Source organism: Geotrypetes seraphini, chromosome 10 (genome assembly GCF_902459505.1).
Source record: "Geotrypetes seraphini chromosome 10, aGeoSer1.1, whole genome shotgun sequence".
In the NCBI taxonomy this organism is placed as follows: Eukaryota; Metazoa; Chordata; class Amphibia; order Gymnophiona; family Dermophiidae; genus Geotrypetes; species Geotrypetes seraphini.
The window spans coordinates 64,677,016-64,821,194 of record NC_047093.1 but is presented as its reverse complement, the minus strand read 5'-3'; the positions used below and the strand labels follow the sequence as shown (position 1 = coordinate 64,821,194).

General features: G+C 43.0%; 2 protein-coding genes across 4 annotated transcripts; both read left to right on the top strand.

Annotated features, from left to right (window-relative positions):
* The first annotated feature begins 23,854 nt into the window (after positions 1-23,854).
* PHF19 (PHD finger protein 19) lies at positions 23,855-86,120 on the top strand. 3 transcript variants are annotated; one of them, XM_033961828.1, is made up of 15 exons: positions 23,855-23,898; positions 41,469-41,676; positions 45,825-45,906; positions 49,721-49,816; positions 51,773-51,876; positions 55,251-55,399; positions 62,464-62,559; positions 64,716-64,784; positions 68,245-68,365; positions 71,077-71,144; positions 75,023-75,193; positions 76,828-76,915; positions 78,862-78,947; positions 81,662-81,757; positions 82,588-86,120. In XM_033961828.1, the coding sequence occupies exons 2-15, from the start codon at positions 41,485-41,487 to the stop codon at positions 82,934-82,936; spliced, it is 1,767 nt and encodes a 588-aa protein (XP_033817719.1). In that variant the 5' UTR covers positions 23,855-23,898; positions 41,469-41,484; the 3' UTR covers positions 82,937-86,120. The 3 variants fall into 3 exon arrangements, 2 of the variants coding, with proteins under 2 accessions (XP_033817719.1, XP_033817720.1); XM_033961829.1 differs by lacking the exon at positions 62,464-62,559; XR_004540942.1 differs by lacking the exons at positions 68,245-68,365; positions 71,077-71,144; positions 75,023-75,193; ... (2 more) ...; positions 81,662-81,757; positions 82,588-86,120 and having other exon boundaries at positions 62,464-62,641; positions 64,716-64,751.
* A 6,411-nt stretch (positions 86,121-92,531) lies between these two features.
* On the top strand, positions 92,532-131,008 carry PSMD5 (proteasome 26S subunit, non-ATPase 5). The gene is made up of 10 exons (XM_033961665.1): positions 92,532-92,793; positions 97,210-97,354; positions 101,849-101,962; positions 125,410-125,538; positions 127,205-127,314; positions 127,815-127,957; positions 129,039-129,230; positions 129,329-129,438; positions 129,906-130,046; positions 130,387-131,008. The coding sequence occupies exons 1-10, from the start codon at positions 92,627-92,629 to the stop codon at positions 130,642-130,644; spliced, it is 1,509 nt and encodes a 502-aa protein (XP_033817556.1). The 5' UTR covers positions 92,532-92,626; the 3' UTR covers positions 130,645-131,008.
* The last annotated feature ends 13,171 nt before the right edge of the window (positions 131,009-144,179 follow it).

The following is a 144,179-nucleotide window of genomic DNA, read 5'->3' as shown; positions in this document are numbered from 1 at the left end:
TCTAAACAAGAGCATAGACAATAATAAAATTTGGCATCGGGCAGAGTCTGGGTTGGGAGGGTTAGACAAGGGGGAGCTGAGAGTCTGGAGGCCCCCAGTGGACCTCGATAAGCCAAGGAGGGGGAGGGCGGTGAGTTAGGCAGAAAGGAGCCCGAACGTGCTTGCACGGTCTTGCACGAACTTCGGCAGTTCTCGGGTGGGCTGCAGGAAGGCAGAGTTCAGAGAAGAGCGGAGGCAGGGCCAATCACTCCTGCTCCAGCGGCGTCGGGCGGAGGAAGGGGGACCAAGATGGCGGTAGCTTCCTCCTTCCTCTGCCTTGAAGAACTGATTAGAGAGCCAAATCTTGCGCCGGCCCAGAGTGGGCTGAAGGGGGACCGGTCGTTGGGTGGGCAAAGGTAGCCCGACTGAAGGAAGGGTCTTTGTCTGCCCTCGTATGGGCTGCGGGAGGCAGAGCTCAGAGGAGAGCAGAGGCAGGGCCGAACACTCCTGCTTCCTGAGGAGGGAAGACCAAAAAAGAAAAAAAGATTCCTCTCCCGGCTGAAGGGGGGAGGCGGAGAGGGGGACTCGATTGACCCTGCAGGTAGGGCCGAAGGGTTCCTCTTTAAAAGAGTTGCTCCCCGCTGGATCGGGGGAGGGGAAGAGCAGAGCCGGACTCGTGCGCCCTGCAGTTTCGGTGCGGGAAGGAGGCTTCCCGTTGCCGCTACATCCTCTATAATAAAACCCTTACCTGCACATGTGCAGTTGAAACAACGTGATCCCTGCTGCAGTGATTTGTGCTTCCGTACCGTGTTCCATTTGCGGTGCGTGCAGCATGCGGTGGCTTGCGGCGCGTGTGGCAGTGAGAGCAACAGCAGGAGGGTGTCCTTTGAGGTGCTGCGAGGCGTTCGGCTGCTACTGCTGCACAGGGAAGTGGAGGGGGAGAGGGAAAAAGGGCTGCTTTGGGGGAGTGGTGTGCTGGGGCCAGGCAGCAATCTTGGTTTGCTCGGGGGGGGGGGGCAGGGAGAGAGACAGACAGACAGAAAGAAAGACAGACAGACAAGGGGCCAGGGAGAGAGACAGACAGAAAGAATGACAAACAGACAGGGGGGCCAGAGCGACAGACAGACAGACAGCGGCCAAGGAATGAGAAGGAAAGAAAGACAAACAGACAAGGGGCCAGGGAGAGACACAGACAGAAAGAATGACAAACAGACAGGGGGCCAGAGTGACAGACAGACAGTGGCCAAGGAACGAGAAGGAAAGAAAGACAGACAGACAGACAACGACTAAGGAGACAGAGAGACAGAAAGAAAGACAGACAGACAGATCTATTCTAGCACCTGTTAATGTAATGGGCTTAAAGACTAGTATAATTATATTTAATACATTTCTTTGTTTCTAAGGCTGATGTGTACAGTCCCTTCCCAACTTGTTCTCTTGTTTTGGTCTAATTGTTGTGAGATGGGTTTCCTTTTCCTTGTGGATCATATCTACTCTCAGCCATGTTGCTGGTCACCAGGGGTTCACTGCTATTCCCAATCCAACTGGCCCTACTGGCCTCCAATTTTACTACATCTGGCAGTAGGTGCCTCGTTATGGCACATGCAGTTTAATGTTGCTAACAGATCCTCCACTTCGGACAGGCTGACAATATACCAAACAAATAATTAATAGGAGAAACAAAACCTTCTTCTGAGGGTCCTTCCTGGAAGTGAATGAACCATCCCTCCCACCTCAACCCTTCTCGGAAATGATTCTACAGCTGAACTGTGGCGTTCCAGCTCTCCACAAGTTTTCTGGGAAGGGCTCCCAGTGACGTGAAACTCAGTGTACAGCATCTGATATCTGGGTTATGTTACAACCTTTTTTTTTTTGCATTGGAAACAAAACAAAAAATATAAGGGAAATGTTTGCTTTAAGCCAAGTGTCATCCACTCAATATAATTTAAAAACAAAACTGCAACTAGGTGAAGCCAAATGACTGGAGGGTGTAAATTCTGATTTAAGAAATCATGCATATGATTCAGCCTGGGATTTCCCCCCCCCCCCCCCCCCAGAGGCTTACAAGAATAAAATCCAACTCTTGGCAAACTGAGCCTGGGACCTTTACTTAAGATCATTTTTTCTGCCTAACTGCTCCTGCCAAAGTCGACAGTCCTTGGCCAAGGGCCAAAGACCTCTACACAGAACCTTTCTATGTTTTTCCCTGATGTCACTTGTTTTCTGTCTGCTTCCTTCTTTCCTCCTCTTTCTATCCATAGTAATTTGTAATTATAGGGCAGTTCTCAGCCAGGCAAATTGCTAATGGTCTCAACAGCAGGGATGCTTAAATTTACATCTGACCACATCCAGGGCAGATGTTCCAGTTTCCTCGTCTTGCCCTATCTGCATGTCAGCTATATCCAGGGCAAATGTTCCAGTTCCCTGTAGTATTGTCCTATCGGTATGCCAGATTTATCCAGGGTAGATGTTCCAGGTCCTCACTGTATTGTTTTAGCTGCATGTCAGCTTTATCCAGGGTAGATGTTCCAGTTCCCCATTGTGTAGCTCTATCTGCATGTCAGCTTTATTAATGGTAGATGTTCCAGTTCCCCACTGTATTACCCTGTGAGGAAGTAAGGGATCCTTCCTCATCATGGCTGTTAGTGTACCATTGGGCAGCAGGGGGCGTTAGCCCAAGGGTAGGTGGACTCCAAGTCCCAGAAGGCACTGAGCCTCTGCAGCTCGGTGATGAGGCACATTGGGAGAGTGATGCAATCCTGCTGCGGCAGAAGGGGTTGGGACTCAGCCAGGAAGAATAGATATGCCCTAGTAGAGAGTTAATCGGAGAGGTCCCAGTGGGTGAGGTCCCTGAGTGAAAAGACCCTGAGACGAGAGGGCACTAGGAGAGAGCCTGAGGCAGAGACCCTGGAAGATGGGAAGTGGCCCTGGAGTTTGGGTTTCCCTTGCTGGTGTGTATATAAGTTAAGAGAAGTCAATCAAGGTAGGACAAGTTGTAACTTTGGCTATATATAGGGTTATCAGATGTCCGGGAAAACCCAGACATGTCTTCTTTTTATTAGAGGACTATCCAGGGTTCCAGATGGGCTTTCCAAAACCTGGCAATTTGTCTGGGTTTTGCGAAGCCTTGACGAGCTCTGGCCACATCTGGAGGGCATCTGAGCATGCACAGATGATGTCACACACATCTGCACATGCTCCAGGCCCTCCAGAAGTGGCTGGAGCATGTCAGGGAAGAAGAGAAGAGGTTTGTGGGGGCTGAACTGGGCGGGGCTGGGGTGAAACAGGCGAGGCCATATGTCCGGATTTTTTGCCGCCCCCCAAAAATGGTAACCCTAGTTATATAAGAATCCTTTTTAGGAGATCTGGAGAGAGCCAGACCTGTGTTTGAGAACACTGCAAACAGATGTATGTATTGAAGGTTTGATGTCTGTCTCTGAACTGAAGAGACATTATTTTTTATTTACTGTGCCAGTAAAGTGACAAGTAGGGTTACCAGATTTTCCAGAATGAAAATCCGGACTCATGGCTCGACCCCAGACCCGCCCAGTTCTGGCCTCGTTCCACCCGAGTCATGCCCTGTTCCATCCCCAGCCCCACCCCCTCAATCTGTTCACTCGTTAGGAGGGCATCTGCGCATGCACTGGTGTGATGTGATGACATCACACGCATGCGCACGGTGTCACCACATTACATCCGCCCGCGCGCAGATGCCGTCCCGATGTCGCTGCCAGCTGGAAGCTTTTCAAAACCCTGACAAAGTGCTGGGTTTTGAAAAGCCATCCGAACCCCGGGGAAATTCGGACGTCTGGTAACCCGAGTGGCAAGTATCAGAATTTGGTTAATAAAGGTTTCTGTTTCATCTTGTATCCTTGGTTTATGAAGGCCTTGCTTCCCCTCTGCTCACACACACTATTATATGCCCTATCTGCATGACTGCTATATCCAGGGCAAATGCTCCATTTTCCCACTGTATTGTCCTATCTGCAGGCCAGCTTTATCCGGGGCAGAGGTTTCAGTTCCCAATTTTGTTCCCATATCTGCATGCCAGCTCTGAGAGGAAAAAACATCATACCTATTTCTGAGAAGATCCTGACATTCAGATCCTGTCTGCTCACTGGGTCTCTGTAGGAATTTGGGAAAGTCATTTTATCAGCTATGGAGTTACTCTAAAATTTCATAAAATGATAGTAACGTTTAAAATGAACAGGTGAACAATGGTGATGTTTGTTCTTTTTCTAAGAAGAAAACAAACTCCTGTAATTGTAAAACATGTTATGAATTGCTTTCTTTCCTGTTTCTCCACCCTCTCTGCACAGTGCCACTCTTAGGAGAATCAATTGGTTGGAGCCAGAGCAAAGGTATGGGGTGCCCTAGGTACATCTTCAACAACTTTGGATCCTGATGCTACTACTACTACGATTTATTATTTTTATAGCGCTGAAAGGCGTGTGCAGTGCTGTACATTTAACATTCAATAGTTGGTCCTTGCTCAGAAGAGCTTACAATCTAATTTGGACAGACAGACAGGCCATCTCAGGGTTGGGGAGATTCTGGTAGAAGGAATGATACAATAGGTATAGGTATCTGACAGTGAGTGGGAGTTAAGAGTTGAAAACAGCTTCAAAAAAGTGGGCTTTTAGCTTGGATTTGAATACTGCTAGAGACAGAGCACAATGTATTGATTCTGGCAGCCTGTTCTAGGCATACGGCAAGAAAGAAGGGACAGAATCTGCAGTTGGCAGTGCAGGAGAAGGGAATAGATAAGAGGGCCTTGCCCAATGAATGGAGTTTACGTGGGGGGGGGCATGGGGGAGAGAAGTGAGGAAAGATATTGAGGGGTTACAGAGTGAATGCACTTGTAAGTCAGTAAGAGGAGGTTGGACTGTATTTGGAAATAGATGGGGAGCCAATGAAGTGTCTTGAGGAGAGGTGTAACTTGAGCATATGAGTCATGCAGCAACATTTTGAGTTTTTTGAAGGGGTGAGAGACGGATGTACGGGAGGCCTGAGAGAAGTGCATTGCAGTAGTCTAAGTTGTCTCTTTGTAGGCTCAGACTGCAGTATAGCCTTATGTTCCTCAGCAGTCTCTTCGCTCCTTGGCCTCTTGTGACTGAATATTACCTAGCTTAATGCAGTTTCATTTGACCATAACACAGTCTGGACCTTTTCTGTGACTGGCCCAATGGATTTGAACAAGATACCTTGGGTTGTAAAATCAGTGAAAGATCTGGCATCCTTTAAGGTGGAATTGAGACATTATTTGTTGAGTTGATTATCTACTTTGCTTTCCCCAGCCTGAATAATATAATTATGATTTGCGTATTGTATTTCTGTTGTTTGTACTTTGATATTATGTATGATTTTTACCTGTTACCTATCTTGTGGAAGAGCTCCTGATTTTTAAAGCTTACACTTCTCCATGTCCTTTGATGTCACTTCCGGGAACTCAGCTGTTCTAATTCTAATCTAATAGAATGCGCATCATTCAATTCTTTGACTAAGGCCATTGGGCCACAGGGTATCCAGAAAAAATATGTAGCATTGTTCACACTGATACAGCCTCTTTTTAATATCGCCCCTCCGATTTGGAGAAGTGTAAGCTTTAAAAACCAGGAGTTGTTTTAGATGCTGGCAGTGTACAGAGCAGAGGTTTAGAAGTAGTGTTTTGAAATTTCCCTGAAGCAGCCCTATTTGGGCGAAACAAGAGCCTTGTCGGAGAAATTGAAAGAATTAACAACTGATGAAGTTCACAGCTGAGCGTTGAATACGGCTGTAGCAGAGGTCTGCCAGTAAAGAGAAGATAACGTCTCTTCACGATGAACTAAACTAAGTTTTCAAATTTTGGTTTTTTTTTCCCTGTTCACAGTGGTAGGTTTAGCCCATGTTGTAACTTGTATTTTGGATAAGAGAGTTTTTTTTGCCTGTGATAATAGCCGAGTGGCTAAAAATCTGATTAAAAAAAAAAAAAAAAAGCTTGATTTAGAGTTTCATTTCATCTTCATAACCTTTTTAAGGTTCACTGTTTATTCCCTCCCTATTGTTTTTTTACCATAATTGTCTTCTTTTCTACTAGCGATATGTATTTCTTACCCATCCTCTCCTCTCGTTTTAACATATTTGTACTGTTAGTTCTTATCATGTTGCGTATGTTTAGTCTATTTAGTCTATTTGTTTTGCTGCCCTTTTAATCTAATATAATAAAACGGTAAGCCGCGCATGCGCAGTTCCTATGCGTGCGTCCGTTTTCCGTGAGCTGTAGCTAGGAAGTGCGCATGCGCGGCTTACGGTCTACGGTCTTCTTCTTCCTCCCCCCCCCCCCCCCGCCGGAGTGAGGGGCCGGAACTTAGGGGAAGGAGAGCAGGCCCGGGATTCGACCGGACATGGCCAGGCAAGACCCTCCTTCCCCGCCGCACCCAGCCCCCGGCGGTCCCTGTCGGCAGAGAAGGGAAAGACAGCTCGGCGGCGGGTTGCCGTGACAGCGCTAAGGCGGCTTGAGGCGCCGCCGCGGCTGTCAGCATCGCTCTAAACTCCCATGCAGCTGACCATGGAATTGCGCACGGGAGCCCCGCCCCGTCCGCCTTCTCCAGGCCGACGCTGCGCTCGGGCCTAAGTCAGCCACCCAAACTAAAGGATCCGACAGTGCAAAAACGGCCGATCACCTTTAATAAAGGGGGAGGGAATGCTGCTGCACAGGGAAGTGGGGTGGGGGTAGGTAAATGTTGCTTCACAAGGAAGTGGAGTTGGAGGACATGATGCTGCTGCACGGGGGGGGGGAGGGGGGGAGACAAAGGGGGCCAGGGAGAAAACTTGCTTTGCTTTGGGGAGAGGGTTGTGTTGGGGGGGCCAGGGAGCAATCTTGGATTGCTTTGGGGAGGATAAAGAAGGGGGCCATAGAGAAAGACAAAGAAAGGCAGGCAGGCAAGGGGCCACAGAAACATAGAAAGACAGCGGACAGGGAGAGAGACAGAAAGAAAGAAAGACAAACAGTGGGAGGGAGAGAGATAGAAATAAAGAAAGATAGACAGCGGGAAGGAGAGAGACAGAAATAAAAAAAAGAAAGAGACAGGGGCAGGGAGAAGCACAGATAGAAAGAAAGACAGACATACATATATTCTAGCACCCGTTAATGTAACGGGCTAAAATACTAGTTGTATATAATTTTAATGATTTGTTCATCGCTTAGAAATTTGAGTAAGCGATCAATCAAATATACAATATACTTGAACTTGAAACTTGAAACTTAATTAGATTGCTGTCTCCTATATAAATTGCCTGAGGCTTTTTTCTCCACTTTATCATTAAATGTGGTTCCCCTAGGGCAGCTCCACCACTGGCTGGTAACATTTTTTGAGAAATTTTTGGAATTTAAATGTCTCTATCATATCTCCCCTCTTCTGCCTTTCCTTCAAAGTACACATATTGAAATCTTTAAATCTGTCCCCGTACGCCTTACGATGTAGACTACCGTCCATTTTAGTATCCTTCCTAAGAATTCTGTCAGTTTGTTGCCCACCTAAACTACATAATCTCTTATATTTCTTCTTCTACAACTGCATTTTGAATCCATGTATTTGATTTTTTTGTTGTTGTTGTTGTTTTGTTTATTTAAAATATTATTAGTCTGCTCCATCCATGGTTTTGGGTGAAGAACAACTAAATAACAGGCACAATAAAACAACGAGCAATTAACAATAAATCAAAGTCATAAATCCCTGAATTCTATGTATGGTGCATGCCCAATTTGCACACACAATTTAATTGAGTAGCAAACCAATTAGTGTCAATAATTAGGTGCTAACAATCAATTATTGGCATTAATTAGAAGCAATCTGGACTTATACAAATATCTTGTTAAGCGCTTTTCTATAGAGATGCGTGCATAAATCTTTTCAAGTGCAACTGGAAAGGAGGTGTGGCTATGGGAGGAGAGTGGGCGGGTCAGGGGCCTTCACTAAAAATGTGTGCACTATTAGAGAATTCAGGGGATCCCTGCTTAATTTGTGCACAAGAATTTACACCAGTTTTCAGTTTGTATAAATCCTTGTGCCCAAAGTTCTATAAACGGCGTGGAACTCACAGTGCCATTTATACAAAAGCATTCAGCGCTCATGGTTTTGGTGCCCAAATTTGCCTATCCCAACTCATATTCAAGCATTTTCCTTTTCTCTTATCTACCCCCTTATAATCTGGCATCTCCCTTCTCTTCCCTATCCTCCAACCCCCAAGATGTCCAAATCTTTAACCCCTTTCCTTGCCTACCCCCTATAATCCAGCATCTCTACTTCCTTGCTCCTCCTCCCTACATCCAGCATCTCCCTTCCCTCCCCTCCCTTATCTACTCGCTATAATCTAACATCTACACTACAGTTACCCTCGGCAATGTTCGGCAGTTCCTCTTTCCTTACCTCTCCAAGTTCAGCATCTCCCCTCTTTGCTGGTGCTACAAAACACATCCACCTGGGCTGTGGCCCTGCAACAATAAGAGATGTGTGAAACCTTGGAATGCTAGGCACCCCATGCTGACTCTGTGCTTTGTCCAGAATGGGATTCTCTGTCAAAAATGGCTTCATCAAGTTCCTACATTGGTCATGCGAGACTGCAGGAACTCATGAGACTGACACGGGAACCTGAGAGAGCCATTTTTTATAGCGGATCTGCACGGGGCAGGAGTGTAGGTAGATCGCTCTTGCCATGTTTCTACACCACCAGGGCTTTAAAGGTAAGCTGTGGAGGTGGGTGGGAGGCTGCTAGTTTTGGAGACTCGCGAATAACTGAATTTGTGAATCCCAAAACCATGCATATGGAGCGAGACCTGTACTGGGTTTGATGGACCTTTGGTCTGATCCTCTTTAGCAATGCTTGTATTCTAATATTCTGAACACTTCCCCTCCATGCCTCCAACAATTCTGAAAAATGCAGCAATGATGTGGGCACGTCTGAGCTAATCTAGACTAGAACTCATAAACAGTATGGATGCAATGCCTACTGCACACTGAAGATGCCACTGGAAGTTAATTCATTGCATAATGTGATCTTGTCTTGGCTTCCATCATTTAATTATTCTGTTGCCATACACAAGCTGGTATCTCATCTGAGAACCCAGAAGAAGCATTCTGGGTGATATAATTACTTGTTTAGGTTACTTACCAAATAGGTAATCCTCTGTGTAACCAGATCACATGGCGTTAGTTACTGTAACTTGGAACCTGCTTTCTTTATAAAATGTACTTGCCTAAAACCCAGCTGCCACAGAAAAGCTAAGGATTTAGCACTAATAGTGATGAGTCTGGTTCCAATCATAGACATGCTCTTTGTAAGTTCTTCAAGCACATTGAACAATCACCCTAAATAGATATAAAATAAAATCATCAGACGTGAGCATGTAAGAGAATATTTTATAAGGTTGTATTGGCTGAAAGTAAAGGAAAAGATCCAGTACAAGCTATTGGTGAATGTCTTTATGTGCTTACAGAAGTTGGCCCCTAAACACCTGGCCCAGAGCATCTTGCCGCGTGAGCCGGCTCGACTGCTCTGCGCAATTGAGCATTGTGATCTGTCTGTACCATCTGGGCGGGAGTTAAGGCTTTCCTCTTCCAGAAACGGTGTCTTTCACTGTATCGACCCCTGGGAGTGGAACAATCCTCCAGGATATGTTCACCAGCAGCAAAATGTTCAGAACTTTAAGAAACTGCTGAAAAGACAACTGTTCTGTAAAACGAAACATAGGGTCTGTGTTTGGCTGAGGGTGAAGGAGTGATGACTCTTGAGTGCTGGTCAAGGAGGCATTTGATGGTCTGATTTGGTTCATTTGGTTTATTGATGTCTGTTATTGAGGCATCTTGTATGACTTATGGAATTTTATATTTTGATGTATGTGTGGGTTTGGCCAGTTTTGGCCTTAAATGATATTCGTCGTTGATGCGACATGTATGTTATATGTAATTTGATTTGATATGTAAGTTGTTATAGTGTGGCTCTGAACTGTTTTGTACGATAAATGTAAATTTTTTATTTTGTATGTTAATATGTAACTCGCCCTGGAAAGGGTAGGTGAGAAATAAACAAAGAAACAAAAAAAAATCAGTCAACCTTGCTTTGAGGGTGGGGTATTTTTTAAGCCTAAAACTTATTAGTTCCTTTTTCTTAAATGTTAAAATATACAGGTGAATGTGCATATAAATCCGAACTCTAGTGTTACTGGGCCTATATGAAATTTATTGAACACCCTCACCCTTGCCATGACCCTAGAACCCTAATCTTCCCCGTAGATCTGATCTAATCCTGCCCCTAAAACCTTTACCTTAAAACTAACCTTAATCATGATTCTGACCCTAAACCTAATATAATGCTAATCCTGACCCTATTATCTTAGAACTAACCTTATTCCTGATTTTAACTCCAAATCTAAACCTAATCTAATGTTAACACTGATTCTATTACCTTAAAATTAATTTTAATCTTGACCCTAAACCTAACTCTAACCTAAAACCATTATTCTGATCTAGACTCTCTCACTAAATCTAATAGAACAAATCCTGACTGAACCATTACCACACACACAAAAAAGATCCTAATCCTTACCCTGACCCTAACCTTAATGTGGATTTGATTGGATTCTAAAAGTAAGGTCAAGATTGTTTTTAATTTTTTTTTTAACTCGGTATATAAAGTAGAAATAAGCAAGGATGCAGAGGAAAGATCTCCTTTAGTGTCTCAGGCTAAAGACATACACAGGCACAGAGAGATTAGGACCTTACAGTGAGCATGAAAGAGATAGAAAGTACAGAGCTAAGGAATAATTAGATGAAGGTAGATGCATATTACCAAAAGACAGTTCTATAATGGCAGTGAATAGTTATCAGCACGCGTAGACACACACACTCAGAAAAGAGATGTTTCATCAGTCACAAGCATTCAGAATTACAAACACACAGACATAAGTACATACTTAGGGAGTTCCATTGAGGTGGCAAGAACTCATGCAGACCCCAATGGAAGTCCACCATACACACAAAAAGATGGAGATTTCAGTCAGACTGGCAGGGGATCCTGCTGATATTGACTTTAAAAAACCCCAAAACAAACAAACATGAAAAATAGCATACCTTTTATCTAATCTAATCTAATCCTTAGGTTTGTATACCGCATCATCTCCACGTTCGTAGAGCTCGATGCGGTTTACAGTAGGAGAAATAGGAAGGAACTACAACAGAGGGTTAGAAGTAGAAGTGTGAAGAAAATTTAAAGGACTTGGGATGCCATGATATAAGAGTTTTCTTGATTCCTAAGTTGAAGGGAGACTTACATTTTTTGAGAAAAGCCAGGTTTTCAGATGTTTGCGGAAAACTTGGAGAGAGCTCAAGTTCCAAAGAGGGGAGGTAAGGTTGTTCCAGAGCTCAGTGATTTTGACGTGGAGGGAGGTCCCTAGCTTTCCTGTGTGGGAAATGCCTTTTAGCGAGGGGAAGGATAGTTTTAATTTGTGGGAGAATCTGGTGGTATTAGGGTTTGAGGAATTCCAAGAAAGAGGGATAAAGGGAGGGAGGATACCATATAGGATTTTGAAAGTTATATATGTGTAGCCGCTTAAAAGTGCGCATCAGATAGGAATGCCGATAAGATCGGCGAAAACGCCTAAACATAAATCATCCTGCTCAATACTTAAAATGGCGACGTCACCAACTCCAACTATAACCTCGGCACAATGGGGTGATTGGGCCCAAGAAATTACGAAAATGGTCACTGCGGCCCTGGAAGATAAATTTCTTAAATTACAATTGGCTGTAGACTGTATTAACGATTGTTTTGAAGCACATGCTGGGCGTATTGCAGCAGTGGAGCAAAGGGTGTCTGAAAATGAAGATGCAACATTGCAAGATCGCGAAAAAGTGATTGCCTTGCAAAATCAAGTGGCAACATTGACAATACGTTTGGATGACCAAGAGAACCGTCAACGCCGCAATAACCTACGAGTTGTAGGACTACCTGATCTCCGTGCTGATCAAGATCTCTACCGCTTTTTTCAGATTTGGTTCCCAAAACAACTTGGTCTGGTGACCCCTGAGACTGGTTTTCTATGCGAGCGGGCACACCGCTTGGGCCAACGCATGGAGAATAACAACCGCTCGCGAGCAGTAATCGCTAGATATATTAATTGGAAAGACAAAGAACTCATCATGCAAGCCTATAGGAAATATGGTCGTCTTGAATACGAAGGTCAAAAACTACTATTATTTAACGACTACTCCTTACATGTATCCACCCTTCGCAAGGCGATGGTGCCGCTATGTTCCACGCTTCATCGTCGAGGAGTGAAGTTTGCACTTGTGTACCCGGCGTCTCTACGCATATGGAGAGATGGGAAACCACATACATTCACAGACAAAGTAGCCGCACAACTATTTATAGACTCAATGCCTGAGACTATGATCAATAATACCCCAACGATCTAATTCTACTTGACATCAGCCGTGCAGGTCTTTGTTTGATCAAATCAATTCCAGTTTTGATATTTTAGACTGTGCCAATAAGCTCTTATCTCAATGTTCTATGTAATGAAATACATAATTTTTATAGTCTGCTAAGTTAAGCACACTAATCTCACATTTTATATTACTGATTAGGTGTGAATTCTGTTAGTTACTTCACATGTGTTATTCTTCTGTGCTCATAAGAGCACCCTTAAAATATTTTAAGATATGCATGATAATATGGTTTATTTCTTTTCTGACCATATATTACGCTGACATTACTGACTTCTTCTTTCTTATTTTAATGCTCTTTCTATTTTTCTTCTCAGACAGGAGTGTCTACCTAACCTTACAAATATATCAGTTATTTTTTTTTGACAAAGGGGATATACCTCATATTTCACCACTACATTTCATATATTATGGCTGACCTACATGTCTTTTCCTTTAATGTGAATGGCCTGAATCATCCCATTAAAAGAAAAAAGATATCTAATTATGTGTTTAACAAACATCCAGATATAATTTTCCTACAAGAAACCCACCTCCCACCCGCTGCCGCCACGAAATGTCAACTAAAGGGATATTCCGCTCACTTATACTCCCCTGCAACCCATCAAAAGAAAAATGGTGTTTCAATATTTCTTAAAGATAAACTATCTCCCACTATTCATTCAATTAAAACAGACACGGAGGGAAGATGGTGTCTGGTACATGCTGCGCTGCACTCAGTGGATTTTGTTCTTCTAAATATATATGGCCTGGTTAAAGATCACCCGGATTTTTTTAGAGATATTCAGCTTGCGCTAATTGAATTCAGTTCTTGTTCTCTAATATTGGGAGAAGACTTTAATCAAATCCAAGACTTATATATTGATAGATCTTCTTCTTGTAAACCCTCCAAATCCAAGTCATTCACAGCTCTTCAGGCTCTAAATGATGCCTTCTCCCTTGTGGATCCTTGACGATTACTTCACCCGAAAGGTAGAGAATACTCACATTTTTCACCACCTCATAATTCCTACTCGAGAATTGATTTCTTTCTCATATCCTCTTCTCTCATTCAGGATCTTACAAATGCTATTATACATCCAATCTCTCTTACGGACCATGCTGCCATTTCTTTATATATTTCTATCTCGGCTCTGCGTAAAGAATCTCCTTCTTGGCGCTTAAACAACGCCTTACTCTTAGATGAAGAAACTGTTGAAAAAATCAACTCGTTCACAGTGGAATTTTTTGAAAATAACTCTAAAGATCCTGAAATTTGTCCTTCCATAGTCTGGGAAGCTTACAAAGCAACCCTTAGAGGTGAATTGATAAAAATTGCTTCTTGGAAAAAAAAAACAGTCCATGATAAAAGAAAAAGAATTAGAAAACTCTATTAAAACATTAGAATTACAACATATGTCTAATCACTTACAAGACCCAATTATTCTCCAAAATATCCAAAAACTTAAATATGAATATAATACTTTAGTTTCATGCACAGCCAGACGTGATATCTTCAACTCCAATTCTGGCCATTATATGGGAGATAATCTTATGGGTCGCCCATTGGCCAGATACCTTAAAATTAAATCCAAAAGACTACATATCACATCTATCCAAAACCCAGCAGGACAATTAGTCAAAACCAGATCTTTAATTTCTTCTCAATTCGAAAATTTTTATGCTTCATTATACCAATCTGACTTTGCGGCTCCTGATTCAGATATAGACTCCTTTCTTTCCTCCTTATCTCTTCCGACCATATCGGACTCTGTTAAATTGGAACTAGATTCTCCGATAACTATAACAGAAATAGAAGCTGCCATATCTTCTCTACCGACTGGAAAAGCCCCTGGTCCGGACGGTTTTACTAACAAATTTTTTAAACAATTCCGAAACATCTTAGCTCCTCATCTCCTTACATACTATGATTTCCTTCATTCCACTCCAGATAAACAATTTAATTTCACTGAAGCCACCATTGTAGTAATTCCTAAACCTGACAGGGACGCCACCTTGGTTAAAAACTTCCGTCCTATCTCTCTCCTTAATTTAGATTACAAAATAATGGCAAAACTACTGGCACTTAGGCTTACCAAAGTGATTCCACATCTTATACATAAAGATCAAACGGGGTTTATTAAACAAAGATATATAGGAGATAACCTGCGCCTCTTTCACCATATTAATGCTCACGCTAAAACATTGACAGACCCAATAATAGGCCTAGCTATAGACGCTGAAAAAGCCTTTGATCGAGTGGAGTGGCCTTTTCTTTTTTGTGTCCTGAAAGGGTATAATTTTGGCTCATTTTTCACGAAATGGATAGAAACATTATATCACAGTCCATCCGCTCGTATTCTAATTAACAATTCTCTATCCAATAAATTTCCCCTTCATAGAGGCACTAGACAGGGCTGTCCTCTCTCACCATTATTGTTCAATTTAGTGTTAGAGCCTCTTCTCTCTGCTATTCGACAAAGCCCCTTAATTAATGGTATTCCCTCCTCTGATCGAGAATTTAAATTAGCAGCCTATGCAGATGATGTCTTAATTTTTCTTAGGAACCCTCAATCTTCTCTTCCTCATCTTATACATATCATCAAACAATACTCTCGCTTTTCCGGATATTCTGTCAATTGGGAGAAATCAGAAATCTTTCCTCTGAATAATAACATTCTTCAATCAGATTTGGCTAAATTTCCATTCACATGGTCAAATGAAGCTGTGAAATACTTGGGGATTCTAATACACAAGGATCCGGTCCTTTCTCAAGATCTTAATATATCTAAAATCAAAAATTTAGTTCTTAACACTACATCTAGATGGCCTCCACTTTATTTGTCTTGGTGGGGTAGGATAGCATCCATCAAAATGACTCTAGCACCTCAAATTAATTACATTCTCTCTATGCTTCCTCTTCTATGCCGAAAATCATTCTTCTATTGGCTAAATAGGAAGCTATCTGAATTCATATGGAACAAGAAAAAACCTCGAATTGCTCTAGCCAAGCTGAAGGCCTCTAAAATTAACGGTGGTCTTAACATCCCGGATTTCTACCATTATTATATAGCTTCATTAACTAAATATGGAGCTTACTGGGTTAATGATTCCTTTTATCAAGACCCTCCTACTTGGTTTGAAATGGAATGTTTTCTATGCAAACCTTTACACATCTCCTGCTTACTAACGATATCAATACCCAGACATTTGAGAAAGTATTCTCTGTTGAGTTCAACGCAGCATGCTCTCCATTATTTAGATAATATAGCTGAGATCTCAATTAGTGTTAGCCCACTCATGTCTCTTTGGAATAATCCCAAAATCCAAAACCAAGGCAAATCCCTTTCATGGAAACGGTGGCAGCGGGCAGGTATATGGTTTGCTCATCTCACTACGTCAATTCCTTTTGATATACTTTGTTCCACATATATGCTGCCTTCTTCTGCTTATTCACAGTGGATCTCACTCATTGAAGTGCTGTCTTCTGTGCACATACGATATGACTTCATGTCTTCCAAAAATACTATCTGCCATTGGTCTTTATGGTCTCTAGCAAAAGGAAAAGCTATATCTTTTTTTTATAATATTCTGAGAGATCATTTCTTCACTTTTTCATACCATTCTATGAAACACTGGGATAATATACTCATCACTCCGCTTTCTGACATTGACTGGGAATTCTTTTGGTCTTCAACAACCCGCCCACTTTTATCTGCTAGAGTTTCACAATCAATGTTCTTTATTATGTGGAACGCAATATGGACCCCATTTCGCATGTGGAAAGCCAAATTAAAACAAGACTCTGTTTGCTAGAATTGTTTGAAAGAGGAGGGAACTCTTGATCACATGTTTTTTCATTGTACTTTGGTCCGCTCTTTTTGGACCCAAATTTGGAACACCATACAATCTATCACTAACTGCTCAGAAGAGATTTCTATGGACATTATAATCCTTCGATCTCAACATCCCTGCTTTGCGCAATCAAATTGTCCTCCTAAACTCATTGATACCATGTTGGTAATTGCCCTCATGCACATTCTGAAAAATTGGAAATCATCTTCGTTATTAGATTATACGTTTTGGTGGAACTCTTTATGTATATATCATAGATTTGAATCATATGCATATGAGAATAAAATTACACACCGAATCTCTAAGAATTTGAAAAGCAAAAAATCACCCTGGTCATTCTTAGATTCATATGTACGCTCTGACTTGTAGACACTCCTGTCTCCCTTTCCTTTTCTTCACTTTTCCTCTTTCTTTCCTTTTTCCTTAACTTTTATTCTGTTCTATCTCATCTTTTTCTCATACAGTCTTCACAAATAACTCCATTACTCTGAGCTTTTCTTAATACTGTGATCCTTTATAGTTTATTCTATATTTATAGACCCTATATATACAAAATGTTATATTATTTTTTATGTATTTGAATTGCTCTCTGTATTTTTCAAAATACTCAATAAAAATTTATTGAACTAGAAAAAAAAAAGAAAAAAAAAAAAGGATTTTGAAAGTTAAACAGGCGCATTTATAGTGGACCCTGGTGATTATCGGAAGCCAGTGGAGCTTGGCCAGGAGTGGGGAGACATGGTCAAATTTACTTTTAGCGAAGATAAGCTTGGCTGCGGCATTCTGAATCCGTTGGAGTCTGTGGAGGTTTTTCTTAGTTAGGCTTAAGTAGATAGAGTTGCAATAGTCCAATCTGGAGAGGATGATGGATTGGACAAGGAGGGTAAAATGTTTTTAATGGAAGCAGGATCTAACTTTCCTCAACATGTGAAGGCTGAAAAAGCATTTTTTTACCAAGGATTGGAGGTGGTCATTGAAGGACAATGTGGAATAAATGATGATGCCCAAGACCTTGCTCGAGAACTCAAGCTGCAGAGAGGAGCCAGAGGATAGTGGGATGGAGGTGGGTAGGTGATCTAGTTTTGGACCGAGCCAAAGAAGTCTTGTTTTGGACTCATTCAATTTCATTTGCACAGTGTGGGCCCAGGATTGTAGGTTCATTATACAAGAGGATATGTTCTTAGACAGGTCGGTGAGGTTCGAATCGGTCTCGATAGACTAAAATGAAGAATGCCAATCAGCCCTCCCTGACCTTCAGGGTCAAAGAAATATCTATGAAGTGTCAATATTCATAACTATGCTTTTGCAAAAATAATGAACTCTTGTTATAATGAGTTCACACAGATGTTTATTACTCCTTGCCTATAAATAATTTCAATGGTACTATTAATTGGACATGATGATAGTTGAGGCAAACCCAGGTATTCAAGATGGGAACAAAAAGCCCTAAACTATCCATCATTTTGGCAGACTAGGCCACATGCCCAAAAAACTTGCTCAGTACAGTTAGATCTTATCTGAGGGGCAAAGCAATCTAATTAAATAACCTTGGGCCTACCCTCCATGACCCGAACAAAGAGAATGGCCTATACCAGGGGTAGGTAATTCCATTCCTTGAGAGCCATAGGCAGGTCAGGTTTTCAGGATATCCACAATGAATATGTATGAGATGGATTTTCATGCACTTTCTCCTTGAGTTGCAAATCTATCTCTTGTATATTTATTGTGGATATCCTGAAAACCTGACCTGCCTGTTGCTCTCGAGGACCAGAATTGCCTATCCCTGGCCTAAACTAAAAGAACATGATGATTGAAAAAAGGCAGAACAAAAGTCAGATTAGCAAGTATAAGAAAAATATGAGTTCAAGGAGAATGAGGCCTACAAGCCTTGTCTAGCGAGCAAATATTCTTGAGCACAATTTCTGTGAATATTTCCATTCATTTCCCTTGGGATTAACCCTTTGTCTCTCTGTTTGCTCACCGCTGCTTTAGCTAGCCAGGCCTAGTGCATATGTCATAAATGTCAAAAAATGAAAAAATTAAGACTGTCTATACCAGGCCAAACGGGTTTTCAGGATAGCCCTAATGAATATGCATGGAGCAGATTTGCATGCCTGTCACTTCCATTATATGCAAATCTCTCTCATGCATATTTATTAGGGCTAGCTTGAAAACCCGATTGGCCTGGTGGTCCACCTGGACAGGGTTGGGAACCACTGGTCTATACTGTTTGTTAAACTCCATGATCTCCATGCACTTACAAATGCAATAGAGCCAAGCACGGAGAAAGCAACAGAGCAGTGGTCTCCAGCGCATGGCCCCCAGGGCCATATGTGGTCCCTCAAGTTCTCCATTGTGGCCCTCAAATAGTTGGTTGGAATGCTCTTGAAATCCTGTAAATGCATTAATGTCAATCATGCTCACTTGACATAGTAACCGCAAACAATCTTTTAAGTGTGTTACTCAGGTGTCTCATTTGTTGACAATCCAAAATAAAGCGAGTTTTTAAAATATATCCTTGAGGAGTTTTAGAATCAATATTAGTATTAATTTTTAATGTTTAATACCCAGTCTGAATAAGCAGGACAAGGTGGTTTTTACAAAATTAGTAGTATATGTAAGCTTGAAACCTTTATGGTGCCCTCGGAGCTTTCTCTTATTCAGACTGTGGCCCTTTACACAAAAAAGGTTGGAGACCACTGCAGCAGAGCCTGGCAGAGAGAAAATAATTCAGCTAAGCAGGGAAAATGCAAAAGAAACAAGCAAAGAGAAAGTAATCAGGTGAAGCAGAAAGACAATCTTTTAGGAAAGCTGGCGAGTACTGGAACATTTTTTTTTTTCTAACCTTCTTCAGAAATGGGAAAAAAACATGATGTCAAGATAATTGCCATGGAGCTTGCAAGCAACATCCTACTTTGCTCGTTCGTTAATAAATTCAGCATTCATGCAAACTTGAGTTTGGCAATGGCCTCCTTTCCTGGACTGGAATCAGAAGTCCAATATATCCTTGGCAGGCCTGACTCCACAGAAACATCAGCACAGAAATACTGGTGCTGTTTCCAAGATGTGTTCAGTTACACATTAACCTCAGGCAAAGATCCGATGCCCCCAAGAAATGCCATGTGATGCTGTCTAGCTAATCCCAATCCTCCTGTTTTATAAATGCTCTTTAATGTTTGACAGTTGGCAGACTTGGTGTTAATGTCAAGTATATAGGAAACGGTTTGGAATTGAGCAAACTTTTCCAGAGAAACATTTTTTTTTTTTTTTGGGGGGGGGGGATCCTACCCTTGTTCATGACAGAACAGCAAATAACTGACAATGGTTTGGCTCATTTTAATAGACTGGAATAATTTAATATAAGATAGAATTACTGTATATATTATAGACTTCAACACACAATATGCATTTTGATAAACTTAGATTTGTTAATATCCAAGTTTTATTTAAAATTTGATTCAAATGCTTATTAATATTTCTAAGTGATGTATAACAATAAAAATGGGGAACATAAAAAACATACATGTCTGGACTCTCACTAAAACTAGACTGACTTGAAACATAGTGGAAAAAAGGGAGGAACTACAATTTTTATAGGACAGGACACATTTAAAGGGTAATAACACCTGGTCTGTAAATAACTGGGTTGTCTGGCAGGTTGATGGAGGCCTGACTATCTATGACAGTACATTGTAATTGTCATATAAAAAATATCTTGCATTATAATTGTTTTTTCATTAACTGCCATGATTTAAGAGCTAACTCTGGATTATTGTTCTTAAAATGCTTTCTTCTGTTAAGTCAGACCTGTGATCTGAGAATCAGAGTTCAAGTCCCACTCCCTCCCACTAACATTCCTTGTGACCTCGGACAAATCATTTTTAGCACCTCAGTTGTCACTTCTAGGAGGGGCCGCTGACAAGTTCTCAGCCCAACCAAGAAGAGAATGATGTGGAGCCATGAAATTTACAAGTTATTCCACACTTTTAATTTCAATGATATGAAATGACACAAAAAGTGTCAAGAAAAGTGTGGAGTAACTTGTAAATTTCGTGGCTCCACATCATTCTCTTCTTGGTTGGGCTGAGAACTTTTCAGCGGCCCCTTGTAAGCTTCTTTGGAGAAGATACTTATTGTATCTGAATTACTAATAATGCGGTAAGCCGCTTTGAGAATTATTTGGAAAAGTGGGCTAAAATTCCATATTATTTGAATGACTAAATATCTGGTTACTTTCATTACTGCAGTGAAAATTTCATTTGACCCTATTGTTTTTACTAGTATATGAGGTGCTTTGATGCTTAATGGCTTTGAAAAGTCACTTATTCTACTTACCAACCATTGCTTTTAAGTTTTAATTTATCAATAAAGTATATTTGATTAATAAAATGCTCTTTAACTGCATAAAGACTGGGCCTGAATGTTCCTTTGGACATCAAGCTGAGGATCTCCCTTTCCTGAACAGTGACCTTCTAGGGAACAAGCAAGAATTAGCCGTATTAGTGCATATGTGAAGATATATTTTAATTCGTATTTTTAATGTTTCCAAAGGCATGGCTGTTTTACCTTCTCAAGATACTGCAAGAGAGTGTAATAATTTCCAGAGCTGAAAAGTGTTTATCAAGAAGATTCTAGGGGCAGCGCCCTTCTGCCCTTTTTCAGCTAGTACTCATCCCAGCTAGTCATCATCTGTAGGATGAGTCAGGCCATCAGGAATTTTGTCCAAAGACTTCACCTACTATTTTATTCTTGAATCCCGGACCTTTCCAATCCAAGAGTGTTTAATATCACATCGACTGCTTGCAGCAAGATGGAGGGCCAGTATTTACAGCGAACAGCAGATTAAAAAAAAAAATATTAATACAACACCTGACTCCAGCGCCTTTCCTTAAATTAGCTGTAGTAGGCTAGGCCATACCTTGAATGCAATGCTTTATGATCTGATTTAGGGTAATTTGTGTTGAGCATAGCACCTCTGTTTATCTGCTGGAAACGTCTCTCTGTCCAAAGTGTTACTGCTTATATCTTGGTGGATGGGATGACCAGAGAGATACCTGTAAAACCTGAGGCAGTTGTGTTTCTTGGCTAAATATTTACAATTCAAAACAGCCCCCAACTGCATTAAAGGAATCGGAATCTTCATCACTATACAGGCCCTGTGGAGATAAATGCAGTATACAAATATTATGTAGGTGGTGCACTAAGCAACGCAGTGATGTATCCTAAATACTGGGGTCACTTCAAAGACATTGCAGTATGCGTTACAACATATTGCATTCTGTTATATTCAAGCCATGTGATCTATTTCTATATAGTATGACAAGGAATTAAAGACGCAAAAGTCTGCAGAATGGGCAAGACTGGTGCGAAGATAATTTGCAGAATTTCACTAATTTCTTAATTTTTCGTGGAATTCTTTATGTCATATCTTTAGAATGGAGCGTGCAATAGCTATACAGCAGGGGCATTTTAAGAAGTTTAGGGATGTTTGGGAGCCATTAACAAAATATTGTAAAAAATGAGTATTATTTTTTTTCTTTCCTTTGAATATGCACGTCCAAGGTGAGGGGAGGGAGGGGATACTTTTTGTTTTTTTTTAAAGTTTTTTTATTGTGGATAATTGTTGGGTAATAATAATAATAACTTTATTTTTGTATACCGCCAAACCCCGAAGAGTTCTAGGCGGTTCATATCAATTAAATAGAGTTACAAATGGTTCACATCGATTAAACAGAATAACAGCGGTTCAAGACCAACTTGATCAGAGTTGCCAGGGGGGAGGGGGAGGAGGTGAGGGGGGAGGTTTATTTAGTTAGGAAGGGGTATTAAGGATCCTGGTCTTGGAAGAGGTGGGTTTTGAGCATTTTTCTGAAGCCGAGGTAGTTGGGGGCCGTGAGGGCCATTTGGGTTAGCCATGGGTTTAGCTTGGCAGCTTGGAAGGCGAAGGTTTTGTCAAGGGTAGGGAGGGGGGAGGGACATTTGATCTGAAGTGTCTTGTGAGAATATTAAGTGATGTTTAAAGTGTAAAATGATTTTATCTTATATTGCACTTATTGAAAGTTTTAAAAATGAATAAAAATTTTTTTTAAAAAAGAGTTTCACTAATTTCCTATGATCATTTCGGAGGTCTTTTAAGTAAGGAAGAATAAAATCTATGGACACTGAAACTATTGAAACGCACCACCCTCCAGACTAAATAAACATCATGGATCTGTTCTTGGATATACTGTAGTTAGCTTTTGAGATCCACAATGTAGCTCTGTGCATTTACTACGCCAGAAACCACTAAATGCAAGTTTATGGGAATCATTGGACTGGTTTACTTTTCCCCCTACCCCCAAACCTTTTGTTTAAACTTTGATGGGAGCAGGAACGAAATGTATTCGGCTACTTTCAGCCCATTTATGATGTGCAAAAAAAATGCAACCGCATCACTTTGGAAAGCTCCAGGAATGAGTCTGGAAAGGGAAACTGGCAAGTGAGGTGGAGTATTGAATTCAGGGGTTCTGAAGAGTTGTGCTTTTTTTCTTTTCTTTTGCCAACTTCTTCTGTCCAGCTCCTCACACAATTATAGATTAACGGTCTCTTTTATTCTTGAGAGTTTGATATTCTCCTTCGCCACTTGCAGCCTGCCACGGAAAAGAGAAAAATTTGATTCCATGATGTTCCTAAGATCAGTTAATTCTGATCAAGGGTCCAGACTACACCTGGAGGGGAAGGAGGGGGGGGGGGGCGATGGAATAGATTGCTGACATTTACTTGAGAAGGAGAAATCTTAACCTTGCATCAACGCATTTATTCAGTTAGGGCAGGGGTGGGCCATTCCGGTCCTCGAGAGCCGGAGCCAGGTCAGGTTTTCAGGACATCCACAATAAATATGCATGAGATAGATTTGCATCTCAAGGAGGCAGTGCATGCAAATCCATCTCATACATATTCATTGTGGATATCCTGAAAACCTGACCTGGCTCTCGGCTCTCCACCGGAATTGCCTACCCCTGAGTTAGGGAGGGGGGGGGGGAATGAAAAGGAAAGCAGGAAGGCGCTGTCTTAGAAATGAGTAATTAAAAGAAAAGTGCCTTGGTAAAGGAAGAAGGCGGTGGGCAGTTTGTCTGTCTTGCCTGGATTGCAAACTTTTTGAGCAGGGACTGTCTCTTCTGTGTTTTGATGTACAGCGCTGCGTATATCTACTAGCTCTATAGAAATGAGGAGTAGTAGTAGTAGTAGCGGGGGTGGGCTTTGCTTGCCTGGCAGTGGCAGAGATCCCGCCGGCGGGGAGCTGTCAGAGCCTCGGTCGCTTTCACTTCCTGGATGTTGCTGCTGCCCCGTCGCTGACTCGGATAAAATTGCATAAGCGAAACGTCAATATTTCGCGGGAAAGAAAAAAAAAAAAAGCGAGCGAGCTAGAAAGATGGCGATCCGCAGAAATCCGCCCGATTAAAAGACGAGGGGTGGGTTCTGCAAGCCCGGGAGGGTGCGGGACAGGGAATCCGCGTCCCGGGACAAGATCGGTGGGGGGAGGGGGGCTGGGGGGGGCTCCCGGGAGGCGATCCTCGCCGAGGACCCGTGATCCCATTTCCACCCTCTGTAAAACCCGGGCTCGGTAAGTTCCAAGAGCATATTACAATGAAATTCGGAGTTCTCAATCTATATGAACATATATGTGCGTGATCAGACGGAATGCAATGCAATATTTTATACATTGGCAAATAAATGATTTAACTTTCTTGTATGCGGAATTAGATACATTTTGGTTTCTGTTTTTCTTGATTCATTTTTGCACGATTTTTTAATGTGTTTTTATTGGGGGGGGGAGTGTGCTGGAGGGCGAGTTCTATATAACTTGCTGACTTTTTTTTTTTTTTTTGGGGGGGGGGCAGGCTTTGCAGACCATGATGCCTTTAAAAAAAATATCTAATAACTTGCACACCTGAATCTGCAGCCACAGCCACAGCCACATTTGAATGCAATGACATTTTTTTAAGACCCTGTTACTTCTATCCACTTCTTCACGGAGGGGGGGGGGGGGGGGCGAGACGATCTTAATGCACTAAAGATACTTCTAGTTGTCCTAAAACCTTCTCCTCCCTCCCCCTTCTTTCATTTTGCAGCTTCTCTACAATTTTGCATAATGTAGCTTTATTTCTCGCTCTTCAGTTTTGAATGGCATCATGGGGAAGGTGGTAATGGAAGATTTTATAACTGAACTGTGCAGTGTACAGTAGCTCAAAGTGCATTATTTATTTTTATCATTTTTTGAATCAGCCAATCAAAGTCTTTAGTGCAGCAAATTTGGGAAATTAGCATATTTTGGATGCCGAAGTGACCTGGCGGACACCTAACGGATTAGGGGAGGCGCAGAGGGTGGGATGCTTTCGGTTGGGGGGGAGGGGGAGGGTTAGGATATATTAGCGACTCAGAGCTCTCAGCTTCCCTGGGCACTGACTCTGCTGGCTAAGGGCTTACAGAGAAAGGAAATATCAGTTTGTGAACCTGCTGGATGTGGCTGATGTGTAAAGGGAGTTCGTGGCTACTGCAATGACTGGCTCCTGAAACTACTTGTAGGGAGGCATGCAAGCTCTGACAGCTTCAAAGTGAAAATAGCCCCTGCAGCTGCTAACATCTGGTTCTGGCAGAGGGAAGCACACTGGGTATATATATCTAATGCATCTCAATTCAATTCTCCTTCCTTTCTTTCTCCTCTCTCTCGCTCTGTATGTATCAATTTATTTTGGGTTTTATTTTATTTTAAATTATTTATATTCTGCATATCCTACAATTCTGTGCGGATTGCAAGTTATTCAGGTACTGGAGCATTTTTATTCAATCTATCTACATTACTTTGGAAACTGCTTTGGTCTTTTTGTTTAGCTAAGAGGTATAAAAAGTGTTTTAATAAACATATATTAATCTTTCTCCCCCCTCTACATGTGGGAAGCAGAAACCCGAGGTACAGCTATACGATGGGAGGGATGTTATTGAAGGAGAGTACCCAAGAAAGGGACTTGGGGGTAATGGTGGACATGACAATGAAGCCGACGGCACAGTGCGCAGCGGCCGCTAAGAGAGCGAATAGAATGCTAGGTATAATCAAGAAGGGTATTACTACCAGAACGAAAGGAGTTATCCTGCCGTTGTATCGGGTGATGGTGAGTTCCGCATCTGGAGTACTGCGTCCAATATTGGTCGCCGTACCTTAAGAAGGATATGGCGTTACTTGAGAGGGTTCAGAGGAGAGCGACATGTCTGATAAAAGGGATGGAAAACCTTTCATACGCTGAGAGATTGGAGAAACTGGGACTCTTCCCTGGAGAACAGGAGACTCAGAGGGGATATGATAGAGACTTACAAGATCATGAAGGGCATAGAGAGAGTAGAGAGGGACAGATTCTTCAAACTTTCAAAAAATATAAGAACAAGAGGGCATTCGGAAAAGTTGAAAGGGGACAGATTCAAAATGAATGCTAGGAGGTTCTTCTTTACCCAACGTGTGGTGGACACCTGGAATGCACTTCCAGAGGGCGTAATAGGGCAGAGTACGGTACTGGGGTTCAAGAAAGGATTGGACAATTTCCTGCTGGAAAAGGGGATGGAGGGGTATAGATAGAGGATTACTGCACAGGTCCTGGACCTATTCGGCCGCCGCGTGAGCGGGCTGCTGGGTGCGATGGACCTCAGGTCTGACCCAGCGGAGGCATTGCTTATGTTCTTATGTTCTTTGTCTGGATTAAACTCCCACCTTTTGGGGGGTATTTACAGTGGAGACCCTTGTGTGTACTGGGGCAGACATAAAAGTGCTGGAGGGGAGGGAAGGAGGGTAAGACATAAAAGTAAGGTCCTGATGGTCTCTGAGCTTTCAAAGCACAGAGCTCCAGGTATGGTAGAAAAGGCCTGAAGTCTGAAAGTTGCTCTTGGCAATGAGAAATCTGTCTGTCCCAAGTACTGTGGGAAGGATTTTGTCTGAAGGAATAGATACATCCATTGAGCTTATAGTTTTCAATGAATTATCAAATTTTTTAAAAAATATATATGTCCACAAAATACTATTGCTCCCTTATTCTCTTTCCCCCGCCCTATAAAATATTAATTGAGTCATTGAGGGCAGAATAAACTGCCTTGAGTCAATTCCAGAAGTGGTATAAAAATTTTGCTATGCTAGTTGTATCACAAAGGTGCACTAGCGGTTTTAGCGCGCACTGAAATACCGCGTGCGCTAACCGCTACCGCCTCCTTTTAAGCAGGCGGTAATTTTGGGGCTAGCGCATGCAGTAGCGCGTGCTAAACTTGTGCATGCGCTAAAAATGCTAGCGCACCTTAGTAAAAGGAGCCCTTAGCAACATTGCAGGCTATAGATTAAGTATGTACCAACAAGGTAAAACTGCTTAGAACCAAACAACATACAGTAGATGGACAGAAGGTTAGTGGTGATAGATATGACCCATCTAGGTCACAGGAATATACATAGAAACATGATGGCAGATAAAAGCCAAATGGCCCATCCAGTCTGCCCATCCGTGATAAACATGATCTCTTCCTCTCTCTAAGAGATCCCACGTGCCTATCCCAGGCTTTCTTGAATTCAGACACAGTCTCTGTCTCCACCACCTCTTCAGGAAGACTGTTCTACGCATCTACCACCCTTTCTGTAAAAATGTATTTCTTTAGATTACTCCTGAGCCTATCACCTCTTGACTTCATCCTATGCCCTAAGCATTCCAGAGCTTCCTTTCAAATGAAAGAGAATCAACTGATGTGCATTTATACCATGTAGGTATTTAAACTTCTTTATCATATCTCTCTTCTCCCGCCTTTCCTCTAAAGCACAGGTGTCGAAGTCGGTCCTCGAGGGCCGCAATCCAGTCGGGTTTTCAGAATTTCCCCAATGAATATGCATTGAAAGCAGTGCATGCACATAGATCTCCTGCATAGTCATTGGGGAAATCTTGAAAACCCGACTGGATTGCGGCCCTCGAGGATCGACTTTGACACCCCTGCTCTAAAGTATACATACGAGGGCTGTTCAAAAAGTATCAGACCTTAATTTTTCTTGCGTAAACAAATAAAGCTAGGAAGGTGTGGTTTGGTGCACTGTAGACGACCCTAATGCGCATGCTTGAATTTTTTTCCTGCCTACAGAAACTGTCAGTTGACGGCAGACGGCCGATGAGTGAGGAAGTGTAAGTGAGCACTGTCCAATTTTCATTTTTTGACTAAATAACAGACTGTATTAAATTTTGCGTAAAGCTTGGCGATTCCCAAGTGGAAATGATCCACGAGATTCAACAGGCCTTCGGGGACAAAGCAATGGGCACTACACAGATAAAGGAGCGGTACAACCGCTTCAGAGATGGCCACATATCAGTGGGGAGTGAAGCACGTTCTGGTAGGCCCTCAAAATTCAGAAATGAGATTGTCATTGACCAAGTGAGGACCCTGGTGATGCAGGATCGTCGAATCACCAAGGGGTACTACAAAGAGGTTCTACATCACCTTCATAACGCTGTGAGATGCAAATGGCCGGACCTATGGGCAGCAGCCAATTGGCAGCTCCATCACGATAATGCACCTGACCATTTTTCGCATTTAATACGGAGTTTCCTGGCCAAACACAACACACTTGTGATTCCTCAGGCTCCCTACTTTCCCGACATGGCTTCTGGCTTTTCCCCAAGCTGAAAATGCCCCTGAAAGGGACCAGATTTCAGTCATGAGAAGGCATCATGCAGAATGCGACGGACCAGTTGCAAGAAATCTCAAAAGAGGCGTTCTAGCACCGCTTCCGACATTGGCAGAACCATTGGAAGAAGTGTGTGGCAGCCCAAGGGGACTACTTTAAAGGAGATAGAAACATAGAAAGATGACGGCAGATAAGGGCCATATAGCCCATCAAGTCTGCCCACACTATTTACCCACCCTCTTAAGTCTTCTGACCCCTTAAGTATAATTGTAATTATACTGTCACTCTACTGACCGGCTTATTCAAGTCCTAGTGACCCTATCCCTTGGCCTGACCCCGTAGGGATCCCACATGGGTATCCCATTTGTTCTTGAAGTCTGGGATGCTGCGTGCCTCGACCACCTGCACTGGAAGCTTGTTCCAATGCTCGATCACTCTCTCCGTGAAGAAGTACTTCCTTGCGTCTCCACGAAACTTCCCTCCCCTGAGTTTGAGCGGATGTCCTCTTGTGGTCGAGGGTCCCCTGAGAAGAAAGATATCCTCTTCCACCTCGATCCGTCCCGTGATGTACTTAAATGTCTCAATCATGTCTCCCCTCTCCCTACGCTCTTCAAGAGTGTAGAGCTGCAATTTGCTCAGTCTTTCCTCGTACGGGAGACCCTTTAGCCCCGAGACCATCCTGGTGGCCATCCGCTGAACCGACTCAATTCTGAGCACATCCTTACGGTAATGTGGCCTCCAGAATTGCACACAGTACTCCAGATGAGGTCTCACCATGGCTCTGTACAATGGCATCATGACTTCAGGTTTCCTGTTGACGAAGCTTCTCTTGATACAACCTATCATCTGCCGTGCTTTATATGAAGCCTTCTCCACTTGAGTGGCTGCTTTCATGTCAGCACTGATGATTACTCCTAAGTATAGTAGTATAAGATTGTTGTATAAGATTAGTATAAGATTGTTGTATCTGGATATGAGTATTTATTATGAATCAAGGTATGATACTTTTTGAACAGCCCTCGTATTGAGATCTTTAAGTCTGTCCCCATATGCCTTATGACAAAGACCATGCACTATTTTAATAGCCTTCTTCTGGACCAACTCCATTCTTTTTATATCTTTCTGATGATGCGGTCTCCAGAATTGTACACAATATTCTAAATGAGGTCTCACCAGAGTCTTATACAGGGGCATCACTACCTCCTTTTTCCTACTGTACATACCTCTCCCTATGTACCCTATCATCCTTCTAGTGTTCACCGTCATCTTTTCAACCCTTTTAGCCACCATAAGATCATCACATACAATCATATTTCTGTCGCGCACTGTACTATTCCCTCGGGTTTTTGCAGCCCAAATGCATGACCTTGCATTTCTTAGCATTAAATTTTAACTGCCAAATTTCAGACCATTCTTCAAACTTCACTAGGTCTTTCTTCATGTTATTCACACCTTCAAGGGTGTCTACTCTATTGCAGATTTTTGTATCATCTGCAAAGAGGCAAATCTTAAGTTTCAAGTTTATTAAAATTTTGCTATCCTGCACCATGGGAAATACCATGTGGGTGGCAGTTTACAGCCCCTAAGTTCCTTCAGCACCCTTGGATGACTCCATTGCTTTGTCTACCTTTAATTTAGGTAGCTCCTCACAAACACAACCCTCTGAAAATTGATCAGGATCTACCACTCCTTCAGCCCTATTTGCATTTCTTTTCTGCAGTCCTGATCCTGGTGCTTCAACCATGAACACAGAACAGAAATATTTATTAAGCAATTTAACCTTTTCTTTATCAGCTTCTACATATTTCTCCCCTTCACCTTTGAGTCTCACAATACCACTTTTGCACTTCTTCCTATCACTGATGTATCTAAAAAAATGTCTTCTCTCCCGTTTTACCATGTCAGCTATTTTTTCTTCCATTTGCATCTTTGCTTTCCTGACTACTCAACCAGCCTCTCTTAACTTTTCCAGATATTTTTGCCTCTCTTCCTCTTTCTGCGATCTTTTGTAGTATATGAAAGCTAACCTCTTATTCCTTATCTTCTCAGCTACTACTTTTGAGAATCAAAGCAGCCTTCTTTTCCTCTTACTTTTACTTACTAGTCTCACAAAAAGGTTTGTCACCCATACAGTAACTCCTTCCAGTTTTGCCCACCGCATTTCTACTCCTTCCAGATGTTCCCATCCAGACAATTCCTTGACGTAATCCCCCATCCATTTTTTTAAAGTCTAGAACCTTTGCTTTTGAATGATCCCTCTCTATACCCATCTTAATGGTAAACCATACCATTCAGTGATCACTGAATGCCAGATGATCACCCACTGTAACATCAGAAATACTTTCCCCATTTGTAAGCACTAAGTCCAGTATGACCCCCATCCCGAATGGGTTCAATTACCAACTGCTGGAACAGTTCTCCATGTAGAGAATCCAGGATCTCCCTACTTCTAGAAGACCCCGCAATAGGGATACCACAATCAACATTCAGCATGTTAAAATTACCTATTAGTAAAACTTCCCCTTTTTTATATATATTCTGAATGTCTACTATTAAATCTCTGTCCACTTTTTCTGTCTGTGAAGGAGGCCTGTATATCACACCATTCCCTCTTTCCTAATTGATCCACAGTGCCTCTTCCTTGCCTTTCAGATCCTGCAATTGTGTGGCTTTAATATGATCTTTAGCATATAACGCTACCCCCCTTCCTTTTCTTCCTACCCTGTCTTTCCTGAACAGATTATAGCCCGGTATATCTAGATGCCAGTCATGGTTCTCCGTGAACCACGTCTCCTTGATTGCTACTATATCCAACTCATCTTCTTCCACCACAGCTTCTAGATCTAGAATCTTGTTTCCTATACTTCGAGTATTAGTATATACTGCTTTCAAGACATTGCCCCCGTTTTCTATCCCTGTAGAGGTATTCAGTGATTTACTTACCTGAGGGCTTTTACTCACCTGGGGGCTTTGATCACCTTGCCCTATCACTTCTAGTTTAAAGCCCCCTTCAGTAGATTAGCCAGCCTGCTGCTGAAGACACTTCTTCCTTCCTCTGATATATGCACACCATCCCTGCACAGCAGCCCTTGGAAAATCATCCCATGGTTCAAGAAGCCAAAACACTCTCAATGACACCATCCATGTAGCCACGCATTCATCTCCAGGATGCGAGCTTCTCTGACCTGGCCTTTACCCTCAACAGGGAGGATGAACGAGAATACCACCTGCACACCTGACTGCTTCACCTTCTCTCGCAGAGTCACAAAGTCACTTTTGATACGTTTGCAGGGGTACCTGGCAATATCATTTGTGCTAACATGGATGAGCAGCATCGGATAATACATAGAAACATGATGGAAGATAAAGGCCAAATGGCCCATCCAGTCTGCCCATCCATAGCAACTATAAATCTCAGTAAGTTTTCCATAATATCTTGGATTTTGGCACCAGGCAGACAGCTGGGACATCATGTCTGGTCTGCAGATGGATGCTTATGTACTTCTCAGAAGGGAATCGCCAACCACCACTACCTTGCGCCTCCTAGTGGTCACAGATCCAATGATTTGGGGGATTTCAAGCTTTGGTCTTTCCTCTCCCTGGGATGCTCTCATCTCCTCCACTTCCAGGGCAGCATACTGGTTCTTCAGTTCAAGGGCGGGTAGAGTCATAGTAGCAATCTTGCAGGGTTCCGCAATCTGAGTCCAGCTATCTTCCTTCAGCATAGCCTCTTCTTCCCCACTGCTGGAAATCTTTGATGCCTCATGAACCATTTCATCGATGTACCTCTCATTCGCACGGATGCTTTTCAGTCTTGCCACCTCCTCTCTCAGTTCCTTTACTTGCTTAATGAGGGATTCAAGCTGAAGACAGCTTGCACATGGAACCACTCCCTCTGCCTGGGTAGCATTTTCTGCACGGAGACAGAATCTGTAACCTGAGCAGCAGCTATGGTGACAAGGTGTTTCTCAACCATACTGTGGTTGCAGAAGTACTTACACTTGGAAGAATAAAGAAAAAGCAAAAAAATCCTACCAAAGCAATGCCCTGTTCCTTGTTGGCTGCATAGCCTATAAATCAAAAAGCTCCGCCTTGAGGCAGACAGTAGTTCACAGGTTGCTGTGAGAACTCTACAAGAACCAGGCTTACTGAGGGTTAGGCACTAGGCCAGCTTTCCTCCCCTCAAGGGTCACCTGTGGAGTCTGATCTCTAAGAAAATCCTCAGCGTTCAGGTCAGGTTCTTAAACAGTTTGGAGAAAGGCATGCAGGGAAAAGATACAGGTGTGGGGTTAAAGTCTAGGATTTGTATACTCATCTGCCTAAGGCAGTAGAGAATCAGTGAGGAAGCGGACAGAATCTGGCTAGGAAAAGGGAGGTGATAATGCCATTGTATAAGTCTCTGGTGAGATCTCATTTAGAATATTGTGTGCAATTTTGGAGACCCCACCTTCATAAGATATAAATAGAATGGAGTCAGTCCAGCAGGCTGCTACAAAATTGATTAGTGGGGACAGACTTAGCAAACTTAATATGCATACTCCGGAGGAAAGATGAGTGAGAGGGGATATGATAGAAATGTTTAAATATCTCCTTGGCGTTAATGTACAGGAGGTGAGTCTTTTTCAAATGAAGGAAAATTCCGGAAGGAGAGGGCATAGGATGATTAAGAGGTGATAGGCTCAGGAGTAATGCAAGAAAATACTTCTTTAGAGAAAGGGTGGTAGATGTATGGAATAGTCTCCCAACGGAGGTGGTGGAGATGAAGATAGTATTTTGAATTCAAGACAGAATGGGACAGGTATGTAGGATCTCTTAGGAAGAGGAGGAAATAGTAGATATTGTGGTTGGGCAGACTGGATAGGCTATCCGGCCTTTATCTGCCATCATGTTTCTATAAGGATTAATATCTTACAGACAATAAACTACTCTGGTTGCTAGCTGTGATTTGTTCATCAGCAGTGTGGACCAGAGTTGTCAATCATCAGTACCTTAACGGGGGTTGTGAGACCAGCTCCCCTCTGGCCATTTACCCTATATTAGATTACAGAATTATACTTATCATAAGAAAAACAGTCAGAAAGTTATTTGATATAAAAATGGGCTGCAGCTTCATTTATTGGCGAAATACATAAATCAATACACCTGAGCAAATTAAAGATTCAATAAATGAACAACCACTAACCGGACCACTGCCAAATCAGCAAGTAGTCCCATAAAGCGAATCAAACAGGTAATATGCACTGCTATTAACAGCAAGAGCAAGTACTAAAATCCCCAACCTCCATTGTCAGGTAAAAATTGAACTGCTGCCCTGCAACTATCCCAGTGGACAAATGAGTTCCCCCCCCCCCCCTTCAATCTACAGCTATGTGGTGGTGCCAAGATCTGCAAAGCAAAGAGAGAAAACAGGAAGCAAAAGAAAATTTGCATTGCACCTGCACTAATCCTGCTTTCTAATGTAACCCCTGAATGCTCCTCACTTCCATTGTCCTAGGCATTGGATGACATTATCCCCAAGACCTGCCACCTGGGTGCTAGTAGCCACTCTGATGAGGAAGGAATGGGAACTAAAATGAGACACATCCAAGATCATGCGTTGGACTACTAACCCCTGAACCAAAGCAAGCTGATATCTTGAAAGGGGCAAACCATCTTGGTGAAGAAAGAACCTGACCAAAGTCTGAGGTCTTAGACCAGCATAATAAAACAAATTAGCCTGCGGGCAAGTGACCAAACCATCCAGTTGGCACAAGTATGATAGTGTGCCCCTAAGCTAGTTGGTCGGTTTTTGATCTCACCACCACAATATTAATTCCTTTGGGCAGAAAGTATATATGATCCTGCAGGAGACCGCCCGAATGAGAAGAAGCAGAATGTGGAGAGCTGCAAAAAGTCCAAAGTAAAAGCTGCCCTAATAAGTGCCATTTCAAATTGGGAGGTTGTAATCACTGGAAGACTCTTCCAAAATCTCACGTGTGACCGGGAGACGGGCATCCAGCATTGGTGGCTTGACTCTATCTCATGCATTAAACATTAAACCCACCCACCGGGTTCTGCACTCCCAAAGCCTTTGCACAAAAAAAAAAAAAAAAAGGCAAATTAGCCACATGCTATACTACTGCTCCTTTAGAAAGGCCCTGTGAGTTTGCAAAAACAATGTAATCTGACAATTGAGAATGCAAGGTTTCTACCGAAGCCATATCTAATGGTCTCAGGAATGTTTCTATCCTTTCACATCCAGCAACATAAGCTCGTCAAGTCGATGATGCCACAGACTGTTTCAGCAACTGCTGAACTACATCACTCCTAGATGCCATAAGTGCAGAGGCATCAGGGTGCCTTCTAAATCCACTCCTTGGGCCAATCACAGGAAGTGCTGGATTTGAAAATGGGATAAAGTATCAGTAATGGAATTCCAGTACCCCAGCATGTGACAAGCCCTAAAGGAGATATTTAGCAGTAGACATTTCAGTATAAGATTACACATTAAGGAATTACCTGCAAGCAATGCACCACCTGTCAGTTGACTACCTCCACAAACCCCCATTTGTCACACCAGAATAACACCTGTTTATTACGCAAATGATCCAGCCTGAGCTCGCAGGCTACAAGGATGGGAAACAGTTCTAAAACGTAATATTCTTCACCACCCTTGCCTCTTGCCACTTGGGTGGCCATTGAGCAGCACAATACGAGCCTTGACAGAAAACCCCAAAACCACTGCCTCCCGCTGCATCAGAAAACAACTCAAGATCCACATTAGACATTTCAGCGTCTTACATTGGTTGCACACCATTGAAATCCTATTTTAAAAAAACAGAGTCTACTTATCCAAGTCCCTTCAAATACCTACCAACAAATGGATGTGATGATGAAGATGAATGACCCCACTGTAGCCACTGCCAACCGCCAAATGAAGGCCCTCCCCATGGGAATCACCCAACATGCAAAATTCAAACTGTATCTCTTACCCAGTCTGAGTCACCCAGGGAGCCACCAGCAAGAAGGGAATGCTCTGCTGGGACATCAGGGCTTCATTGCCATGGAAATGGCTGTGCTGCACGCCCAGCTGGTGAACAATACAGCTAAAAGATTCTGCCTGTGCAAAACCTTAACCTTGGGTATCAAAGCCCAGTACTCTTCCATCGCACTGTGCAGGCCCTGATTATAAAAGGTAGACCAACAAACACAAATAACAAAGTTAATGAAGTATAGGGAAGAAAAAAAAAGTTGGATGCCTCTGAGGAGCAGGAAGGAAATTTCCTGACCTCAGAGAGGTCCTGCATAAAACCCCCCACTTTAGCCCCACCTTGAACATTCCAAAGGAAGGCTCCCATTGGAGGATCCCTCCCACCACGTTCCGAATAATTTTTCATACCCAATCTTGAGTCAGGCTGGGGTACTTTCTCCAGAAACTACCAGAACTCAAACGCTGACCAACTCGAAGCTCCCTCTCCCTCAAGGAACAAGGCCTATCCCAGCCTGCCATATCCAAAAGCCGTATCGAGTGTGCAGCTTACTCACCCCCCAACCCCCTATTAACGAAGGGCTCTGGATAAGCCTGTCAGCCTAATTAACTTACTGACAGTCAGCAAAATCACCACCATCAAAAAATCCCAAGCAAACCATGACATGTCTGCAAAGTCTGCTAAAACCTGTCATGCTTGTAAACATAGAAGGCAACGGATCAAAGAAGATGGATCTTCTTTGATCCATTGTCTTCTTCCGCTACTGCTGTTTGTGGATCACCTGCCTTTCTTGTGTTGATTACGTTCACAAACATGTCAACTCAGTATTCCTGGCCTGTAGCATGTTGTGCAAGAAAAAAAAAAACCAACCCAACTAGTGTTTTAAAACGAAAGTTGGTTTTCATTGTATGGCAAATGTTGATTTGTAGTAACCAAACTGTGCAGTGAATAACTTTAGTGAGGGCAAATGTGCCTGTTTTCATTTGATGAGTTAGAAGCCCAAGGGTTGTATTCAGTAGACATGAATGATTTGCTTTCTAGGAATCATTGTGGCTTTGAAGTGAAGAGGGCATGTTCCATTAGTACGGCTGTTATGCACTTGGACTGACTTTTTGCTATTTGTGACCTCATCGCACGAAGTTCTTTCTGTGAACATGTGTGTGTGTGTGTGTGAGAGAGAGATGGAGGAGTGTTTGCGTTGCAGAGAAAGAGGAGGTTTCATCAAACAGTCGTTCTATTTTAAATGGGCTTTTAGAGATAATTACATTAATCTCTTTGGTAAACTGAACCCCTTACATTACTAGTTTCAACCTCTGAAATGGCCGAGCGCTCTTTCCAACCACTGACTCGAGGCTTGAAGGGCCATGCACTAATTTACAGCTGCTTGTCTTGTTACATGTTGGGGGTTAATGAAACGACTAGGCTCTTATCCAGTCCGTTGTTTGTTTGGCCTACTGTATTCTTCACGTGGCAGTTCTCCACATTTCACACCAGTGTGCTTTATACAGAATAAAAGTACCAAATAATGTTATAATTCCTGGAAACGTGTTCTCTGGCCCTCGAGGACAGGATATCCAGTGGGCTAAAGCTGGAGTCTGAGCACAGGCTTTGAGATTGAATAAGAAGGTCTAAGTGCAGCACTGGAGTAATTTGTGACTTGAAGGTCAACTGTCTGCCTTCTATTTTAGTACACTGGTGTGTAAATAGCAAAAACAATTGACATAATAAGAAGGGTAACCCTCATTGATCTAAAATCAGTGGTGTAGGTATCCACACTAGAGAATGACATGGGAACAAATTTTTCCCTGTCCCCCGATAACTCATTTTCCCGTCCCTGTGAGTTCTTTTCCTGTCCCTGCCACATTCCTGCAAGCTCTGTCCTCATCTGCACAAGCTTCAAACGCTTTAAAATCATAAGTGTTTGAAGCTTGTGTGGTTAAGGCAGAGCTTACAGGAATGGGACAGGGACAGGGACAGTGACAAAACTCACAGGAACAGGAACAGGAAATTGAGTTCCTGCAGGGACAGGGACAAATTTGTCCCCGTGTCATTCTCTAATCCACACTACTTGATTCTTCATCCTGCTTTTACCCACAAATGTGGTCTCTGTGTTAGGCATTAATATGTACCTAACAAAACTTAAAATGGTGTACTGTGGGATACACTCATGCAGTGGCGTAGCGAGGGTAGGAGGCACCCGGGGAGGTGATGCCCTCCCATGCCTTCCTCTCCAGCTCCCCCTCCTCCCCCCGTCCAGCTCCTTCTGCACCAACCCCCCACACCCTCCTCTCTGCCCCCCTCCGTGTCAACCCCCCCTTTCCTTCTGTGCCCCCATGTCACACTCGCTCCCTCCCTTCCTACCACTGCACCCCTTTAAATCTTCGCCAGTGCAAGCAGCTTCTCTGGCCTGCTGCTCATGCTGGCATTGGCTTTCCCTCTGATGTCACTTCCTGGCCCCATAACCTGGAATTGATTTCAGAGGGAGCCAGGCTTTTGCCAGCAGCAGGCTAGAGTAGTTGCTCACACTGGCAAAGATTTTAAAAAGGTATGGGGCAAGGAAGGGAGGGTACAAGCGTGGTGTGGGGGGGGGCAGAGAGGTGCTGGCTCCCCCACCAAGACGGTGCCTGGGGTGGTCCACCCCCTTACTGCACCAGTACATGCAGGCATCCTGTTTTAACTGGCAAATCTGTACATGCTAACCGTATGCTGAAAAGTATAATTTTTGAAGGGGTGTGTCAAGGGGGTAGAGTGTGGGAATTTCTATGCTAAGCTTTTAGCCCAGCTACATTAACACACTCTGGTTAGTGCAGGAATCTCACAGGAGCCCTTTCCACCTACAAAATGAGTGAATGTAAGTGCTTGCAGGGTAATTTTTAAAAAATGTCCATGTGCTACATAAAAGATCAGCCATCGCAGCACTTTTTGTACTTGGAGAGAACATAAGAACATAAGAACTGCCACTGCTGGGTCAGACCAGTGGTCCATCTTGCCCAGCAGTCTGCTCATGCGGCGGTCCTCAGGTCAAAGACCAGCGCCCTAACTGAGACCAGCCCTACCTGAGTACGTTCCGGTTCAGCAGGAACTTGTCTAACTTTGTCTTGAATCCCTGGAGGGTGTTTTCCCCTATGACAGACTCTGGAAGAGCGTTCCAGTTCTCTACCACTCTCTGGTTGAAGAAGAACTTTCTTACGTTCATACAGAATCTATCCCCTTTCAATTTTAGAGAGTGCCGTCTCGTTCTCCCTACCTTGGAGAGGGTGAACAACCTATCACTATCCACTAAGTCTGGGGGTAACTTAGTGGTGTGCATAGCTATGGAGAATTTCTATGTACCACGCCATGCCATGCCAAGTGCACAGAAAAGAGACTTGGGAGTTCTGATTGATAAGTCGATGAAGCCATCCACACAATGTGCAGCGGCGGTGAAAAGGGCGAACAGAATGCTATGAATGATAAAGAAGGTGATCACGAACAGATCGGAGAAGGTTATCATGCCGCTGTACCAGACCATGGTGCGCTCTCACCTGGAGTACTGCGTCCAGCACTGGTTGCCTTACATGAAGAAGGACACGGTACTACTTGAAAGGGTCCAGAGAAGAGTGACTAAGATGGTTAAGGGATTGGAAGAATTGTCATACAGAGAAAGATTAGAGAAACTGGGCCTCTTCTCCCTCAAACAAAGGAGATTGAGAGGAGACATGATCGAAACATTCAAGGTACTGAAGGGAATAGACTTAGTAGATAAGGGCAGGTTGTTCACCCTCTCCAAGGTAGGGAGAAAGAGAGGGCACTCCCTAAAATTGAAAGGGGATAGATTCTGTACAAACGTAAGGAAGTTCTTCACCCAGAGAGTGGTGGAAAACTGGAATGCTCTTCCAGAGTCTGTCATATGGGAAAACACCCTCCAGGGATTCAAGACAAAGTTAGACAAGTTCCTGCTGAACCAGAACTTACACAGGTAGGGCTAGTCTCATTTAGGGCGCTGGTCTTTGACGAGAGGGCCGTTGCGTGAGCTGACTGCTGGGCACAATGGACCACTGGTCTGACCCAGCAGCGGCAATTCTTATGTTCTTATATCATAGCGAAAATGTCAGCTGTTGACAAATCATTTATCAAGATTTTTTAAAAAAGAAACTTATCTTATCCTGGAGCCAGGCAGCCCTATGAGTTTTGACGTGTTTCACAACAAGGCTGCATCAGAAAACCCACCGTAGATTTTGCATACTCTGGTCTCGCTGTAAACTTGTGCTCTTCAGTGCCCTTCTGGCTGCCCTGCTCCAGCATAAGATAAGTTTCTTTTTAAAAAAATCATGATAAATGCTTTGTCAACAGCTGACTTTTTCCCTATATGAAGTTACAAAAAGTTCTGTGATTGAAGAAAGAAGAGAAATGTGCCTAAAGTCCGGTCTCTTTAAAACACTTTTTTTTTTTCTGAGCACTTATGAAGATGATACAACGCATAGAAGTCTTTGACAATCAGGGACTAATTATTTTGTTACCTAGTATCAATTTTTCCTTTGTAATTATTTAGTAATTCACTTCCCCAGTGAGTGTTAGTTTATATTGCAAATAACAGCCCATCTCTATTAGCAAGATACCTGAAACGCCTATGGGTAGGAATGCAAACCTTGTGAGACTGGAAAGTCCAGCTGCATCAGAACACAAGAAGTGGGATCTATATTTTCAGGAAGAAACAAAAAACAATATGGAGAAATGATGCTCCTGAGATGGACTTTATTAATATTAAAATAATATTAAAACTTAGCAAACCACATAAAAATCTCTAGGACATGGTCCGTGTTTCGACATAATGTCTTCTTCAGGGGTCTCTATGAAGTCCTATGGTAAAGATACATGGATAAAAATGCCAGTCAGAAATAAACTGATCCGTAAAAGCTGTGTGCAGGCTTTTCACTCGGCTTTTTGAGCCACTGTCCTGCACACAGCTTTTATGGATCAGTTTATTTCCAACTGGCATTTTTATCCACGTATCTTTACCATAGGACTTCATAGGGACCCCTGAAGAAGACATTCTGTCTAAACACTGACCGTATTGGGTCCAGAGTCCAAAACTTTTTAGTGGACTACATCCTAGAAGTTTTTATGTGGCTTGCCAAGTTTTAATATTATTTTAATATTAATAAAGTCATTCTCAGGAACATCATTTCTCCACATTGTTTTTTGTTTCTTCTTGGATTTGTCTGTGGAGATCATTGGGTCAATCTTCTTGTTTTCATCTATATTTTCAGAACATTTCACACAGATGGTGGTGAATAATCTGAACATTTGAATATTCAAACTCCTCAATACAGTTTGAATTCTGATGTCCCTCTGGGGAGTGGGTAGAGGGAGAGACTTTGTTTTTGTCAGTGTAGGATTTTAAGAGCCCAGACCATCTATCGTTTGGCTTGATTTTGAGGTGGGGAGGGGTTATGAGAATGGTTTCTGATGCTACTTATTGTAAGCAATCTCTGTTCTCACAATTTTCAATAAAAGGATTTTTTTTAAAGTGCCATACTGGGGTAGACCAATAGTGTAACAAGCCCAGTATGCTGTCTCTGGCAATGGCCAGTTTGAGTCATTTGGAACTACCTGGCAGATTTCAGTCTATGAGCCAGCTCTCTGGGTGTGAGTGGGTGCTGAGCACCCCCAGTATTAAGCAAGCTCCTTCACTATGTTCATGGAAGGGTAATTTGTATTATGTTTGAAATGTGCTATTTTGTATTATTTTGAAATGTTGGTGGTCAAGGACGCCATTGAGAAAGTCCAGCCAATATCAGTCTCTCCCTTAAATAACTAAGGGCTCCTTTTGCAAAGCTACATTAGGGCTTTAACGCATGGAATAGCGCGCGCCGAATTGCCGCGCACGCTAGATCTTAACACACGCTAAAATCCTGCGTGCGCTAAAAACGCTAGCGCACTCTTCGTAAAAGGAGCCCTAAAAGTCTCTTTGGACAACAATTATTTCTGAATCAGTCCTTCAGAAGCTTGTCCAAGCTTTGCCGTGCTAAAATATAACCTTAATCACATCTACAGGCAACAAATTCCACAGCTTCATTGACTGAGTAAAAATCATTTATTAATTTTTTTTTTTTTTTAATAATTTTTATTATTTTATTAAATTACAATAGTGTAATACCTTAAATTGACAGCAGGAAAATATTACAAGAAAACACTATTACAAGCAGAAAGTATAGAATCATAACTATAACCACCCCCTTCCATCAATTATCGATATTAACAATATTAAACATCTTAATAAGAAGATTCAATATCTATATTAATCCGTATCTATCCCTACCCAACCCTTCCGCCCATCCCAACCCAGATGTGTAATGAAAAAACTCAGAAGGCAATATGTTATCTAATTACTTCGAATTCGCAAATAATGCCAATGGATTCCAAATTTTGTTAAATAAAACACTACTTCCTGAACGTTCTGCGTTTACTCTTTCAAATCTATATCATTTATTGATTTTTTTTTTAACTCTGATGTGCAAGTAACTTAAGCCAACATTCTGTTGTTAGCCCTCATTTGACTCTGATGGAGAACAGCACTTTGGAACCAGGTATTCGAGAAGGCTATGCTCCCACCAGCCGCCCACAGCAGGGAGCAGCGGATGCATCGGCAAAGAATGAGGAGACCTGCAAGGAAGTGAGAGTCAGGCTGACCGAAGGGCAGTGTGTGCTGTGCAGGTGGACGGATGGTTTGTATTACTTGGGAAGAGTTAAAAAGGTAAAGTCATGTTATGTGTACAACTTGTGCAGTATTGCTTAATTTTAGTTTATTTTATATAAATGATTCTTCCCAGCAGTCTGCTGATCCCACCATGGTGTCTAAGGAACTGGCATTTCCCTTGTTTGTTCAGTTTTCTAATTCTGTGGAGGGTGAATAGCAGAAGCCAGTCGGACGAATTCTGGAGTCATTGTGCTGCCAACAATGTTTTATGTATTTAACCACAGTTACTCATCACAGTTGAATTTCATGTCAAAAAAAGGTTTTATGGCATCACTTGGGATTTGCCAGCCTCCAATTCCTAGAATCTCTGTGATCGCTCTATGCATTATTGTTGAGCAGGAAACACTGTTGTCAGTATTCCAACATTTGCAAATTCATAGAGGGAAACTGGGGGGAACTATGGGTGTAATGGGAGTGGTTTTCTAACATGGTTTCTGGCTTTTCTCAGCAGTTCACACAGTTTTCCTGTTTTGCATGTCTCCTTTGTTTTACTTGCCTTCTTTCCAGGGCCCTGATGGTAACTGGAGAGAGCTCTGATAGAGCCAATCCAGGCAACTGATGTTATTAGAGGCAAGAAAAAGCAGTCAGTCCTAACACTTGCAGTAGTGGTTCTTAAACCTGTCCTGGGAAACCCCCAGCCAGTCGGGTTTTCAAGATATCCCTAATGAATATGCATGAGGCAGATTTGCATGCCTGTCACCTCTATTATATGCAAATCTGCCTGCATGCATATCATTAAGAATATCTTCAAAACCCGACTGGCTGGGGGGTCCCCTGGGAGAGGTTTTAAGAACCACAGGTCTACAACAAGGATCTCAAAGTCCCTCCTCGAGGGCCGCAATCCAGTCGGGTTTTCAGGATTTCCCCAATGAATATGCTTTGAAAGCAGTGCATGCAAATAGATCTCATGCATATTCATTGGGGAAATCCTGAAAACCCGAATGGATTGCAGCCCTCGAGGAGGGACTTTGAGACCCCTGGTCTACAATATCACAATATTTGTCAGGTTGACGGTGTGTTTCTGTTGTTCTCAAGCACAGCCATCCAGTACTAGAATTTCAGTATGGGCTTGGGAACAGTCCCATTGCAAAGCTAATGGATACCTTAGGTCAGGGGTAGGCAATTCCAGTCCTGGAGAGCCGGAGCCAGGTCAGGTTTTCAGGATAACCACAATAAATATGCATGAGATAGAGTTGCATCTCAAATCCATCTCACACATATTCATGGTGGAGATCCTGAAAACCTCTCGAGGACCGGAATTGCCTACCCCTGCCTTAGGTGAACCTTCAGATTTACACCCCCCTCTATCCCCATAATTAACATTCAAGCCCCTAGCTTGCAGATCCCTTCAAGACTGATAATTAAACTTTGCAAGCGTACAGTACAATACAATTCAGTTCTTATATTCCACATGATACTTACACAGCTCAATGCAGATAACTGTGGAAGGAGAATGAAAAGAACATTCTCATTAGGGCTTTACAAGTCATTGAGGTATCAAAATACATCAGCCGAAATAAATCTAATTTCTTCATACCAAGATAAAAGCCTGGGCAAAAAATGGGTCTTCAATAATTTTCTAAACTTTAATAAATTCCAACAGAATCTCAAAATGCCAGAAAGGGCATTCCATAAATTTGGCCCTGCAGTAGAAAAGCATAAATTCCTAGTACTTACATATTTTACTGTATACCTTTTGCTGGTATCAAACAACAAACGGTTTTCAGATCTGAGAGCTCTCATTGGTTTGTACACTGTCAGAGATTTAGCCAAATAATGTTGCAGGGTATTGTAAATATCCTGGAGAACAAGTCTCAAAATTTTAAATTGTATCCGAAAATGTATGGGTAATCAATGTAATTTTTTTCAAAATCGGAGAAATGTGTTCATATCGGGACATACCCATTGATACCTTGGTAGTAGAGAATGACATGGTGGCTGTTACCCGTGGCTAGCCATGGGTAGCCGCAGATAACATGCCGAAATGGGGAGAGAAAACTAGTGGTCGCCTGTGGGGACGGGGACATGGCCATTCACCGCCCCATGGTGTGGTGAATGGTCTTGTCTCTGCAGTGAAGTAAGGTCACGGATTGCGCGGTCCAGCAACCCCCTCTTGCAAGATTGCCGTCGTCCCGCCATTTCTCTCCCTCCCTTCCCCTCACCTTAAGTGGCAAATTTAATTTTTCTTCTTCCAGCGGCACGCTTTCAACAAGTCGTGTGCGGCTGCTTGAGTTGAATCTTCTCCTCCGACACAGCCGGAAACAGGAAGTTGCGTCGGAGAAGATTCAACTCAAGCAGCGGCACTCGACTTATTGAAAGCGTGCCGCTGGGAGAAGAAAGGAAAGTTTAAGGGCAACTATAGGCAGCATCTCAGAATAGCTGCCGCACCTGTGACCCCATGAGAAGGGAAATGCTTTTTAAAGTAAACCAGGAAGGTAAGAGGAAAGGATGGAGACTTTGAATTGTGGTGAGGAGAAGTGCCAGACCATGGGGGCCTCCTGAAACCCTTAAGTTAACCAAGATGATTGAGACAGAGGGGGAAATGATAAACTGGAGGACAAAATGATGAGCCCAGGATTGGGTGGGAAGGGGAGAGAGAGAGAGAGAGAAAGTGGACATTGTGATGGAGGGAGAGAAGAGAAAGGGAGAGATATTAGACTTTGGGAAGGAGGGAGAAAAATGCTGGATAATGGGAAGAAAGAGAAGGAGACCACGTGATTATTACTAACCTGAACATCAGTAGTGCACAATGAATAGATCTTAAACTTAAGAAGAAACTCTAGTTTAATTTTGGGACAGGACGGGGAGGGGACCGAGCTCGCGGGGATGGGATAGGGATGGAGATGGGGACTGAGCTCAAGGGGACGGGATGGGGATGGGGACGAGCTCCCGGGGATGGGGCAGAGATGGGGCCAACATTTTACCCCGTGTCATTCTCTACTTGGTAGTATATATAATTTTATATATATAAGAAAGGGGAGCTTTGAATTTGGAGCATACCTTTTTCTGTGGTAGCTCAAGGTGAGTTACATTCAGGTACAGTTGGTATTTTTCTAAGTTTCTAAAAGAAACAATAGAAGTTAAGTGACACCAAATATTTCAAGGAACTGCAGTGGGATTTGACCCTGGCTTCCCTGGTTCTCCGTCCGCTGCTCTAACCATTTCTTTTCTTCCAGTGCTCATTGGGTAATCTGTCCTTTTCTGGCACAGATGTACAGGGACTAATTTTCAGACCATGGAAGGCGGCCCGTCTACCTTCCATGGTGGGCGGCGAATCTGGAAATTCAATGCTTTATCCAGCGACCAGCATTGAATTTCCAGTCTATTTTAAGCCGCGTGTGACACAGCCGGCCAAGCCGATATTCATCGGCTGACCAGCTAGGCCATAACAGCGCAGACTTTGACATGATGAGGTCACATGCATGCACGCATGCATGTGATGTCATAATGCTGAGGTATGCACATGCACAGAGGTCCTCCAGATTAGGGCTACCAGATGTCTGGATTTCCCCGAACATGCCCTCCTTTTGAGGACATGTCTGAGGGTCTGGATGGCTTTTCAAAACCCGGCACTTTGGGTTTTGAAAAGCTTCCCGACATAATCGCAACGGGAAGGGGCATCCGCACGGATGCAATGGAGTGACATCACATGTGCCGTCTGGGGGGGGGAGGCTGAGAGGGCGGAACAGGGCGGGAAAGAGGCGGTCCTGGTGGTGTGGCCGTGGGCCTGGATTTCCCCAAAGGAAAATCTGGTAACCCTACTCCAGAGGGCTTCGAGTTTGAGGAAGGAGACATGAGGTTCGTATGGGGGTGGGGCTGATGGTAGAATGGGAAGGGGCTGGGGGAGGAATGGGGCAGGGAAATCTGGCAAACCAATTGTAGGGGGTGATGGTGAGCACATCAGATCCATTCTGAAATAGAAAATAACTTTCCTGCCATCGGGAATTTTGGAAGGGATCCGCCAGGCTGACTCACCACTACCATGGACAAAAACAGAGAAACATCCTGTGAGCAGGAAAGTAGAAAGATGCTAAGCACAGTATTTTTACAAAGGAGAGAATGTGGTCCTCAAATGTGTGCCTACCAAACTGTCACGACAAGTTAAATGTGACAAGGGCGTGTATTTCCTTTCTCTGCTGCTGTAGTCGAGCATGACCAAGCGGAGCTGTCTTGTAACCTTTGAAGATAATTCCAAATATTGGGTGCTGTGGAAGGACATTCAGCATGGTGAGTGATGCACCGGATCTTCTCTTACAATGCCTAAAGGCTTTCCCAAATCTCTTCTGATGACTGCACAGCCAGGTTTCAGGATATCTGCAGCGAATAAGCGCTCAAGTGGAATAGTCTTTATAGAATTTGCACTTAGCGTCATCCTAGCGTCTAACTTTGGGCACCCTGTACAGATTCACCCGCTCATTATGTATAAATCCTTCTGCATTTATTATTGGTGAAAGACTGACGTGGGTGTACATTGTAAATGTTTCATGTCTTTGTATTTCTTGTCACTGAAATGAAGAAAATGATACGAAAACATGATGCCAGATGCAGGACTCTGCCCTTCCTCTCTGCTGACAAAATGTTTTTCAAAATTCTCCTGGTCCCCACACAGGCTTGCTCCCCATCAGGGGGTTTGTCCATCTACACATAGAAACCAACTTTGAATGGTAGGGGTGTGGGGGGGGGGGGTGTAGGAGTGGGGGGGAGTGCTAAACCCTACAAAAACTGTCCCTTTAATGATAGATTGTCCCTTTAATGTTAGGTTGAAGGAGCTTGCTCAGTTATTAGGGTGTTTCCAAGCACCCACTGCAGCAATCCTGCATGGCAATGCCTAAGCTGATGCCAGTGCCATTTGAGATAATTGCTATATTTCAAAATGGTACCATCCTGTGGTCATAATCTCACTACACTTTCGACCTGGTTTACAGCACAGCACAACTACTCATGAAAGATCAGCAGAGTCCACAAAGAGAAGTACTAAACATTCCACAGGCATAGAGTTCCAGAACAAGGCAGTAAAACCCACAATTCGCACATCAGCAATGCTTCTTCTGTGAAAATTATTAAGAGGAGGAAAAAGACTCAGAACCCCCCCTCCACCAAACTGAGAAACTCAGGTTGAAAACAGGTGGAGTTTTACAGGGTGTAATAAAGTCACTGGCATAAAAAACCTCCTCAATAATATTTCAATAGAGAAAAGCCTTGTGCAATGCAAGTGGAATATACTCTGCCTTGTATCAGGACCCCTATGATCTGAAAATGATTTGAAAAGCCAAATTCTATTGAGTAAACAGAAAGACACCGCACATCGACGGTGGCCAGCGTTTCGCTAATTATAAGCTGCCTCAGGATGTGAAATCACAATCAATCCTGCAAAACACAAAGTTATATATGATCAAATACTTAACGTTTGAAGGATAGCTGCTCAAACCGTCTCAATGAAATGGACCGGACACTTTTCAACGTACTCTCAAATCAACTCCTCGATCAAACATGGTGGTTCCCCAAACACAGAGAGTGGATTATGCCCCGCCTATTTAAATCCCATTGGTTGTGGTCACATGGGACAGAGATAGAACAGGATTGGATAAAATCCTACATGTTGAAACCTCTCCCGAAAGTGAGTAGTTGTGCTGTGCTGTAAACTAGGTCGAAAGTGTAGTGAGATTATATTGTTTGGTTTTTCGAGGGGCTTGTGTTGTGTTTGCTAGTTGTTACCATCCTGTGGTCATCCAGTAACATTAAATAGTGCTAAGCCAGCCTAACGCTAATATTCAGCGCGAGATGGCTGTTGTAAGTACATAGCTGCTAGCTGGCTATGTTGCATGACTTTGGCAGCTATCAATGAAATTTAAAGCGCTAGCTGGTTACGTTGGCTGTATAATAGCTGCTCTATCTTTTGGCCGCTATAAATTTAGCCGACCAGCGTTGAATATCAGCTTAGCCAGCTAAGTTTATAGCGTCAAAATATAAACTAGATAGTCAGTGTCGGCCACCACAAACGGCCTAGCATTGAATATTTGGGCTCAGTGCTGACTGTGGGAGTCAGCCTGGCTAACTCCCATTGTCTGAATATTGGTCCCTTAGGGCTAGATTCACTAAGCTCACCGATCGTGTACCAACCTGATTTTCTAACCTCTGTGCTCATCATCCTCCGATCCGATCCGATCCACGCATGCAAATGAGGGCTACAGCATTCAAAGTAGGAAGGACGTGATTCACAAAACAATTTCAGGAGCAGCGACTGGGCTGGCCGATCCAAAAACAAGCTCTCTGCCCTAAATCTCCTGCTCTCTGCCCCGATTCTGCTTCTCCTACTCTCTGCCCTGATTCTCCTGCTCTCTGTCCCAATTCTCCTGCCCGTGCCGCCCTGCTCTCTGCCCCGACTTCATGGTTTTAACCTGCGGTGCAGCCCCGCTTTCAACCTGCGGGTTAACACCACGGGCTCGCGAAAGTTTCCAGCTCTATATTAAAAAAAAAATTTCCTGCTCTTCCTTTGCGGTGAGCATGCGAAGACCATCTACAGGCAAAGAAAATGGTCTGCGCATGCGTCAGGATCACTTTCCAGCGATCCGTGCTGTTGGTGGGGGGGGGGGGCTCAGATTGCCCCCATTTGCATGAGGACGTGTTGAGAATTCATCGGCCTGCCACGGATCGCACACAGATCGCACACGATCAGGCAGGTTAGTGAATCTAGGGGCTAGATTCACTAAGGGCATGGATCAGATCCGATCCATGAGGGATCCGATCCGATCCGTGTCTGGGAGGCTGATTCACGAATCGCCCTAATGCCCTAAACAGTTTGTTTTTTGTTTTTGCTTTGGCTAAACAGTTGTTTTTTTGTTTTTGCTTTGGCGATCTGAATCATGCCTTCAACCGCCTGCCCGGATCACTCTATAGCAATCCCAATGCATGTACAGACCATGGTCTGCGCATGTGCTGGCCCTCCAAGGCCGGCAGAGAAATTTTTTTTTTTAAGGTTTTTAACTTTTTTTGTGAGCCTGCGGTTTTAACCCACTTTAAGCCCGTGGGTTAAAACCATGGGCTTGCACTGCGGGGAAGGGTGGGAGAGTTGGGGTTGTAGGAGTTTGGGGCAAGCAGGAGTTCAGGGCAGGCAGGAGATTGGGGCAGGTGAGAAAGTCGGGGCTGCAGGAGTTCAGTGCAGGCAGGAGATCAGGGCAGCAGGAGATTGGGGGAGGCGGGACAGTCAGGGCTGCAGGAGTTTGGGGCAGGCAGGAGATTGGGGCTGAGAACAGGAGTTTGGGGCAGAGAACATAAAAACAGGGCAGAGAGCAAGGCGGTAGAAGGCAGGGCAATCGGAAAGAACCTGAGCGACTGGTCCTCAGCAGTCGCTTGTTTGTGATCGGCCAGCCCAGTCGGTGTTGCAGGGTTTATGTTCGTGAATCGCTGCCTGCCATCATTTGAATGCCGTTCCCCCTCATTTGCATGCGCGGATCGGAGGATGATCGGGACACAGGTTAGTGAATCGGGTCGGAGGGAAATTGGGTTGCAAAGGGGTCGCACACCGGTACACGATTGGCTTGCTTAGTGAATCTAGCCCCTAGCCCTTAGTTTATAGAATAGCACTGAAGTGCAGTTACACGTGTAACCATCAATTAGTGTCAAGTATCACCAATTAACACCACTTAAGGACTATTATTGATACTCAGGGCTCCTTTTACGAAACTGTGTTAGCGGTTTAACACGCGTAATAGTGCGAGCTACGCGGCTAGAACTAATGCCAGCTGAATGCTGGCGTTAAGGTCTAGCGCGCGGGGCAATTCAGCGCATGCTAAGTGCGTGCTAAAACCGCTATCGCAGCTTTGTAAAAGGAGCCCTTAGTGTAAGTGTATGTTGTTGCCCACTTTAGACTTAATAGCACTGATCAAGAATAGACATACCGTTAATCAATTTATTATACACACTTCCATCTGATTAAACATTGAAACATCAGTTCTTTACATTTTGGCTGTTAGATTCAAGCAAACGCATTTATAGGTTTCAAATCTCATACAGACTTTGAGATGATATGTGTGTCTTCTAGCTGGTGTTCCTGGAGAGGAGCCGAGGTGCATTATCTGCTCAGGAACGACATCCATTCTTCTGAATGAAATCCTCATCTGCGGAAAATGTGGTCTAGGTAAGAGCAGCACATGGGATAGTATCATATCTATCATACAAAAAAGAATCCAATATAATCAATCAACAAACTTACTAAAATCCAGGGAAGGGGGGGGGGATTTTTCTGTCCTAATTTTGACCTTTGAGTATTTACATTTGGGGTGGATGGGAGGATGGAAGGGCATTATTAATTTGTGTAGGGTAAGGCTATTGGGAAAATTTATGGGCTCCTTTTATGAAGGCGAGCTAGCGGGTTTAATGTGCGTGACTTTTCATCACCCCTGCGCTAGCCAAAAAACTACCGCCTGCTAAAGAGGAGGCGCTAGCACATCTGGCGGTTTAGCACGCGCTATTACGTGCATTAAACCGCTACCGCGGCTTCGTAAAAGGTGCCCTATGTTTCTGAATTGTATTGAATAATCATTGGGTGGGTGGGAGAAAATGATTAGGTTAGGTATATTTGTAAGTTGAATGTGCTTATGTTGATTAATTATATGTTATATATCTGTATGTTGCATTATTGCAGTTTGGAAAATCAATAAAGAATTTAAAAACAAAAAACAAACTTACTAAAAATAATAATGATAGTGCTCAGTAAATACCATTTTACACTGACAACAGTGTGGAGTAAATGATGTTAAAACTCACATCATAGCATCCTCCCTATCTCCTTAAGTATAATAGATGTTAATAGTAAAAGGAACAATCACTTATCTCAAATGATTCTTCATTGAATCTCACAAGGAGGCTGCAAATGCTATCAAATGTACTTTTCTGTTGTTGGGTAAATTCCATGTGCCATCAATCCCTATCGTGTAGTTCAGTGTTCAAATATATTCAATCCATAATCACCCAAAATAATCAAAATAATCCTGTGCAAAATATTCCTCAAGTCCAACGAAAAAGTAGGAAGTAGGAAGAGATATGGGATTTTTATAAACTTTTTCGTTGGACTTGAGGAATATTTTGTACACGATTACAGTATTTTGATTATTTTTGGTGATTATGGATTGAATATATTTGAACACTGAACTACATGATAGGGATTGATGGCACATGGAATTTACCCGACAACAGAAAAGTACATTTGATAGCATTTGCAGCCTCCCTGTGAGATTCGATGAAGAATCATTTGAGATAAGTGATTGTTCCTTTTACTATTAGCATCTATTATAATTAAGGTGACAGGGAGGGTGCTATGATGTGAGTTTTATATCTAACAGCATCCTTTTGTCACAGACTCCTACCTAGAGAGGACCTATATATCCTATTATATTTATTTCATATTCCACTGTATGTAACATAGTAAATAACGGCAGATAAAGACCTGAATGTGAATAATTAAGCAGTTCACAGGGACCTCATAGCTATGACATGGCATCTAAGTGTTTCTTTATTACAAGGACAGTAGCACAAGGGATCTTGATAAGTGACTGGGATCCAGTAAGCCTGTGCTTTGCCGATGGTGATCTGTAGTTGCAGGAGTAAACTATGAGGTGAAGGGGAGATGATAAGGAAGGAAGGAGTTAATAGGCAGAGCTTTAGAGGAGGTGGCATTTCCCTTGTACAGTTTACATTTTCCTGTCAAAAAGCATCAGAAAGAAGTGATTCATTACCCTCTCTTACTTTGTTGCTTTAAGAACTAGGAATACTGATAACAATGTTCGCTTTCATTTTTGGGTTCTTTTATGGTATAGAAGTGCAAAGAGCATTAGTGCATCCCACTTTCAGGAATGCAAAGCTCTGAATGCTTTAACCAGGAGGATGCCTTAGGATGATTCTACAGGCCAAGAATTTCTAGGTGTGAGAAAGCAGGCAAATGTTGGCATGTTGAGCTTTAGAAAAAAAAAAAAAAAAGGCAAACTTGGTCACTGAGGCAGAACTGGAAACTCTGGTGTAAAACCAACTTGAGATGGCTATGTTTTGTATTATCACTTGCCTCACATGCATTCTGAGCCAAGTTTGTCTTTCATAGGTTACCATCAGCAGTGCCACTTTCCCTCTGTAGGGGGCAGCAGTGAAAATCCATTATCAACACCATGGTTTTGTAGAAGATGTATTTTTGCACTGGCTGTTAGGGTAAGTATGTGATCTTTCTATAACAGTGTTTCCCAAGTTGGTCCTGGAGTAGCCCTTTGCCAGTCAGATTTTCAGGATATCTACAATGAATATGCATGACAGAGATCTGCATACAGTGGACGCAGTGTATGCAAACCGGTCTCATGCATATTCATTGAGAATATCTTCAAAACTTGACTGGCAAGGAGGAACTCCAGGATCAACTTGGGATATACTGTCTTAAAGGGTAAAACATTTATCTTTCCAAAATATATGTCTGGAGAATCATCTATTCTTTTTGATTATTCAACAAAACACATAGGACTCCTTTTATTAAGGTGCACTAATGGATTTAGTGTGCATTAAGAGTTCCTTTGTGCATCTAGAGCAGTGCAAAGCACTCAGCGTGCTGGCCTGTGCTAAAAACCGCTTCCGCTGTTTTGTAAACGTGTGTGTGTGTGAGTTGGGGGGGGGGTTTAATTCACTGAAGAATAAGAGAAAGTAGTTAAAATCAGAATAATGAAAAAAATCTCTCAATCTTTATAAACTTCTATATGTGGACCCAGTAGCATAGCTAGGGTGAGAGACGCCCGGGGCAGAGGTGTCCCTCCCACACCCTCTTCCCTGCCCCCTCTTGCCGCATGCGCGCACTGCTTTCCTTCTCCCGCACCTCTTTAATGTTCACGGTGTGAAAAGCAACCCTAACCTGCTGCTGGCACCAGCGCGGGCCCAGGAAGTGATGTCAGGGGAAGAGCCGACGCTGGCGCAAGCAGCAGGTTGGAACTGCTGCTTGCACCGCGGACGTTAAAGAGGTATGGGGAGAAGGGAAGGAGCGCTCATGCATAGTAGTGGGGGAGGATGGGGAAGGAGCAGGGTGGCAAAGAAGAGAACAGGTGCTGGTGCCTCGCCAAGATGGCACCCGGGTTGGACCCCCACCCCCCTTACTACGCCACTGTGTGGACCATCAAAATAGGAAAGCACTGAAATGAAAGACGCCATATCAAAGTGATATCTTCACGTATTTCATCATCAGTCCATTATTGTTTTCCAAAAACTTTTCTATTTAGTGTTACCCCATGCAGGTACAAGTCCATAACTCAAATACTTTTCTAACAGTACAGTGTTCCCCCGCAAATTCATGGTTCGCGAATCGCGGACTCGCTCATTCGCGGTCTGCTCCGACCGCCTCTTCCTGTAATAAAGTCAGGCTACACCAATCAGGAACTGCGTGTCAAAGCAGCTCCTGATTGGTGTAGCCCGACTTTACTACAGGAAGAGGCGGTCGGAGCAGACCGCAAGTGATTTTCCTCACCTGCCGGCGCTCCAGCTGCCCTCTTCTGCCTCCCCTGCCTTTTGACGGGCAATTTTTTTGAAATTCACGGGGGTTCCTGGAGTGGAACCCCTGCGAATTTCAGGGGAGTGCTACATATCAAAACTCAAGTTGTTCAAAATCATGTGAAGAATTGATAGGAGCTGCATTGGACCATAGCATTAGATAGTGCAGAAGCGACGGGACAATATATCCTTGATGTAGACTTGACTGAAAACATAATATCATGTCAGATTGGAAGCTGAATATTGGCTGATTGCATTTTGTCTGCTTAACAAAATTAAATGACTTTTAAATATTAACACATGATAATGAATAACCTGAGTTTTGATATATTGCTGAAAAAGTATTTGAATTATGTACTAATATTTGCATGGGCTAACACTTTAAAGAAAAAAAAAAATTGGATCAATGATGAAATACATGCAGATATTACTTGGATATGGGGGCTTCCATTTAAAGCACTTTCACATTTTTTATGGTCCACATATAAGTGTATATAAGGATTAAGAGATTTTTCATAAATCTTAATTCATTGAAGGGCACAGAAGATCAGGAATTTTTTATGCATAAGTGGCATTTTAGGATTTAAAAATGAAATTGGTAAAAATTGGAGAAAATCATTCAGATGATTGCTCAGCAGCATAACAAGAGTGTTACTATGTTATTAACACCAGACTAAAAAGAATGTATGTGGTATATAGCAGGAAACAGATAATAGCACCTCATTTAGGGCTTCTTTTATCAAGCAGTGGTAGAGTTTTATACCACAGGCTGGCGAGGTAAGTGCTCCAATGCGCATTCAGCTCCTCTGAGCATTGGAGCATTTACCCTGCCAGCCTGCAGTAAAAAGCTCTACCGGTGCTTGATAAAAGGAGCCCTTATTTATTTGTTTGTCTTGGGCTCAAGGTGAATTAGGTAAATTCAGGTCCTCACAGGATGTGGAGTACAGTCTTTCCATGTGTGCTGTGTTGAGCTTTGCATTAGAGAATGACATGGTGACAAAATTCATCACCGTTCCCGTCCCCGCGGATAACCGCGGGAAATAATCCCATGTCATTTTCTAGTGTCTATTTCAACCTCAGTCCTTCTACACCAGCATTCTTCAAAGCAAAGCTTGCGGGTCAGTGGTTGTGCCCAATTATACTCTGATTCTTCCCTCTCTCCTTAAAGAATGACATGAAGATGGTTTCCCGCGGTTATCCGCGGGGGACGGGAACGGTGATGAATTTTGTCACCGTGTCATTCTCTACTTTGCATCCTGAGGGGACACATTACGAGTGTCCATGAATCTGAGATAGGCACTCAACTTTAGGCACCTCTTATAGAATGTCCCTCTAGGTGCCAATTACAGAATCTGGCCCTTAATAGTCAGCCACTTCCTATGAAATTTCAGTGAAATAGTATCAAACATCAATCCCATTAAATATTATTAAAGATATTCTGCCATTGGTTATTGCCTTACAATATGCAAACAGGGACAGGGGAGGAATTTAGGGCAATCATATGGCCTAAATCTATCTATGGTGCTAAGAATTGTGGGTGGAAATTTGCGTCCAATTTCTATACACAATTTGAGTAACAAATCAATTAGCATCAATAATTGGGTGCTAATAATCAATTATCAGTGCTAATTGGCAGTAATTAAAATTCAAATGTACATTTTTAGGCACCAGGATCTGTGCGTAAATTTAATGCGCAGATCCAGAAGGAAGGGGTGGCCATGGGAGGGGTCTAGGTGGATCAGGGGTATTTCTGGAATTTATACATAGTTTATAGAATAAGGGAAATCCATGTGTAATTTAGGCATGAGAATTTGCACCAAGTTATACTTGATGTAAAGTCTCATGCCTGAAATTGGGTGCACCAAATTCTATTCTATAAAAGGCGCCCAACTTTGAGCCCTCTTTAAAGAATAGCGCTTAGCTCAAAATTTTATCGGCAATGATTTTTTTTTGGGTGCCATACACAAAATCTATGCTGTTTACTGATAAATCACAATGCTTGATTTTTTTTTTTAAACCAAACATTTCCTTCAGCCTTATGTTTTTTTGTATTTCTGCAGAAAGGAGGTGCCTTAAAGAAAGGGGCAATAGCTAAGACATTGCAGATAGTCAAGATGGTGCTGCCATATCATCTGCAAGAGATTGAATGGGATTCACCCCATAGAACAAACCAGCAGCAGTGTTACTGTTACTGTGGAGGACCCGGAGAGTAAGGCACAGAGAAAGCATTTTATGCATTTGGATTTCCAGTTACAGTTTTAAAATGCATTGAATTTTCTACTACAAAAACATAAAAAAAATATATGTACTTATCTAAAAGCTTAAAAATGTTTGAAAGTAGAAAAGAGAAAGCATTTCTGATGTTTATTTCCTTTGTTGAAGCAAAGCAAAAGAAAGGCAAAGCCGATGTCACAATACAACACAAGGGATTTTATTGAAAATTCCTATGGGAAGTCCCAACTGAGATCTCACTGAGAGTTCCTTGACAAGTTTCTTTAGAAGTTTGGCTGCCAGTACTTCTTTCAGTACGTTGCTAAAGGTCTTTTTTAAGACTACCTGAAATAGAGATACCACTGTAATATCCTGTTATCAGTTTGGCATGTCCCCCGAGGAAGGTAGTGTTCTGCCAAAACCAGAATCCTAGTTGGGACTTCCCACAGGAACTTTCAATAAAATCCCTTGTGTTGTATTGTGACATCGGCTTTGCCTTTCTTTTGTTTTGCTTCTCGCTGTGCTGGGCAAAGGAAGGCTCCTCTTTTTCTGTTGTATTTCCTTTCTTGGCAATACTATAGTCCCGATTATGATTGAGGGTGTTGTAAGGTGAATCCCAACTGTGTCCTGAGGTCACCGACCGGTCGGATTTCAGCATATTGCGGAAGATAAATATGCATCATAACTGTTGCATTTTTCACTTATGAGCATGTGTCTTCTTCTTTCTTTTTTAAAGTAACCCCTCCCCCTCCTTTTATGAAGCCACGTTAGGCTTTTTTATCGCCGGCTGAGATGGCGAAAGCTCTGACGCTCATAGAATTCTTATGAGTGTCAGAACTAATACCGCCGTGGCCAGCGATAAAAGAGGCTAATGCGGTTTCATAAAAGAGGGCCTATGTTAAGATATTTTAAACTGTCATTTTTAATAGCTTTACAGAAAAAAAGGTTTCCCCAGCACCATACATGAGAATACCTAGGTGCTGTTTTATTGCATGTGCTGGTGGGTTTTTAGCCCAGTTCTCAGGGCACACCGACTTATGGTTTATTTGGTTATAGCCCTCCCCCCCTCAACAAGGTGAGTTACAATAAAAGGTATTTCCCATGCAGGCAAACTTGGGTCATCCCTCCCCTTTAGAATCACTGAGATCTGGAATAACCTCCCCTCCCCTCTCCGAACCTCAAGCTCCCTCCAACTCTTCCGCAAACACCTAAAAACCTGGCTATTCTCAAAACTGTAACCCTTCCCCCCTCTTAGGCCTCTCACCTTCCCCCTTTACACCTAACTCTTTAATCTCTCCACTGGAGTTCCTCTCTCATCCTTCTTCCTGTAAACCGTGCCGAGCTCCGCATTCGTGGAGATGGTGCGGTATATAAACCCAAGGTTTAGTTTAGTTTAGTTTAGTTTACAATACCACATTCACAGTAAAATAGTACAAAACAGCCATCTATAAATTTCATCCACATATCATACAAATACAACAAATAAAGTGCTCAGCGCCCATACTTCATGACAGAGAAAAGATGTCTCTTCAAAAGCTTGTTAAAAACAATCGTATTTGTTTGCTTTCTAATGTAAGGCTTTCAGGATTCCCTCAATGAGCCTGCATAAGACAGATTTGTGTAGACTGGAGGCAGTACATCCAAATTTATCTCATGCATATTCATTGTGGACATCCTGAAAATCTAACTGGCTGGGTGTGTTCTAAGGGTGTGTTCTAAGCCTCTTCCCTAGGCAGAACCTGAGAAAGAAGGTTGGAAATGGGAATACATAAGAGAAGAAAAAAAAAAAAGGAAAAACTCCAAAGGAAAGAACTCCTGAATTAGCAGTAGGGTGCATCATTCAGTTGCCATATTTTGGTGCCTTTAGACTGAGGTCCGATGAAAGGGACTGTGATTTGAGGTGGAGGATGGCTGCTTTGTGGCTCTTGGCTGAGACTGAGGTGCTTTACAATGTAGGGTGATGCTGGTTAGGAGTGGAGATGACCTTAGGCACTGGGGATGAGATTAATACCCTTCCATCTAACCCCCACTAGGAACACAATTATATTGCAACCCTTGCTAGAACAGGAGAATGAAATCTATCTGTTATACTTTTAAAATGGAACATTCAATGGCTGTACAACAGGGACGGTATAAGAAATTTATGGATGTTTGGGAACCATTGACTAAGTTCTGTAAGGAATGATAACTGATTTTATTTTATCGACTCTTAAGCATACACATCCAGGGTGGGTGGGAGGGAAGGAGGGTTTGCATTGGAATTTCATTCGGGGAATATATGGAGGGTTTCCTGTAGGTATGTCATTTTTCCGATTATTTGGTGGGGGTTGGGGGGAGAAATAGTTATGCATTAATGTTTATAAATTTAATGTGCATTTCGTGTAAACTTATGTATATTGAAATTGTTTGTTTGCACTATGGTAGTTTGGAAATTTAATAAAGATTTACAAAAAAAAAAGAAAGAAAAACTTCACAGACTTGACTGGTCAAAAACCCATGCCTGATGCTTTATGAAAAAACAAAAGGAACTGACCCCAAAATATCCACAGAGAAGAAAATCCAGAGAAAACTAAAAAAGCTCTGTGGAGTGACGATGTTCCAAAATGGACTTTATTTGAAAGTGTCATAGTTCCAAAGGTACACTGAAATCATCCACATAAAGTAAATTCATCCACATAAAAATAAATTCATCCACATAAAAATAGGTTATCCACATAAAAGCCTTAAAGGACCTAGTCCGCTAGGGATACAGGACCCAACACGGTCCGCGTTTTGACAAAAAGTCTTCTTCAGGGGTCCCTGGGGGTCCTATAAAGGTGAATACGTGGGAAACAATTGTGTGGTGAACCGGAAGTGAGACATAAGAACATAAGTATTACCTCTGCTGGGTCAGACCAGGGGTCCATCGCACCCAGCAGCCCGCTCCCGCGGCGGCCCTCCAGGTCCTTGACCTGTAAGTTCCCACCACCTGAATTGTTTATGCCCTAATCCTGAAGTACCTTGTATAGTACCCCTCTATCTATACCCTATAATCCCTTTCTCCTTCAAGAAGTCATCCAAGCCCTTTTTGAAACCCATTATTGTACTCTGTCCTATCACCTCTCCTGGAAGCGCATTCCAGGTGTCCACCACCCTCTGAGTGAAGAAGTACTTCCGAGCATTTGTCTTGAATTTGTCTCCTTTCAGTTTTTCTGAGTGCCCTCTTGTTTTTGATGTCCCTGCTAGCCTGAAGAATCTGTCCCTCTCTACCTTCTCTATACCTTTCATGATTTTATATGTCTCAATCATGTCCCCTCTAAGTCTCCGCTTTTCCAGGCTAAAGAGCCCCAGCATCTCCAGCCTTTCGGTATAGGCAAGGCTTTCCATGCCCTTAATCATTTTTGTTGCTCTCCTCTGGACCCTCTCGAGCATCACCATATCCTTCTTAAGGTACGGCGACCAGTATTGCACGCAGTACTCCAGATGCGGGCACACCAACGCCCGATACAGCGGCAGGATAACTTCCTTCGTTCTGGTAGTGATACCTTTTTTGATAATGCCCAACATTCTGTTTGCCTTTTTTGAGGCCGCTGCACATTGTGCCGCTGGTTTCATCGTTGTATCCACCAATACCCCCAAGTCTTTTTCAAGGTTGCCTTCCCCCAATACCTTCCCTCCCATTGTATAGCTGTACATCGGGTTCCTTTTCCCTATGTGCAAGACTTTACATTTCTCTACATTGAAGCTCATCTGCCATCTATTTGCCCACTCACCCAGTTTGTTCAGGTCACTTTGTAGATCTTTGCATTCCTCAACAGTTCCGACCCTACTGGAGAGTTTTGTGTCGTCTGCGAATTTTATAACTTCGCACTTCGTCCCTGTTTTCAGATCATTAATGAATATATTAAACAGCAACGGTCCCAGCACTGACCCCTGTGGGACACCACTCATGACCCCTTTCGAGTCAGAGTAGTGTCCCTTTACTCCTACCTTCTGTTTCCTGTCCGCCAGCCAATTTTTGACCCATCTCATCTGTGCACGTCCCCTTCTATCCTGTGGCTCCACAGCTTCCTTAGTAGGCGCTCGTGGGGTACCTAGTCAAAAGCTTTTTGGAAATCCAGATATACGATGTCTATAGGGTCACCTTTGTCCAGTTGTTTGCTTATACCCTCAAAGAAATGCAGTAGGTTCGTTTGGCATGATCTTCCTTTACAGAAACCATGCTGGCTTGTTCTCAACAGATTATTTTTTTCTATGTGTTCATTGATACTTTCCTTGATTAATGATTCGGCCATCTTCCCCGGAACTGAAGTTAAGCTCACCGGTCTGTAGTTCCCCGAGTCCCCTCTCGCTCCTTTTTTGAAGATAGGTGTAACATTTGCTATCCTCCAGTCCTCCGGGATTACCCCTGTTCTCAAGGATAGATTACAAATATGTCGCAGTAACTCTGCTGTTTTGTCTCTGAGCTCTTTCAATATTCTTGGGTGGATTCCGTCTGCGCCCGGAGATTTGTCAATTTTTAATCTATCTATCTGCTTGAGCATGTCTTCGAGGCTTACCTCGAAGTACGATAATTTTCCCTCTTGATTTCCCTTGAAGATTGTTTCCGGCTCAGGCACATTGGACATGTCTTCTCTTGTAAAGACCGACGAGAAGAACGTGTTTAGTCTTTCAGCCACCTCTTTTTCCTCCTTCACCACTCCCTTCCTGTCTCCCTCATTTGCAATAGAAAGGCCTTTATAGGTGTCAAAACTTTAGGTGCCCCCTTTTATGTCGGGGTTTTCTTGACCTAAATCCCAGTGCCTAAGTTAGGCACCTGCACAGAAAACATGCCCGAGATCCATTCATGACCCGCCCTTAACCCCACCCAGTTTGTAGTAGGCACATCAGGCTGGGCACCTACTGATTTAGGTGACCACTGCCATAGTAACATAGTAGATGACGGCAGATAAAGACCTGAATGGTCCATCTAGTCTGCCCAACCTGATTCAATCTAAAAATTTGTTGGGGTTTGTTGTTTTTTTTTCCTTCTTCTTCTTAGCTATTTCTGGGCAAGAATCCAAAGCTCTGCCCGGTACTGTTCTTAGGTTTCAACTATTGAAGTCTCCATCACAGCTCATGCAGTAATGAATTCTATGCTAATTGTAAAGCACTGCCCCCCACCATTTCCCACTTCTATATTTATTACAATTTTTGATTAATCGCCTATCGCAATTTCTAGGCGATGTACAGTAAGAAAAAAAAGGGGTATATTATAATTAACAATTAAACATAACAATAATTAACATGGACAATGACAGACACACTCTAAACAAAGTGGAAAGGGGTAGAACTACAATAATTCAAGAAAAGCATACATAAAAGGTTAAAAAAAACAACCCACTAGGAATGGGGGGGGGGGGGGGGGGAAGGGAGTTCAAATGTTAGTCAGGAATAAGCAAGAGCTGGAAAACTGGAGAGGCTGGAAAAGCCCAAGACTCAATAGCTTCTTTAAAAGGAAATCTTTTTAATGCCCCTATGAATTTGACTAGGATCCCCCCCCCCCCCCCCCCAGTATCTGTTCAAATGAGCCCAGAGGCATAGAACACAGTAATCCAAATCATAGTTACCTTATGCTAGGGTACAACTTAGGAGTCAGCAGCAAGAAAAAGATCTGGGTGTCACTGTAGACACTTCACTGAGATTTTCTGCCCAATGTGCAGCTGAGGCAAAAAAAAAAAAAAAAATGAAAGAAAACAGAATGCTAGGAATTATTAGGAAAGGGATGGTAAATATAGAAGGTGGAGCACAAAGAAGATATCTGGTCATTTCCAGGAAATAATAGAGAGGAGATCAGGTAGTTTCGGGGAGTCGGTAAGTTAGTGGGGAGAGGAGGGAAATTGTGGAATTAAAATTTTTTTTCAGGGATTTCTTGAAGAGTATAGTTTTTATTTCTTTTCTGAACATCTTGTAGTCTGGGGTTGTTATCAGCAGATTGGAGATTTGGTTGTCTAGTTTTGCAGCTTGAGTGGCTAAGAGGCCATCATATAGTTTTTTCCATTTAACTTCTTTGATTGGAGGGCGTATGAATGGAGTGCAAACAGGGGTAATCCCACCTTCCTATGCCTGGTTGAGGTGGCTTGGATGAGGCGGTTGTTCAGATAGGGTGGGCTGTCTCCGTTTTTAGTTTTAAATAGTAGGCAGTAGAATTTAAATTGTATTCTTGCTGGAATTGGAAGCCAGTGTCACTCCAAGCCTTCGTCACTCCATGGTGCTTTCTTGCTTAAAGTGTTTCAAACAGTTCTGGTCACCATATCTCAAAAAAGATAGAGCAGAATTAGAAAAGGTTCAAAGAAGAGCAATCAAAATGATAAAAGGGATGAAGCTCCACTCATATGAGGAAAGACTAAAGAGGTTGGGGGCTCTTCAGCTTAGAAAAGAGACTGCTGGGGGATTGAGGTCTACAAAATTCTGAGTGGTGTAGAACAGGTAAGAGCGAATTGATTTTTCATCTTTTCAAAAAGTTAAAAAAAAAACCCAAACCAGGGGACATGCAATGAAATTACATGGGGATACTTTAAAAAAAAAAATAAGAGGAAATGTTATAGGTAAACTCTAGAATGTATTGCCAGAGGATGTGGTTACAGTGGTTAGCGTAGCCGGGATTAAGAAAGGTTTGGACAAGTTCCTTGGCAAAAAGTCCATAATCTGAAATTGATTCGGACATGGGGAAAGCCACTACTTGCCCTGGATTGGTAACATGGAATGTTGCTACTATTTGAGTTTCTACCAAGTGCTATGCCCTGGATTGGCCACTGTTGGAAACAGGAAACCAGACTAGATGGAGCATTGATCTGACCCAGTATGGCTGTTCTTATGTTCCTAGTAAACAGGCCCCTAAATGTCCTTGAGTTCTCTGCAGAATAGGAAACTATTTCTATTTCAGTCTTTAGGAGAATAAAATCAAGCCAGTAATCCTTGCTGAAAATGCAGTGGGATTGATTCTAATAAGAGCTGTGTTACTGTCACTGTCAATATGACTTCAGCCCGATAAGTGGCTTAGACTGTCTTGCCTGGGTCTGTGATTTTCTTTCTCTTCTACAGGTGGTTCCTGAAGATGTTGCAGTGCCATCAATGTAGGCAATGGTTTCACGAGGCCTGTACACAGTGCCTTAACGAGCCATTGATAATTGGAGACAGGTACTTTTAAATCTAGAATGATCCCATCTGTGAGAAGTTGTACACCAGCCTTTGAGATACTCCATCCTGCAAGCAGTCTGTGGTCAGTGGGGAGAATTCAAGCTGTTAATACCTTAGCATGTTATCTGTTAACTGCTATATTCATTTATCATATTTATAATCTGCTTGCACCTAAGTGAGGTACAAGAAAGCATACAAAAAGTTAAAACAGAAACAAACATATACAATACTTGATCTTCACCTTGCCATTACTACAGAACAACAGAAGCACCTCACACTTTTGCTTAACAGTTACCCAATGGTGCTGATGGAATTGTTGCAATTATAAATTGTTACAAGGTTGATTGGAAAACACATTATTTGTTCAGCTAGGATTTGACATATTAATGGACTGGGCAGAATGGCTGGAATATGTTTACCCGAGTCACTGCTGCAATTATGGAGTATTATTATATGCAGGCTAGAATTTGGGGGTCTGCATCTGTGATGGAGCCAGATGGCAAACTGTGGTAGACAATGTGTAAAATGGACGGGCAGCAGTGCATGTCCTCTCTTGTCTTCCATCCCCTCTCTGCCTCCTTGGTCCCCTCCCTCACTCCCTGCTCAATTTAAAAATTATATACCTTAGCTAGTGGGGATCCCCAAGCCCCACCAGCTGCATATGGGCTTTAGAATATCATGCAGGATGAATTACTATTTGTAAAAGATGTCAGACTATCAGCCAGGGCCAGCCCAAGGGTATTAGACACTAGATCAGTGTCTCTCAAACTGTGTGCCACGGCACACTGGTGTGCCCCAAAGAGATTCTGGGTGTGCCACAAGAGATTCCAGAATTTTACGTTACTTTTAAAAATTCCCTTCATAAGCATTCACTAGAATAGATGACATGCACGTCATGTACGCAAGAGTCTATCAATGTTATGAACATCTGAGTGCGTAAGGATACAACTGCCCAGACAAGCATCATTCTTTGACATGATTGATCCTTGAAAACTAACGGCAAGTAATTTTATTTTAATTTTTTTATGCAGTAGTTATCTTAAATTGAGCAACAAAGAAATCAAGGCTTTGTTAGCATTTGGATCTTCTTATTTTTGCGAACTTGGATTTTAAGCTCTGACAGAAATTACATTAAAAAAAAAAAGAGAACAACTGCAGATAATGGATGATGAAATGCATGTTGCTTGTCAAAGATTGAGTCGCATTTTGAGTTAATTTGCACTCAAAAACAAGTTCATCCATCACATTGATTAGCAATTCTATTCTATCTACTTTAGTTTCACAGTTGTTCAATTACCCATACATAGCTTAAAGAACTTTAAATAAATAACTTTCAAATTTAATTTTTGCTGGTTTTGCAATTTTATCATTTTAGTTATAATGTGCCATGAAAAACATTTGCTCCGTTTAGTGTACCAGAGCTAAAAAAAGTTTGAAAGACATGCACTAGGTAAACATTCAGCCATTTGCTCAAACCATGTCTAGCATCTCTGCTTCTCGTCCATATCCTCATCAAGTCCAGCATCTCCCCTTCCCTACATCCTCTCTCCAAGATGTCAAGCATCTCTCTGCTTCCCTCACCTTCCCCACCATGATGTTTAGCATCTCCCCTTCCTTATAGCCTCCAGAATGGCACGGTGGCAGCAGTCAACTTGCTTTTATGATGCCTTAATGCAGCAGATGCAGATCCTTGAACCAAATTGGTACACACTCAAAGCCTTCCCCAAAACAGCAGGTTTGGAGAGAGCAGGGCCTGACAGTTCTGTGTATGGGCTGATGTTCAAGATCCTATGCTGGACACAATGGATCTTCTTTAGACAAGCTGATGGCTTCCTTGATGATTCCCTCAAATTGTTCCAACCAGGATGGATGCCTAGTGGTAGGGCTGGTCCTGCTAATAGCTTTGGAATTGGAAATCAGAAGGCGGCCTTGATATTAGATAAGAAATATTCTAACTCGGGTAACTCCAGAATGGAAAGCGGATTAAGGCATATGTGCTCTTTAATTGTTTTGACTGGGTACTGAAAGCTGATTCTGGACCGGGGTGGTAGTGCATTATGCTGGCAAGAACCTCCTTATTTTGGGTGACACATTCTCCTGAAAATCGCCCGCATCCTTTTTTTTTTTTTTTGTAATCCTTTTCTATTTTGTTTCAGGTTCTACATATTTTTATGTTCTGTGTGTAATCAGGGCCCAGAATTCATCAGGCGCCTACCCTTGAGATGGTAAGGACTGAAATACAACCTGGCTTTGCAGTGTGTTACTGTTCCTCACACAAAAGCAGTGGGGGGAAAAAAAAAAAAGAAAGAAAATTGTTAGCAGCAGGCCCATGTTTATTTGAAAGACTCAAATGCACTGAAGGAGCCTTCCAAGTTTTAGATCTTGCCAAGAATTTTCCAGATTAAGAAAGAGGGAAGGAATGAAGAGTTTGTCATTATTTTTCAAATGCAGCCGAGTGCAACACAATATACTGCTAGAGTTCAGTGTGCCGCAAACTTTTTGAAGCCGCAGCACACTAAACGTGGGGCTGGGGCTGGAGGGCATCCGTAAATGCGTGGATGTTGATGCGATGACGTCATGCGCATGTGTGATGTCGTCATGGTGACATCTGTGCATGTGCGGATGCCCTCCGGCCATGGCCCTGGAAAGGGAGAGGAGGAGAGGAATAAGCGCCAGCTCAGTGCCTATAGGACGTGCCTCTCGCCGTGAGGGGCATGTCCGGTACCGGCGCCTCTCCTTCTTGCTGGCTTGTGCTGCGGCACACAGTTTGTGATACACTGCTATAGTGGATGGAATTAAAATCTAACTTGTTCATCCAGTCTGCCCAGTGTTACCCATTTATAAACTGGGTTTTGATAAGACATAGGTTTGTGAGATGACAGGGTGCTGAAGATTATATATTTCCTCTTCTCTATATCATTTTAAATATTCTTCTGCATAGCATATCTACAGAAAAACATATATTTTCTCTTCTCTTTTGCTTGGGAGAAGGAGAAGTTTTCTAAGGAGGGAATATCAGTGAGTGATTTCTGTATTCAAGGGAGAGTTCTGTGAAATCTGATAGTGAGTGCAGATCACAGATGAGATAGGGGTGAGAGATTTTAACAGAGTTGAACTCACACCAGGTATTGGTGTAGTTTTCTGATGGAAAGAGAGGGAAATCTTACCCATTAAGTCCCTTTTTCATCAGGTGGACAGAGCCCCTATATATACAGTGGAACCTCGGTTTGCAAGTAACCCAGTTTGCGAGTGTTTTGCAAGATGAGCAAAACACTCAGCAAACTTTTGCCTCGCAAAACGAGCATGTTCCGATATGCGAGCACCTCCCCCCCCCCCCCCCCGCTCTAACCGGCATCACATCCCCCGAGCCGGCATCGCAATCCACCCCCCGCAAACACCCTTCCCGCGAGAACTGCATCGCACCCCCGTGCTGAAAGCGGCATCCGCCCGCCCTTCCTCTCAAACACACCCTTTTCATTTTTGTTATGGATATCAAATTCATTAACCTCTTTCCCTCCCTATCGTTTTTTTCCTTTTATGTAATTTCCAATATAGAATGAATATGTAACTTTCCCCCCCTTTCCTTCTTCAATCATGTTTGTCCGTATTATGACTGCAAAAATGTTAGTTGATTTATTTAATTTGTATGTTATTGGATGTCCAATTGTATGTGAGACCACTATCTAGTGGCTTTTAAATTGTACATCGCTTAGAAAATTTGTATAAGCGATTCATCAAATGATAATAAAACTTGAAACTTGAAACTCCTTATCCCTTCTGCTGGTTGTGAGAGTGAAAGCAAGCTCCCGCCTCTTGCCTGGGCCGGGCCTTGAGCATCTGCGCATGCTGAAGGCCTTTTGGCTCTCGAGAGAATGAGAGGTGCTGGCCCAGCCCAGGCAAGAGGCGGGAGCTTGCTTTCACTCTCACAACTAGCAGAAGGGATAAGGAGGGTGTTTGAGAGGAAGGGCAGGCAGATGCCGCTTTCAGCACGGGGGTGCGATGCGGTTCTCGCAGGGGGGGGGGCTTCGTAGGGGGGGGGGTGTTGCGATGCCGGTTAGAGCGGGGGGAGGGGGTGATGGAGCAGCGCCAGTAGCCTCAGGTGGGGGGGGGGGGGGTTGATGGAACGAATCAAAGCGAGTTTCCATTCATTCCTATGGGGAAACTCGCTTTGATATATGAGTAACTTGATTTACGAGCATTCTTCTGGAACGAATTATGCTCGTAAACCAAGGTTCCACTGTATATATATTGTTGGGAATGTGATAGAGAATTTAGCTGTCATCAATACAACAGTATGGTGTGAAGTCTTGTTCCTAAATGATCATGAGCAGAGGACCAAGAAATGTTAATAATAATAATAATAATTTTATTCTTGCATACCGCCCAACCAAAAGGTTCTGGCTGGTTCATATCAAGAGGACTGTACAATCAGTGAATAAATATACATATTTCAAATAAATATAACAATACAATCAGTTTATAAATTTATTGAACAGATAGGTTTTCGATGACTTTCTAAATGAATGGTAAGACAGCTTGAGTAATCAAAGGACTCAGCCAGGAATTCAATTTTCCTGCCTGGAGTCTTAGGGAACAGAAAACACAGGGGAAGAGAACCTTGATGAATAAACTGAAAAGTGTGATTTGATAGATAACTAAAGAACCAGGACAAGATGAAAACAGATGCATAGGGAGCAAAGTCTGTGGAGAAGGAGAGGGTGATCAGAGGAAGGTCAAAGGCCAAGGAAAGATCCACAGCGGTGCACCACCTCCACATACATCACCCTCTACATCTGATCTCTCCTCTCGAGTTCCCTCTGATCTGATCCCCCCAAACACTCAATCCAGTCCTCCTGATTCTCCATCCAAAGTTCCAAGTTTCTTTATTTTTGATATACTGTTTATCAAATAGGTATCTAAATGGTTAACAATAAAATGGAATTAAAAAAAAAGAAATAAAAGGATAGATGTAATAAAATCTCTCCTGCTTCTTGATCCAATTCCTCTAAGCCAATTGTTTTAAAACCCAACTCTTCCCCAACTGACCCCTTTCCTCCATCATCCTGGGACTTATCCAAGGGCCTCTCCTGGTGGGTCTAGTGGGACAGGGCAGAAGCAGACCCTGTTTGGCTCTGAGTGTAAAATGGCATTAATTGACCCCCTAGCCTTCCATATGCAGCAGTGTTGCCTGTTACTTACAGTATTCTGTAAGCTATTTGTTTAAGTGAAAGCTCCATTTGTGCCATGCTCATGAGTACATTCTCCTTGCAAATACATAAATAGCTATTTGAGAATAGACATTGGGTACCCTATTGGCACTTTCAAGGGTAAGTGCATACTTACACGTGCAGAGGGCATGTTAATGTGGTTGCCTAGAATTGTGCAATTGCTCTTCATGGATATACCTAAAGCAATGGAGAGTTATGTGATTTGCCTTAGAATAGATCACAAAGAGCAGCAGTGGGATTTGAACCCTGGCATCCCTGGTTCTCAACCGGTTACTGTAACTGTTAGGATAACTCTTTATGTCTCACCCAGCTGTTGCTTTGGAGTTCCCGTCAGATGGAGTCTTATTGAAAAGCTGAAGCAAGTGACCAGAAGAATAGAGGGAGTGGGAAAAACAAAATTCTGACACTGGTTCCTGAAGTTTTGCAGTGTGGTACCCTGTCTCCTTTTGTGTCCTAGGGTGGATGCCGTTCACCTCGCTGTCTACAATCTGGGCTTTCACAGTAAAAAGAAGTACTTTGACTTTGAAGAGATCTTAGAGTTTATGAGTAAGAACTGGGACTCTTTTCAGTTGGGAAAGGTATGTAGAATTGCAGGGGATTGCAAAATAATCAAAGGTTGAATGCAGTCCATATCCCAGATTGCTGGGCTTGGATTCCTGACAAGGTTTTCCTCACATTGTCTCCATGCTGCCAACTGACTGAGGCCCTGGGAGACTTTAATGTCTTGGAGATGATTGCAGGGAGGGATGCAATGCCTGTTGTTTCATGAGTACAGTGTGAGGGATAGAGATCCATGAAAATAAAAAGCTTCCTACATCTACTAGCTGGCCTTTCAATGTGAGTAAACACAAATCTCCCTGATATTCAGCTCTATTTAACAAACCAGGAATGGAATTTGGTTGGTTAACCACCAGTGGAGTAGAAAGGGAGGTGCAGGGGCAGACCGCCCCAGGCACCGTCTTCGCAGAGGGCGCCATCTCCTCTCGTACTCTCTGCTCCCCATATGCCTCCTTAAAATACCTCCTTAAAGGTTCACTGGTGCGAGCAGTGTCTTCCACTTGCTGCTTGCGCTGGCTTCGGCTTCCTTCTGACACCACTTCTTGGTCGCGGCACAATGACGTGATGCCAGAATGCAACCGTGGCTGATGGGAGCAGCAGGTAGAAGATGCTGCTTGCGCCAGGCGAACATTTCATGAGGTGCATGGGGGGGCACTCATGCAGTCAAAAGAGTGGGAGGAGGGGAGGTTGCGCTCAAGTGGCGGGGAACAGTGGGCACAAAGCACAGTGATGCAGAGTGCCACTGGCCCGGGCGCTAACCTCCCTCGCTATGCCACTGTTAACCACTAATATTCAGTGGGAGATAGCTAGTTATCTCTACTGAATATTTGCGGTTAATGGCTAGCTGCTAACTGGCTATGTCGCCCATATTCAAGCGCTGGCTGGCTATGTTTAGCGGGCTAATTGGACTGCATAAACAGCAGTCCTATCTTTGCCGGCTATTAACTTAACTGGCCAGTGCTCAATATTCACTTAGCCAGTTAAGTTAGCAGTGGCAAAAAAAAAAAAAAAAGGATATTCAATGCTGATCACCAGTAATATCTCAGCATTGAATAGCCAGGTTTAGCACTGGTGTCGGCTGCCTGACACTGGCTGTATATCAGACCCATATACTCAGTAGATCTAACAAAATGGTTCATAGACAACGGCGCGAAAGATAAAAGCGCGCGCCGACAATTGAGCGCAGCGCGCGCCGCCGCGCCTCTCTAAATTACAGTTTTTAGGGGCTCCGATGGGGGGTTTTGTTGGGGAACCCCCCCAGTTTACTTAATAGACATCGCGCCGGCGTTATGGGGGGTTTGGGGGGTTGTAACCCTCCACATTTTACTGTAAACTGAACTTTTTCCCTAAAAACAGGGAAAATGAAGTTTTCAGTAAAATGTGGGGGGGTTACAACCCCCCACACCCCCCACAATGCCCCCACAACGCGGCGCAATCTCTATTAAGTAAAGTGGGGGGGTTCCCCCCCACGCCCCCCCGTCGGAGCGCTAAAAACAGTAATTTAGAGCGGCGCGGCGGCGCGCTCAATTGTCTGGGCGCGCCTTTGTCCCGGCGCGCTTTTGACCTGACACCAACAAAATACTACTACTACTATTCATTTCTGTAGCACTTCTAGACATACGCAGCGCTGTACATCAAAATACAGAAACTAAATACTGCTACACCATTCAAAATGGCACTTAGACAGAACACCTTCACAAACTCACTCCTTCACGGTCTGCTAAAAACAGAGTTAAAACTCTGGTTAGATAAGAGACTAAGGTTTGTGAACACATTCTGGTCGCTATTCAGATTGTGAGAGACAGGCCGGATAACTCCTGTGGTCGGTACTGACCACGGATGTTCAATGCCAGGCTGTTTCAAGTAACTGCATTGAATATCCAGGTGGGGTTTTTTTTTTGCTGGCTTAAACTTATCCAGATAAGTCAATTTTCAGCGCTAGCCGATTCAGTTATAGTGGCCAAAGATAGGACTACTGTTTGCACGGCCCAATTTGGCTGCTAAACTTGGCTGGTCAGCACTGAAAATTGCCAGTTAATATGAGATATAGCTAGTTAAATTTTAGCCACTAAACATAGAAACATAGAAAGATGACGGCAGAAAAGGGCCAAGGCCCATCAAGTCTGCCCACTCTATAGACCCTCCCCTTAATATTATACAATGTTTTACCCTGACCCACTTAGGGATCCCACATGGGCGTCCCATTTATTCTTAAAATCTGGCACGCTGCTGGCCTCGATTACCTGTACTGGAAGCTTGTTCCATTGATCAATCACTCGCTCCGTGAAGAAATACTTCCTGGTGTCGCCGTGAAATTTTCCACCCTTGAGTTTGAGCGGGTGCCCCCTTGTGGTTGCGAATATTCAGTGCAGATAACATTATCTCACACTGAATATTCCGATTTATCCAGCTAAACACTTTTTAACTGGTCAGCACTGTTTCTGGCCGGTTAAATAGTACTGAATATCATCTGGAATGTGTTTAATCACATTGAAAAACAATGGTCAATAAAAACATTTATAGGGTCAACAATAAAATGTATAACCAGAGTGTGGCTCCAGTGACATGGTTAGCTTCCCCGACTGACGCTGCTTTTTGCTGCTTAGAGTGCTGTGAACCACCGGTTACAACAAAAGCACCCCTTTGAATAGTGTCGTGCTGCCGAGCCGGATACATTTTTTAGATCAGCATTAATCTTTCCCCATTTTCTTCTACTGATGATCTTTTTCAGCTTTCTGCCACTCCAGTAACTGAACGAGGTCCACGTGTCCTGGAAGCATTAAATAGCTACAAGAGCAGGTCAGACCCAAGAACTGCTACAGGTGTTCAGTTCTGATTTTTCTCTTACGAATCACGGCAAAGAGGGTAATTCTATAAACTCACCCCTCGAGTCTATGAAGGGCGCCTAATTATGCCCAAATATGGGTGCGATGCCCAGATGCACTTGCAACCTAATTCATTAACAAACCAATTAACATCAATAATTGGATGCTAACAATTAATGTTAATTGGCACCAATTAGAGGTTTGCCCAAAGGCACATCTTTGCTAAATAATGTAGAACAAGATGCACAGGTAAATCCAAATTGGTGCCAATTAACAGCAGTAATTTGCTAATTGACTCGTTACTCAAATTGTGTATGCAAACTGGGCAAACGCCAAATTTGCGTGTGCAGTTTTGAGCACCATAATTAGAATATAGCCAGCTGACATTCAGACCATAGGAGATAGCTGGTTGTCTCCTGTATTCCAAAGCAAAACTGGAAATTTAATGCTGGCACTGTATCCGACAAACTGATATTTATTGGCTGGCCAGCTAAATCCTAGCAGTCAAAGATAGATCTGCTTTTTAGGCAGGTCTGTCTGGCCACTGAACTTAGCTGACCAGCTGCTGAATATTGACAGTGAACATCTATGTTGCACAACATAGCCGGTCATTGGCCAATCTGCTGACCTGGATATTCAGCGGGCAGGGCAGGATTAATTCTTCGATGGCCCCTAGGCACACAAGTACACTGGGCCCCCTAGCTCTGGCCCCGCCCACACCCCACACCGGTGCCCCGCCCATATCCTGCCCCCATTTCCCTGTTTTATTATTTACTTCTTTATTTCCACTCGTATTTCTTTTTTTTTTTCTTTTATTATAAAATTCAAAACAAACAACAAAGATTACCATACCAGTGCCAGTGTACAGTTTTAGTTCTTTGCAAGCCCCAAACATCTCTGAACAAATCCCCCCTTCCTTCCCTTCCCACCTACTTGCCCAGGACTTTAACTCTGAACCCTTTCCATACGTATATAAAAGTGTTCAAATGCATTATAAAGCAGTAATACTATCCAAAACATAAGTCTATATTAATAACCAAGTTTGCAACTCGTCTCAACTGCCTCATTCTGTCATCCAAATTTAACCCATATGTATAAAGAACCAAATCTGTAACTCCTCTGGTACGTTCCACTCCATGTATACTAATTTGTAACAAAACAACAAGGCAAGTGGTCCACCAAAGAATCCAACGTGGAACAGAAGAAGATCAGCAGATCCCCTCTAAACGCGGCATCCACTATTCAGGCAAACTGGGAAAATCCCTTCTCTTCAAAATCACAGGTCTTTGGAACGACCTCACCACCCCGCTGCGGAACCTGAGCTCCCTTCAGTTATTCCGCAAACAACTGAAAACCTGGCTTTTCAGCAAATTGTAGCTCTATCCTTCCCTCCTTTCTCTCCCCCCTTCTACACATAAGTTCATGTAATCCTTTTTCTTCTTCTCTACCCACTATTTTAAGTTCTTGTAAACCGTGTCGAGCTCCATTCTCATGGAGATGATGCGGTATATAAACTTAAGGTTTAGATTAGATTAGATTAGAATAAGGAGATTCAAATCACTTTACAAATTAACAAATTTAAAAAAATGGAAAATAAGATATCATTTTATTGGACTAATACATTTTTAAATTAGGTTTCAGAGGTGAAACCCTCTTTCCTTAGGTCAGTAAAGTATACTGCTGTTACAGTATCCTGTCCTGACCTGAGGAAGGAGAATTTGGCCTTTAAAAGTTAGTCAAAAATGTATTAAATAAAATTAGTCCAATGAAACGATCACCGTATTTCCATTTTCTATTTATAAACATTTATCAACACAGCTACAATACTACTTTATCCTATAACAAAAAAATTAAAAAATAGAATTTTTTTTTTCTACCATTGTCGTCTTGATTTTCAGATAGGCTCTCTATCAGCTGAATTTGGGTTTTCCCATTTACACTTGAGTTCTCCATAGTTTATTGTAATCCACACAGTCAATAGCTTTGCTGTAGTCGATGAAGCAAAGGTATAGAGGATTTTGGTGTTCTTTGCTCTTCTCTAGTATTTGTTCTTTGCTCTTCTCCAGCTCCTTCTTCCCGTCTGCATCCAGGCCCTTTATGGACTTCTCAGAGGAGCTGCAGTTTGTAGTAACATTCGCACCACCAGATACTCCTCTTCCTCCTTCCCCACTGCATCCAACACCTGCAGCAAACACCCCCCCCCCGGAACTCCCTCTTCATGCATCCCGGAGCCGCCCCTCCCACGGCGCTCACCTGCTACAGAGGCTTCCGCTTCCATCCCATAGATGAAGAATGCTCATAGCAAGATCAGCCACAGCACCTGCAAGCCCAACACTTCCCACTGACGCAAACTGCCCATGTGGAAACAGGAAGCTGTGTCAGAAGAGAACTTTGTACTGAGCACCGCTTGCAGGTGCTGGGACTGATCTTGCTGTCGATGCCTGGTGGGGCCCGATCTTGCTGTCATTGGGGTGGGGGAGGCCCGATCTTGCTGTCATCAGGGGGGAGGGGGGCCCGATCTTGCTGTCATCGGAGCGGGGGTGGGGAAGCCCGATCTTGCTGTCATCAGGGTGGGAAGGCCCAATCTTGTTGTCATTGGAGCGGGGGTGGGGAGGCCCGATCTTGCTGTCATCAGAGGGGGGCCAAATCTTGCTGTCAAGGCCGTTAAAAAAAAATTTGAAAGGTGACGGTGAGAGGGCCCCCTTCACAATTTCAGGCCCTAGGCATGTGCCTCTTGGGCCTATCCGTTAATCCGGCCCTGTCAGCGGGAGATATCCGGCTATCTGGGGTATTATGGGGGTGGTGCCTCTTAGATGTATAACTTATATTCTATCTTTGGGACTTTGAGTTTTTTATTTAATTTAATTATATTCTTTTTCTTAGTTTTTCTTTTTTCTTATTTGAATTGTTACAATTTAATAATTGTTTTCTCAGGTACTTTAGCTAGATTGCGAGCCTTCGGGACAGTTAAGGAAGGTCTAAGTGCCTAAATTTATTTATTGCAATCTGCTCTGGGCTCCTGGGGAAGACGGGCTAAAAAAAATGAACAAATAAATAAATATAAGTTGGATATCTAGGTGGCCTGCAGAAATAGCAAGGTATAATTGAAATTAGGAATGTGCTGCCAGTAAATTTTCATTTTGTGTCATTTTCCTTGCCGTTTATGGGAATGCTTGTTTTGTTTAAGGATTTGGGGGCATTTTTTTTTTTTTTAACTACTGGAGCAATGTTGTCAAGAGTGCACGCTTTCTTTGGAAAGAGTGTGTACTCTTCCCGACAGGATATTTGTGATAAGGCAGATTCTCCCCATTGCCTGAAGGTTGATAGTCTCGAGTATTTTCAAGAGCGCACATAAACAATAAAAAAAACCCCACAAAATTTTGAGGGTTTTTTTTTCAGCTTGTTTTCATTTGAGAATGACACGAAACAACATCTGACATATCATTGACATTTCCCTTGTCATTTCAAATGAATGCACACCCCTATCTGAAACATCTAACCAGGACTATTTAAGTTATATAAGTACGTATATTCAGTAGCACTGCCTTATTGGAAAGGATTTCTGAACATAGGTATAACCTGAAAACATCTGAGTTAAATGTTTCAAATTAAATGTTCAGTGTACAGCTGAATATGGACTTCAGTATCTTGATATAAATATAGATATATAGATATATCCAACTCACTTTGACAGGAATTGTGGAAAATCTTACGGCCTCTTTTGCGCTAATGTCCCCGAAGCCCATAGAGATTTAAAGGGCTTCGGACTGTTGCCGCGCGGTAGCTGCTAGTGCGGCTTTGTAAAAGGGGCCGTTAATGAAACATATGACATTTTGCTTCTCCTGCTTTTAGATTTCTTTGCGGAAAGGAAATCAAAAAGAAGAAATGCATCTTTCGCTTACGAATCCGAGTCCCTCCCAACATTCCTAGTAAGCTTCTGCCAGAAAAATTGTCTGGGACAGTGGAGAATGGCTCCATAGACCTGAAGAAGAGAGGAAGGAGTAGGAACTCAGATAAGAACGGGTGAGTGGTGTCCAATAGGACGATACTGAGCTATGGTTGCACTCTATGCAACTTGATAAACTGGTAGTCCCCTGCCTAACCCACTTTACTTCTGCCAGTGAGAGGAGACTGTCAGCTGGAAATAATTTTTGCACTCCTCCATATTTGCACATTGTTTACACAGACCTTGGAATGGCACTGGTGTTCGATATTGGGCAGGAATCTTTGCTTGTCTTAGCTCAGCCTTTTCAACTGTAGTTACTTCCTATTCGTTCCAACTACATGACCTCAGCAGGGTCATCCCCGCAAGTTTTGTCGCTGTCCCTGTCCCATTCCTGTAAGCTCTGCCTTAACCACACAAGCCTTGAACACTTATGATTTTAAAGTGTTTGAGGCTTCTGCAGATGAGGACAGAACTTGCAGGAATGGAGCAGGGACAGGAAAAGAACTCGTGGGGATGGGAAAATGAATTCCCGCGGGGATGAGGAAAAATATGTCCCTGTGTCATTTTCTACTTGGAAGAACAGTATAGAAAATTGAATAAATAAATAGTGTGAAAAGTTTCAGCCTCTGATAACCAGAGCTGGTATTGTGACATCATAATGCCTCATCCCACCAATGTCTGAGAGCCAACCTCATCAGTGATGTCACAATGGCTTGATTGTCCTTTACTTGGCTCACTTTTATTATATTTTGATTTCTAGAGTGGTGTAGTGTAGAGAATGACATGGGGACAAATTTTCCCCATCCCCGCAGGAACTCAATTTCCTCATCCTGTCCCCCCAAGTTTTGTCCCTGTCCAGGTCCCTGCCCCATTCCTGTAAGCTCTGCCTTAACCACACAAGCCTCGAACCCTTATGATTTTAAAGTGTTTGAGGCTTGTGCAGATGAGGACAGAGCTTGCAGGAATGGGACTGGGACAGAAAAATAATTCTCTGGGATGGGACGGGAAAATGAGTTCCTGTGGGGACAGGGGAAAATTTGTCTCCGTGGGGCTGAGAAGGCATTACCATTTCTTGCTGCAGAAGTGTCTATAGATCATGCAGTATTTATTGGCCATTCACTGGAAGAAGAACATATAATGACTGATGTGGAGTAAGCCTTTACTTTGGAGCATATCAGACAGTTCACTGAAGTTCTCTGTTGATGTAAATATACATGCACTGTGAAGTTTGTTTTTTTAGTTTGAGTAGAATAAGTTATTTAAGTTGCCTTAGGACTTGAGAGAGAAAGAAGAGATGGGGAAAGAAGGAGGAAGTGTTATTTTGGGACCAATGGGACCTCTTCCATAATCTTTCTGGCAGAGGTGGGGAGTTAAGTTGTACATGCCCAAATAAATAGCATTAACATTTTTCACTAGGATGGGGGAGCACTTTTAAGTGTTTAGAATTTTCCTACTTGAAAGTTGGCAATCATAAGGTTTGGGTTTTTAGACCAGTGATTGAAACTTTGAGCCAAAAGAGAACAGACAGTAGTTGGTCTGACTCAGTGTTTTCTGAGGTCTTTTCCCCCATTATATAATTAAACAGTAAAAAAATTGTTGCAATTATATTGGCTAGGTAATTTACTGGTAAACAGATCTACTGGTCTTGAGTGTTTGAATATTCACCATGGATAAGCAGGCCATGTTACCCTTGAGGGTTTCTCTCTTACAGTTGGCTTCCTCACGAATTCCAGCGGCAGAGGAGGAGAACTGTGAGGAGGAAAAGAACCAAGTTTCTACTGGAAGATGCCATTCCCAGTGTGAGTATCTGCCATCCGGCTCTTCCCTTTCACATGTGTTCTTAAGAGGCCGTGTTTCTTTTATCTGCAATCTGGAAGAGCATTTTAGAATGGGAGCATGTGAGAGCCCCAGAGACTTCTTTTTACTGCAGATTCCTAAGGCACTCAGGTGGCCTCCAGGTTATAAAGAATACAGTTAACTCCTGGTTTTTCAATGCCTGCTTCCAGGCAGGGTTAAAGCATAGGCAAACTAGGCATATGCTGAGGACTTAACCCCAAAGAGCAAAGAAGCAGTGGGGAAGGAACTGTCAACCAGGGATAATGTAACATTTATTAATCCCCCCCAAAAATCTATATAAAATGTACAAGACGAATGAAAACAATCTGTGTTGAGTTGAATTAAGGAGTTGAGATCAATCTAATTCACAGGCCCGGCACGGTCCATGTTTCGGCTCTAAGAGCCTGCCTCAGGGGTTCAATAAATATCTAAAAAATGAATAATAATGACAATTTACAAAAACATAAGTTACTAACACCAAAAACTGACTGAGTAAACATGAATGATTATATGAACAAACTAACCTCCCCTTTTACAAAACCATGGAAGCGTTTTTTAGCGCAGCCTGGTGTGCTCAATGCTCTGTGTTGCTCCTGATGCTCATAGGAACTCTATGAATGTCAGGAGCAGCGCAGAGTATTAATCTTGCCAGCCGACGCAAAAAACGCTTTTGCGGTTTTGTAAAAGAGGGGGGGTAATAAAGTATGATAAAGACATATTAAACTGAAGAATGCAATACGAAACTAAACACCCCATGCAGATATAAAAAGCATAAACATACACTTTACAGTTATTCTAAAAACCAAAGATAATATTTCAAATTATTGGAATGAAAATCAAATAGTGACAAAAACAAAAATATGTGACTATGAAACTGAAAAAATTGCATAATACGAAAAAGTGTGCAGGAGGAAGAACTAACGATTGAAGACGTGATTAGAGAAATATGTAATTCAGAACATACCCAGTGGATGGCAATCTAATCGCATATTCTAAAATTTCACCTGCAAATTTTCACACTTAGGAGCATATTCTATACATTTCTTCTATAAAATCGGTATCAGCTAGAACGCATACCTTTTATAGAATCGCTCTAAGCACCACTGTGTGATGCATAACTTAGATGCAGCCATTTAGGCCAGCTTAAACCAAGCCTAAATGGCAGTGCCTAAGTTGTGCACACATTGGCATATATTCTATAAACTTGCGTATAACTTAACACAACACCCACAATCCACCCCTAACAACACGTATGCGCATTAGAACTGTGGTGACAGGGACAAATTTTTTCCCCGTGTCATTCTCTAATGCACCTGACCTACCCATGCCCCTCCCAAAGCAACGCCCCCTTCTGAATTGCATGAAATCCAGTTTATTGTTTATAGCGCCCATTGTTACAGAATAATGTGCAGCCAGATCGGCGCCCAAATCATAATTGGTGCCAATTAAGTGCTTGGTAGCTCCAACGATTTAATCACTGGAGCCCATTATCTAATTGTTTTGAGTGACGACCTGGAATCAGTGCCCAAATTTGACGATCTTTATAGAATCCATGAATTAGTGTGTAACTGCTGGGGGAATGTGGATGTGGGAAGGGCATGGGCAGGTCAAGGGCATGTCCAGCACATAAGCGCTAAGGTTATAGAATGCTGTCATTTACGTGTGTAACTGATACCAGTTAGGTACGACATTTACACTAGGAGGAGGTCATACTTAAAGTTACACATTGTAAATGTGGGCTTATGCTAGTGCTCTAGAACAGAAATTATGTGTGCAATTGGCATTATAGAATTTATGTTTAACCCGTATGCGTTAAGCACCTAGCTTTAGGCGACCTGCACAAAATTACCACCTAAATGTTTAGTAAGAGCCCTCTCAGATTTTTTGGGGTTTTTTTTTTCTTTTACAGAGTGACTTCACTTCTGCCTGGAGTACAAATCATCACCTTGCCAGTATATTTGACTTTTCATTGGATGAGATTCAAAGTCTAAAGAGGTAATGCCATGTCAATAGGGACTTCTGGAAACAAGCACAAACTACCCCGAGATTTCATTGAGGTTTCCAGTTCAGAAAAAATATCATTCTGCTATTGGTTCTTAGACTTTTCAGGCCATGAGGGTGGAGAACACAGATTTCCCAACTTATATAAATTGGGCCTTTACCAAGGAAAAACGTAACCTGAGGTAGCTGGTAGATACTTGTGACCCTGAGTGTTCCTATCATAAAGGAATTGTTAATAATAATAACTTTATTCTTATATACTGCCATACCACATAGTTCTAGGCGGTTCACAGCAAAGAGGACTGTACAATCAATGAAAAATACAATTGACATGGAAATACATCAATGAAAAATCAGAATTACAAATTTACATTAAGGTAAAATATCAATTTACAAATTTGCCAAATAAATCAGTTTTCAGCATCTTCCTAAAAGACAGATAAGACCGAGCCTGAGAAATAATGGTACACAACCAAGAGTTCATTTTGCCTGCCTGGAATGCAAATAATTTGTCAAGAAATCTCTTATAACGACAAGATTTTAGAGTCGGGTAAGCAAACAAATGATTTCTTCGGGTGATCTTATTTGGTTTATACCGTTCAAAACGGGAGGATAGATAAACTGGAGCCACACCAAATAAAGCCTTGAAACAGATGCAACCAAACTTGAACAATATTCTTGCCTCAAATGGCAACCAATTTAACTATTGATAGAATGGACTAACTGTAACATGATCGTATTTTTTCAGACCAAAAATCAAGCGAACTGCTGTGTTCTGAATGATTTTTAATCTTTTTGAGAAGTTTCTTATGGGATCCCAGATAGATTATATTGTAGTAATCAAAAACAGACAAGATGGAAGATTGCACTAATAACATAAAGGATGTACTGCCCCCTGTCAAGCTTTCCATCACCCCAAAGGCCATATGGAAAAAAAATAGGATTTTAAGTTATCTCCAAAGCGAGTGTGCCCTAATTATACATAGGAGGTAATTCTCAATCAATCACCTAAAGTTAGATGCTGGAAAGATGCATGTTAAATGCAATTTCTATGATGGCTATTACAGAAAACTACGAAAAGGGCAAAGCTATAAAAAATGCAATTAAGTGTTATACTAAAACATACGAGGAAAAAGGACCTCAAACACTCAGACACTAGATAAGAACATAAGAATAGTCTTACTGGGTCAGACCAATGGTCCATCAGGCCCCGTTCTCACGGTGACCAATCCAGCCAAAACCCAAGGAGTAGCAATATTCCATGCTAATACAAGAGGAGTTCCATCTCCTTTATCATCTTGGTCACTCTTCTTTGAACCTTTTCTATTGCCGCAATATATCTTTCTTGAGATAAGGAGACCAAAATTGAACACAATACTCTAGGTGAGGTCACAGCATGGAGTGATACAGGAGCATTATAACATTCTTAGTCTTGTTAACCATCCCTTTATTAATAATTCCTAGCATCCTTTTTGCTTTTTTGGCCACTGCCACACATTGGGCGGAAGGTTTCATCGTATTGTCTATGATGACACCCAGATTCTTTTGTTGGGTGCCAGCCCCCAAGGTGTGCCCTAGCATTCGTTAATTGTGATTTGGGTTATTATTTCCAATGTGCATCACTTCGCATTTGTCCACATTAAATTTCATCTGCCACTTGGGCGCCAGTCTTCCAATTTCCTAAGGTCTGCCTGCAATTTTTCACAATCCGCATGCGTTTTAACAACTTTGAACAGTTTAGTGTCATCTACAAATTTAATCACTTCACTCTTCATTCCAATTTCCAGATCATTTATAAATAAGTTAAATAGCACCAGTCCCAGTACCGACCAGTCCCAGTACAGATCCTTGTGGCACTCCCCCGTTTACTCTCCTCCATTGAGGGGTATTGAATTATCATAGGTCCTTAAAAAAACTCACTATTGTTGAATTTTTTATTAACCACTCAAAAAAAAAAAGCAATAATGTGTGATACTAACCCTTTATTTGGCATTGTTGCTCAGAAGCAACATGTGTTTCTATGGGAGATCTGCATCTCCAAATGCCTGTTACTTTGGCACTTTTGCTCTCATTGAACGTCAAGTTACGTAAAACAGCTGTTTCACCATCTGCCAATTAAAGGGTTAAAACAAACAAACTAACTAAAAAGGACCTCAAACACCCAGACACTAGATATTACACCTGTGTCTCTGCTGGGGTAATGACTATTATCACAATTCCTTAAAAAAAAAACCTCCTTGTTGAATTTTTAATAAACCAACCACTATAGAATTTTAAGTATCCAAAACAGCAACTCAGCTATTGTGGTAACAACAAATCAATATTTTAATGTAGAAACATTTAACTTTCACCCGACGGTGATTCAGCCATTTCACTCCAAAGGCTTCCTCAGGTGTACTGTTTCCATACTGATGTAAGAATGCAGAACTGACAATTCACCATAAAAGCATCTGCCACATTTTATTCACTCTTTAGGAATAACACATGGCCATTAAAGCATCCTGCTCTTTTGCCTTTGGAATGAAATGGCTGAGTCACCACTGAGTGAAAGTTAAGTATTGGAGAGGGAGGGGCTTAGAAGGGCCAGGGGGTGGAGAGGAGGAGAGGTGCTGGCACCCCTACCAAGACAGTGCCCGGGGTGGTCCGCCCCCTTTACTATACCACTGCCTCTGAGGGATAGGTAATAGCTTTTCATTCTTCCATTTTAGTGCAAGTTCGGGGCAGCCATTCTTATCTGACCTGGACTCCACCGACGCTGCCAGCACATCAGGCTCAGCATCGACAAATTTCTCCTGCAAATCGATGTAAGAGGACAATAGCAACTGAATGGGATTCGTCATCAGGGCTTCACATGCTACCTGCTTAGGGTTTTGCCAGAAAATATGCAGTGTCTTCCTAGCTTTCTGTCTGGATAACTGTAAATCCATCTCTGTGCCTATATTGGCCTTTCTCTTTTTTGTCTCTTTCCTTTTCTCCAAGTTCTGTTCAGATTCTATAATTTCTTCCTGCATCTCTACAGCATCGACCTACCTATTCATCAGTTTTCTTTTTTGCCCCATGCCTGTTTATCAGACTGCCTGCATTCACATAGGACCCTTTCTCACTCTGTTTTCTCTCTTATTCACGCTTTCTTTGTATGCTCAGAGGAGAAATGCGTTACCTAACCATGTATCCCAGTCAGGCTGTCCGTTACTAGAAAGTCCATTACTAGAAAGTATCGCATAAGGGAAGAAATATCATATTATGCAGTGCCTCGCAAACTTTCCAGCTGGCAGCACACTAAATCCAGTGCCCCGGCCGGAAGGCACCCGGAAGTATTTGGAGGCCCATCTGGCTGCGACCTGCTTCGGTGAAGGGGGAGGTGTGGGTAGAGGAGAAGGGACGCTGGCTGACTGCCTACAGGACGTGCCTCTCGCTGCAAGAGGCATGTCTTGTAGGCAGTCATCTGGCGCAGATGACTCTCCTCCTCACCAGTGTGTCGCGGCACAACTGAAATCTCAGGAGGCACATTGGTGTGCCGCACACAGTTTGCGATACACTGATATAAAGGAAGAGCAGCATATCAAACCAAATAAACCATATGTTAGTGGAAGGCACTGTGTACAGCTGAAGAACTCTTCTGTTTGTTCTTCAGGTGGAACCTGGGTAGCCGGAAGAGGAAACTGGCAGCTAAAGAACACCCATCAGTGGGGGCTAAGAGAAGGGCCTCAGAACAAGCCAGCATACAGAATGGCTACCTGCCAGAAGCCATGGAAGCAATAAAAGCATTGGATCACCAGGACAATGGCATTGATAGCCACACCTTTGAAAACATCAGTGAGGACGACTCATCCCTCTCCCACCTCAAATCCTCCATCACTAATTACTTTGGAGCAGCAGGGAGATTAGCCTGTGGTGAGAAATACCAGGTACTGGCCCGAAGGGTAACAGCTGAGGGAAAGGTCCAGTACTTGGTAGAATGGGAAGGTAGTACCCCCTACTGATTTAAAAAAAAAAAAAAATGGACAAAAAGGGTTATGGACAAAATCATCAGATAATGTTATCTAACCAAAAGAGGACGTGAAATAGGAACAGCTTTCACATTCCGGGAAACAGTAAAATTTTCTGTGTTGTTTGGGGAGATTGGGGACGGATGGTGTGATCTTCACATACAGCCTATAGCTCTTCTGCAACAGGTGCTGTCTAAGAAGCTCTGACAAAAAGATTGAAGAGCAAATCACATTCAGGTTCTCAGAAATTATACTTTGCCCTCAGTCACCTGTTGAAATCTCACAGTGCAGGTACACTGTGTGTGAGGACAGGGCATATGTGCCCTTGGGAGCTGTGAGTGGATACATAGCTTTAATCTTCTGCTGTAGAAGATGCCAGAGGCAGTTAGAAGCAGAACTGCTCTATTAAAAAAAAAAGAGATGAAAAGAAGAGAAATAATTTAAAATAAAACCAAACAAAAACTAGTATGAGGTTAGAGGAAAGGACTGTATCTCAGTGTGATAAGACATTTGAATTAAGTTGTTTTGCAGCAGAAGAGAGAGTCTGCATGCCAGGAAAAAAATGCCCATTTTGGGGACTTCTGAGGTTTACTGTCAAATAAGCAGGGTCCAAGGAACTAATGGAAGATTGCACTGTATTTCCTGCTGAGAGAAACTGTGGGACTCCACAGAAATCCAACCTTTTTAAAAAGTGGTTCATCAGTGCACAAAATACCTGCAGAACAGTGCAATATTTAGATATCACCAAACTGTATTTTAGTCAGATTGTCACTAGTCATTATGGAGTCCCCAGGTCAATTTTCAAAAAGATTTGTGCACTTGGCAGCAATGGCAGGTTGCACAAATCTTTTGTGCTAAAAATATTACTGTAACCAATGCTTAATGTTTGGCCATCTAAATTACTATACCACGCACAGTTAAGGTGGCAATTCTATATCCATGCAGTGAGCACCTATTCTTTATAGGCATCTGGGCACTCAGATACTGGTATTGAATACTTAGGCTTACCATATTTTAATCCAGAAAAACCTGGACACATGAACCCACCTCATTCCACCTCAGCCTCACCCTGTTCTGCCCTAACCATGCCCAGTTCCACCTCCAGACCCGCCCTGATCCACTCCCAGCCCCGCCCCCTCTCTTCCCCAATGAGCTGCGACCACGTCTGGAGGGTCTCAAGCAAGCGCAGATGCATGTGACATCAGCCACGCCTGATCAGAGGCCCTCCTGATGTGGCCAGAGCTTGTCGATGCTTTCCAAAACCCGGACAAACTGCTGGGTTTTAGATAGTCTATCCGGGAGCCTGGACAGTCCTCTAAAGAGAGGACATATCTGGGTTTTTCATGACCTCTAGTAACCATATGAATACTAGCACAACCTGGTATTGTTGCGCCTTATTTTTAGGTGCCTGCAGTTATACCAGCCATAGACGTAAAATTTCAGGCAACCAAATGCAGCAAGAGAGTGCATAGCTTACAGTATTGTGTAAGTTATATGTAGAACTGGGAGAGGTGTCCATGCCCCCTCCATACCCTGCCCACTTGTATGCCCTCCCTTGTAGTCGCACACTATAGCACTTACACCCGTCCTAACAGAACGGTGCTTAGGGTGCTCGAACCTGTAAATGTGACTTTTCAAAGCACTTATGCACCCAAAGAAATTAGGATCCGTGAATGCATAGTTATAGAACTGCCCTTCACATGTTTTCATTTGGGTAGGATTTTAGGAATAACCAGGGGCAGAAAAAAAAATTATACAGAGGCAAATTTCAGCCAGTCCCTGTATAATTTAGGTACTTGATGTTCAAAAGGGTGTAACCAGAGAGGAGAGGCTCCTTCCCAGTTAACCCCCACTGAGCTGGACCTGGCAATAGTCAGCTTCACTTAAGGGGTTAGTGCCATATATATTGCCTGTGACTGTGCAAGCACTGCCTGATTAGTGCCATGGGCAGAGTTGGAACTTTACCAGTTAGAAGCAATATCTAGTCTGCTAACCAATAAAGGCAAAAAGGCTGTCCTATTTATATCCACTATTTATATCCACTATCTGAATATCAGCTGGTATGCGGTTAACTTCTGGATGACAGTGCATACTGAATGTCTTGAGGCCAGACATGACCCAGCATTGAATATCCGGGGTTAATTCAGTCCACAATTGTAAGAATCTCAAAGACCGCTGACCAGCGCAGACTGACTGTCTTCTGTCCCTAAGCTTTCAAGTTTGAATGAACGAATAGCAGAATATGAAATCTATTTAAAATGTTATGCATTTTTAGCAGTGCTATGTTCAAGGAGAGTGTCCCTGAAAATCCCGATAATTTTAAATAGTTAACCTAGCTTTTTAAAGTTAGGCAGTTCAATGTTTACCTTGCCAGTAGTGGCAAGCAGATGGGCTTCTTTACCATTTGCATTCAAGAATTTTTGTACTAAAATGTACTGTTGGTAGCTTTCTGTGGGAGCTGGCGGGGAACTTTCGGTTTTATATGTGTGGCTTTTTCATCATTTTGGAACATTGCATTAGATTTTGAAAGCATGAGTTCACGGGCAAGTCAAACATCCTTCTTGTCTTGCCATGACATATGTACCGTGTTTCCCCCCAAATAAGGCAGTGTCATATCAATTTTGGGTCAAAAAAATGCATTAGGGCTTATTTTCGGGGATGTCTTATTTTTTTTCATGTACAACAATCATCTCTCCCTTCCTCTCTTCCACCTCAATTCTTCCTCTTTCCTTTCTCCCCCCCCCCCAGTGCAGCATCTTTCCTCCCCTCTCACCCATCCCCTTATGCAGCATCTTTCTATCCCTCCCTCCCATCCCCCTGTGCAGCAGAACCCCATAGACCCTCCCACCGTAAGACTAACATATCTCCACACTGAGGCTTCCAAAAACAGCAGCAGCGACAGCGTTCTGAACAGGATGCTTCACGGTCTTCCCTGCCAGGACTGGGTCTTCTCTCTGCAGCAACTTTCTATCCCTCCCATCCCCCTGTGCAGCAGAACCCCACTGACCCACCTACCGTGACGTGGCAGAGGGAAGACCCCAGCAGAGAAGGCCACAAAGTAGCCTGTTCATAGTGCTGCCGCCGCCGCCGCTGCTTTAGGAGGCCTTGGAGCAGAGGTATGTCAGGTTGCTGAATTAATCCGTTTGATTTTTTTCAGTGAATCGGGCAGAACTAGTGTCAGGGATAGAGTTGGGGAGTGTCGGGGACATTTGGGGGGGGCTTGGGGGTCGATCTTAACTAGGGCTTATATTGGGAGCATCTTTAAAAATCATGCTAGGGCTTATTTTTGGGATACATCTTATTTTCAGGGAAACAGGGTATGTATGTGTGGGATAGTTTCATAAGAAGGTGCCAATGTCAAATCTCAAAAAAGGCACTTATTTTATAAAGGCTCTCAGAACTATCTCCCCCCAATAGCAAACAAATTCCCTTTCACAATTTTACACCGCCAGCTTCAAAAATGATCTGAATGTATGCATGTTCTCTTGGAGCAATGCCTCCAAATGGGTTTGTTTTGCACATACCATGACAGTAATGAACCGTACTCCTAAGCCAGGGTATGCGGAGTGTGATCTCAGTCTCAAATTTACTGCTAATGCTGACCGTAGTATTTGTATTGTGCCAAAGAGCTTCCTTCTGGAGTTCATATCGTAACAACATGTACGATAGGCAATTTATCCAGATGTGTATGAAAATTCCTTTTAATGAGGCCTGAGGCTTCCAACGTTATGGGAAATATTTCTGGGTCTTTCTGCCACATTTTCTTGGTCTCAGACTGCATTTCTTGGTCCTTGAGGATCTTTGCTTTCTCCACGTGAATCACAGAGTAATAGCTTTGGACTGACATCTCAATAATCAATGCATTTCTGCTGTTTTCTCTTTTACCACTATATATGTACTGATGTATATTATATAGTATGCTCACACATATTAACTCCATCCCTACCCCACTATGGTGCACCATGAGCACCAGCGCATGGTGCATGTACATAATATGCACCCACTTGTTGGGACACCTACCTTTTACACATTTATACCTACACAATATCCCCTGAATTCTATATATGGCGCCCAAAATGGTGTGCCAAAATTTGGCATGCATCAACCATATTCCATAATTACACATGTAACTTAATTGACAAATGATCAATTTTAATTGGCAATAATAGGGTGCTAATTGGCAACAATTAAAATTTACGTGCTCATCTTCCTAGATGGATCTGAAAAGGGGATATTGGGCCTGGACAGATCAGGAGCATTCTACAAATTGCATGCAGTGTTATATAGTAGAATATGGCAGATCTGCATCTAATTTAGGCATGAGGATTTACACTAGCTAAGCTTTCAGTTGGTGTAAATCCCAAATTGGTATTTTTCTGCCATTGTTTGCCAAGTTACTATATTAGAACAGAGGTGGGCTACCTCTGCACTTTATTTCAAATAATAATCATCTTCAATTTCTTGGTCATGTGGGGCTGGAGACAGGGCAGGATTAATTCGTCGAGGGCCCCTAGGCACTCAAGTACACTGGGCCCCCTGCCCCGCCCCACCTCACCATGCGCCCAGGCGGAAACAGGAAGCTGCGTCAGAGGGAAGCTTTGGGCAAGCAGCACCGCTTGCACAATTACGTTGCCTTTCCTACCCGCATTGCTTGCTTGTCTTACTTTCCATCGATGGGGGGGGGGCTCGCGTTGCCGAACCGGGGGGGTGGCCCACATTGCCGATCGATGCTGGAGGGGCCTGTCGCCATTTGAAAAAACAATGTTGATGCCCCTCATCGGGCCCCCCTGACCATTTCGGGCCCTAGGCATGTGTCTACTTGGCCTATTGGTTAATCCTGCCCTGGCTGGAGGTACCAGAGGCCTCCAGGGAGACAACCAAGCAGGAACATCCTTGCTACTCAGGAGTATGTAATGAACTCCTCACGATGAAAGAGGACAACGAAAACAGAGCTTCTACAGGGTGGACAGTAGAGTATATCCTTTAGGTGGACCAGTTCAATTTCTATGTCAAAACCTGAGGCTACAAGTTCTAATCGTACGTGAGACATTTCATCACAAATGACTTTTGAATAGCTCTATTTGCAATCAATATTCTTGAGATGTATTTGCATAAATTTGGGCTGAGAACCATGTTAACTTCCATTGATTGTTTACTCCAAAGACTCATTTAAATACCACTGCAGGGACTAGTGGATACCTAGATTATTACACACTGAAGCCCTGATTCTATAAATGGCGCCTAAAAATTAGGCACTAAGGAACACGACTCACAGTGGCTATCAATCTTCAGGCGCCATTTATAGACTCACACCTAGTGATGCCGAAATTAGACTGAAGCACCAGTAGATATAGTTTTCTTGGCCTAAATACCGGTGCCTAAGTCCAATCTAGGCGCTTACATTAAAAAAACACCCAAGTTCTGCCCACAATCTGCCCTTAACCATGCCTATTTTCTGGTAGGTGCCTCGGGCTAGGCAGGCGCCTACTGATTTAGACACCTAACTAGCAATTAATTTTAACTTATGACAATTATTGAGCCACTTAAGATTGTTATCAGCACTAATCAAGTTAATTAAAAAATTAAGTTAGGTGCCTACTTTGGCTAGGAATGCTGATGTAGATGCCTAATTTTAAGCGTCTTTTATAGAATCTGGGTCTGAGTTCCTGAACATCCTGTGCTCCCTCATCTTGGTCACTTTTTAATAACAGATCCAGAAATGTCTCACTGTTTACACTCGTTTATATGCATTTTCTCTTTTGACAATCATGGCATTGACCAGCTGGTATACCTTAGGTGTAATAGGTGCCATGCTCTCATGCTGGAACCATTTTTTATCAGATAAACTAAAGACCTAATGTACTAAAGGATTTTCTTCTATTTTTGTATATATGGGAAAAAGTTTAATACATAGGGCCTTAAGGATTATGTCAGAATCTCATCAAAAGAAATCATTGTGTTTGAATCATATAAAAAAGTATGAAAAAAGAAAATGAATTAAAAGTGCCTATAAAGAAATTTATGTATTCCATTAATTGGAGCCCAGTTTAATAACAATGGGGTTTCTGTTTCTTTACCTATTGCTGCTTTTGGATACATAAAAAAGCATATTTTCTGATTGTATTACATGATGTGTAACAGCTAAACCAAATCTTTATTTTATTGTTCTGCTTAATACTGACTGATAATTCTTGTTGTGCTTGTATATTTTGGTAGAGGCTGACAGAAGGAATGTGCTCATAAAATTCCATAAAGTCTAGAAAAATAAATAAATAAATTATTCAGAATCGAGCTGTGTCCAGCACTGTTGAGGTTTGAATTCTACTAAGCTGAAATCCACATTTCTTTCCTGCTTGGGGATCCTCCAATGTGCCAGGTCCAATATACCCACTTTGTTCATGAGTGCTCCTTCCTCCATTGTAGTTGAGTTAGACCAGTGTTTTTCAACCGCTGTTCCGCGGCACACTAGTGTGCCGTGAGATGTTGCCTGGTGTGCCGTACGGTCAGGGCCGCCATCAGGGCAGTACCACCAGTCTAGGGAGAGGGGCGGTCCGCCCCACGTGGACAGGAGAGAGCTGGACGGGGGATCCGCGGAGTTCAATACATCTTGAGCCGCGAGGCTTGTCTTCTGTTCCTGCCTGCCCTGCAGCTAACATATAGCCGATCGCAAGCGTTCCCCGATGTCAGCGCTGACGTCGGAGGGAGGGCTTAAGCAAAGCCTGCCCTCCGACGTCAGCGCTGACGTCGGAGAATACTTCCGTTCGGCTATTTGTGTGCGGCAGGGCAGGCAGGAAGCAGAAGACAAGCCTCGCGGCTTGAGCTTCGTTTTGCTGAGAAAGTTGCAAAGATGGGCTGGGAGGCAAACACGGAACACAAAAGGGGGGAGGGAGTGCGTTTTGGACACAAGGCATGAACTTGGGAGAGAGGAAGGGAGGGAAAGAGATGCTGAGGTGGGGGAGGGAATGGGTTTTTGGACACAGAAGGCATGGACTTGGGAGAGAGGAAGGGAGGAAAAGAGATGCTGAGGTGGGGGAGGGAATGCGTTTTTGGACACAGAAGAAATGGACTTGGGAGAGAGGAAGGGAGGGAAAGAGATGCTGAGGTGGGGGAGGGAATGCATTTTTGGACACAGAAGAAATGGACTTGGGAGAGAGGAAAGGAGGGAAAGAGATGCTGAGGTGGGGGAGGGAATGCGTTTTTGGACACAGAAGAAATGGACTTTGGAGAGAGGAAGGGAGGGAAAGAGATGCTGAGGTGGGGGAGGGAATGAGTGTTTGGACACAGAAGGCATGGACTTGGGAGAGAGGAAGGGAGGAAAAGAGATGCTGAGGTGGGGGAGGGAATGCGTTTTTGGACACAGAAGAAATGGACTTGGGAGAGAGGAAGGGAGGGAAAGAGATGCTGAGGTGGGGGAGGGAATGCATTTTTGGACACAGAAGAAATGGACTTGGGAGAGAGGAAGGGAGGGAAAGAGATGCTGAGGTGGGGGAGGGAATGCGTTTTTGGACACAGAAGAAATGGACTTGGGAGAGAGGAAGGGAGGGAAAGAGATGCTGAGGTGGGGGAGGGAATGAGTGTTTGGACACAGAAGGCATGGACTTTGGAAAGAGGAAGGGAGGGAAAGAGATGGTTGTGTACACGGGGAATAGAAGAAAGGAGAATTTTTGGTCATAGGGAGGGAGTGAGGTACAGATAGTGGCATACCAGGGTGGGGGGGGGCGGACTGCCCCACCCCGGGTTTACGTCCCAAGGGGGTGCACAGCTGGCCACCCTCCAGTGTTGTCCCTAGGCCGGCAAACTGCGGCTCTTTAGCCACTTGAGTGCCACCGCCGCCAACAGTGTTGTTGGCGGTGGCAGCATTATAAAATACTTTCTTTGTGTTTATTTGATTCCTATTCAAGAGAATTACTTTATATATAGTCAATATAGGCACAGAGTTAAATTTTTTAACATTTTCTAATGGTGGTGTGCCTCGTGATTTTTTTCATGAAACAAGTGTGCCTTTGCCCAAAAAAGGTTGAAAAACACTGAGTTAGACCATAAAAATATAAGAGTTGTACCAAAGGTTCCATCAAGTCCAGTATCCCAGTTCTAACAGTGGCCAATCCAAGTCAAGAACCTGGCAAGATCCTAAAACAGATTTTATGCTGCTTATTCTAGAAATAAGCCACTACTACTATCCATTCAGTCAGTCAGTCGGCTCTGGCTCTTGGATACTCTGTAGGCCTGTCTTCACCATGCTTCCCTGTTTTCCTTGGCTTCTTTCAATTGCTTGATGTTCATTCCTGTGTCATTCTTGATGGTACCCAGCCAACAAGCCTTTGGTCTCCCCTGCTTCCTTTTACCACTGTCCATTCCAAGTAGCACCTCCTTCTCCTAGTGAATTTGCTCTTATCACATGTTCAAACTAGGTCAGTTTCTGTCTGAGTAGCCACAGGTAACCAGTGTAAAAAATGTAATAATGGAATGACTATCAGCCCTAGAGTCTAGACTACACACTTTAATTTTACAAATAGCATGCACAGTTATGAGTGCAATTGTTTAGTTTGTTTTATTTATTTATTTATCCCCGCCCTTATCCATGGCACGTTACACACTTACATACAAAAATATAAAATTACATATAACAAACAAGTCACATCAACGACAAACATACCTACAAACAACAAAAAAGCAGACAGCAAAATACATCAGTGACCAGCACCCTACTATCATCAATCTCTATTCTTCCTCATTCAACCTCAATTATGCATGCATAATTGTAGAACAGCACCATGTGCATACCTTAATCACATAATTGGCATTTAATTACAAAGTAACATAGTAACTGATAGCAGACAAGACTGAACAGTCCATCCAGTCTGTCCAATATTTACATACATTATAAATTCATAATTACAATAAATTGTATTTTTTCATAAGTTATTTCTGTCCTTAGGTTCCAGCTACTGAAGTTGCCATGAAGCTCACTTAGCCTATTCGAACCATCTCTTTGCGGGATACAGACCGTAGTAGAGTCTGCCCAACATCGGTACACACAGCCAGTCACATTTTCAGGATTCACGATGAAAATACTAGCATGATATACATTTGCACGCGCTACTAGATCCACTGTAACAAATAATAACTTGACTGGCTATGTGTGCTTGCAGGGGAGGGTTGAGAAGCACTGATCTAGGGCAGTGGTTCCCAACCCTGTCTTGGCGGACCAGCAGGTCAATCGGGTTTTCAGGCTAATTCTAATGAATATGCATGAGAGAGATTTGCATAAAATGGAAATGACAGGCATGCAAATCTTCTCCATGCATATTCATTAGGGCTAGCCTGAAAACCCGATTGGCCTGATGGTCCTCCAGGACAGGGTTGGGAACCACTGATCTAGGGTAGTCAAAACTGACAAACATAAGCTTTCTTAAAGTACCTAGGACGTCCTTTAGAATAAAGACCTACAGTTCACCTTAAGCGTTACGTAACCCTGATGGGCGGATCTTAGGTAACTCCGAAACTCTCATCTGACAGTGTCTGAACCGTCAGACTTCGTCCTGTTCATGCTTCGGACACCAATAAAGTTTGAAGAAGAAAAAAAAAAGCCTCCAAGTGCTTGCCGGGGGTTGCCGTGGTAACGGCGGAAGTCAGGCTCCAGGCGGGCGGAAGGAAGGCTGAGGCAGAGCTTGTGGGGCGGTGATGGCGGCGTTGGCAGTGGTGGAGGAGCTGCTCTTGACCGCCTCAGGGCTGGAGGAGCTCCGGGCGTTGAAGACAGCCGTGCTGGCGTTGCCGCTGAGCAGCTTGAGGGAGAGCGCCCTGGACCTGAGCCTGGCCCGCATTTTCTCCCTGCTCAACGATGGCGACGGGTGAGAAGGCAGGTCTGCGGGTCCTTCGGGGAGAGGGCGCGGGCTACTGCCATTGGGGGGAGTTGATTTTTGCTTGCCTGTCCTCAGCTATAAGTATTGGAGAGGGCACAGGACAACTCGGGGTCTAGAACTGGCAACAGACCTTAAATGATAAGCATTCGTTAGACGTGTTAATCCTTCCCTTGGCCAGTGTTTCTCAACATAGTCCTGGTGATCTCGCAGCAAGTCTAACTTTTAGGATATCTGTAATGAATATGCATAAAATAGACTTGCGTGCACTGCCTCCATTCTATTCAAATCTGGTTCATGCAAATTCACTGTAGATCTCCTGATAGACTAAGGGTAGACCTCTAGGAATTAGGATGAAAGCCACTGCTGTACTTCACCTGAAGTCTGTAGATGTACTGTGTATGGTGGAACTTGGGGAATGAGGATGAATTAAGGCAACAAGACAGGTGGATGCTGTAGAAGTTTCATTCTTTGGGCATTGGCATTGAAAGTGTATATAGCACAAGCTGTTAATCCATCTCTGTGGCACCCAATGCAATGCACAAGCTATTGGAAGGTTCTAGGAGAAATTGCGAGCCTGAGAGCTTTGCTTCTGGTGCTGCTAAACTATTTTTGTTACAAAGCAGTAATCTGGAAAATGCTTGTTCTTGTTTAAGTAAAAACTTTTATTTCATCCTTAGTGTAGATTTTGATAGTTTATTAATGGTTTGTGTTTTCTGTACCCTTCCAGACACCCCCCCCTGCACTAACACCTTGCGGACCTCTCCCCCCACTAATCTTTAATCGTTGGCCAGCTGGACGGTTCTTCTGATTGGCTGGCTGGCTGGCAGGCCCGACTTGTCAAAATGAGATGGGCCCGCCCCTTTCTGACCCATCCCCGATAAGCCTAAGGCCTGATTGGCCCAGGCTCCTAGGTAGGAAGAACCGGCCAGCCCACAATTAAAGGTTAGTGGGGGGAGAGGTCCAGAGGGGGGTGTTAGTGCAGAGGGGTCCAGTGGGGGCGTCCTCTGGCAGGAGGGGTTGGGCACTCTCCTGCCAGCGATGGGGGGGGGGCGTTGGCCTTCCGCAGGAGAGGTTGGACATCCTCCTGCCAGCGATTGTCGGGGGTGGGGACAGGCGGCCGCTATACCCATCGCGGCAGGGAGATCCCTTGCTGCGATAAGTATAGCGGCCACATATACACTAACCTGGTTCTGTAACCGGTATCTGTAACATGAATGTCAATTACAGAATCTTGTAGGCCCGATTCTGTATAGGACGTCCCTACCGGGCGTCCTATACAGAATCCAGGCCTTACTTCCTACAAAATAGATAGTGGTAAGTGTTCCATGCTAATTTTTGGTAATGGTCATGCACTGGCAACATTAGCATATGGTCAGTAATTCAGAAAATGGAAAATTGTCCATTTTCTAGCTGCAGTAAGAATGGCCTTAGCCTGTGGAAAAATCTGCAAAAGGGTATCCTAAGGCCACTTTTTACCACAACTTAATAAAAGGACTCCTAAATAAAAGTAATTAAGATACACTTTTAAAATGGTCCATAAGAAATATTTAGGGGAAAGAAGTAGGGGGGTATAAGATATTTGTGATATGGAGTGTATCTATAGTGGAAGATGACCAACACTACAAAGTAGGGTACAATTAACCAAATTACCTATCTCAAAAAGTATTTAATACATATAATATAACTAGACAGGTTTTTTATTTAAATATACTATATTTTTATTAAATATCACAAATTGTAACACTATATTATACATTAAACATAAATGAATCCATATTGCACATCCAGTTACTAAAATCTGTATTATCCCACAATACAGTGGAAGAAAACCTGGAGCTTGCACTCAGTCCATTCACAAGCCTTTTCTGATGAAAATAAAACTGTTCCACATCATAGTCTGTGTGTATTATTTCATTTCTCCAGTATTCTCCAATGTTCCAACAAGCATATATTGATTCTTAGACAAAACTGTTATATTGCCTTTTCATTACAATTCAGACTGTGTCCAGCCAGCCTGACGTAGCACTACGTTTCACTATTACAGCGTCTTCAGAAGCTGAAACTGGCAGGTTTCAACTTCTACAATATAATTACTTAAACCATTACAGGATCCATTCCCTCTACTAAACATATAGCTAACATTATTAATCCAGCAAAATCAATACCATAACATACTTTTACTGCTTCATTTCATTATAGATTAGCAACTGCACGGGTACACAAGTCCACTCTCCCCTCAAACAGGATACAAACAGTTGAATACCTATGTGACACACATACCTCATTTAAACTACCCTGCATATAACCCATAGCCTATCATTTAAGCACAGAGAGTATCGCATCACAGAATGTTCTACTCTACTTCTTTATTAAGGCCAACAGGTTCTATGTTCAACTGTATTGTGGGATAATACAGATTTTAGTAACTGGAAGTGCAAGATGGATTCATTTATGTTTAATGTATAATATAGTGTTAAGATTTTTTTTCATTATTTTTTTGTTGATTTTAAATTAAATACCAAGTATAACTTGTACAGAAAAGCTATAGTGTTAAGATTTGTGTTATTTAATAAAAAATATAGTATACTAGTTTTATAGCCCACTACATTAACGAGTGCTAGAATAGATGTGTAGACTTAGGCATTTCTTTCTTTCTTTCTCTCTCTTTCTTTCTGTATGCCTTTCTTTCTTTCTCCCTGCCCCTTTCTTTTTCTTTCTGTATGTCTGTCTTTCTTTCTCTCTCCCTGCCCCCTTTCTTTCTTTCTGTCTGTCTCTCTCCCTGTCTGCTGTCTATCTGTCTTTCTTTCTGTCTCTCTCCCCTGTCCAGCAGCACCCTTTCCCTGCTCCCCCTATCCAGCAGTAGCCCTTCTCCCTTACTTTTACTTCCCTCCCTGTTCAGTAGTACTCCTTCTCCCTTCTCTGCTCCCTGTCCAGCATCTGCTAGGCCGGGCAGCCTCGGGGCTTTTGCTAGGCCGGTCTGCCTCGCATTATTGAAGTGGGCCGGCCTAGCAAATGCCCCGCGGCTGCTTGATGAAACAGCAGCTGCTGCCGCTGCTGGTCCAGGGATAAGAAGAAGAGGCACAGCGGTCAGAAGGCAGAAAGTCAGTCGGTGTTGGAGATCAGGGCAGGAAATCAGCTGAGGCAGGCACTTAGCATGTGTGACACAGATCACGGACTCGCGGAGTTTGAAGAAACTATATGACAGCCTTTTAGCGACACAGGCAGCAAAGATCGATACTACCATCACCAATCTACTGACCAAATCAATAGACATTAAAGCATTCCGAAAAGAAATCAAAACTCATCTCTTCAAAAAACACTTCCCATCATCATAACCTCACAAAAGTATTAGAAAATGCTCTCATGACTACCCTAACACCACCACCAGCAACACCCGAATCCGGACAGTATTATCTCTATTCGTCTAAACAGCAGAATCCGGACAATATTATCTCTATTCGTCTAAACAACCTATCACTATCTAATATCTACTACCAATTTATCCTGGAAAAGTCCAGAACAACAATTGTAACTTAACGCATTCTTGATTATATGTACTGCAATGCTACTGGAAATGTCCAGTCTTCTAACTTGTAATCCGCTTAGAACCGCAAGGCACAAGCGGAATAGAAATCACTAATGTAATGTAATGTAATGTAAAGTGTGCATGCGCGCTAAGGGTTTTATTATAGCGGATTTAAATAAAAAACCTGTCTAGTTATATGGTAGAAGATTGATATATATTTAGTAGTGTAGTAGTCATTTTTGTACTACTTGACTTCTGTAGACTTGTTTAAATAAAACATGTTCTTTTAAGTTGTTACACAATTTTAGACTTATTTGATAATTCAGATGAGGAAGAGTGATGCTTTATAAGTGTAGTGGTGCTGTTGTGAAGGAACAACAACTGAGGATAAATTGTCCATATATCTCTCCTGTATTGCACCAAGCTTATTCCTATTAAGTTAATTGTCGGTCTTCCTCTCCTCCCCTTTTCAAAGTTGCCCTCCATTGGTGCACATGAATTATTCCATTTTAACAGACATTTAATGTGCATAGAGAGTTGGAAAATGCTAAAGATGGAATTCGTTCTGTAATGAGGGCTTTTTTTTTTTTTTTGCAATAGCAGTATATGAAACCAGCTAAGTTTTGCATGATCAGGACTTAAATAATAGCAGGGTGCATTCTAGAAAGGACCATTATATTTGTGATATAATAAATTAGGAGATTGCAGTATTTTTAATCTGTACATGGCCTGAAATGATGGATTACGGTCCTGATTATTCTGAATTTGCCTATTTTTGCCATTGTCTGTGAAATCAAGTAAGGTTCACACAATTATCATTTTATTGACTTCACTATTAAATCTTACTGTACTTTGATTTTGTATTTTCTTGTGTGCAGAGAACAAGTTGCTTTATGTGTCACTATTCTGGAACGGGTCCTTCAGGCTTTGGAGCCAGTTCATGTGGCTCGAAAATTCAGAGATGAACTCCAGAGGGGTCTTTTTCATCCTGATGATGCTGTAAAAATTCTTACTATATCTCAGGTAAACCCAAAGGCCCTTGCTATTTCTCTTTGTTACTTTAATAAAACAAGTGAAGATGAGCAGAAAAAAAAAGAGAGCAGTCTTGAAATGTGATTGGATATTCTTTATCAATAACCTTGGGCTTTCTCCTAAATAGTTTTATTCTCTCATAATTATTAGATCATGATAATATTCCTAAAAACAGGATAAAAACTTTCAAACATCTCAGGGAATTGTTTTCTTCTCTGTAGAGGTTTTTTAGGAGGAGGGTTGATGGGAAGCAGTGTATTTTCATATAAAATAATAAGCACTTCTGTGGAATATTACTACTTTCTTTGTAGTGCAAAAGGCATATGTTTCTTGAATCAGTGGGATATTCACTTCTAGTCGTAAGTTGCGTAGAAGGAATCATCTTCATTTTTTTTCTCTCTCGTCTCCACCTACTGCCTCACAGGGCTGTACTGTAGCTCCTCAGTTTTTTTCCATCTATATGTGAGTTGAAAGGTGCTTTTCTGATCTGCTCTGATTCTGGTTTATTATTTTCCAGTTTTTATCCAGGTTTTGAGGCTTCTTGGTGCTGCAGAGGTTCCCAGGGTTACTGGGGTAGCTCTGCCTGGGAAAAGACACTCGTTGGATCAGAAGTCTGTAGCTGCTTAATAATTTTGGTGGCTCGGAGACCATTCTCCTGGTAGCAAGACTTGCTACTGGACCTTGAACGCAGGCTGTGTGGCCCCGTGTCAGTCCTGAGAACTTTATTGGGTGCCAGCTGCATCCCACCCCCTGAAGACGTATGTGCATATTGATGATTGTGCATCAGACATGTCCACTTGTTCTGAACCACAGCCATTGTGAGTAGGGTATCACTTTTTATTTTCTTAACCTTTTGGAAATGAGGTTTAGTATGCGAGAGATATATATATTTCATGTACTTTGCTTGATTAATGCATTATTGAACATCTTTTTATTATCAAAAAGGAATTCTCTTTACCCCCCAAATTGAAGTTTAGTATGCAATATATATATATATATATATATATATATATATATATATATATATTTCATGTACTTTGCTTGATTAATGCATTATTGAACATCTTTTTATTATCAAAAAGGAATTCTCTTTACCCCCCAAATTGAAGTTTAGTATGCAATATATATATATATATATATATATTTCATGTACTTTGCTTAAATAATGCATTATTAAATATATTTAGACCTTTATAATGAAACTGGAGTCCTCTTTAGCCCAAAAATTAAAGCCCCGTTCTCCTTTATGTGGATGCCTCCGGCACACCTAAGTCACGTCCACCTAGCGCCCAGCTCACGCTAGACCTGTTTTTGCAAACTCCTACATTTTAGGCTTTAGGTAGACACGTTAGCATGCTCAGCGGCATGCGATTCTGTAAATAGATGTCTATTTCAAAGCCACACCTATCCTGTTAGGCGCAATTTTTTCAGATGGGCGTCCAAAAAATTTTGGATGTCTATTTTGAGAATTGCATCTGGATGTCTAAGTTCCAATTAATACTTATTAAAGTCATTAATTGGGCTTATTATCTGCTTTATTTGGATGCCTAAGTCGATGGATGCCCACATTGTGGAAACTTAAAGTTAGACGTCCTTTGTAGAATTTGTCCCCAAGTTTGTACTCTTGAGACTTGTCGGCCCAGTTGGTGTTTCACTGGGCAGAAGCCACAAACAGGTACAGGCTCTATCAACAGCACACATGGCGGAAATGTACAATATGCAGGCCAACTATCCCAACCAGTTTCGATACTCAGAGGAAATAGTCTTTGGCCTGGAAGGCCTTCAATAACATTATGAGGTGCTGTGGGCATCTGATGTTCGATCTGCTGGCGTCAGTAGCCCACAAGAAAGTTTCTCGGTTATACAGCCAAAGATCGAACTGGGATGTGTCGGCATGGGAGCTCTAGTACAACTTTGGCCAGAGAAATGGCAGTTGTAGGGGGTTCCTCATGAAAGGCCAGGCCATTCGAAGGATAGCGACCTTCCTGGGGTTGGTAATTAGGGTTGCTCCAGATTGGCTGCGACAACCGTGGTATGTGAATCTGGTTAGGCTATAGAAGGACAAATGTCTCAAACTGCCATTTTATCTAACACTTCTCTTGCAGGGCCCAATTGCCCTGGAGGATTTGGTTCGTTTGGGCCTATGACATGGTGCTTGTGTGCGTGGCCTTACCACAGAAGGGCTACATGGAGGAGGCCATGGCTACCCTCCTAAGGGCTATGTATCTGGCTACAAAGTGCAGTCTAATGCTTGGGAAAAATTTTCAGCGCTGTTGTGCTTAGCTAAATGTGGAGCCTTTTCTTCTAGACAGGCTCGAGAAGGGCCTGGCGGTTAATTGCATCAATATGCAGGTGGCAGGCCTCTTGTGTTTTCTAGCTCATGTGGAGAAAGTTCTTTTGACTTTCCATTCTGATATAGCCAGATTTTTTTGAAGATAGCATTGTGGCTGCATCCTTCCGTGGGACAGTCGTGTCCGATACGGATTTTTAATATTATCTTGTAGGACCTCAGTAAGGCTTCAGTTGAGCTCTTACAAGAGGAATTGCTGATGTATCTTACAATTAAGACAGTTTTTCCTGTTAACTATCATTTCAGAGAGCAGGTCTCAGAGATCCAGGCTCTGTTGTGCAGAGAGTTTTCCTCAGCTTTACGGAGATTGGCATCTCCCAGTGTGTGGAACCTTTTCTGCCAAAAATGGCCTCAGCCTCGTGTGTAAACCAGAAAGTCTGACTGCTTGGGGGTTTGAAAACAAAGGTCAGCAGTTTTGGCATGCTGGATGTTAGGAAAGTTGTTCTCCTATCAAGGCGACAAATTATTTTCACATCTTAGGTAATTTTTTTTTGTGCTAACGAGTTCTAGCCTCCTGGGGAAGCCAGCTTCTAAGACTCCATGGCAAGATGGATTTGCAGGATTATTTCTTCAGCGTACATTGGGTGTGGTACACTCTACTAGGAATGTGGCTTCTTCATGAGCGGAGTCTTGGGCAGTTTTACCAGAGGAGATTTGTAGGGCAGCTACATGTTCCATTCTCCTTACTTTCACAACATTTTACAGGGACATTGTAGCATCATAGCTGGATGCCACTTTGGGTCCTTGGTGCTAGCAACAGGCTCATCTGCCCACCCTAGACTCAGGACTGCTTTGAGAGGTCCCACTGTTTCAAGATCCATATGCCTTTTGCACTAGAAGGGAAGATTAGTTTCTTAGCTCATTAATCTTCTTTCTAGTAGAAAGGCATTTGAGTCTTGATGCCCTCTCAGATTGCATTTAGCCTGCTTATTGGCTCATACAGATAGGTATTTCCAAATGCTGGATTGTTCTCCTGTCCAACAGGTCTGAAGAGTGATAAGCTAAGTCTTTATTGCAATGACCAAATGAGAGCCTGTGAGAACTACATAAGTATTAGTGCTGGTTGCTCTCAGGTAAGTGGATTGTTCAGTTCCTCCTTGTTAGAGAGTATATTTCTATTAGCATTGTTTTTTTTTTTTGGGGGGGTTGCATTTTACCTATTGCAGAGCAGAATAGAATAGAATGGGCTTAGTTGGGGAGTTCCTCATATCTCGCCTCCTTATGTTTTTTTCTTCTAGTAATTGTCAATTGCTTGGGTATGAACTGAGGAATTACAGCACAGCCCTGTGAGGCAGGAAGCAGAGCCAAGAGAAAAAAGTGTAGATGATTTCTTTCTACACAACTTGCGACTAGAGGTGAATAACCCATTAGTTCAAGACTCATATGCCTTTCTACTAGAAAGAAGATTGTCAAGTTAAGAACCTAATCTTCCCTTCAAAAAAAATATCTCCATAAACCATATGTAGCTAGGTCTTTCCTTATTGAAACACAATGAGAAGAACCCTATAAAATGAGAAAACACTATTAGGAAATAGCTCTTAAAACCTGAATATTTTGATTTGTGACTTGTTAATAAGAATCCAAAATCCTTCAAAAAGTATTTTGCTGTTAACCAGCAAGGTTGAATCAGACTTTGAGCACAACTGTTGAATGAGACTTTGTTGGACAAGGCCAAATCTGCCCTTTGGTCTGATCGATGAGTAGTCTAATTGTTAGTGCAGTGAGCTGAGAATCTGGGATCAATTTCCCCTGCACCTCCTTGTGACTCTGGGCAAGTTATTTAATCCTCCATTGCTCCAGATGCAAAAATTTAGTTTGTGAATGTTCTAGTGACAGAGCAAGTATAAATGTAAACTGCTTTAGTTATACCATAGAAAGGTAGTATATCAAATCCATGACTCTACACTCTTGATTAAAATGCCATTCCGTATACAGTTTAGTATACAAGGTTTGAATTAGGCCTTCTGAAGTTCTCATTTCCTTGTGCAATAGTGGAAACTGGGTACTGGATAAGACTTAAAAAGTGCAGAAAGTTGTAGTATGTTATTATTATATAAAATGCTTTGTTCTTGTTAAATGTGTATACTATAGCTATATATTTGTATTAACATCATAAATGTGTATTACTTTTTAAGGTTGGAAGAATTGTTGAAAATTCAGAAGCTGTTACAGAGATTCTTAACAACATTGAATTACTGAAACAAATTATCCTTTGTATTGGAGGAGAGAAAATATCAGTAGCCAAAGAGGTAAAGTCTGCAAGCTAGAGTTACAGAGAACAAGGATGTAATGTTGCTGTTGGTTTCACAGTAAGGAAAATGTAATGCAAACCTGCTGGCAGGCAAACACTGTTGCTTAGTCATCTTGAAGATTTCTTGTCTTATTTTTCCAAATTATTTTTTTATTAATATTTTTCTCTTGGAAATCTATTTGCTTTGGACTAGATCAGGCTCCATTCCAAAGTCTTTCTTCTATCTGAATCTGTTCAGACCACTATGGAAACTAAAACTGCCAGTTTTAAGGGAGCAGAGCATGCCAACTGCAGCATTTCTTAACAGGCTATCATAATTTCTCAAACTACAGAAGAATCCGACCATGTGGTCCATGAGTATTTCCAACACAATATAGATCAAATACCTCCCACGGTTATTAAATCCTTAAGTTCAATAGCCTATACAGTTTATATTTAATTCTTCTATAGTCTATTATTTTTTTTTATCAACCCGAAAAATACCCAGCAATGAATTTCTTCTTGTATGTTCCAGTAAATTCTTAACTTCTTTGTTGCTTAAGGGGTAAAAAAGCCTCAGAATATTGAGCTATATACCCAATTTTGGGTTTCAACTGTGAATAACTCACTTGCTCCTACTCACGTCATAGGCAATAGTTTGATTTTATTTCTAATTTTTCAATCCCTTTAACTTCTCTTAAAATTATCTTCCCTTCTTTTTAAATAAACTCAGTCTTTTTATTATATTTTGTAGCAATATATCACCAGTGCAACAAAGTAACAGCTTGTATTTTCAGTGTCAATAAACTCGGCCTCTCAAACCAATGGTGATTAAACTGCAACAATATATCTTTAAACCCTTTATGGTTTTGGTATTTTTAAAGCCTAGAACCAGTAGTACTTGTCTTGTGTTCTGACCAATGTTTTCATGCAGTTTTCTTCTATCTTCTTGCAGTATTCGACTTACAGTTAACAGCTATCATTGTTGCTTTAACTTAACTTGCTGCTGCTGCGTTATCTTTATACAATGTGTCCTTTGTTTCATGGAGTTCTTTACTCCTGCTGCATCAGGGAATTATTTAGCAGCAGTATATACTTTTCTAAAAGGAAAAGACGTTACCATCAGTCTCATACTAAAGATTTTCTTATCTATTCTTAACCCTTATTTCACTTATTGTGCTTTAACTTTTAATGGTTCTCATGAGCTAAGACATAAAATGGTGCCAGTGTATTGTAAAAGACGTTGTGATGTGTGACAAACCTACTGCGTTCCCGAGGTTTGTTACAGGGAAATGTAGGAAAGTATACAAACTCCGGTGCAGAAGGGCTGACCAGGTCAGTGCCCAAGACAATAAGTTAGCTGACTACCCTGTGAGTGATGAAGAAGAAATGGAAATAGAATAAGAAAGCTTTGACTTACCTAGAGCAGTTCCAAAGCCAGGCAAGAAGAATCTGCCTTTCTATTATCCAGTGCCTGTAAGGCAGAAAGCTCACAAACAGTTTCCCCTCAGAGAAACGGCACAGGTTTAGGAAGGAATGCTCTTCCCCCATCAAAAGCCAAGGGGGAGTGGTTCTTTCCCTCAGCTTAAAGCCAGGCTTGTCGGAGAGCAAGGAGGAGAAGAAAGAGGCTTGGCAGAAACAGCAGGACAAGAGCAGAGGCAAGAAGTGCAGGACCAGGCTGAGCTTGCCTCAGACCCCGCAGGGCAGTTCAACAACACTGACTGGGACATGACTGAAGAGTAGAGAGTTGCACGGGGACAGAAATCCCACCCATCCCCGTCAAGATCCTCTCGGTCCCCACCCATCCTCGCAAGGAATTACCTCCATCACCGCCCATCCCCATAAAAAGCAGCAGTAGAGGTCTGCACGGGAACGGGGATTGCGAGAATCGTGAGGGTCCTGAAGGAATCCCCCCCCCTAACCCACGGGACTCCCATGGGGACCCCCCTCTGGCCCATGGGACTCCCTCGGGGACCCCCCTCTAGCCAACGGGACTCCCACAGGGATGGAAGGCTTTGGAAGCAGAGTTCATCCATATAATATAATGGACACGTCAGCCTTAGTAAAAGAGGGGGTTTTATAAGTTAATTACCTGAACAGAAAACAAAAAAAGGGGGGAGCGTGGCTTGGACGTGAATTCTGATGGTCGGGTAAAAGAGTAGCTCCGTGTAGACAAGCTTTATTTATAGAAAAAAACTACAAAAAAAATTAAACTTCAAAGGCAAAAAAGCTGCACAATATCAGATAATGGCATCTAGCAAACAGAACAAAGGCAATTCGGGAGCTGGAGGGTCCGGTACAGGAAATAATAAGAGATCAAAACCGGAGCCGGGCACTCCTCCTTCAAAAGTTCCGTTGCCATCAGATGAAAGCCCCGACGTTATGGAAGAATTGCGACAAATTAAAGAGATTGTATTAGATAGCAACAAAAAATTACAAAAGGCAATCGACGATGCTGCAGTGCTTACTAAAAGAGTAGATGTAGTGGAAAACAGAATAAATATTTTAGAAGACAACTCTGAACAACTAAATCTGGACATGAGAAAATGTAAAATAATATGGAAGGAGGTTGAAGAAATTAAAAAAGACCTTGAAGACAGCCGGAACCGTGAAAGAAGAAATAATTTAAGAATTATTGGAATGACGGAAGGGGTGGAAAAAAATGACCCTATAACTTTCCTGGAACAGTTCCTGCCTAAAGTGCTACCATTAAAATTCAAGACCGCGTTGGAAATTGAAAGGGCACACCGGATACCAGCACAGAAGAAAACCTCACAAACGGGTCCAAGGACTTTAATCTTTAAACTTTTGAGACATCAACAAGCGATGGAAATTTGTCAGTTAGCCAAGGAGAACAAAAATCTCAAATGTCAAGATGCAAAAATACACATTGTCCCTGACTTTGCGAGAGAAACTGCTGCTAAGAGAAAATTGTTTCTGGATATGAGACCCCAGTTAAAATCGCTAGGGGCTAGATACGGACTCCTTTATCCAGCAATAATGAAAGTGACAATTGCAAATAAAACTCAAAACTTTTCAGACCCTAAAAAGTTACAAGAATTTCTAGAACAGGAACAACCAATGACATCCTAAAAGTCATTTTAAAGGAAATTTTTTCAGTTAATACTGATTACTTATTTATATTTTATTAAACTTTATATATACATTTTGGTTTTACTAACAGAAATGTAAAAGATCTTCGGTTAAGACTTAGAACTTTAATGGATTGGTTTTAAATTCCAACGGAATAGAATCGCACGTGTAAGTGCACAAGCATGGAACTATAAGACAAATAACAATCTAAACAGAAATGAAAAGGAAAAAAAAAAACAACAAAAAAAAAACACATAAAGATTAACATGATCTTACATTTCCTATAATGAAAGTTTTACAAACTATTAGATAAAAATATACTTGCATGTAAGATCGTGGTAATGGTGGAGATCCAAATGAGTTGTTAGCACAGGAAATGAATTTGTTAACCTCAGGAGGGAGTGGCATGATTGGCTATATATAAACAAGAGGCGTTACTTACAGGGGAGGAGGAGGAAATCTTTAGTGATATTACCAAATATATCGTGAAGTATAAGAATAGGATTGGTTAAAATGAAGTATTTCCTGTTATAGGAAGTACTTCCGTTTTAAGGTTGCGTTTCAAAGTTAGCTTAAAAAGAATGTATGTCTAATGGGTTTATATAAGTCATATCCTCCATGGCGAAGAGAAAAAAAAAAAAAAAAGTGCGAGTATGAAATTTAGCGTTTAGGGATGTTTTATCTTGGTTTGGAAATATTCTTCTCAATTCCCCTTCATGAATTAAACGAAGGTAAGATTAATGGAGGATTACTTTTTACATTTAAGATAGGTTTTGAATCAGATAGCTTTTTTCAGACCCATTATTCTTAATACCTAATATAACTTGTAATGAGATGATAATTACAATATAATATAATACAATTAATAAATAATATATTATTTGTAGAGATATATCTGGGTTCAATATTATTGCAAACTTTATAGAAATTATATAATTAAATCAGTCAAGGGAAAAGGATAATATATCTCTTATGTGAAATTTAAACATCAATATTTGTGTTTATGAATTAGAGGTTTGGTGAAAAAAAAAATAAAATTTTGCTGGATTCAAGAAACAGTTTAAGTGCTATATTGAAATAATATACTGGTAGTAATTATAGTCAAACTCTGTAAAAGCTTGAGGGAGTTATTTATACCTAACCTCAACCTGCGTATCCAAGTTTTCGTATTTAATTGGGGATGGGGGGGAGAGGGTGGGAGGGAGGGATATAGACGGGGGATGGGTGTATCTGGGGAGAAGGAGCAGAGTACCTGAGGTTTCACCTCGGGTAAGAGAAGGGCAGCGTCGGTGCCGAACACCAAAGGCAGCAGGCGGAAGGCAGGAGAAATCAGGGCTCGGGGAAGCGGCGAGAGTTAGCTCCGCCCCCCCCCACCGCGTCAGAGGCAGCGCCAGACTCCCCCTTAAAGGGGAGGAGCCAGCGCGGCACACGAGGTGCCTGAGAGGGGAGAAGGAGCAGAGTACCTGAGGTTTCACCTCGGGTAAGAGAAGGGCAGCGTCGGTGCCGAGCACCAAAGGCAGCAGGCGGAAGGCAGGAGAAATCAGGGCTCGGGGAAGCGGCGAGAGTTCGCTCCGCCCCCCCCCACCGCGTCAGAGGCAGCGCCAGACTCCCCCTTAAAGGGGAGGAGCCAGCGCGGCACACGAGGTGCCTGAGAGGGGAGAAGGAGCAGAGTACCTGAGGTTTCACCTCGGGTAAGAGAAGGGCAGCGTCGGTGCCGAGCACCAAAGGCAGCAGGCGGAAGGCAGGAGAAATCAGGGCTCGGGGAAGCGGCGAGAGTTCGCTCCGCCCCCCCCCACCGAGTCAGAGGCAGCGCCGGACTCCCCCTTAAAGGGGAGGAGCCAGCGCGGCACACGAGGTGCCTGAGAGGGGAGAAGGAGCAGAGTACCTGAGGTTTCACCTCGGGTAAGAGAAGGGCAGCGTCGGTGCCGAGCACCAAAGGCAACAGGCGGAAGGCAGGAGAAATCAGGGCTCGGGGAAGCAGCGAAGGTTCGCTCCGCCCCCCCCCCACCGCGTCAGAGGCAGCGCCGGACTCCCCCTTAAAGGGGAGGAGCCAGCGCGGCACACGAGGTGCCTGAGAGGGGAGAAGGAGCAGAGTACCTGAGGTTTCACCTCGGGTAAGAGAAGGGCAGCGTCGGTGCCGAGCACCAAAGGCAGCAGGCGGAAGGCAGGAGAAATCAGGGCTCGGGGAAGCGGCGAGAGTTCGCTCCACCCCCCCACCGCGTCAGAGGCAGCGCCGGACTCCCCCTTAAAGGGGAGGAGCCAGCGCGGCACACGAGGTGCCTGAGAGGGGAGAAGGAGCAGAGTACCTGAGGTTTCACCTCGGGTAAGAGAAGGGCAGCGTCGGTGCCGAGCACCAAAGGCGGAAGGCAGGAGAAATCAGGGCTCGGGGAAGCGGCGAGAGTTCGCTCCGCCCCCCCCATCGCGTCAGAGGCAGCGCCGGACTCCCCCTTAAAGGGGAGGAGCCAGCGCGGCACACGAGGTGCCTGAGAGGGGAGAAGGAGCAGAGTACCTGAGGTTTCACCTCGGGTAAGAGAAGGGCAGCGTCGGTGCCGAGCACCAAAGGCAACAGGCGGAAGGCAGGAGAAATCAGGGCTCGGGGAAGCTGCGAAGGTTCGCTCCGCCCCCCCCACCGCGTCAGAGGCAGCGCCGGACTCCCCCTTAAAGGGGAGGAGACAGCGCGGCACACGAGGTGCCTGAGAGGGGAGAAGGAGCAGAGTACCTGAGGTTTCACCTCGGGTAAGAGAAGGGCAGCGTCGGTGCCGAGCACCAAAGGCAGCAGGCGGAAGGCAGGAGAAATCAGGGCTCGGGGAAGCGGCGAGAGTTCGCTCCGCCCCCCCCCCCACCGCGTCAGAGGCAGCGCCGGACTCCCCCTTAAAGGGGAGGAGCCAACGGCGCCCAGCCGTTCAGCGCCCGGCAAAGGCGCGTGGCAAAGGCGCCTTTGCTGGGCGCCTTAGCGAGGGCGCCTTTGCGAAGGAGCCTGGTGAAGAAGCCAGGAGTCCAGGCTGCTCAGCAGCAACTTCAATCTTAATTAACTTCTAAAAAAAACAAAAAACAACCTTTTCTTTTCTTCTATTCTCATTCTTTTTTTTTTTCTCTCTCTACCTAGTTACACGCCGGGCATACTCCAACGCACCAAAGAACTTTAGGCACGAGGAAGGAAAAATGGAGGCAGCAGGAGCCCAGCGAAGCTTTCCAGTATACTGCATTGAATGTCACATGTATGACTACCTCCCTTTCGGGAGGCAGGCTTACATATGCAGTCGATGTCAGGAACTGGCTAGCCTAAAGAAGGAGGTCGGGAGATTGCAGATCAAAGTACAGGAGCTAGAGGGACTCCGCTCCATAGAGGAACCGAGGGAATTTGAACCAACTGAGGACACCACCAGAGAAAACCACATCAACGAACAGGTCAGAGAGCTCGAGAGTTTCATCGAGGAGGCCTGCAGGATGGTAGAGACACAGGATCACCCGCTCTTCAGAAGGGAACCAACAGATGGAGGACAGGACCCACCAGGAGCCAGAGGAGAACGTCCTTGCGGAGGAACCAAACAGGAGGAGGAAGGATTGGAGGATCAAATCACCGACACAGACCTGAGACCCAGGAGGGAGCTGAGAAAAGGGAAATCTGCTATCGTAGTGGGAGACTCAATCCTGAGAGAGGTGGACAGTCATATATCAGGAGGCAGAGCGGATCGCCTAGTGACATGTCTCCCAGGGGCGAGGACAAAGGACATCTCCGACAGAATCGAGAGAATCATGGAGGGAGCTGAGACAGAGGAGACAGCAGTGATAATCCACGTCGGAACAAATGACGTCAGCAGAAGGAATTTCAACATGACTACACTGACTGAGCAGTTTAAGATCCTGGGAAGAAACTGAAGCTGAGGACAAGAAAGATAGCCTTCTCAGAGATCCTGCCGGTACCGAGGGCAGATGCGAGGAGGCAGATCGAGCTGCAAGCAACAAACGGATGGCTGAGGCGATGGTGATGAGGAGGGTTTCCTCTTTGTACGGAACTGGACAACCTTCCTGGGGAAAAACAAGCTCTACAGGAGAGACGGACTGCACTTGAGCACGGCTGGGACGAGGATGCTGGCACGCAACATCCAGACCTGCATAGAAATGACTTTAAACTGATAACAAGGGGAAAGCCGACAGTCGATCTGACCTCGACACATCGGACCACAGTATCACACAAGGATACTGAACCAGGAAATGGCGATAGAGGACTAGAGACTAAATGGACACTTTTTGGACATAAACCCAAGGATGCATTACAGGGACCCGAGAAGCAAATAGAGCTAAAGAGCAGGAAAAGGAGGAAACAGCCGGAACCAGAGAGCTACCCAAGAACAAAGAATCCGGCAGAGGACGGGATAGACACACCACAGGAGGAAGGTGAACAAAATGAGGCTTGGGGACTGGCAGCCCGTGAGGAGATCGGCAGGAGCAACTATTCACGAGAAGATCCAAAAGAAAAGGTAACAAACCGGGACTTAAACTGCCTATACACAAATGCTAGGAGCCTAAGGACTAAAATGGGGGAGCTAGAAATTATAGCCAGTACAAATGACCTAGACATAATAGGAATCACAGAGACATGGTGGTCTGAGGACAACAATTGGGATGTGGTCCTGCCAGGGTACAAACTCTACAGGAGGGATAGGGCACACAAGAAGGGAGGAGGAATAGCGCTTTATATAAAGGACTCCATTCCTTCATCCAGGACAGAAACAACAGTAAGGGCGGACAGTCTGGAGTCACTATGGGTTAAGCTAACAGGAGGGGAAGGAGCTGACATCAAATTGGGACTGTACTATCGCCCACCAGGACAGCCGGAAGCAAACGACCTGGACATGGAGGCCGAACTGAGGCAGGTGTGCAAAAGTGGAAAGGTGGTGGTTACGGGGGATTTCAACTACCCGGGAATAGACTGGAACATTGGACACTCAAACTGTACGAGAGAAACTAAATTCCTAGAGGCGATGAGGGACTGTTTCATGGAACAGCTGGTCATGGAATCAACGCGAGGGGATGCCACTCTGGACCTAATCCTCAACGGGCTTGAGGGATCCGCAAAGGAAGTGGTGGTACTAGCACCACTAGGAAACAGCGACCACAACATGATCCAGTACAAATTGAACATAGGAACATCAAAGGTGAAAAGAACCACAACGACAGCACTCAACTTCAGAAAAGGAAACTACGAGGACATGAGGAAAATGGTGGGAAAAAAGCTCAGCAAAAGCTCAGGGAAGATGAAGACCGTAGAGGAAGCCTGGACACTGCTTAAAGGCACAGTGCTCGAGGCACAAGACCTGTACGTCCCAAGGTTTAGGAAAGGGTGCAAAAAAAATCGAGCTAGAAATCCAGCGTGGATAACAAATGCAGTTAAAAAGGCGATAAGTAACAAGAAATCATCCTTCAGAAAATGGAAAAAGGAACCAACAAAGAAAAACCAGAAAGAGCACAAAAGACACCAGAAAGAATGCCATCGAGAGGTCAAGAAAGCGAAGAGAGAATATGAGGAAAGACTGGCAGGAGAAGCAAGAAACTTCAAACCCTTCTTCAGGTATGTGAAAGGGAAACAACCAGCCAGAGAGGAAGTGGGACCACTGGACGACGGAGACAGGAAAGGAGTGATAAAGGAGGAAAAAGAGATAGCTGACAGGTTAAACAAATTCTTCTCGTCAGTCTTCACCAGGGAGGACACAACCAATATCCCAGAACCCGAGGAGATTATAACTGGAGACCATGATGAAAGGCTGGTACAACTAGAGGTAAGCATAGAGGATGTCCTCAAACAGATAGACAGACTGAAGAGCGACAAATCACCGGGCCCGGACGGCATCCACCCAAGGGTACTAAAAGAACTGAGAAACGAAATAGCAGAAACACTTTGCCAAATATGTAACCTCTCCTTAAAAACTGGGGAGATCCCAGAGGACTGGAAAATAGCAAATATCACGCCCATCTTTAAGAAGGGATCAAGGGATGTCCCAGGAAACTACAGGCCTGTGAGCTTGACGTCGGTTCCGGGAAAGATGATGGAAGCACTGGTTAAGGACACAATCTGCGAACACATAGAAAACAATGGACAACTGAAGGCGAGCCAGCATGGCTTCTGCAAGGGAAGGTCGTGCCTCACGAACTTGCTGTACTTCTTTGAGGGAATAAACAGCCAGATGGATATGGGGGAATCCATAGACATCATCTACCTTGACTTCCAAAAAGCCTTCGACAAGGTACCTCACGAACGGCTACTTAAAAAGCTGTGGAACCACGGGGTGCAAGGGGATATCTACCGATGGATCAAACACTGGTTGGCAGGCAGGAAACAGAGGGTTGGAGTAAAGGGCCATTACTCAGACTGGCAATGGGTCACGAGCGGAGTTCCACAGGGGTCGGTGCTGGGACCTCTCCTGTTCAATATATTTATTGACGACCTGGAGACGGGGAAGAAATGTGAGGTTATCAAATTTGCTGATGACACCAAACTCTGCAGCAGGGTTAGAAGCACGGAAGACTGTGAAAACCTGCAAAGGGACCTAACGAGACTGGAAGAATGGGCAAAAAAGTGGCAAATGAGTTTTAACGTAGAGAAATGCAAGGTCATGCATGTAGGGAAAAAGAACCCGATGTTCAGCTACAAAATGGGGGGAATATTGCTAGGGGTGAGCAACCTTGAAAGAGACCTGGGGGTGATGGTGGACACAACATTGAAACCATCGGCGCAGTGTGCGACAGCCTCAAAGAAAGCAAACAGAATGCTGGGCATCATCAAAAAGGGTATCACAACCAGGACGAAGGAAGTCATCATGCCGCTGTATTGCGCAATGGTGCGACCGCACCTGGAGTACTGTGTCCAGTACTGGTCGCTGTACCTCAAGAAGGACATGGCGGTACTCGAGGGAGTCCAGAGAAGAGCGACTAAACTGATAAGAGGTATGGAAAATTTTGCATACGCTGACAGGTTAAAAATGCTGGGGCTATTCTCCCTGGAAAAGAGGAGACTTAGAGGGGACATGATAGAAACCTTCAAGATCCTAAAGGGCATAGAGAAAGTAAATAAGGACAGATTCTTCAAACTGTGGGGACCCACAACCACTAGGGGTCACTCGGAGAAATTGAAAGGGGACAGGTTTAGAACAAATGCTAGAAAGTTCTTTTTTACCCAAAGGGTGGTGGACACATGGAACATGCTTCCGGAGGAGGTGATAGGCCAGAGCACTTTACAGGGGTTCAAGGAAGGTTTGGATAGGTTCCTAGAGGATAGGGGGATTGAAGGGTACAGATAGAACTAGAGGTATGTTATAAAAGTGGACAAAAACCACTTCACAGGTCACGGACCTGGTGGGCCTCCTGCTTCCCTCCCAGCCGGTTCTGCTCCAGCCTTAAGATCCTGATGAAGGGTTTCACCCGAAACCGGTTGATCCAATGACTATTCTGGTCTCCTGCAATTCTCATTGACTTCATTTGGCTCGCTTTAAAAGCTAAGTTGGCTGTGGTTTCATTTTGTATCTTGGGGATTAGGCTGGGGAGGACTCTATGAGTGGGTTTTCAGTGTGATTCACTCTCTCACTAGTTCACTGTTTGTGACTTATTTATTGTTATTAATTCTGCACAGTTGATTTTGCACACTAGGGACGCCCGATGATGGTGTGCAGGCGGGGTGATTCACCTCCGTCTTTGTAGTGGAAGCGCTGGAGTTTGTTCTCCCGTCGCTAATAACCTCACACTGAGAGCGTCCCTAATCCTCAATTGACATTTGGTATTTGTGTAGTTTGGTCTGTTAGTAGTGATTAGCTGATAGACACACTCATAGAGTCCTTACTGACATCTTTTGCCTTCTTTTTTGTATCTTTTTAAGGTTATATAAAGAGCATAGAATATTTATGGATACTTGGAAAACTCTAAGATATATAAGTAATCTAACTCCTATTCCAATAAGTAAATCAACAACTCAAACGATTTGGTTAAACCCCAAGATCAAAATTGGCGGTTTTAAAATAATCTGGAAACATTGGATGATAGCAGGTATTCGTATTTTGGATGATGTAATACAAAATGGTAAGTTGCTGGAGTTTTCACAATTGCAACATAAATTTGATCTTAATAAGTCACAATATTTTAGATGGTTGCAGTTGAGGCAATCCATTCAGGTAGGGTTCCCTGAATGGAAAAATCTTACTAATTATCATAGTTTGGAATTCTTATGTTTCCAGATGGATTCAACAGATCATAAAGCCTCACAGTGGTATAAATTAATATCTGGATTTATAAATAAAAAACCAAAAAATGGTCTTAGAGACATTTGGAGCATTGAGATAAAGCACCAAATTACTGCATCTCAATGGCCACGACTTTGGTCTTGGAGGTTAAAATGTACGGTGTCAGCATCTATGAGACAAACTTGGTTTTTTCTTTTACATAGAGCTTTTTGGACCCCTGTTTGTTTACAAAAGATAGATAGTTCTAAGTCTAATAGATGCTGGCACTGTCATGTTGAAGTCAGGACATTATACCACCTTTTATTCTATTGTCCATTCATCTTATCATTCTGGAAGTCAATTTGGCCTCAAATCAATAGGATGTTGGAAAATCCAGTAGCCTTGACATATGATACTATTTTATTTGGCACAACTATGAGAGCAAGAAGTCAAATTTCGGCAAGCAACAACAAACTTCTGTTTATTTTAACTGGAATAGCAATACAGCAAATAACATATAATTGGAAAAAACATGACATGTTAAACTACAATTTCTGGTGGAATTCTGTATGCCATATATACAAAATGGAACTCACCAATGCAACACAAAAAGGCTATGTGAGTAAATTTCAAAAAGTCTGGGGACCGTTAACAGATTTCTGTAATGAATGATTAACTTTTCCCATGATAAGATATTTGATTAGAGGGGAATGGGGTGGGATTTTATTTCTGATTATTACATACTATATCACTATTTGAATGAATTTACAATAAAGTTGATTTTATATATTATTGATTGGGAGGGAGGGAGGGGTGGGGGATTATTATATTCCATAAAAATTATATAAATTTAGATTTCTTGCATAATATTATAACTTTATATATTATTAATTTTCTAAAGAAATGTTAAATTTGATGTTAATATGTGAGTTAATCAAGTGTGTATATTCAAGTTTCTAATGAGTTTATTTGAAACACTTGTTGTAACATAAGAAAATGAATAAAGATTTATAAAACAAAACAAAACAAAAAAAGGGTTCCTCCAAAGAGATTCCACAAGGAAAACAGCAACGCAAACACAAAAGAAACTGTGGCATTGAATTGTGGAATTCAATTCCACAGTTTCTTTTGTGTTTGCGCTGCTGTTTTCCTTGTGGAATCTCTTTGGGGGAACCCTTTTTTTGTTTTCTGTTCGGGTAATTAACTTATAAAACCCCCTCTTTTACTAAGGCTCACATGTCCATTATATTATATGGATGAACTCTGCTTCCAAAGCCTTCCATCCCTGTGGGAGTCCCGTTGGCTAGAGGGGGGTCCCCGAGGGAGTCCCATGGGCCAGAGGGGGGTCCCCATGGGAGTCCCGTGGGTTAGGGGGGGGATTCCTTCAGGACCCTCACGATTCTCGCAATCCCCGTTCCCGTGCAGACCTCTACTGAAGAGCAGGCTGGTAACTTGTCTCCAGAATTCCTTCCCCCAGAGCCAATGGTGGTGGAAGATAATAGTGCTGTGGTTGAGAGCTGGCCAGAGGAAATGGAGAGCTGAGCCAACTGAGTTTCTGAAAAGGTTTCTTTTTCTGGCTGGGTTGTTTTTTGTTTATTCCTCTCGTTGAGAGACTGACTGTGGCTTGGTTATCAGAGGAATGTAATCCTGTACTTCCACATGTTAGTTTGCTGAACTCTTAAGAAAGGGACAGTATTCTCCTATACACATGAAATGTGAGCAGCTAAGCCAAACGCTAGTCAGTAATTTCAGCCTGGTAAAACCTAAGCCGTGCAAGATCACAGCTGGGAATTGATTGTCTAGCAAATGTGTAATGTAATTAGCCTGCATGCTTCTTAGACTCTGAGAGTAAAACCTGCTCCATTTCTTTGGAGAAAGTCCAGCCCAGCTGGAGAGTGATTACACTGCTAAAAACACAGACTGCTTTTAAACACTACTATGAATGTTCCTCCTATAGCTCTGCATTGAAAAGCTGTTTCTTTAGCACTCTCCAGACCAGTAGAGGTTAATCTTTACGAATGGGTATATATCCAATCATGACCAGCAGGTGGAGACTGAAAACAAAACTTTGGGACAGTATATACTATACTCCCTTCTCTATTTCCCTCAGTCTTCTTTCAGTCTCCAGCAGGTGTTGATGTGATCTGTACCCATCTCCCTTGGTAGGGCTGTTGGAATTTGTTTAGGTGGTCCCTGTTTTTGGCCGGACGGAGCTTGGGCGGACCCTGTTTGGGGGTTCGTCCGACCTCGGGGGTGTCAAACCCGGTGGGTCTCGAGCGGGGTCCCTCCCCCCACTTCCTCCACCTCCCCACATTTTTTTAGAGGAGCCTCAGCAGTAAGCCTTGCCCCCTAAATCAAGCAAGGCATATTGCTTCGAGAGCCTGTGGAGTCTGTTCTGTAAAAAAATAAAAAATCCTGAGGTAGTGCTGGTCTGGAGGGTTGTTTCCCTTTAAGAAAACTGTATTTTACTGTATTTTTTCAACTAACCGGCACTTTTTTATAGCTAGGTCGCGTATGGAGCAATGAGCACTTCTAAAGGGAAAAAGTGCTCATTGTGCTCCAGACGCGAGGCACTCGCGGCCGGCCTGTGCAAGCGGTGTGCAGGCCGGTGCGGTGGAGGAGCTCCGTCGGCAGCGGCTGCAGGTGCCCAGAGCTCCCCGCCGATGGTGCCTCGCGAGTCGGCAGGGAGCAGTGGGGAAGCCCGGTCTTCTCCATCCGCCCACGGAGGGATTCCCCGAGCCGCCGACGGTCGGATTTTTGAGGATTCCCTCTCAGCTGATTTTTTGACAGCTGATGCCGGCTTGCCTGCTTTAGCGGCTGAGACTGTTCAGGTTTCTCAGCCGCTACAGGCTATGGAGGGAGCTTTTTTGGCGGGAAAGTCGCCATCTTCTCTGTCTGGCCCCTCCATTTTGTCTTCCACCTCAGGTGACCTTCCCCCTGTTTTGTCCATGCAGGGGCAGGTTTCTGCTGGGTCCCCTGCTGTGGCAGGGAGTCCCTTGGGACCCTCGGGGGGTTTTTCTCCTGATTTCTTTTTTTCCTTATGCAGAGCCTATTTTCAGGCGGCTGGGGGTCCCGGATGCGCCCAGGGGGTTTCGGGGGGTGGGGTTTCCTCCGCGCTCCCTGCGGCTTTGCCTCTCTCGTCTGGTGTGACGTCCCCTCCGCCGCCTCCCTTGTCCAAGCGTCCGCGGGTGTCGTGGGACGAGGATTTGTGGTCGGAGGAACGTGTCGGTCTGGAGGAGGACCTGGACCCTTCTGAGGAATTCCAGGACCCTCTGGAGGGAACGGAAGCTGGCGGCGGGTTGTCGGGTTTCCCGTTCTCCGGTGAATAGGCGTCCGTGGTGCGCCTTTTTCAGAGAGATGAGCTGCCTGACCTTATTCAACAGGTTTCTTCGGTTTTGCGTTTTGAGGACGCGCCGCTGGAGACTCCGCGTGTGGGGGACCCTCTGTTACGGGGGATCCGTTCCGTTTCCCGCTCTTTTCCTATGCATCAGGATATTCGGGATATTATTCTAGAACAGTGGAAAATGCCGGAGACGCCGTTTCGTCTGGCGTGCAGCATGGCTCGCCTGTATCCCATTCCAGAAGGGGATCGGGCTACGTTAGCATCGCCAGTCGTTGATGCGGTGGTCTCGGCAATTTCCAAGCGGCATACCGTGCCTGTTGAGGGCGGTTCTGCCTTGCAGGACTCCGAGGAGCGCAAGTTGGAGAACATCCTTAAGCAAAATTTTCAGGTCTCTGCCTTTGGGGTCCAGGCGGCTATTTGTGGGGGACTGGTCGCTTGCGCCGTGTTTCGGTGGGCGGAGCGTGTCCTGGATCGGGAGTCTGATGACTGGTCTCTGGTGGATCAGGAGGTAGCGAAGATTGAGATGGCTGCCTCATTCCTCTCAGATGCTCTATATGACTTGGTGCGGATCTCGGCTAAGTCTATGGCTTTTGGCGTGGCCGCGAGGCGTGTTTTGTGGCTGCGCGCTTGGGCGGCGGATGCTGCGTCCAAAGCTAAGCTTACTAAATTTCCCTTTCGGGGGTCGTTTTTATTTGGGGAGGAATTGGATAAGTTGATTCAGTCTCTGTCGGACTCGAAAGTGCCCCGTCTGCCGGAGGACCGTGCCCGCCCTGCGTCTAGGGGTGGTGCGGCCCGGGGGCGTTTGCGGGAATTTCGCAAGTATCGTCCTGGGCGTGGGGCTGCTTCTTTCCAGTCTCCGGGGTTTTCCCGGGGTCGGTTCTTCCAGCGCATGCAGCCCTTTCGGGGGGCCCGTCGGGGGGCAGGGAATCCCTCCGCCGGTTCCCCCGCTTCCCGTCTGCACAATGACGCCTTGCCGGTGCCCCCTTTGGTTCCGGTGGGGGCCCGGCTGCGCGACTTTTTCCCCAAATGGGCCGAGATCATGTCCGATCAGTGGGTCCTGGAGGTGGTGCGGGACGGTTATGCCCTGGAGTTCGCTCGCTCTCTGCCGGACCTTTTCCTCGCCTCTCCATGTCAGACTCATTGGAAGACGCAGGCTTTTCGTCAGACCCTTCAGCGCTTGGTAGATCTCAAGGCAGTGGTTCCGGTGCCCCCTCCGGAGTGGGGCACAGGCAGGTACTCCATTTACTTTGTGGTGCCCAAGAAGGAGGGGACCTTTCGGCCCATCCTCGATTTGAAAGGGGTCAACAGGGCTCTCAAGATTCCCTCTTTCCGTATGGAAACTCTGCGGTCGGTCATTCTGGCGGTTCAGCCAGGGGAGTTTCTCACTTCTCTCGATCTGACGGAGGCCTACTTGCATGTTCCCATTCGGGCCTCTCATCAGCGTTTCCTTCGCTTTGCGATCTTGGGTCGGCACTATCAGTTCTGTGCGCTTCCCTTTGGGCTGGCCACGGCTCCCCGGATGTTCACCAAGGTGATGGTGGTCGTCGCGGCAGCCTTGCGGTCGGAGGGCATCCTGGTACACCCCTACCTGGACGACTGGTTAATTCGGGCAAAGTCGTTGCAGGAAAGCTCCCGGGTTACGGCTCGGGTGGTGGAGTTTCTCCGGTCGCTGGGCTGGGTGGTCAACCTTTCCAAGAGCCGGTTGGTCCCGGCTCAGCGTCTGGAGTACCTTGGGGTTCTGTTCGACACCTCCTTGGGGAAGGTCTTCCTCCCAGAGGCCCGGGTGAGCAAATTGCAATCTCAGATTCGCCTGCTTTTGGCGTCCCGGTGTCCTCGGGCGCGAGATTTCCTCCAGGTCTTGGGGTCGATGGCGGCGTCCCTGGACGTGGTGAGGTGGGCGCGGGCCCACATGCGTCCTCTCCAGTATGCTCTGCTCCGGAGGTGGTCGCCCCAGAGGCACGGGATGGAGGTTCCGGTTCCCCTGCGAGGTTTGGCGCGCTGCAGTCTGCGTTGGTGGCTCCAGACCCCTCACCTGGTTCAGGGGGTGGGTCTGGATCTTCCGCAGTGGACGGTGCTCCTTACGGATGCGAGTCTCCTGGGTTGGGGGGCTCAGTGTTTGGGTCACTCAGCTCAGGGCACCTGGTCCACGGAGGAGGCCTCTTGGTCGATCAACGTGTTGGAGACCAGAGCGGTCCGGCTGGCGCTGTTGGCTTTCCACTCCCTTTTGTTGGGCAAGTCGGTCAGAGTCCTGTTGGACAATGCCACGGCGGTGGCTTATGTCAATCGTCAGGGGGGCACCAAGAGCACTCAGGTGGCGCAGGAGGCGGCTCGGCTCATGGTTTGGGCGGAGTCACATCTTCTGGACCTCTCGGCCTCTCACATAGCCGGGGTAGAAAATGTTCAGGCGGACTTCCTCAGTCGTCACTTCTTGGATCCAGGAGAGTGGGGTCTCGGCGCCGTGGCGTTTCAGTTGATAGTGCAGGCTTGGGGGCAGCCCCTGATGGATCTGATGACCACAAGTGGCAACGCCAAAGTGCCCCGCTTCTTCAGTCATCGCAGGGACGGTCTGGCCGAGGGTCTGGATGCTCTGGTCCAACCGTGGCCAACTGAGGGGCTGTTGTATGTGTTCCCTCCTTGGCCATTAGTGGGCAGAGTACTGCTTCGCATTGTTCGCCATCCGGGGCTGGTGGTTTTGGTGGCTCCGGATTGGCCTCGTCGTCCGTGGTATGCGGATCTGGTGAGGCATCTGGTGGCGGATCCTCTTCCTCTGCCTCTCGTGGGCGATCTTCTGACGCAGGGTCCCATTCCCATGTTCGACCCGTCTCCCTTTTGTCTTACGGCTTGGCTCTTGAAAGGGGCCGCCTTAGTAAGAAGGGATATTCAGATAAGGTGATCTCTACACTTTTGGGGTCCCGGAGGCTTTCTACCTCTCGGGCTTATGTGCGGGTTTGGCGTCTTTTTGAGGAATGGTGCCGGGCGCGGGGAGTGGTCTCTTTTCGCGCTTCCCTGCCTAACATTCTAGAGTTCTTGCAGGATGGCCTGGATAGAGGCCTGGCTTGGTCTTCTCTCCGGGTTCAACTTGCGGCCCTGTCGGCTTTTCGGGGGCTGGTGACAGGTCAGCGTTTGTCGGCCATTCCTGATGTAATTCGCTTTCTTCGGGCGGCCAAGTTGCTCAGGCCTCCCATACGGCCCTCGATTCCCTCTTGGGATCTCAATCTGGTTCTCTCGGTTTTGGTGCGCCCGCCTTTCGAGCCGTTGGATGGCTGTTCTTTGAAGGACCTTACTCTGAAGTCGGTCTTTTTGGTGGCCATTACTTCCGCTAGGCGTGTTTCTGAGCTACAGGCTTTCTCTTGTAGGGCTCCCTTCTTGGAATTTTCGAGGGAGCGGGTTGTTTTGCGGCCTGTTCCTTCTTTTCTACCGAAAGTAGTTTCTCCTTTTCATGTCAATCAATCGGTGGTCCTCCCGGTCTTGGGTAGTCGGGAGGGCTCTTCTGAGCAACGGCAGCTGCGCAAGTTGGATGTCGGTCGAGTCCTCCGCTCTTATGTGCAGCGGACCCGGGAATTTCGGATCTCCGATCATCTCATTGTCCTTCTGGCGGATCCTCGTCGGGGGGCTGGTGCTTCTAAGGCTACTATTGCGCGCTGGATCAAGGAGACGATTGCTTCCGCTTATCTTCTGAGTCAGAAGCCGGTTCCGGAGTTTCTCAAGGCTCATTCCACTCGGGGTCAGGCGGCTTCTTGGGCTGAGTCGTCGCTCGTGCCTCCGGTGGATATTTGTAAGGCTGCGGTTTGGTCCTCCTTGCATTCATTTGTTAGACATTATCGGGTAGATGTTCAGGCGCGTCGGGACGCGGTGTTCGGTGAGCGTGTTCTGGTATCGGCCCTTCGGGGGTCCCGCCCGTGAGAGGGACTGCTTTGGTACGTCCCATTCGTAAAGATTAACCTCTACTGGTCTGGAGAGTGCTAAAGAAGGAGAAATTAGGTTCTTACCTGCTAATTTACTTTCTTTTAGCTTCTCCAGACCAGTAGAGGTCCCCACCCTGTCTGTTGTTGTTGTTGTTGGGGCTGTTTCGCGAGCAGTTTTTGTTTTTTGCTGCGGGTTCTAGTATTTTTCTAGGGCCGGGGAGAATTAAAGAACAGCAGCTGTGGCTCGGCTGGCTTAGCTGGCGAGCTGTGGGGACATTTTCCTTCGGGTATTTCTCCTCTGCATTTTCCAACAGCATTTGGGTATGTTATTTGTTATTCCTGTTCGGAGTATTGTTTTCTTTCTGTTTTCCAGTTCTTGGTTCTGCTTGGCTATTCGGCAGACTGAGGGAAATAGAGAAGGGAGTATAGTATATATACTCCCAAAGTCCCAAAGTTTTGTTTTCAGTCTCCACCTGCTGGTCATGATTGGATATATACCCATTCGTAAAGATTAACCTCTACTGGTCTGGAGAAGCTAAAAGAAAGTAAATTAGCAGGTAAGAACCTAATTTCTCCTTATATTAACTGTTGCATTGCTAAGCTTTATTGAAAGCTAATGGACTGTATTTTGCCCTGGCATCAGGAGGTATGCCCAATTGAAGGACTCTTGTACAGGGGACTATATATGGTTTGTCAAGCAAGCCCAGAACTGATCAAAGTTTGGTGAATGAAATGAAACTTTTTCCTTTTTATTTGTATTATTTTCATGCTACTTACAAAGTGATTGGCTAACTCGTATTCATTCATTGGCATTAGGATTGTTGTATTATCTTCTCACTTATAATTAGTTTCATTTTATCTACTCTAATTTTCTATCCACTTCAACTAATATATATTTTTTGTTTTTTCTGCCGATTCTTACAAATTCAAATTAAAACATACAATGACATCAGCATATTGAAAACCGAGGTTTTGAACTACCTCTAGGATGGTTAATGGCTTTATGTTACTTTAACAGTACTTTAATAATTATACCCATATTCATCTTATGTTCAAATCCATACTATCAAGGCTCACTTTCTACTAGTGTTCCACTTATCCCATTTAAAGATTCTTGTATTAATAAAAGTGTTGCCACTCCATATTTTTTCAGGCCAGTTGGTTTCAAGATTTTTTAATCTAAATATCCATCTTTGCTCCTTCTGGGCCAAAAATCTTTGTACTCCCCTCCTCTCCTCCCTCTTGTAGCTACATCAATTATTAGAACTTTCAAGGGAAAAAAAATCATGCTTCTTGTTTTTACAGTGTTTTGCCAATGGAGTTCCAATTACCTCCCTTGTAATATTGCTCTTATGCTCATTAAGACTTATGTTCAATTTTCTGGAAGTTTGCCCTATTTGCCTTATGTAAATCAAGTTACATGGACACCTGATCAGATATATTACTCTCTCTCTTTTGCAATAGAGGAGTACCTTTTATAGTTCTTTTTATATTTTGGATTGCAAAGAGTGTCCATGCACTCCATCATTTTGCACATTTGGCATGCACCACACATTGTATGGCCCTTCTGTATTTGTTCCTCATCTCTGTTTATTTCTGGAAGCAACTGGCACAGTATCTCTTTCAGATTTTTTGTTCTACGAAATGCAATCCTTTAAATTCCTCTGTAATCTTCAGCATCTCCCAGTGTCTTTTCAGGATTCTGGAGACTAAATAGCTGTTTTGTGCAAATGTCAAAACACATGTAATATCAGGATCTTGATTGTTTTCATTTGGTATATGCTTGGGGAGCAGTAATAAATCTCTGTTATCCCAGGACAAGCAGGCAGCATATTCTTAACGCATGGGTGACGTCACCGACGGAGCCCCGGTACGGACCTTTTTAACTAGAAAGTTCTAGTTGGCCGCACCGCGCATGCGCGAGTGCCTTCCCGCCCGACGGAGGAGAGCGTGGTCCCCAGTTTCTTCGTTTCCGCGGAGCGAAGAAGACGCATGTGTTTCAACGGCCGTTGAAATTTCAGATTTTGCCTTCCTGCTCGCGAAATTCTCTTCCTTTTTTGTTCTTTTTCCCTTCGGGTTTCTTGTTTTCATTTGGTATATGCTTGGGGAGCAGTAATAAATCTCTGTTGTCATAAAATGCTCCCTTATATGCTACATTCACTGCTCTTTCTGGATAGCTGCTTCTCATGAATTTCTCCTTTAGATCTTTAGCTTGTCTTTTGAAATCCTCTACTGAGGAACATTTTCTTCTAAGCCTGAGGAATTGGGAGTAAGGAAGGTTTTTTTTCAAAGCCATTGGGTGAAAACTAAAAAAGTGAAGCGTTGAATTTCTATTGGTTTCTTTTTTATATACCTCCGTGTGGAAACTATTATCCTGCCATTTTATATTCACATCCAAAAATGATATTCTTGATGTATCATATACATGAGTGAATTTCACCTTACGATGGCATGAATTTAAATATCAATTGTAAAGGAATTTTTGACAAATTTTTACTTTTTAGGTATATAATAAATAGACAAAATGTCACTACTCTGTGAACTGTCACTGTACACAACAATCAAAACGAGCCTCAGACACACTGACTGAATATATAATTACAAGTCAGGTACTTTTAGCCAATAAGGCAACATGTCCTTAATCATTGGCTCCTTTTACATGTTAGTGGGAAATTCAGTAAAAAAAACTCAGACCTAATCCAAGAAAAACCTGAACCCCACCCGACTGTAGATTAAGGTATAATCACCAGTGTACAGTCACACAGCAGTGTGCCACAAAGTTAAACAAAAAAAGTGCACAAAACAAAACACAAAAACATCAAAAAACGAAAAGCAAAAAAGCCAAGTACTTAGCTGGGAGAGAAAAAAATAGTGGGTCCTCCAGGATGGTTCAGGAACTGTCTCAACTCCAGTTGCACACACTCCAGTCTCTCAGCAGCAGGCAGCAAACAGCAAGTCCAGAAAAAGATAGCCGTGCTTCTACACAGTCTTACACAGAGTTCTTACAGGAGCCAACTTCAGTTGTAGCACACACTAGATCCCAAAGACAAACAGTTATTCAGCCATGCCCAAAGGAAACCCAGCACACTGTTCACAGACTTCCCAGAGAGTACTCACAGCCAATGGAAAATAAAGAAACAAAAACAAAACAAACCCTTTTTCAACAAGAGTCTTGTTTTCACATTCAGATTGTTTCCTCAGGAAAAGGGGCTTCACAAGCACATCATTCTTTTTCTTAAACACGGCTAAAAGTACCTGACTTATAATTACATATTCAGTCAATGTGTCTGAGGCTTGTTTTGATTAAGTTGTGTACAGTGACAGTTCACAGAGTAGTGACTTTTTTGTCAAGTTATTATATACCTAAAAAGTATGAATTTAAATATTCCATAAATTTCTCAAGTTCTTCTTTAGAATCTTTCCTTATGAAAAAATCATCATAGATGTATCTCATCCAAATCAGCACTTTAGTATAGTAACTAGATTTATATACCCAGTCCTGTTCAAAGTGAGTCATAAATAGATTCGCTGCTGATGGTCTGATGGTGCCAATGTTAATCCCCATAGCCACCCCTGATCTCTGACGCAATTTATCATCCTCAAATAGAAAAAAAACTTTCTCGCATAGTTATCTCAGCGAGCTCTAAGATGAATTCTGTAGGTACAAGCTGTGGACGTAGTCTTTTATCCAGAACCTGTTGTAAAATCAGCAGCACTTTATTTTGCGGAATGATAGTATACAACGAGCATACATGCATTGTCACCAAAATGATGTTATTTTTAGGTTCAATCATCAGTTTCTGTAGAAATTCAGTGGTGTCTTGAATAAATGATTGACTTTGTACTACAAAAGGATCTCTAGATATTAATTCATATTCTTCACTTATCAGTTGTGTTCTGGCTTCCCTCACATACATCTCTCTATCCAGTAGAACTATTTCCCCACCTTTATCTGCTCTCCTGATTATCAAGCTTCTATTATTCTGTAAAGATATTAAGGATTCTCTTTCATTTACAGTGAGGTTGGTATGGTTTTTCTGAGCATATCTTTCTTTATTTTCTAGATCAGCTATTACTAGATTATAAAAAGATTCCAATAGTGGGTCCATGGGACCTTTAGGGATCCAGGTGGATTTTGGAGTCACAATTGATCTATCTTCCTGATCATTCCCTGGGACATCTTAACTTTTTTATCCGTAGTGTTCATATGAATTTTTCTATATATACTCTTGTCTGAAAATGGTCCATATTTTTCATGGGCACAAACGTCAAACCCTTAGAAAGAACTCTAAATTCATCTGTTGTTAATTGGTACCCTTAGAGAGTGATCATGGGAATCTCTGTCCTCTCTGCGAACGTGTTTGTGGTCTTTGATTTTGATTTAGACCCTGCCCCCATGAGTTCCCTCATCTCCATCTGTCTCTCCATTGGTTTCGTGGTCTGGAGGCTAAAAAAATCATCATCGGAACTGAAACTGCTACCGGAGGATTCTGAAGTTTTGTTAAATGTTACTTTTTTTGTCTTTAGATGTTCTATCTTGTCCTTTTGATTTTAACAGGGATCACCTCTCATGTACATAATCGTCTTCATCTCTTTTAAACTTCTTGAATTTATTTTTTTGGGATTTAATAATCGAGGATGGTATTTGATCCATATTGTATCATAATTTGTCACAATTTCCATAGCAAATGTAATAGTTTTTTAAAGTTTCACATTTGTTTTGAATATTTTAGTGAATTTGTTTCTTTGTGATTTTTTTTTATCATTTAGGGCCCCTTATACAAAGCAGTAAATGCACCAAAGCCCATTCAGTTCCTATTGGCTTTGGTGCATGTACCGCAGCAGTATCGCTACCATTTCTTTATATAAGGGGCTCCTGGTATCTTATTGAGTTGTCTTTTCTCACTCTTTTTAGGCAATAGAAGCACTTTCAAAAATAGCCCAGACAAGAGCTGGATTGGAAGCTCTGTTTCTCAGCAATTTGTTAATTGATTTGAAGAATGTCATGGCAATAAGTGATATTGTGCGATACCGGGTATATGAGGTAAGAGAGTTATTACACGCTCTTTGCTTTCAGTTGCAAAACAAATAGTATCATTAGTATACTGAATTGAAACTCGATGACAATAGTTAGCATTCTGTGGTAAATACAAGGTACTTCATGTGCTAAATAAATTCCCTAGAGATACAAAAGTTTACACCCTTTAGTACATTTGTCTCAAATTAACTAAGTTGTCTTACAAAAGTTTACACCCTTTAGTACATTTGTCCCAAATTAACTAAGTTGTCTTTGCTCTGTAACCTGTGCCAGATAAGATTGGGATTAGCTTGATTTGTTCAGAGTAGCCTTTTTGTTCAGTGAAATTTGGAGATGTGCAAAGAATTTATGCCCAATATTCTATTATAAAGGATGTGAAGATTGTGCCATTTATGGAGCAAGAAATGAGATTCGCCACACTGGTCTTTCTCATTTCCTGTTCCAGATACTTCTGTTAGGTTGTCCTCCTGAAGGATGCAGACATTCACCAGACATTCAACATAGCTCTATTTTACTTCTTCAGATAAGTTTTTCTAACAGTAGTTGGCAACTGATGCATAAGTTAAATATGCTGGAGAAAGCAGTAATGTACTGTCATGGTATATGGTATAACAGAACTACTTCATTACCAATGAAGTTAGTAAGGACTGTTTCCTTGCATGAGTTGTGTACTTTTTATCTACTGGGTATATATTGATAAACCTTACCTTGTTGCTAGGGTTGTGGATGTGTTGCAGAAAGGAGCTGTTTGGTTGCGGTGTGAGAAGATCTGAATTTAGAAATAAGCAGATAGTGCCCATTCCTTATGGTACAGAGCTTTAACAATGGAGAGCAGATAAGGTAGTGAATACCGTGGTTGGCAGCAGGTTTGTACAGATGTGTGTAACAGAATCTGTACAAAACAGAAGCTCTTTAGTGATTGGCATTTATTTCTTTAGTGCCTGCAGCATTGTTCTTGTTTTTAAAGCATCAGAGAGAGAAATATCAGTATTTTAAAGTTATAAAATATAACAAAAGAACATGAGTGACTTATACTCAATTAGCTGACTATGTGGTTCATAATGACAGAAGTTGAGCATCGCTACTGTTCATTGCCAGTGTAAGTTTTACTGACATGGGGAATTCTGTAATCAGCGCCAGTATTGGCAGCCACCTAAGAAGCAGCCACCGATAACATGTCAATCACGAATCACTGCCGATTATAGAATTTCACTTTTTGTTGTACATCGGTGCCTTAAATGTTGGTCATTATTTTAGAAGTCTACATTTAAGGCGCTGGTGTCACACTTAAGCGCCTAAGGATGCCTAAGGCCACATCTGGTGCAAGCCACACCAACCTTAGGTGTCCTTATGCGCCCCTAAGCACTTCTGGAAGTGCAACTCCGGCGCCTTCATATTTTTAGAAAACGTGCTTCTGGATTGGTTGGTTAGCCAGCGGTAGGGTGTCCTATCCACCGGCTAATCTTCGGTGCATCTTTGAGAATTCCCCCCATGGTGCCTTTCTTGACCACCACATTTGAACTGTTTTTGCACAGGTTTTGATAAAGATATTAAATTGAAAATCTCTTAGTTCATATTTTTTAAGAATTTCAGTTAGTGTTTGTGCTTTCAGTTGTTGGGAATTGTATTCCGTATAATGTTAACACTGGGATTTTTTTTTCTGCTATCATAGCTAATTGTGAAGATCTCCTCTGTGTCGTCAAAATCTTTGAATTACTGCATAAACAGTGGGCTGGTATTGCAGCTAGTAGAGGAGCTCACAGGTGATGATATTCTGGTCAGGTAAGTCTATGTAGGACATTTAGAAGATGTTCACATTTACCTAACAGCATGAGAAATATTATCACTAGTGTGTTTTGTTGCCTTGAAGCAAAACCCAGTTGGTAGTATGCTTACCTTTTGTTATCTAGGAGATTGTTTTATGTTTTATTAACATTTGATATACCACTTAAGCATATTACAGATCTAAGCAGTTTACAATAAAATACAGGTACTTAGAACTTCCTATCTGTCCCGAAGGCTCACAATCTTGCTAAAGTACCTGAATAAACAATTATTAAAATAGAAAAGATATAACAAAATTCCAAGAATTTTGAGGGAAAGGTACAATTCAAATAATAAAAAAGATAAAGATAAAAGAAATAAAAAGAATAAAATTAAAATATACAAATAAGTTTAAGAGATTGGAGATTGTAAATGGTTCTTGCCTGTCTTCCTGTGATCTAAGTTTATTTTTGTAGGTGTGGATGTGAGTGTCTCCAGTTTATTTTGTTTTTCTACAGGGTCACCTGCACAGAGATGGTGACAGCACTGGCTTTCACCCAGCATGGCCGCCAGTATCTGGCACAACAAGGAGTGATCGATAAAATTTCTAACATGATTATCGGTGCAGAGTCTGATCCTTTCTCTGGCTTCTATTTGCCTGGTAAGGTCTGGTTTAAATGGCATTCTTCAGGGCAAGACAGAGAGTGCTATGCAAAAGCCAATCTTTAAGAAGGCAACCCCCCTCCCCCCCCCAAAAAAAAAATCCTTGATTGTTTCTAAAAACATTTGAAATCATATCTGTTGACTGTGACTTAAGCATATCTATTAGTGCAGAACACAGTTTTTGCTTTTGACAGTTTTTTTTCTAAACAATTAAAGGTTACACCCCACAAAGTTTTATCTTCCTTCGGGACCAATCAGAAGTGGCTACTGTCTGCATTAGTTTATGCTAACAACTTCAAGCCAGTTTCGGTCCCACAGTTTTTATCAATATTTATTCCTTTAAATGTGTTCAAAATAGCTTTTTAGTTGAAAATTTAAAGAATTTATCTGATTTAGTAGTGCTGATTAAATAAGAGAGCCCGAGCCAACATATCTATGTTTTGTTTACTTCATCAGCGCAAAGGGGTAAATACTCCTCCTAAACTCCATTGCTCTCCTCAGCACATCTAAACACATTTAGCTGTCTATCACCACAATAGACATCTGAATAATATAACAAGGTTAAAGTGGCAAGGAGACACTCAAGACTAATAGTTTGAATTTAGTATTTTTGAAAGGTCATTTTAGGTACTTATGCTTTTTTCAATATATTCTGCTTTATTCCTTGGATACATAACATAACACAATAAAGAGCAATGAGCAAAGAATAGAGAAACAAAACAACAGAATTTTATTAAGAAGTTATGTTTTCAGTACTGTGGAGCTTAGTGCATGTTTGGAGTCCTGTTTTTGTCCCTAATCTGTGTCAGGGAGCCACATACTCTTGCAGTTCCTGATAGGCTTTTGGAAAGGTGTTAAAAACAACTAGGTATAAACAATTCATTATGAAAATAAATATATATGGAAATGTTCTGCATTAGAGGGTTTGTAGTACTGTTTAATAGCAATATATACGCCTACATAATTTCATCTTGCCTGTCTTTTTTTCATTTTAAGTTGATGGTCTTTTAGTTCTAATTATCTTCCAGAAGTTCTTGTTGTCATATTAGTTTTATATTTTTGTTAATTGTTTCTGATAGGGTTGGTGAAGTTTTTTGGAAATCTGGCTATTGTGGACAGTCCCCAAGAGATATGTGAACAGTATCCAGTATTTATCAATAAAGTTTTTGAAATGGCTGAAGGTCAGGATATAATTTTGAAAGGAGTGGCTGTAGACACACTTGGAATTCTGGGATCAAATGTGGAAGGAAAACAGGTTTTACACAAAACAGGTTTGTAGAATTATTTTTTCCTTCATTGTAGTGTGATAGTTTTATTTGTGCCACATTAACTGGACTGGGTCCTGCTTTCTTGATGTGTGTATTTACAGGGGGCAGATTTCAGAACCTCTGTAAGAAGTTAGGTCATCTTGCAATGAGTGCCCCCACAGAGCTGAGGCTAAGATGCTTGGATGCCATATCTTCTCTTCTTTACCTGCCAGTAAGTAGACCAGCATTAAGACTAGGCAATTCGCCAGCATGCTACACTGTAATACAGGAATTGGAGTGATTTTGAAAACCATGCTTTGAGATTAAAAGAAACGGTGTTTGATTGTTCCATGAAGCATGTGGTTCTTATTTTTTTCCTACAGTAAAACTTAACAGCTTTTTAAGTCACTTGATGGCTCATTTACTAATGGTGCAAGCTAACAGTGTTTCGTGTGTTATTGACCATAGGGCCCATTGCATTAAATAAGTCCTGCAGCAAATAATGCATGCTTGCTGTTAACAAAATGGCCTCTTGATTGATATGTTAGTAAAACTCCCTTGATACTATGTTTTATTCCTACATCTTGAGAGATGGGAGTTTGTGTGAGGAACCTCTGCTCCCAGCCATTTTACTTCTAACACTTAAATCTTTTCACATCTTGCTACCTGCCTTTACTATTACTTTTTGTCCCCTGTTAGCCAGACCAACATACAGAAGATCTATTAGTGATGACTGAATCTTGGTTTGCTTCCTTGTCTACCCAACCACTGGACCTGTTTAGGAATATCAGCACTCAGCCTTTTCCAGATCTTCACTGTGGAGCTCTAAAAGTATTCACGGTAAGATCTGTTGAGAAGCTTTTTTGTTTGATTTTCATGACGTTAACCTTGTGTGCTGCAATACTACAGTAATAAATTCTGAGTATCTTTACTGACCTTGGCTATGTTATTTTGGCTTCATTAAATATATATTACTATAATATACAGTAGTTACATATGGACAGCCTTAATTTCACACTTGAAGTACTCAGTAGATCTGGAAGTTTTGTGGTTTGTTTATATTTATAACTAGCTTTGTAGGTGAGTCATCTCTTGAAGTGCATAGTTTTAATGAAGGAGAGAAAATCAGTTTCACATTTAGGTGGAGCAGCCTTAAAAATATTCAATTTCTGTTATCCAGGCTATAGCAAACCAGCCCTGGGCCCAGAGACTGATGGTTGGCAGTCCCGGATTTGTGGAGTACATTGTTGACAGAACAGTGGATCCAGACAAGAGTTCAAAAGATGCCAAATTTGAACTGGTGAAAGCACTTGTAAATTCTAAATCGATAGCAGAAATCTTTGGAAACCAGCATTATCTAAGGCTCCGGGCATATGTGCGAGAAGGCCCTTATTTTGTGAAAGCTATTTCTACTGTTGCTGTGGAGGGAGCAGAATAATGACATTGACAGAGCTCTTAGAATGTCTCCCAAACCAGTTTCCGCCTCCCTCCCCCCCACACATTCTTAAGCTTTTACAGTTTAGGAAAGATGACCTCGCAAAAGAAAGTGCTGAATCATTTTGCTGTGATTTTTCGTACAGCAGCTGCATTGTTGATGAAACATGCTGTAATATTTTCTCATGGAAAAATTCATTCAGATAGCTGTTTTAAATGCCACTTGTATTGTTCGATAAACTCTTAGCCACAGGTTGGTATTCATGCCTCTTCTTTTTTTCTAAGATGGTCTGCTTAGGCTTTGAGCAGCTGGGAATTTATACACTGACTGCTATATCTTCACAATAAACACCTGGTTAATCCCTCCTCATGGTTTGTTTCATCTCTTCTCTCATTTCAGTACAGTAACAGAAATATTAAAGTTTTAGATTTTGAGCTAGAAATGTACATTCAGAAATTTACAAAGGTGGAATTTGACATTCTGCCATGAAATCTTTAAAATTGTGTAGGGTTTTAAAAAATGTATTTATAATATCTAGGTTAATGTATGGAAGAAATGTCTTTCTACAGATTTCTAGTACAAAGGTAATGGCGGAATAGAAATCCCTAATGTAATGTAATGTAATGTAATTTGTTCCAGAAGCATGCTTGTAATCCAAAGTACTCATATATCAAAGTGAATTTCCTCATAAGAAATAATGGAAACTCTGACGATTCGTTCTACAACCCAAAAACTTTAATATAAAATACTATACATACTCTATTGCAAGATCTCGCTCGTTTATAACAGTCACTACACTTCTGCAGCGTCTGAGAGAGAAGAACCATCAGCTCAGTTGTGATGATGTGACGCATGTATACTGTACGTACTCGTATCGCAAGACTTTGCTTGTTTAGAACAGTCATTACATTCTTGCAGTGTCAGAGAGAGAATAACCATCGACTCAGTTGTGATGATGTGATGTGTGTATACTGTATGTACATGTATTGCAAGACATTGCTTGTATATCAAGTTAAAATTTAATCAAATGTTTTGCTTGTCTTGCATAACACTTGCAAACCAAGTTACTTTCAAACCAAGGTTTTACTTATATCATTTCCCACTTTGTTTTGGGTCCACATGGAAACAAGGTTTGTTGCAGTGATCTAATTAAGAAAATCTGTATTTCCAAGTTTAAATGGATAAATTAGCAAAAACTACAACCTGGTTCTAGTAAGTCCAGTGTTAAAGAAAAAAAACAAAACCAAAGCCCAAAACCAATTGAGGAATTTCAAATTACGTTGCAGAACTTTGATTTTCCTAAGGGAAAAGTCATGTTTTTATTTTCTGTCTTTACATCATTGTATTTCTGTTATTGCTAAGCCTTTTAAAAGCTAGCAGAATTTTTAATGGTTTACAATGTTTTCTCAGTTGATGTTTGATGTTTTACACTGAAAGGACAGAAATCATAGGTGTTAAGTGTAAGACATGCTTATTTTTCACACATTTCCCCTTTAATGATTTTCAGCTTTGACAGGTCAGGTGGTGGTATACAATAGCTAGCCTTGGGTTTCTTCTGACTCTTGGTATAACTTAATTGAAAATATCATGCCCTTAAAAGTGTTCAGCCTTGAAAGAAGGCAGTAATATTTTTTCTTTGAGGACAAGCAGATATAATATTCTCACATGTGGGTGATGTCATCCAAGGAACCAGTGCACTGTCACTTTAAATCTTTAGGCAGTGCCCATACTGCATGGTGTTGGTGCTTTCCTACCTGACATTGGTTCGTGGGACCATCAGTTCAGTAATAAAACTAAGAAGCCAACTAGGGGAGTTGGGTGGCTTGTGAGACTATATCCTATATGTGGTGAAGTCATCCAAGAAACCTAGTACAGATACTACCAAATGCACTGTCACTTTAAATCTTTAGGCAGTGCCTATACTGCACGGTGTTGGTGCTTTCCCACCTGACATTGGTTCGCGGGACCATCAGTTCAGTATCAAAGCTAAGAAGCCAACTAGGGGAGTTGGGTGGGTTGTGAGACTATATGCCTGCTTGTCCTCAGAGAATACCTGCTATAGGACAAGCAGACATTATATTCTCACATGTGGGACTCCTAAGCTGCCTGAATCTTGACTGTGGAGAAGGATAATGGACACCGTGTCGGAGCACCTGAGTACGGTGAACCCCTTGCTCAAGGGGATCTGCTCTGCTTGGTTTGTTGTTCTTTGTATTCCTTTGTCAGGCACTACTGTGTGGATCATTGAATGACAGTGCAGCAAAAATAACTTTATTGTAACAGCATCACATCCACAGCTACACCAGGCAAAAGCTTATAAAAGGGCATTCATTCAATATTGTCATTCAGCCCTGCTGGGTCTATTGTATTAAGTTGTATTGTTCCCTTAATAAGTTATTTTTGCCACTTAATGAAGTATTGTTGGTGCAATAAAGTTATTCAACAATGACGTTCAGCTATTTTAAAAGCATTTTGCCGTGTCTGCCCTTCTGACTCGCTGGCGGCGGTTGGAGATTGCTCATTCAGCTTGCAAGTTGCAGCATTGCAAGTTGGCCAAACAAAAGCTCACGAGGAAGGGTTTTGTACCTGAAACTGGGCCGTTTGAGCTGGAAAACATGGACAAGTTCTTACAACACCAGGGCCGGGTTAATAACACTGAACAACACTGCAAAGAGCTGCTGAATAATCCGAAGATAAGTACTGAGAAACTCACCAGTTTTGAGCAGCATTTTGGATTAGTTGATAACATTGTTTTTCGTTTATAATAATAATAATAACAACTTCTATACTGCCGCAATCTGACGACTTCTCAGTGGTTTACATCAAAGAGAGACTGGACAATCAGTGAAGTACAAAATACAAATAGTAACAATACATTATTTCTAAAGGATATTCAGAATAGAATTATTACAATTAATGTAATTTCTATTTAGGAAATGTATCTATCAAATAGTACAGTTTTAATTTCTTTCCGAAAAGCACCGTAGGTCATCTTATCTACACTAATGTAATTACCAAACCAGGACTGCTGTTTACTTGCTTGAAACATAAAAGTCCTATCCAAAAATGACCTGTATTTACAACCAGTGATCTTTGGATAGGCAAATAAATTACAATTTCTGGTTCTCTTGGAGTTATGTAGCACAAAGTAAGACAAAAGATAGGTAGGGGCCAGTCCCCAAATCAACATAAAACAAATACAAGAAAATTTGAACATTACTCGTGCCTCCACTGGTAATCAGTGCAGCAATCTATAGTAGGGGCTAACATGATCTCTTTTCTTCAGTCCGAATATCAGCCAGACAGCCGTATTCTGTACTATTCTCAATTTTCTAATTGTTTTTTTAAGTATACCTAGATAAACAATATTGCAGTAATCCAATATAGATAGAACAAATGCTTGCACTAATAGTATGAAGGATAGCGGGTCAAAATATTTTTTGATAGTTTTTAATTATACTTGGACTTCCAGAAAGCGTTCGACAAGGTTCCACACGCAAGGCTTCTGAAGAAACTACAAAGCCATGGAATAGAAGGAGATATACTAAGATGGATAGGCAAATGGCTGGAAAACAGATTGCAGAGGGTGGGCATAAATGGGAAGTTCTCGGACTGGGAAAAGGTGACAAGCGGTGTACCCCAGGGTTCGGTCCTTGGGCCCATCCTGTTCAATATCTTCATAAACGACCTGGAAGAAGAAACAAGTAATTTAATCAAGTTTGCAGATGACAACAAAACTATGTAGGGTAGTTGGGTCACAAAAGGACAGAGAAGAACTCCAGAGAGATTTGAACCAGCTAGAGAAATGGGCAGAAAAATGGCAGATGAAGTTCAACATAGACAAATGCAAAGTGATGCACCTGGGTAAGAAAAACAAGGAACATGAATATATAATGTCAGGTGTAACATTGGGCAAGAGTGAACAAGAAAGGGACCTGGGGGTACTGATAGACAGGACCCTGAAGCCATCAGCACAATGCGCAGCGGCAGCAAAGAAAGCAAATAGGATGTTGGGCATGATAAAGAAGGGGATCACGAGTAGATCGGAGGACATCATAATGCCGCTTTACAGAGCAATGGTCAGACCACACTTGGAATACTGTGTCCAACACTGGTCTCCCTACCTAAAGAAGGATATAACCCTGCTGGAGAGGGTGCAAAGATGAGCCACGAAGCTAGTTACAGGTATCAAGAACTTGAGCTACAAAGAACGCCTCGGAAAACTGGGATTGTTCACCCTCGAGAAGAGAAGACTGCGAGGGGACATGATAGAGACTTTTAAAATATTAAAAGGATTCGACAAAATAGAGCAAGAAACATCGTTATTCACATTGTCCAATGTGACTCGGACAAGAGGTCATGGATTGAAGCTGAGGGGCACCAGGCCCAGGACAAATATCAGGAAATTCTGCTTCGCACAAAGAGTGGTGGACGCTTGGAACGCACTCCCGGAGGAGGTCGTGATGGAGACCACCATTCCGGGATTCAAGGGCAAGTTAGATGCACACCTTCTCGCAAATCACATTGAGGGATACGAGTAAACAAGGTTTCTCAACAGGGAACACCTAGTTTGGCCTCCGCGGGTGCGGGTCGCCGGACTGGATGGACGTAGGGTCTGATCCGGCGAAGCCATTTCTTATGTTCTTAATTTCCATAGTGCAAAAAAGCCCTTCTTCACCACTAAATTTGTATGTTCAACCATGGATAGATGTGTATCTAATGTAACTTCCAATATTTTTATAGATTTAGAAATTGGGTAACATGACCATTTAAGTGAAGTGATGTTCTAATTATTTTATCCTTTGGGCTTGCTAAAAAAAATTTAGTCTTGTCAGTATTTATTTTCAATTTAAAATTGATTGTCCATTGTTCTATTTCATTCATAATGTAAGAAATGTGTTCTAAAATTTCATTTGTTATGCTGTTTAAAGGAATTAAAATTGAGATGTCATCTGCATAAATATAAAAATTTAAGTTCAACTTTTGCAGTAATTGTCCTAAGGATGAGATGTAAATATTAAATAGGGTAGGTGATAACAGGGAACCCTGAGATACCCCCGATGGGTTTTTCCAAGTATCAGAGTACAGTAGAACCTTGGTTTACGAGCATAATTCGTTCCAGCAGCATGCTCGTAAACCAAGTTACTCGTATATCAAAGCAAGTTTCCCCATAGGATGTGAGGGAAACTCGCTTGATTCGTTCTACCTCCTCCCCCCCTTCCCGTGGCCACTGGTGCTGCTCCACCTTAACCCCCCCCCCTTCCCGAGGCCACCGGCGCTGCTCCCCCCCCCCCCCCCCCGCTGTGATCCAGCATCCTCCTCCCTCCGCCACGATCTGGCATCCCCCACCCACCCAGCCAAACACAGTGCAACATTATTTCATGATCAACCAGATCAAAAGTGCTGCTAAAATGATGTAGTTGTAAGATCAGGGCACTAGTTCCTTTACAAAAAAGACCGTAAAGGTGATTAAGAATTGAAGCTAAGACTGTTTCAGTACTAAAACCTTTTCTAAATCCTGATTGATGTTATGGCACATTTTGGAAACCTTCACTTAATGGTTCACGTATTTGATTTAGTGCATGTATGTGAGCCTATGATGGTGCACAGTGGGGCTTGAAAAATAGCTCCCTTTAAGTTGTTTAAGCCTGGAATCCTGGTTCCCCGAGTGTTCATTAGCTTTCATTTATGCACTGAGGACACATACATATATAAAGAATTACTTTTGTATATACATTGCTATTGGGAACACGTCAATGCAATCAACTTATCCAGAATTGCATTAGGGGATTACATATATTGTACTATCATTGAAAACACAAATGACAGCATGGTTCTGAGAATAGGTTGAGAACCCCTGATCCAGATCAAGTTTGTCATAACAAGGTTGACAAGGATAGATTTTTCAATTTGAAAGAAACCACAAGAACAAGGGGTCACTCGATGAAATTGAAGGGGGACAGGTTTAAAACAAACGCAAGGAAATTCTTCTTCACACAGAGGGTGGTGGACACATGGAACACCCTTCCGGAGGCCGTAATAAGAAATAGCACAGTACAGGGTTTCAAGGATGACCTGGATAGGTTCCTGGAGGACAAAGGTATTGAGGGGTACAGATAAGAGCAGTGGAAAGTTTAGAGATAAGTGTTGAGGTAGGCATAAAATTAGTCAAGGACCGCAGATCAGGCAATATGCCTGATGGGCCACCGCGTGAGCGGACCGCCGGGCTAGATGGACCTCTGGTCTGCCCTGGTGGAGGCGACTACTTATGTACTTATAACAGTCATTGCTGCTGTTCTTCAGCTATTCACTAGGTGTCCTTATATGAACAGTTACTGATTTCCACATCCCTAAAACAGTTGCAACTTCAAACAAGAGGAAAAGGGATCTGAGTCAGTAATGTTGTGGAAAGCGAAGGAGGAAGGGATTTGATTATACCTCCTTTTCTGAGGCTAAATTCAAAGCAGTTTACTTATTACATTCAGGTACTTTTTTTTTGTCTCTAATGGCCATCCAGTCTGCCCATCTGCAGTAATTATTATCTCTTCCTCTCACTAAGAGATCCAAGTGCCTATCCCAGGCTTTCTTGAATTCAGACACAGTCTTTGGGCTAGATTCAATAACCCTCCGATCCGTGTGCGATTGGAGGCAGGCCGACTGATTCGCCAACTACCTGCAGGCAAATGGCGATCGGAGGCACATCCCCCAACCGACTGCACGGATTGCTAAAGCCCTGACAATAGTGACAGGAGAAACAGCCTCCTGTCGCTACTGTCAGGGCTTCTGCCGGCTTTTTAAAATTTTTTTATAGAGAGTTAATAGGGACAAGGACCTGTTACGTATGTTATGTTTTTTGTTTGTTTATTTTCATTTTGAACAAAGATGAAGGTTTATATACTGCAATTTAGATTATGAATTATTTTAATTCTATAATTGGTTGTTTTGATTTTCTTGTGTATTGTTATTTTGGGATTTGTAGGATTTTAGATAATTATCAAAGTTGAATTTTTCATTGGTTTTGGATTTGCATTTCTTACCTATATAAAAAAAAAATACATGGAATGCAATTGATTTTTTAAATTAAAATATACCGTTCCTTGTATGTTTGATGGTGGATTTTTCCAGATCACAATTGATCTGCCTTGTTTTTTCAGTAACGTTCTCTGGATTGCTTCCAAAAAATTTCTGATTATATGATTTTATACATCTATTTTGAACAGAGTCCAAGTTTGATATTTTAGCTCACTATTCAAAGAAAAAAACTATTGTTTGCATAGTAGCCATCTTCAAAATCTAATACAATTATTTGTCTTTGAGGCATCATAAGCACCCGTTAGAATTCCAAACCCATATGGCTTTAAATTCTGTGTTATCTAGAACTAGCAGTGCAATTGACTGATAGGAGAGGCTAATAATGTGGTATCACTTGCCTTCAACATTATATGCCATTAACAGGATAAATTAGGGAGGAGATTGTTAATCTATTTAAATGTGCAGAAATAAAGGTTGATAGAAAAAAAAATAGTCCTGCTTTTTTGTTGATGCTATTCAAGAAATATACTAATTTAGTTGAATTTCTTTTTTTTCTTACCTTAAACTTTTGTTGATGACATGGAAATGAACTGAATTATGATGACACATCCTTAAGCTATTTGAGTGATGTTGAAATGACTAGCCAAAGCTTGACCTTCTCTGTTTGAAAGCTTATATACAAAATTATCTTTGTCTGTTGTGTAGGGATGGAGATCTGATAAGTTCTGATCCAGGGCATCAGAACACAGGCAAGGTCAGCACACAGGCAGTTCTGAACCAGGCCAGGTCAGCACACGGATCTAGGCCCTGTGTAAGGATCTGACCCCTGTGAAAGAATTATGAGCCCCTGTGAAAGAATTATGAATTATTCCCATTCCCTCTCCCTTCTTGCCATGCAGCCATTCTAAGTAAAGGGAAATGATAGCATCTGGTGACAGAATGCTGAGGCATTCCCCCCTCCCCTCTTGACACAAGACCCTTGTCACATATTAACCTGACCCAAGTCTACCTTTATCTTATCCCTTATCTTGTTAGAGATCAGACCCTGCCTAGTGCAAAAGCAGGCCCTGAGTTTAAGGCTAATCCTGAGAGGCTTAAGGAGCAAGCATTATAACCTTTGGACTGTCACATGCTTATCTTTAGTGTTCTCCCCAGAAATTTTTTCCAGCCGGGTGGCATGAAAAAGTAGCTGGGTGGGGCAGGATGGGGAAATTTGATGGTAGGGAAAATTAACCCCCTCTTTTACTAAGGTGCACCAACATTTTTAGCATGTGCAAACTCCCGCTCTATGCGGGAAAACTAACGCCAGCTCAATGCTGGCATTAGCATCTAGCGCACGTAATTCTGCGCATGCTAAGCACATGCTAAAACCATTATCCCAGGACAAGCAGGCATGATATTCTCACATGTGGGTGACGTCATCTACGGAGCGCCAGCGCGGACAGCTTTTCAAGCAAACTTGCTAGAAGTTTCAAGTTTGCACACTGCACCACGCACGTGCATGCCTTCTCGCCCACTAGAGGGCGCATCCCACCTCGTGGTCCTCAGTTCAATTTTTTCCGCGGAGCCAGAAAGCCCTGTGGATCTGAGCTCCAGTTGTATTGCCTTCTAGCTGCCGCGTTTCATTGTTTTTCTTTAATTTTTTGATCGATTCGCGGTGCTGCTTTCTTTTTTCCTTTCGTAAAAAAAAAAAAAAAAAATATTTTATTTTTCGTTAGGCTCCGGGGGCTCCCGGCAGCTGTGGCCGCGGGACGTCGGTCGTTCCCGGCCTTCTTTTTCGTTGATGTCCCGTCCTGTTACGGGATTTAAGAAGTGCAGCCGGTGTGAGAGGTTACTTTCCATCACTGACCCTCACCGGTGGTGCATTGTCTGTCTTGGGCCGGATCATCCGACAGCTTCGTGTGATCGCTGTGCGACTTTTCAAAACAGAGCCCTCCGTCGCCGTAAGGCCAGAATGGCGGAATTGTTCGCCGTGGACGCGCCGCCCAAGGCCTCGACGTCGGCCTTGACCTCGGCCTCGGCGTCCTCGTAAAAGTCCTTAGTAAAAGGAGCCTTAAATGTGTACTATTTTTTAGTTAATTATTATTTTCCAATGCTCAGTATGACTTCCTTTTTTAAGGTTTGACACTTGTGCCAGAATATTTTTACTAAATTGAAGAAGCATCCATTGCTAGAAGGAAATAATTAGATATTTGCCCTCTTTCAAATGGTATAGAGATTTAAAAAAGGGAAAGGCGTTAATCAAGTCATTAGGTTCAATCTAGCCATTTATTTCTGCATGAATTTAAACAACTAAAAAAAAAGATAAATATAGCTCATCCAGTTGTACAAGAATGGCTCTACAGCAGGAGTGAAGCTTACAACTTGCTGCTTGCGAGCTACTTTTTGGGCTTGCGAGCTACTTTTAAAATGACCAAGTCAAAATGATTTACCAACAATAAAATTTAAAAAACACAAAGCACACTGTACGCAGAGAAAATGTTAATTATCATTTATATTCCTCGGGTTTTCAAAGAGGTCAAGGCAGATGAATTTATGCAATGTCACCTCAGGAACAACTATACAAAAATAGACAATTATACCCCCTCCCTTTTTACTAAGCCACAATAGCGGTTTTTAGCGCAGGTAGATGCGCTGAATGCCCTGCGCTGCTCTCGATGCTCATAGGCTCCCTGCGCTAAAAACCACGATTGCGGTTTAGTAAAAGGGGGCCATAGTGCAAAATATAGAGAGCAGATATAAATTCTCAAAACAGACACATTTTGATCAGTAAATTGAAAATAAAATCATTTTCCTACCTTTTTGTCTGGTGATTTAATGAGTCTCCGGTTGCACTTCCTTCTGACTGTAAATTCAATATTTCTTTTTCTGCCACTTCCCTTTTCTTTCTATCTCTCTTTCTCTCTCCCCCTGCCCCCTCTTTATTTCTGCCTTTCTTTCTATCTCTCTCCCTGCCTGTCTTTCTTTCTCTCTCTCTCTCCCCCTGCCCCCCCCCAAGCCATTGTGCCGATTTCTCCACTTCCCCTACCCCCTAAGCCACTATGCCAATTTCTCCCTGCTGCTTCCCTGAGCTAGGCCAGGCACGTACAAGTGCCAGACTCACAAGACTTCACCTCTGACGTCAGAGAGGAAGTTCCAGGCCAGCCAGGCAGCGATTGGCTGGCCCAGAACTACCTCTCCAACATCAGAATTGACGTCGGAGGTGAAGTCTTGAGAGTCTGGCACTTGTACGCGCCTGGCCTGGCTCGGGGAGGCAGGAAGAAAAAGATTGCAAAGGCAACGCAATCGACTCACATTGCCTTTGCAATCTACTGGTCGATCGCGATCGACCATTTGGGCACCCCTGCTGTTATGGTATCCTGTCCTGACCTGAGGAAAGATGTTTAGTGCCAAAAAAAACTGCCTTATTTCAATTTCCTACTTATAAACTTTAATTAATACAGTTACAATACTACTTGATTCTACGTAAAGCAACAAAAAAAATTTTTTTCTACCTTTTGTCGTTTCTGCTTTAATCATCTTCTCTTCACTCTCTTCTTTCTATTCAGCATTTGTCCTTGCTTCGTTCCATGCAACATCTGTCCTCTCTTTGTCCCTTCCACCCAGCCTCTGCCCTCTCTCTCTCTACCCCTTCCATCTACTGTGCACCCTCTCTCTGCCTCTTGCATCCACTGTCCACCCTCTCTGCCCTTTCCATCTAGTGTCCGCCCTTTCTCTGTTCCATATGGCATCTTCCCTCTTTCTATGTCCCTTCAATAAACTGTATATCCTGTGCTCTTTCTCTCCTTTGTACGCGATTCATTTCAGCTTCACCCCCTCCCCTATGTTCTGGCATCTCTTCTCCTTTCCTTCCTTCCCACTCCACCCCCTGGTCTGGCATCTCTATCTCCTTCCCTTCTTTCCCCCCATGCCCTGGCATCTCCCTCCTCCCCCTCCACCCATATGCGCTGACATCTCTTCCCCCTCCCCCCTCCATGGTCTGGTAGCTCCTTTCCTTTCCCTCCCTCCCATAGTCTTGGTGTCTCTTGCCTCTCCTCTCCCTTCCCTGGTCTTCCTTCTCCCCTTTCTCTCCCCAATTGGATGCTACAGCAGCAGCACTTCTCATCCCCCTCCCCAATTGGGTGCTGCTGCAGCACTTATCTTCCCCCTTCCTCCTCCCCAATTTGGTTCCTGCTGCAGCACTTTTCTTCCCATCCCCCTCCCCAATTGGGTGCAGCAGCAGCAGCACTTCTCTTCCCCTCCCCCCTCCCCAATTGGGTGCAGCAGCAGAATATTTCTCTTCCTTCTCCCCTCCCCTATTCGGTGCAGCAGCAGCATTTCTCTTCCCATCCCTCCCAGCTCGCAAACCCTTCGGTAGAGTCGCTAGGGAAGTTGTAAGCTTCCCTCCATCGCTGACCTATCTTTCATAGATCAGCGACGGAGGGAAGCTTACAACTTGCTGCTTTTACTTGCTTCGGGCCTTCCTCGTTGCCAGGTCCTGCCTAGTTTCTGTTTCCGCGAAGGCAAGACCCAGCAGTGAGGAAGGCACGAAGCAAGTAAAAGCAGCAAGTTGTAAGCTTCCCTCCGGGGCTCTATCGTATGCGTACCGGCTTCCCTTCTCTTCCCTCCGAAACCGGAAGTTGCGTCCCGTGGGTGGGGAGGAAAGAGAAGGGAAGCCGGCACACACACGATAGAGCCCCGGAGGGAAGCTTACAACTTGCTGCTTTTACTTGCTTCGGGCCTTCCTCACTGCCGGGTCCTGCCTTCGCAGAAACAGAAATGGCTTGTAGCAGAGAGAAGATGAATGTATCTGATGCACCTGTGCCTGCAAACTGCAGAATGCTGATGAAAAACAGCAAAGTCCACCACTTATGAGAGCTGTTAGGATGCTGTTCAAATGAGTAAAGGTAAGGGTAGGATTTGAACCAGGGAGCTTCAGAAGATGGACAAGGTGCAACAAGGCGCATTAACCTGGTGAGCCATAAATGGCATCTTTCTGTCAGAGTAGATGTTTCCTCCCATGACAGCTTAGGATGTCCTAGCCATGGGAAGGAGAAAATAAGTTTGCCTGGAAAGGGAAATGTGCTGCTAAAAACAGCAAAGTCCACCTTCTAGACCCTCTTATGACAGCTAATAGGAAGCTGTTAGGAAGTTGGAATTTGAACCAGGAAGTTTTAGCTGGACAGAGTGCAACAAGGCGCATTAATCTGGTCAGCCAGAAATGCTTTCTTTGTGGTGGCTGTGATATGATAGCTAATCAGATGATACATATGCAGGTCAGTCAACTATTATATGAAAGGGCACTGAGATCCACCTGAGTAGAAGCTGATGTAGCTCTATGGGTTAAAGTCCTGTACTGATCATACAGAAGTGAGTTCAACACCCAGCGCATTTTTTAATTGTGGCATACTACCTTGAAGGTGCAGCTTGATGATCTCACAATGAGGTCAGCTTTGTGAAGCTGAAGAGCTCCATTTTGCAATGAGGGAAAATGCATGTTAAGGTCTGTATCTGGTTTTTCTCTTTTTAAGCGCTGAGAAATGAAGTAATGTGTGCAATAATGATATGTTTTTCATGTTCTTTCTTTGCTTTCAAGAAAGAGCTGATTGCAGCACTGTTAAGAAAAAAGGGGATTCTTTTTAAGCAGGAAAGCCAAAGGTGGTGTAATGAGTAAATCATATTACTGTTTGAGCAGAAAAGTACTGTTTTCATGCAATATGTTTATATTGATGTGCTCTATTAATATGGTGGCTTATTAAATTTATTAGGGAAAAAGAAGAAAAAAAACCATATTCAAACTCACTATAGGAAATATCATTGCGAAAGCTGAAAGCACGCCCAATCTGTGTCTATAGGAAGTCTCCGACTAAGAATGCTGAAACTCCATTGAAATGAAGCAAAAACTACACTTAGACCAGCTTTTCCTACGCTTTAAGCAGAGCCCAGTGTCTGATGAGGTGCAGGGGGCGGAGCAAACTCACATGCCATTCATCAGCCAGAAAGTTGAAATTTTGAAAGTAAGCCTAACTTATGCCTAACATAAGCCTAACTTATGCCTAACATAAGCCTAACTTATACCTAACTTTAGCCTAACATATGCCTAACATAAGCCTAACTTATGAGGTGCAGGGGCAGAGCAAGCTCACATGCCATTCATCAGCCAGAAAGTTGAAATTTTGAAAGTAAGCCTAACTTATGCCTAACTTTAGCCTAACTTATGCCTAACATAAGCCTAATTTTTGCCTAACTTTAGCCTAACTTATGCCTAACTTAAGCTCCAGTGAAATGAAGCAAAAACTACACTTTGACCAGCTTTTCATACGCCTACATTTTCCACACTGTTTAGATGCCCTCTGTCGCCTAACTAGCATCTATGTGGTGCCTATCCTTAACCACGCCCATGTTACGCCCACGTCAACAAACTTAGACGCAACTATTTCCTAAATCTACACCTATCTCGCGTCTGTGCTCTATGGACGCCTAAAGGACGCCTAAGTCTATCTAAGTTCCAATTAATGCTTGTTAAG

Excerpts from the sequence above, each read along its gene's own strand:
- PSMD5 (XM_033961665.1), top strand. The coding sequence starts at position 92,627 with ATGGCGGCGTTGGCAGTGGTGGAGGAGCTGCTCTTGACCGCCTCAGGG. Across the intron at positions 97,355-101,848 it reads AAATTCTTACTATATCTCAG|GTTGGAAGAATTGTTGAAAA; the intron begins GTAAACCCAAAG and ends TTACTTTTTAAG. Across the intron at positions 101,963-125,409 it reads AAATATCAGTAGCCAAAGAG|GCAATAGAAGCACTTTCAAA; the intron begins GTAAAGTCTGCA and ends CACTCTTTTTAG.
- PHF19 (XM_033961828.1), top strand. The coding sequence starts at position 41,485 with ATGGAGAACAGCACTTTGGAACCAGGTATTCGAGAAGGCTATGCTCCC. Across the intron at positions 45,907-49,720 it reads GTGGAAGGACATTCAGCATG|CTGGTGTTCCTGGAGAGGAG; the intron begins GTGAGTGATGCA and ends TGTGTCTTCTAG. Across the intron at positions 76,916-78,861 it reads TGGAAGATGCCATTCCCAGT|AGTGACTTCACTTCTGCCTG; the intron begins GTGAGTATCTGC and ends TTTCTTTTACAG.